A 114501-nucleotide genomic window follows, 5' to 3' on the forward strand; every position below is an offset into this window, starting at 1 on the left:
CACATCTTTTTGCTTGCATCGACCTTACATCCTGCCGACAAACGTTTTATCTATGGTACTAATGGTCATAGCAAATGCCCATACAAAAAACATCCAGGGTCCTAGGTCCTAACCACCGCGCCGTAAAAAGATAATCTTCAAGGCAAGGGACGTGTGACAGTGAACCAACGAACTTCTACTTCAGCTGTATGTAATCAAACGTAACAGTCAGACTGTGCTGACTGCTGAATTTTTATTTCAGGATTAGTGTTGCCTTCAGTATTATTTTGAGGCTTCTGATTGGCTGAGGTAACATCATTACCGCGACGATACGCGGTTGATGCCATCGGCCTCGGTGGTGAAGTGGATGCAGTGCTGGGCTGATGATACGAAGGACCCGGGTTCGAATTTTTTTAGCACTATTTTTTTTGTATTGGATTTTTTTCATGATAACAAGTTTGGTTGGTCTGGTTAGGTTATGACGGTTTAATTTTATAATTAAAACATTATGAAATTGCATTTGACCCATTTATAGTTTTATTTTATGAACAGAACTATTTTTTCGATTAATAAACCTTCATTAGATTTTTTCATTGTCAGCACGTTTGGTTGGTTTGGTTAGGTTATGACGGTTTAATTTCATAATAAAAAAATATAAAATTGAATCTGAGGCATTTATAATTTTATTCTATGAACAAAAATAATTTTCCAATTACTAAACCTTCGTTGTAGTCAATCAGAAGCCTCTAAATGACACTGTTGGCAAAATTTATCCTGAAAAACAAATTGTGCAAACTGACTAGTCAGTCAGAGTCAGACACTCACTCAGACTAAATCGGGTGATCGGAACAACAGTGGGAACAACTGAACGGAACAACGATCAACGAACAACTTTCTGCTTCAAGCTTCAAGCAAGCGAAGCAAGTCAAGGCGAAGATGAATGACAAGAAGTCCGATTTTACTACTCGTGCCTAAGTGTAAATGTCATTACGATTAACGTTGTTGAAATGCCAAACAAAATTAAAAAAGAAAAGGTATGATTCTTATTTGAGTTATAGAACATTTAAGTTAACTCATTATGATTAAGTTTTCCTTCTCTTACATAAATGACGACAGACTTGGGTTTTTGGTCTGTCTGTTGATCCTTGCGGTGTCAAATTATTTAATTTCTTGTAGCTTTTAATTTACTGTTTAAAAGAAATAATTAGTGATTTGATAAACATTGTGGCTATATTTCTCCAATTTTAATGCCTATTTGTAAACATAATTGAATCTTGGGAGTAATCTGAGGACGCCAAATCCAATTAGGAAGAATTATGCCTGTTCTTAATTCAGTTTAAGGTTAACTAACTGTAGATTGGCCTACCCTATTTACATAACCATAATTTTCATAATTTCTCCAGCATATAAATGCTAATGGATAAGTTTAGTTGTCAAGCTCTCCTTCAACTGTTTCTAAATTATGTTTATCAGGCTCCATTTCCATATTAGCACAGCGACCAAGAGCAAGAGTGAAATTAGGCTTAAAGGTAACTTAAAAGGCTTCTCCCCTAAACAGACCTTAATTTATCGCCTTTCAATCTTTGGTTGTAGGCTAGTTGCACAAAAAAAATAAACAAATACTATAGGTAGGCCTAGATCTCTAGCCCAAGGACATGTGATATGGGGAGGTTAAAGCCGCATTTACACTAAGCAACTTGTTTTAGTTATACATTTTTTTTGTACTGTAGGCTACAACATGTTTACTTACTTAACTTAAACATTTGTTTTATTACTTCACCTGGTGTTTATACAACTTTTGTTGTGCAACAAGCTGTAAGTTAATGTGCCTAAAAGAATTATCAAACATGTTCAAAAAGAGCTCGCTCCAAAACCTTCAGTCACCCTGATTGCTTCAAGTGACGAGGATCTATTTTATGGCGGATGCTGCATGTGTTGTGATTGCCTGTGGTTGAAGGAAAAGAGCAAAGTGTCGCTTTTGGGTAGGTTCTATACTGTAGGCAAGGATTAAGTAAGTTACAGTGGAAGTGCAACGCTAAACTATATTGAAAGAGATGATGAAGATTTGTTGGCTGGGGACAGTAGAAAAACACCTCGTTCAGGGACGCAATTCTAGTCAAAGAAAGACGCGCTGTATGTTTTCTGGCTACCGGAGGATCAGTGTTGGGCAGTAGCGACACTACATTAGCGCGCTACTTTTTTTGTAGCGTTAGCTGTAGCTAGCTTCATTTTTAAAGTAGTTGTAGTGGAATTTTAGCTACTTTTCTCGTTCATTAACATTGTTTGAGATAGTGATTTTTATCATAACCTCAACCTTACGTGAAACAACCTCTTTCAAACTGAGATTTTCAAAAAAATTAGGCCTACTTTCTTGGCTTCATACAGCTGGTTGCAGCCGTTTCATTCCCTATTACAACGTTGTGTGGACAGAAGCCATTAAATGAGTGTTATCCACATTTTTGGCTCTCATTTCTTTTACTACTCTATGATTACTGTCAGATAAAATAAAATTGCTAGATGCAGACGACGTTTAAACGTTACCAGTGATAAGAGAAGTTATTGAATGCTTGCAAGTGATTGGCAGGGAAATTAGTAATCAATTTAGTTTCTTTATTATATCGATAGTGTTTCAACTTGGGTTTTAATGGACACCAACACTAAACCTTAAAATAATGAGAAAGCTGGTCTATCAACCCTTGCTTCAGCTGTTGATTGTGGTTCATCATCACAAGCCCTTCCTTGGTTAGATTACGAAGATTTTTCAAATGTTTGTTAAATTAACAAAGAGGAAATTACTTGATGAGATTTAAGATATGCCTAGACTACATGATAATAGGCTAGTAACGAAAAAATCGCCATATAACATGAAACTTACATTAAAAAAATAACATAGCTTGCTCCTGCTAACAGCTCTTGTATAGGACTATTCCTAGGCTATTTCCTATGGTTTAAGACGAATACCAAGTTCAATTATCTAGCCTATATCTATAAAAAAGGAACTATGTATGTGTGTATATCTAATATATAAAATTCTCGTGTCACAGTGTATACGTTATGGACTCCGAAACCGCTCGACAGATTGTAATGAAACTTTCAGGCATTATTAAACATCTTTCAAGGATGGTTCGAGTGAAGTTTGGTGCAGATCTGTCAAAAGGGCTCTGCCCCAGAGGGTTTTAAGTGGGCCAATGTCAGACTTTTTGATCTACAATGTTTACAAATAAATATAATTTAAAAGCAGATGTTTACTTTCACCAACTGTTTTGTAGGTTTGAATAATTAAAACATTCTGTATTAGCATTAGTCATGATTTGAAATAGTGCCACAGTGTTTCTACAGAGTGCAGCACAGAAAACTATTTTACTTTTGAATAAGTCCAAATGTATTGAACCACAATCGCAGCACACCTGTGCACTTAACAACATTAGCCAATTTGTTACATAGCCAAGTAGGCCTACATGCTATTTTTACTTTACAATATTCAACATGTTTAGTGTAAATTAAAAGCCGATTTCAGGATAAGTTGCTAAATACTGTTTTCTGCACCAACTAGGTTGAAGCACAATTTGCCATATGCATAATGACAATAAAGGACGATTTCTTGACATTGGAAAGTGTTATTCATAGAACAAGTAACTTATCACTATGGTTAAAAGTTATAGCAATGTATTTTTTAACATTAAAAATAAAGAAAGGCTGTAGCTATTGTCAGACCATTTTAGGGCAAGTAGGCCTATAGCAGGTCTAAAGAGGTACCGGTAGCTGTTGTTGTGAGGCTATTCTAAGAGTCCCTAATAATGAAGAATAAACTCCAATTTCAGTAGGCTAGGCTCTGAAACACAAAAAAGTATTTTTAAATAATCGTTTTACAGTTTTATGGGTCTTAATTGTTGATATAAAACATATATAAATGAATCTATAATAAAGAAAACAAGCAAGCTTTTAAAATATAGTTTGGTTGTATGTCCTTTGAACTTAATGAAATTTACATATAAGATGCTTAAAAATAATGCAATATTTAAAAATAAGTACTAAATATGATGGGACACCCAACTAATTGGTTCTGTTGTTGTAATGTTAGGTTTATAATGCCAACAAATTAAATACAATCTAGGAATAATTTGTTTTCGAAGTAATGTTAGATACAATACTGACATTTTTTGTTTAAATGTTTGTTTGATAAAAATGTAGTTGCAATTAATTTTACACCTACCTAATGTGCGTGGAATAAAAAGTAACATCTTTGGAAAAGTAGTTAAAATTGTAGCTGTAGCTACATTTCATTGTAGTTGTAGCTACTTTTTTGGATCTGTACATAATTTTTTGGAAATGTAGCAGTAGTTGTAGCTAGCTACATTTTAAAAGTAGCTTCCCCAACACTGCGGAGAATCCTACAAAAGTTTGCAGTAATAAACTAAGTTATAGCCGATATAGCGGGAACGATAATTAGTACCTAAACAAGTTAGACGTTTCTTGTGGACATCAAACATGTTGTAGGGTAGACCTACAACAAAAATTTCTAAAGCACCAATTTCCTTTTGTTTTGCTCTTTCCGACACGGGTCAGGAACGCTACAGCTTGTTGTAAAATATGATTTTTTGTTGTACAACTTCTTAAATATTTTTCACTGAATTTTTAAACATGCTAAACCAATTACTATAATTGCTTGTACAACAGGAGTTTATTAACAAGTTGTTTAAAAAGTGTAAACACGGCTTTAGTTGTCAGACCATTTTAGGGCAAGTAGGCCTAAAGAGGTAGCTGTTGTTGTGAGGCTATTCTAAGAGTCCCTAATAATGAAGATTGAATGTATCTTCTAGCTCACTCGAGTCATCTTGTGATAACAAAAGCATATAGAGGCCTACCGGTACCCCAAATTAGCTTATGTGTCCATTAAGCTGGTTACAGGACACAAGCCTGTGAATAATAAGTAACGATCATTGTTAATTTATAATAAATCAAACTATACCTAGGCTAACTTAGTACAAAATTAATTATACCTAGCCTCATTCTCACTGTAAATTGCGGTCAGAAATAACATGTCTTAAGGTTAGCCTATGAGGTTTTCTGAATCTTTAGGCTCGAGAGCTTATTTTTATTTCTTAAATAACTTTATCAATTCTTACTTAGAAACCTAGACCTTTGTCATTATCAATTTAACCCATTGACTATACACAATTTGACCTATCTTACTAATTCTTATTTACTTTATAAGTTACAGCTCGTTCCTTGAATTTCCATCAATGACATTCTTTCAGAGACACTTTCAATCAACACTGTATCAAAATTTCAACTTAACGTTAGGCCTAATTTTAAACTTAAACTACCCATGCCGTTTTTAGAAAATGATCGTTTATTCGGAAAAACTAGGCAATTCTAAGCACTTTTTCCCTTAGTTAATTTTGGGGCAAACGCTGTTTTCACTCAGAAATTCGGGTTTTAAGGTAGCCATAAACAAGATTATTTTGTTTATTTCATGTTCATTTAAGTAAGTGGGCCTAACTGTGAATAATTTAATCCTTGTCAATGAAAGTTTTAATAAAGGTTTTTAGGTCTAGTCCTATCTTCTAAAATCACTTGACTTTTATGTATGGAATCACAGATTAAACGTCCCTTGACTTACCATTTTTGTTTAGCATTGGAGAAGGTTTCCTCTGCAATGATCATAAAGTAAGTCTATGTTTCCTACTAAAAATTGTAGCACTTCGGCTAACATTCTCGTTCACTGTTTGTGTGAATAAATGGTCCCTGTTTTTCATTATATGCTAATACAATAGTATCTAAATTCCTAAACAAACATTAATTATATCTATATCTTTTACTTAATGGCCTTCTATGACTTTTCTATGTTCCCATAGTTTGCAGATCAGTACGTTCAATTATATAATATATAATAATAATAAATTCTGAAGTCGTGCGTGCATTATTTACAAAATAAACTACCTACAACTCTTAGGCATATATATAATTTTTTCTTAAGTATTGACGATAGAGAAGTCACAAATAATCCCAAAACACGGTAAGGTCAAATACTTTCAGTGGAAGTGACATCCTGTAGAGTTTAGCGAATTGTTTCCATCGCCGAGCGTGGGATTTCTATAGAAAGCAGCGGTTAAACCCAATTGCTCTGAAAACAACGTCGGTCAAAACAAACAGTAATCCGATTATTGGTTAATGCGAGGTGGGTTAAGGGGTCTACTGTAACCTAAAAAAAATTAAATACATCAAATTAAAAACATTCAAATAATCATACAAAAAATAAAATAAATATTCAAAGCACAGTAAAAATATCTTAAGACTATCCTGACAATACATGGAGAGGACCTAATGCCCTTCACATTTATTGAGCTCATTCAGAGCCAACTTTAACTCCAGGCTGCGGCCTAGTAGAATTGGCAACGTCGCAAGTAGTGTTGTTTAGCCTAGGCGGTCCATAAGATAACATGGCAGACTGGTGACACCAGCTCATTAATTTGTGAATTATTAATTAAAATTAAAATTTATGAACAAAAATGTATTAAAAGATTGTAACTGAAACATATAGGTAGGCCTATAGAATTGAAAACCAAAACCAAAGACGTAATGTTCGTGATCGTAAATAATAAAGTAGGCCTACTTAAACATAACTTTAACCAGTTTGTTCAAGAGTACAATTAATAATGTCAGTGTCTTCTTTTCATAAACCGATGTCAACCCATGCTGAAAATATTTTCAGAATTGCTTTCAATTGATGAAATGATTACTTTTGCTAATCAAATTGACTAATAAACGTGAAGAAAGATGCAGCATTACCAAGGTCTCTCCTACCTTGATCAGGTCAGATTTACATAATGGATTATGCATGAGTGTAGTGCTTGATTCATCTCTATAGTGATTTTAGGCTTCACTTTTCATTTTGCTAAGTTAAAAAAAAAACGAAAACTAATCTAACTATCTAAATCAGAAGAGAAAAATATTTTTAGTAATGAGGAGCGCATGTTAGAATCAGAAAGATCAGTGGTATAGTGGGCGGTAACATGAGGAATGGCGTTCCAACTGTGCTTTTGAGAGAAAAAAAAACCTATACAGGGTGTCCCAGAATAGAATAGAATAGAAATCTTTATTTGCCATTGACATTATACAAGTATTAGCAACAACAGTCAAGAGTATAACTAGTCATAGGTCATAAAATATATATCACTCGCCAATATACAGGGTGTTCCAGACCACTCAGCCGGCTTCTATAGCTCCAATATTAAATCAATAGAAACCTAATTGCAACTGGAACCCCCTATTTCGACTCCAAGGAATCCAGCAAAATTATTTTTAAACCCAAAATTGTACCCAAAAGGGCAGATTTTGGGGGGTTGAGGTGGTTTTTGTGAAATTTTCAAATGTATAGGGGGGTTGAGTATGTTTGAGGTATGTATACCTCATTTAAAGTTCTTTGAGGCCTGAGTATTTTATTGGACACAGTTTTAAATTATTTTTATCCTTATTTACAGGGTGTTCAAAAACGTACCAAAAATAGACCTTTGAACAACTTTTAACTGCATAGAGGTGAAATTTCGTGGGGGCTTAAATTTTTATAACACTTTAATTGCTAAATGAGCTTTAAAACAAACTCTGGTTTCAACCCTTTTCTAAACTTTTTACTTATGCTACGCATTTTCAAACTTTTTGAGGTTTCAAAAGCTGTTATATCAAAAAATTTCAAATGGCAATTTTATGGGTTTCATCACACACCACCTTGTAGCGCTTAAAATTAGCTACAACTTTTTAATTTGATGTTTTTTGGTATCTTTATTGGTAAAAGTAGCAAAATTAATGTATTTTAATGGTTTATCAAATGGCATTCAAAATGATTGCTTTTGTTAATGTACACGTCTAGGTCTTCATTAAAACTAATTATGTCGAGTTGTTCAAAGTCAATTTTTTGTACGTTTTTGAACACCCTGTAAATAGGGAAAAAAATATTAACAACTTTTTCCACTAAAATAACCAGGACTCAAAGACCTTTAAAATGAGGTATAACTTGAACCCCCTTTACATTTGAAAATTTTGCAAAAACCACACCCACTCCCCAAAATATGCCATTTAGTGTGCTTTTTTACTTTAAAAATAGTTTTGCTGAATTCCTTGGGGTTGAAATAGGGGGATCCAGATGCAGTTAGGTTTCTATTTGCTTTCATTTTGGAGCTATAAAAGCTGGCCGGGTGGTCTGGAACACCCTGTATATTGGTGAGTGATACATATTTTTCTGCGAACTTGTTGAGCGGTCCCACAATAGAAAATTTACGACTAACTTACAACACCGAGCTACAGTTTCATCTCATATAGGCTACATTACTTTTTGACACCTGACTACTAAAACATTGCTAAAATCTTAACATAGGTACCACACTTCTCATTCATAAATTACACATAAGAAAATATAGATAGGATCATTTTGAAATGGCTTAAGAGTTTTCATTCTCATTTTGCACAAAGGTAGCAAGGTAGTCAATAATGATTATTTTTGCTGTATCTCAACTCTGTAGCTCGTTCTGTTAAAGAGTTACAAATGTTTTTGTGAAACAAACACGTACATACAGACAGATGCCAAACAAAACAAGACAAAACATAATGTTAATATAAACTTTTTGGCTTCCCGATCCCATCTTTAATGAACATCCTGTATACATGTTGAAATAATAAGAACACCTGTTAGGTAGGTATTGAATTATTTTATTATAAGAGCTGTAATAGTTTAAGAGCTTACGCTCCTTTTACTAACTAGATGCTTGACAACTAAAGGACCTCCATTAAATCAGTATTCTACTACATTCTTACTTTTAAAAAAACTGCAAAAAAACTTACTGGCCTCTCAAGCGGCCATAAAATGTGTGCACAGTAAACCATACCTTTTCCTCTGCAGGATGAAATTTATTTCACATTTAACAGTCTTTACATCAAAATCTAAACTACTCTGAGTTAGATTGTCTACTAAGTTAAGCTAACAAAATTGTACCAATGGGCCTATGTTGCAGGATTCAACCAAAAGCAGCAAGCCAGTAGATGTAAAAGTTGGAATGGATGGTGGTAAAGATGAGGTGAGTTATTTTAATATGAACTATTTTGTTACATTTTAAGTGCTATGATAGTTTGGGTGAGGTTCACAAACTCCAAATTTCACCTATTCCAAAGTACAGTCTGGACCAAAAGTTGCTGCAAAATTTGGAGTTAGTGAAATGCTCCCGATAGTATGAATACAATTTTAATAAGAAAATATCCATTCAAAAATTCAAATTATATAAATTGAATGAAAAAGGACTTAAAATGGAAAAGCTACAATTTAGATTCAATCAAATTATTGGAAACACATTTATTGAGTAAATTTGTGGATCACTTATGTATCTGTTATTTTTTCTGCAAGAGCCAATGATTAATCAATTAGGTCAACACTTAAATTTTACAAGAGTGTAAACCATGTCTGGGTAAAAAAAATTCAAAACTAAAATAACTGCCATTAAAGTTGAAATTCAGTTGTGACAGACGAACATTACTTGTGGAGTAAATGAATTTTTTTTATGAACAAAGCATTCCCAATCATTGATCCCTATTCAATGCTTTTAGTTCTGAAATTAAAGTGTTTTACTAACTATCATATATACAAAATACACAAATCAAATCAATATACAATATTAGATTATATATTATGTAATGTTTGTTGTGTGTGAACATTTTCCCAGGTAAACAAAGTGGGTTCAGGAAATGCAGTGCAACTGTCAGCTGGCATCACACCTCCCCCACCCACTCAGATCAACAAACTCAAGTTTGGCCCTCCCTACATAAAAAAGGATAAGAGGCAAAACTCATCAAGGTTCAATATAAGCAAAAATAGGGAACTTCAAAAGCTCCCCATTCTGAAAGGTAACTTTTGGTTTTATTTAGGTCACCTTTATTAATTTTAGACCAATACAAATGTTGACTTTTTAAAACTATATAACTAAATTTAGTCCACGGTAGTTTGCCGGTAGAAGCAAATATAGTTAATGGGTAAAATCGCTATTGTTATTTATTTTAGAGTTACTGTCACTGAAATGATAACTACATTGATAGAATTCCTACCCAAAACAGGACACGGGGTGTTGTATTTTGTTCTGTTGATGTCTTTATACATTACTAGATTTAGTCCCCGGCTTCGCCCTATGTACAGTAGAACCCCTCATACCCGGCCACCACTGGACCAAGCCCCTGGCTAAATAACGATTTGGCCTGTTAAACCACTGAAATGACAATTCATACCTAGTAATAATATGTGATCACAGTCTCATCATTCAATTATCTCTTTATTCCAACAAATTATTTACAGAATATGTACACAAATATTTAAAGGAAGATAAAAAAAAAACATAAGTAAATTTAAAAGAATAAAATTAAATTAACCATTCCAGTGAATGAATGAATGAATTATCTCTTTATTCCAACAAATTATTTACAGAATATGTACACAAATATTTAAAGGAAGATAAAAAAAAAAAACATAAGTAAATTTAAAAGAATAAAATAAAATTAACCTTTACATTACATCTATGTTTAAAAAAGCGTACATGTTAATAAGGAATAAGCCGACATGGGCAGCGAGCCTGTGCGTCGACTGTAGTTGCGTCCAAACATAACATTATTTATCAAATGCAATAAATAAATAAATGACAGGAGATATGATGAGGTGAAAATATGATGTAAATGGAGTTACAATAAAAAATTGTGAGATGAATAGCTATGTGAAAAATTAAGTTTTTATGTTAAAATTAAGGTGGCATAACTAAGTTTAAATAAAAATAAATGAACTGTAATAGTGACAGGAATTCTACGGCTTTCAAAGTGTGTCTAGAGGGGTGGGGCGGGAGAACGAGTCAGGGTACAATGGTCAGGACGCATGTCGTGTCAGGAGCGTCTGTGTCCGTAATCAGCTGCGATGATAAGCTCAGCCTCGTCCCTGCCTAGACCAAGTAACCACTCATTGACACGGCGTTTGAATATGTTTAAAGTGGGGGAGTCAAAGAGATTAACACTTTGAAAATAGTTTTGTAAGTTACGAAATAGAACATGTGCAATATAAAATGAGTTGGTCGATGAAAAGGATTTGTACAGTTGTAGTGATGTAATTCCAATTCGGGTAGAATATCTAGTATTGTGTGTATGGGAAATTATAGAGAAAATGTTGCTATAATTTTTAAAAATATGACTTAAAACATTTGTCTGATTGTTAAAACTGACACATCCTTAAAGAGAGTGTCAGATGGGTCTGACTTAGGGGAGGTACGATTGAGGCATTAGTTCAAAATTCCTCCGTGAACAACGCTGTTGTAGAGAGCACTTTGGCAATGAAGGTTTACTAATCGCAAAAATAGTTCTGTTCATAAAATAAAATTATAAATGCCTCAAATTCAATTTTATTATTTTTTAATTATAAAATTAAACTATCATAACCTAACCGAACTAACCAAACTTGCTGATAATGAAATAATATAACAACAGTTTAGTAATAGAAAAAAATCATTCTGTTTAGGCCTATTAAATAAAACTAGAAATTACTCAATTAAAATTTTAATGACTTAATAATAAAATTAAACTGTCATAACCGAACCAAACCAACCAAACTTGCTGATAATAAAAAAATCTTGGACAAAAAGTTAATGTTACCAGCGGGATTGGAACCCGGGACCTTCGGCATATCAGCCCGGCACGCTGACCACTAAACCACCAAGGCCGACGGCTACAGATGGTTTTGTCACGGTAATGGCGTTCCCTCAGCTAATAAGAAGCCCACAGCTGTCATCGTAGCCTCTTCTATACCTCCCCTGAGTAAATACCGTGTCAGATGGGCAACGCCTGCACTTCCCAAAACCAATTTTTAATATTAACTTTTATGTTTAATGGCTCTAAAATACTTTTAGAACAACCCCCCCAGCTTTTGATTCCGATAGATAAAAGTGATTGAACAAAAGCATAGTACATTAATTTCATTTCACTTTCATTTAGAATCTGATTCAGCTGACCGATAGCATAGATATATTTTCTAATTTTACTGTTTAAATAAGACGGTAGCACTTAAGTACCACACCACAAGTATCATTCAAGTCTGTTTTGGGATTAATTTTAGAAGAAAAAACATGTTTTAAAGGCTAAAGTCATTAAGTAATGAACTTACAAATATTGTGATTCCATGTTACAAAAACTATTAATAATTATGGAGGTAAAAATGACAATAAATTGGCCTTGAAGATCATGAGGACTTAAATGGTACATACATTCTACTTAACTTTCTCATCCATTTTTTGAAATACAAAAATTAATGTACTGTACTAATCCCGCTTTGGAAATAATCAACCAACTGTTCAGAGGTGAGGCCTACTAGCTCAACTGAGTATAGTGAGATAGTAAATAAAATTTAACAAACAGATAAATGAGAACGCTCAAGTTGCAAAGACTAGTTCTTGCATCTAAACGTCTGTAAGCTGTGAGAAAAAAAATCTGATATTTATTTATTTATTTCCCAACGGTTTACACCAGTTTACAAGAATGGATACAATGTTGTGAATGGCAAAATTCATGTAGTACAGTAAAGTGGTAACAGCAAGAACATAATATAATGAATAACAATTAACAAGTAATAAGTAAATAGATACTATATAAATAACAATCTTGAATAACAATAAGAATAACAATATATGACAATGATATTTGGCTTCCTGGAAGGGGCCGGATAAACAGAGGACCGGTAAAACCAAGGCCGGGTATCAGGGGCTCTACTGTACTGTTTTTTACTACTATGAACATGATGAAATTGAGACTTCAAAATGACCTTTTGAATTAATTTTCCGTATAGTAACATCTATATATTAATTATGTAAGGAGATTTTAAAGATTATTAAATCCATTTGTACCTATTTATCCTAATCACCTAAGCTAATTAAACATTTGGGACTACTGATGTCAAACTATGCGGGAACTTCCTAACCTTTTTATTACTATACAACGATTTATCATTGTTTACTAAAATCTTATTGTAAGGGATATAGAAAGTAGCTAAAAACTACGTATTTGAAAAAAGTAGCAAAACTGCCATTGGTTACCTGCACGTTTATAGGATATACTAACCAACCACTTAGCTAAAAGATTAGCCCAATCCGATGATCCAGGTGCATGTCTAAACCAAGGATTATGAACACCTCACTATGCCCCAGTGGTTGTAATAGGCTATATCGCTACAAACACACAGGTCACCACCAGCTATTTGCCAAACAGGACGGGACTTAAACCCGAGCAGACGAATGCCACTGGCCAAGTGACATCACCCTAGTCACCTCAACTATCTGTGCTTGGAAACTATGGAGTATAAACCGCTATTTAAGCTGATGTCAACCTCTAGCAAACAACCAAGTTGTTCAATGTGTTACTTACTTAGCAGTACTTACTAGTTAGTCACGGACTGTTTTTATGATATTTTTTTAGTTGAATCACAAGACTGATCTGATCATAAATGGCGTTACTAATCTTTTGACAAACAAGGTTTTCCTTAAATGGCAATATTAGTATAATCTTATCTAGATACATCAAGGTTTAATTCAATGTTACGTTGTAAACTAGATGTCTTTCGATTTTATAAGCCTTTGTTGGTTTCAAATAATGTTATCAGAACATGAAAACTTATTAGAAATCTTTGAAATTAACCACAGAAACACTTTTTTATTTAATGATTATAGCAAATACAAAGAATTCTCTTTGTTATATATTTTTATTGACTTATTCTAAATAAACATAATTGATAACAGTGAGAGCAAAACAGTTACAATTCAAGAACAGGTAATATAATTAAAAGTAAAAAAAGTCTTACATAATATGAATACGGTAATTAATTTGTCTAGCACTCAACTGGTTAATTTGAAAAATTAACGGCCTTCTACCAAGAGCTTCCAACTAAACTCTCTCTGGAACAACCTACATAATGTTTTTACCAAAAATACTATTCCTCTTATATCTTCTTTCACTATAATCATAACCTTAAAACAAATTTGCCAATGGTACAGTTTGGTTTCTCCTAACTTTAACTTTATCGAAGAGTATTAGCTAGTCTATCTTAAAGTAGCATTATAGTCCATGAGACAGACGAAGAAGGACTCTGAGGGATTAACGTCCCTTCCACCAACGCACGCACACTCGCCAGCAGGGCCCTACCTACCCCACAGCGCGTGACCCATGTGTGTGTGTGAAGGTGTGTGTGTGTGTGTGTGTGAGGGCTGTAATCCCTTGGAGTCCTTTGCCTGCCTCACGGACTGTGAGTGACATAAAACATAGAAAAACTATTTATTTTGTGACAGTGTTCTCTTTCAATAATGTGACAAGCTCATGATTTGATATTATTGTTGTCCCTTCTTTTTATTATTTCTTGGGCTACCGACACTTAATTTAAATTTTTTTACCTGCGTTCATAGTAGGCAGTTCTGGGATGTTAATCTCGTCAAACTGTTTTGAGCACTTGTTTGATATAAATGAATGAATGAAAACAATACGGTACTTTATTTAAAAAAATAATCAATTTAAATCTAGGCTTCCCTAGGAAGATAAAAATATTGTCATAAATCACTAATCACACTAAATAGATTACAGCTCCGGCACCTCATTTTTTACAAATCGAGCACTGTATGTATATATATATAATACTAGCTGTACCCGCAGGCTTTGCCCCGTTTAACTTCATATGTGAGCTCGTTCGCATGGTTCGTCCTGGTTAAAGTTCGTTCGCTACGCTCACTCACCTTTAGGTTGGAGCACGTTCGCTGCGCTCACACGTCCTGGTTGAAAAAAAATGCCAAGCTTCTTTTAAATTGTATGACATGTTTTTAACCACATTTTTTATTAATTCATTTATGCATTTTTATTATGTTAAATATACTGGTTTTAATGGAAAAGAAAGTTTGGTAATCATGGTTAAATGAAAACTACCTTGTTTTGAGGTACAAACATGAGGAAAAAGTCAACTGACTTTAAACTCATTTTACTCAAAAACCGTTTGAGATATAAACAAACTTTAAATACAAAAGATGATAATTTAATTCTGCACTAACAATTTTCTGTCAGATTAAAGATCCAAGCATTGGTAAGACCCCTTGCTTTGCTGGATACGTTCCACGCACAGGCCCCATAGTCTATGTGGACAGGCAAATGCCAGGTTAATAAAGGCCACCAACCTCTTAAAAAAATTAAATTAACTAAAATTCATTCAGCTTATAAAAACCAAAATATAAATAAAGGCTTACATAGTAGATCTTTACGGGAAATCACTTTAACTCCCCCTAAACCCCCTTAAATATCAAATTTTGTGAAACCCTGTCTTATTGCACATCTACAGGGACCCCCTATGCCAAATTTGATAAATCATAAATAAAATTAGCTTATAATATTAAAGCTGAATTCACAAGGGAATTTTCAAACAGAACAAAAATAAGTTTAATGGTTTCCAAGATACAGGGTATTGTGTAAATATCAATATTTCCATACAAATGGCCGCCATTTTGAAACGGATAAAGATAAAGGAGTTCTGTTTTCACTAAATTGTTCGTCTAGTCTAGAGCTTTAAAATAATGCATAACATGACATAAATTTACATTTGAAAACACTGAGATTCGAACCCATGACCCCCAGTTACTCAAACACCATGTATTTTAAAAATGTTTTTACCTTGTTCCTTGGTTATGAATTAGTGGGGACAATTTTTCTTTCATCTCTGTATGTCAAGCCGTTTGTCTTTAATCTGTTTAGGACAGCTTAGAAGACTCACCCTGTATATGAGCCTTCCAAATGATTACATATTAGATCAGTTTTCATAATTTTAAAAACACAGTAATTGTTATTACGAATGTTTCCTATAATTACTAGAAATAAGAACAATTTAATTTGTAAAGAGCCTTGAGTGTTCCAATTGGTAAACAATCATTCATCTGTAGAGTACCTACTTTTCTCTATGACATGGACATTAATGAAATTGATTTACATCAAGATCAAATGCCTAATCATCCAGCAGTTCGCATTGTACGAGGCAGGGAAGAACCACATCTTCTCTGCAGACTCTCCCCATTGCGAAACACAGGCAGAGCAGCTAGTATATACAGATAGATATGTTAATTATAATGGATTTGGTTTTTTTTGGACTCTGACATCAATATGAGAAAACAAATTGGTCCTGGGTCTAGGTCTTAATATTATACCTTAGGCAGTAGCTTATTCTCCATACAGTTGAACCTCGTTAGTACGAACCTTGGTAAAACAAATTAATCGATAAGACGATTTTTCTAAAATCCCCTTGAAACTTTCATAAAGGTCAATGCTAAAAACACATGTACAACGTAGTAATTAGTAATAAAAAGGTTAAATACCTGTAGTACTGTCTGTGATCCTGGAATTTAGGTCAGCGACCCAGGTTTCGAACCTAAAGGTTCATTTTCAAGCAGGTACCAGAGTTAAAAACACATAATCCTCTTCATAACTGTGGAGAGTCGTTATAACACACAAGACACGAACACGAAAACATTAAACATGTAGTAATTAGGTTAAAAACCTCCGTAAGACAAATTTGTTTGGGGCTAGGCCTGATTAACCTTTATACAACGAATATTATTTGCACAAAACCTCTACAAGACGAATCCAACCACTATAAAACAAATTTCACATTACCCTCTATATCGATGTGATACTCCCTAGTGTGGATTAACGTCCGCACGAGTGAATATTTTGACTATCCGCAGTACTATCCTGATAATTAGAACAATTCGTATATAGGCAAAATGTGGTTCAGATTCCACTATAAACTATAGGTCCCTTAGTTGCCATTAGCTGTATGGGCTATTAATTAACCGCTGTGTCTAAGGAATGTCGGCCTTAGTCACTAACAAGACTACAAGATCGCGCCACTCATCCTACACTCAACTCCATTCATACTTGGCTTAAAATACCTACTTTGTATGGTTGTCATTTAATAAGAAAGTATAAAAAGTATACTACATAGTTTTCAAAACAAAAAGAAGCTTGTCTCAACATGAGACCCCCACCCATCCCTCTTCCTTCCTCAGTCATTGTCTCAGAGCGAGGAGAAACCTCTGTAAGACGAATAACGCTTATATTAAAACTTGATAAAATGAACCTCTTTATTAAGAATATATTGATAGTACGGCCGCTACCCCATGAAATTTGTCTTGGATAGGTTCAACTGTATGGGATATTCGCTCAAAGTTAAATTGGTGTTCAATCATTTGAGAGCAGCTACAGTAGCATACTTGATCTTTGTACCATTCTTCTAAAATTCATTAAACTCTGAAATACAGTATTGTGCAAAACGTGCTGGATTTTTTATATGTAAGAACAGTATGTGGGATTAAATGTATTTATTTTAATTGTGTAAATTACTTATAAATAATTCAGTTGGCATTTAAACCTTCTTTGACATAGACATCAGCCACTCCACCACCTGCTTTATTAGGCCGATCTTTCCTAAAGATGGAATAATGAGGCACTGCAACAATCCCGGATGAAATACTTAGAATCAGGTTTCAGAAAAAGCCACAATAATTTATGACAACTGTCATTTCCCTTGAAAAAATCAGACGTTTTAAAATCTTCTGTTTGCATTCAAGTTCAATTCGGATTAAAACAACACTATTGTAACTTCTTCTATGTCTTTGTTTTTTTAACAAAATATATCATAAAATGTGAAATTCAATCTATTAAAAAATACGTCATAGCTGATTCAAATTTACACCATAGTGGCAAGACAAAACGATCATGTTAGGTGGAGGCGGAACCTAAAAACTGACTCCTGCTCCTAGTTAGTTTAAGATCGTTATTACGTCATAACTTTTGAGTGTCACATGATTGTGACGTTCCAGAGAGGGTGATATCCATTGGGGCTGATCTTGGACTTTCTCCTCCCCAGACTCATCACTTGTTCAATATTTTGGCACACGGCACAGCAGTTAGACATTTTAGAATATTTAAATGATGAGTCAGCAACTAGCTTAAATCTTGTCTGATATTTTGTATTTTTCCACGGAAGAGGAGAAACAGTTTTAACCTTACAGTACCTTTTTTTAACGAATGTACTCATAAGATTATTCCTTTGTTTTCTTTACGGGTGTTTTTTTTTTGTTATATTAATGCTGCCTATCCTATAATGAGGGACGTGACTCAATCCCTGCCCACCGTAGCGCCTGCGTCGCTTTGTATTCACCGCTACACAGCTGAGCTGTGCTGTATGTGCACGTTCCTGTTCCAGTAAGGATTCACTGGTTTTCCATGTGAATATAGATACATAGATAACAACGAAATTTATATATTCAATGCGTCAAGGAAAGAATATATTCTCTACCACGTTCTCGCCAGTTGTAACACCAATATTGCCACTAGATGTTAATTAATTGATTGAATAAATGTGAAACTAGACATTAAACCACAACTAAACTGAAGGGTTCATTTTGTCAATGAAGCAAGTTGAGCTTAGCTATCAACAAGGCTGTTATGTTGATCAAAATACCTACTTTGTATGGTCGCCATTTCAATGAAAAGTATAACATTATAAAAGTATTAATAATATTATTTAACTCGGAACTCTCACTTGGATGTCAGCGTCGTATTAAACCAATACTGTATAGTGAAAAGGTGTTCAAATGTCAAATCTGACATGTACCATATTCATCTGTTCGCCGTGATGCTAAACCGGGAATTTGTCTGGACTTTATTTCACAAAGTTTGAAATTGAAATACAAGTACACTCTATTAGGCGTTGTTTATTTATGTTTTATAATAACTTCCAACCAAGTCTAACTATTGTACAGTACTGACTTTTCCTTTAATACTGTTTACACACGCCAGGCCTAACCTAAAAGATCATTGCTTTCGTTCCCGTGCGTAGTCGGGTTTCTTGGTGGTTATTTTCAATAATTAATACCTTTTAAATAGTTTACTTCGTATACAATGAGACTAACGGAGGAAATTTCAATTCAAAGTATAGGCCAATACTGAATCGGGTTTACCCATACTTCCCTTTTAAACAGTTAAAATATTTGATTTTTCCCCTTGGCGATATGTTTTGTTAAACCTAAAACTAGTTAGTGTCGAACTAAACTAAAATGTGGAGGCAAACATAAAGCTGTTTTTAGAAGCTAACACTGTAGGCTACTGCTTTATTGCTGATTTAACAAATGACATATAGAGTATTTATCGGTTCCACTTGAGAGATGTGTGTATGGGCGGCGCGGCGCGGCGGTAGGGTGGGAGATGCGCGGCGTCACGACGCGGCGACGGCGACGATCGATCGATCAGTCTACAGTGTCTGTGTCTACTGTAGTGTATGATAGTGTTGAGTGAGCAAGAGTGACGAGTGTCAGTGACAGTGGCGGGGTCATGGTACACTCTGCCGTCGGCCCCGGGCCCATGTTGCACCGCCCGGATAACATCTTAGGCATACCCAAGAGTCCTAGCTTCTTGAGCGGTCTGGACCTCGTGTCCAGCGGGCCGCATCCGACCATGTATCAGGGGTTGCCTGTCCAGCTACCCTCCCTGCTAGGTACTTCAAACTTGACTAGTAATTTTCGCAGTAATTCGGTCATATTATTAAACATTGCATTCGTGTAAAACTGATAAAATATTTACATTATGGGTTTGCATTAACAAGTGTATGATTTCTTGGATGCGTAAAACGCATAGTAGGCTATTTATTTATGCTTGGACTCAGTGTAGGGTAAATTGACCATATTTTTCGGAAAATATCTGCGATGCTTTTGAAGAATTACTAGGTACTCCCCTCCCCAACTAATCTCATCTGGCTTTAACACCAAAACTTAATAAATTCAAATATTTTCAAAACTAGATATAGTGTTGCAAAATAACCCAGCTTATAGTTTAACAATAAAAACTAAACACTTTCCAAATGTGATAGCATTGCAATCACAGTTTGTGAATTTTTTATTCAAATTATAATACTTAGCCTATATGAATTGTGAGATTTAAGTCATCAGGTAGTAAAATTTTTCCCATCCCAAACTTAAAACCAAGCGGGAAAGCTGAATGTAGACTCCCTCTTATCCAGGCACCTTTTAAAAGGACACCGGCTTAACCAAACTACACTTGGCAGAAGTGACATCTCTTAAACCGAACGATTGTTGTGAGCCCATTGGTTTAATCGGACTGGATCGGCAAGAAGTGGGCGGTACTGAAACAACTTTTCTCGTGGGAAAAATTTAAGACCAATGATGACGTGTCTAAATACCTTCCAAATTTAAGTTAAATATTTGGATCATTTTTCGAGTGATTCCCGCGGAGTGCTCATGTATCGTTTATACATTTATACAGTGAGTACTCTAAATTGTAGTTGTGAACGTTTTTACTGAACATTTAAGTACAGTATTTAACCACGTGTTGTCTAGTACTGCTGTGTGCATTTGCTTTTCTGTAGTTTTTATGTGATTCCCCATATATTTAGTGTGTTTCTTTTTTAGAATTGTGTAACAAATATAGGTGTACAAAGCAAGTTGTGGCTATTGAACAAAAGCTTAATGCCCTTGAACGTTCCTAATTTAACGAGTTTTAGGGGATGTGGGTTTAAACCGAAAGAACGGTTATCCGGACTGGCCTCAGTCATAAGGAGTTCGGTTAAGCGGGAGTCTACTGTATCCAGGATTTAGCTGTAAAATGTAGAACCAACATCGTAATGGATGGTCCACTTCGTAAAGTTATAGGGGTTTACTGTAGTAAATATGAGTACTAAACAAAAACATTTTGATTTTTATTAATTAATAATTTTCTTTAACATGAAATTAATATGAAAGCAAAATATAGCGTCAAAAATGTCGACATTTTGTAGGTAATATCTTATGTACCTCAACGGGTGCTTTACACATATTTTGAAAGAGTCAATTAATTGTAATCTATGTTATTATTTCCAGGAAAACAGCCAAATATCATGGAACAATACATTGATTAAGTGACAGATTAGGCCTATAACAAGTGTTATTATTATTAATGTAATAATAATATTTTGTGTGTGGTCCTTAACTTGCTGAAAATGTATTTTCTTGTCGGAAATTTCCTACAAATCTGTAGGTCTAGAGTCATTTTGACATTAAGGTTTATATTTCATAAATAGTTTGAAATACTAGAACAAAGTATAATACTACTACATTAAGGCCTACGTAATCTAAATCTAAATGCAAACAAACATATAGCCTGAAACTGTCTTGGTTTTAAGTTGATCCCCAGTAGGAGGTTTTACCTTCAAGCAGTCTAAACACCAAAGTAGGCTTACACCATTATTTAAATTGTATTTTTAATCCAACATGGATTAAATTAAAGCACTATGAATCTTATGTTATGTTAAGCTATTGTGTAATTCATCCCCCTATTTTTAAGATTTGCTGTTATAGATTTTCTGTCATTGTTTTGGAAAATAACTACTGAAAAGTTTTCAATAAGTGAGTGAATTTTTCTTGTACAAATCTACTAAGTAGAGTTTGTTCTCTGATTTATTACTTTTGCTAGAATGTAGCTCCTTGTTGATTCACTCAGGGTAAAAGTAGTTATATGTCATTTTGCTACCTGAACCCAAATTGATAGTGACACTTTCAAAAGCTAATTGAAGTATCTACCCATAGATATGTTTAGATGGGCAGTTGCTCAAGTTCAGTATTGTTTAGGTCATCACTAACTTGATGATAATGATAACCTTATTTTGCAATTTCCATTCCAAAGTAAACCTTTACTATTGTGTTTGTTAGTAAAACGATTACAATGTGTTTGTTTATGTATTTATTGATTTCATGTTGTTTTCATTTGTATATGGTTAAAACAACTTTGTAGAATTCAGGGCACATTTAAACCTAGGGTTGTAAACTCTAAAATAAGGGGTTCAAAACAATAAAACATTAGCATAGGAATAACAGTTATTGAAGGATAAGCTGTTTAGACAACCATAATATACAAAATTGTATTGCTATAGAAAGATAAAAAAACTAGATACATATCTGTTAGTTACATAATGGAGGATTTATTACAGTCGAATATTGGAATGTTTGTCTGAAGCCATAATGGTATTAACACCAATGAAAACCAAACAGTCTTGTATTTTCAATTGATATGCGCTTGTCATATAAGCCGTAACAAAACATCTGTTAACAAAAACTAAAGTTACTCCAGTTAAAAGTTATGTGGTTATCTATTAATTGAGCTTTGAATTTTATCCATGCGGGGAAATGGTAAATAGTATATTTCGTTCCTCGGCCCGAAAATGAGGTTTTGCTGGTTCAAGAGCTGCAAAACCATTTCGGTCCGTGGTACGAGCGCTATTTTTCACCACACTATACCCTATTACCACTATTCACCACAATAATGGACACTTACAGTCAACACAACTACAACTTTAAGGTTATGTGACAAAATAATTTGAGGATCAGCAAAAATAATAATAAATAGTTGCAAAGCAGCGGTGACAATAGAACAAGTCTATTGCATGGATACTGATTGTGTATTTAATATGCATTAATGTTTTATACTAACCACTTAAATAAATGAACTGAAAATACATCTTGCAAATTATTTAATTCTTTTGCATTAGTTGTTTAGCTATGTGTTAATGTAACAAAGAACATCAAGTCAAGAAAGAATGCTCTAAATTAAAAATGTTAAGGGAAAAATTACTTTATCGACGAGACAAAGTTAGTACTGTACTAAGTACTAGCAAGTCCTTTCAACCCAAACAAAATAAACAGTTCCATTTAAGTATTTCAAATAAACAGGTGAAATATAGTTTTTAAGTATATTTGGCTTATTCTAATCCTTTCCTGTAGCATATTGACTGAAATTCATTGTATATTTCACTATTTGTAATTCTTGTCGTTATTTGCATTAATCTGCCAGATGGATCCATGTACCTCTAGACGTAACATCGTCTATGTGACGTAATATGGTCTAATCAAACTAACCCATTAGTCGTACCATTGCACCACCTTCCCTACTGCTACGACCATCAACTAACATACTTTGTACCTAGTCGTCGTCCTACCTCTGTAAAATGATTAAAGTGTTTCATTTAATAACCATACCTTCGTTTGCACTTCCATCATACCCACACCTGCTCTAACCTGTCTGCCCTAAACCTATCACGGTTTACTAGGTTGTTACTGGAGAAAATACCACATTGTACCTGCAAATACACACATTGTTGGCAACTTTCAAAAAATGTATTATTGTAGTTAATTTACTTTTATAATTTGTTCATCAAATTTTTTAATATTGTTTACAGATGCATCTTCTGCAGACAGAGAAGAGCTGTTTGTTCAGAAGATTCGGCAATGCTGTGTCTTGTTTGACTTTGTGTCAGACCCTTTGTCAGATCTTAAATGGAAGGAGGTGAAACGTGCTGCACTCCATGAGATGGTCGAGTATGTCACTACTCAGAGAGGTGTCATTACTGAGGCCATCTACCCTGAGGCAGTCAACATGGTGAGCTGAGACTAAATATACACCCATGTAAAGTGAAGGAAACTAAAAGACGTCAATAGTCTTTTCAAAGAAGTTAATCTATATATTAAGAAATATTGATTTTTTTCTGAGTCGGTTCGGCTTTTCTACACGACCGATTTTCATAATTTTGGTCTTAAATTATAGGTATGCACGCACAGATTTGCCATCAAGCATCAGTAATCATTTATCTGACGTGTATTTCTAGTTATGTACAAAAGCAACTTCGTCCCTGTACATTTGGTATGGGAGTTAAATTTGGTTTTTCTTTCCCGAGTTCGTTTAGCTCTTCTACCCTACCGATTTTTCTCGATCAAAAATATAAATTTCATTTTTTCCAATTTTTACTTCAATTAAAGATGTATTTCACCAGTTCTAATTACATTATCTTGTTTTGGTCTAAGAACCTTCAGTGAAATACCGGCTTTCATTTGAGCTATTGTTTATTAAGATCGTACATACCTGAAGCACGCTGCTGAATCACGAATCTTAAATAATTTTAATTATTTAAGGACTTATCTGCAATCAATGATACGTAACTCCATTTTTATTTAAGTTATTTTATATGTCTTGGTCTTAAAACACTCCTAGAAATAAAGGCTTTCATTTTAGATATTGATCGTTTGAATCAGTTTAGTTCAAGGGTACTGTATTACTCAATCAAAAAACACATTTCAATGCTGTGGTGCAGCACAGGGCCCTCTAGTCTATATATTAAAAACTATTGGTTTTTCTTTTCCGAGTCAGCTCAACCTTTCTAATGGTTCCGTAAATATTGTGTCTTAATTACGTGTTAATGGTTATGTTCATTGACGAGAGGTAGTGAATATCCGAGATTGTGCTGAATATGGAGTAAAAATATGAGTGTTTGTGAAAATATTCTAGACTTTCAAAATAAAAAAATAGTGACAGTAGTTGGTCTATAATGTTCTACAGTAGAGAAGGAATATTTCAAATGTTTCTAGATTTAATGGTACCAAGATTTTGGTACGTATGTCTATGAAACAGAAAAAAACTGATTCGATAACCATTATTGTACATCATATTTGTACCTGGGCACAGCCGGGTTTTGCAGCTAGTTTAGTGTTATGTGTTAATGTGTTTCCAAGGGGATTTGAAAAGTGCACTTGTAATTTATGTTGTCGTGTTATTGAGGTTCTACTGTTGTAGATTACACAAAATATTTATCTAGACGTTATATTAACAATTTTCAAATGAAAATATAAGGCTAGATTAATTATTTTTTATATAGGCCCGATTGAACTTGGCCAAGCAAAAAGTTATAATTAAAAATTATTTAAATGTAAAATATAATAAAAACAATGATTTAAAATACTTGAGATTTCAAGAAATTAATAGAAAATGTAACTTTGTGTCTACAAAGTCTTGTTGACAACAATATAATGGCCCCAAGTGAAGTGACCTGAACATGGTTGAGTCAAGTGTACTTCTTCATAAAGAGATTTCTCTGTTGTAGGAAAGGGCTGAAATCAATACCCTCATTGAACAACCCATTAAGTCCTTCATCCCTTATGGTGATTGTCTTTATTGTTCTTTAAGTTGCATCTTATCTATGGAACCATTTGTTCTTATTGTAATAAATGTGATATAAGAAATAGTGCAACATGTTTACATAGCCGATAAAGTATGTTATAGTTCTGTCCTTTCTTACAATTAACTCAGAATTAACTTACGATTAATTTAGAATATTACAGCTGATAATAAAAGATTCGGTTGGTTATTATTTTCTTTCAAACTATTTACAACTTACATTACTGTAATGGATCATTTACCAAAAAAGTTTAAAGTAAAAAAATGTACTGTATAAAATTTTTTGTGAACAAGAGGGTATTTGCTGACCTAACCTCCTTCTGATGGACACTGCTAATTTTATGGTTGGCCTAAGAAAATCCAGACTTCATTAACAATTTGAATAAGCCTATACCAAAGCGGTTGTTATTATTATTGACCTGTATTAAATAAGATTGAGTTTATTTGGCATAGGCGTATGATGTAACTTTATTTCCACTTGTGTATTGTTGACTAACGGACCAAATTGATGCATTGGTATTTCGATGCATTGTGAATTGAATCGCGAATCGAAATTTTGATGCATTGCACACCATTACAAACAAGAGGAAATAGGTCAAACAACATGAATGAGATATTATTTTTTTCAGTTTGCTGTAAATCTTTTCCGCACTTTGCCTCCTTCAAGCAATCCGAATGGAGCAGAATTTGATCCTGAAGAAGATGAACCTACATTAGAAGCTGCTTGGCCACATTTACAACTAGTGTACGAGTTTTTCTTAAGGTAACCAAACAAAAATATTTTTTATGCTTTCAATCACTGGCTTGACTCATGAACAGGGATAGCGGAGCAGACAAGTTAAAGTATTTATTTGAGATTTTATTTTATTTTTTTCTGAAGTTATCCACAAATGTTGAAGACTAAGTAATTGGAAGATTTCAATATCTACATATTATTTTCTCCATTGTTCTGCAAATCTCAGTTGACTCTAGAAGCCTTTACCACTTCCACTTAAGTTGTCGATTCTAATTATTTTAATACAGGTGCTTTACAATACTAAAATTTTCTTATATGGCTCTTAAACTTAACCCTTCGCGGATAGGTAATGGATATATCCGTCTAAGTGTCTGGCAATAAAGGACAGGTGGATATATCCACACATGACTTGTTATATTCTAGACGGGATATGGATATATCCGCCTTACCTTCAGACAGCCTGGCTGATGGTTTTGCAGTAACCAGATGTCTCTGGCTACCACGGCACTACTTCCCCTCGCTCTCCGCAACCGCTGCGACCTTGAAAGCGACACGGCGGCCGCCCTCTCCTGTGCACCCCCACGATGTTGCGCGCGCAACTTGTTAGGCACAAGTAAACCTAATGGTTTACTTTGTTGGCTCTAAATGATACAGTTGTTTGTCTAGCAGCATGTAATAGTATTAACATATTGTCCCTTATTTGTTGCCTATCCTTGTCACGGCCATATTTTCAAAGAGGGTCGCTGGATATATCCTCAGTTTGATGCTCATCCGTGGACGGGTGGTGGATATATCCGCACCATTTTTTGCGCGCATAAAAACAAGTAAAAAATTATTTAGATAGTATGAGATGTTCCATGTGTTTATTTGTATAATTTTTGTCCGTCCGAGGCCATAAAAGTTGCCCGTCCAGGAAGGGTTGAGAATAAATTCAAGTGATTTAGTTTCTTGCAACTTAACCTCTGATTTGTATGGGAGCCACAAATCACAGATGAATATTTTTTGAATATTTTGAGATTTGTATGGGGTTATTGATCAAAGTCCAAGTCTCAACTAGTCTTTTAATGACCATAGAACAGTCATGGATATTTATTAATAGTATATTTGCATCAGTGACAACTGTTCTTGCGACATTATGAAACACTAATTTTCTCTTGTGATTTATGACAAATTTGTAGCATAATACTTTTTTGATTATTTTGAACATTCCTTTACATTATAAGACACTTATAATTTAGTTTTTGACATCATGAGATGTTTATAAAATCTTGGTTTTTAGGATACTAAGATACTATTTGATTGTCTTTGACATTATGAAGTCCCTCGATGAGAATCATTGAGTATTGTGTAATCAATCTTCTGTTTCTTTATATGACTACACCAAAGTGATCATAACACAAAAATTTAGAGTAGACCGTGAAGACTACATTGAAAGTTACTCTTTACTACAGGAAATCTTCTTCAAGAGAATGTTTTGCTTTTTATTTTAACAAATTAAAAGAGATCTTGTTTTTTAAAGACTTAATTTTGAGTTTTTAATGATTGCTAGGAACATATTTTACCTTTCCCATACACCATATTAATTTGAATAATATAAACTACTGTATATATAAAACATGTTAAACATTAAACATTTTTGAAAACCGTGTAATTTTCAGGTTCTTGGAGTCTCCTGATTTTCAACCTAATGCTGCAAAGAGGTATATTGATCAAAAGTTTGTTCTACAGGTCAGTGAAAAATACACGTATTATTACTGTTATTGTAATTTTTTTTTATATTGGTTCAATGACTAAATTAAACATGGAACACTTTTTAAAAACAACCAAAGAGAGCTATTAGAGTTATGATTGATTAATCGGTGATATGATGGTTCGGTTAGGGACCATTTAAAGAACTGTAAAATACTGCTTTCAGTCAATATGTTTGATACAATATTATATTAGTTAAAATTAAACCCTTAGAGAATGCTAGTTTCCATCACATCCCAACAACGCCAGGAATAAAACTAAGGTCAAATTTTGATAAAAAAAAATCTTTATACATGAGAGAAAGCTAATCACTTTTTACTAGGACAAATTAATAAGAAAAGCAACATACATTATGAAAAAGTTAATTATTTCTTAACTAATCAAACATTTCATTCAATTTAAATTTTTTTAACTTATTTTAAAGAATCCAATTGATTTTTTATTAATTTTTATTAATTGAATTGTGTATTTTCGTTATCAAGAATGTTGGAATTTATGTATTGGTAGATATAGGATGTTGAAGCTATTCATCATAAAATGTGTTGTGCAAGTATGAATAAAGTTGTTCTTAATTGAATTGAGTAATGTATAGGTATGGACAGGTCACAACACTTCAGAAATTTGTTGGGGGAAAACAAGACGGTATTATTGTAATTTGAGGTTTTGTTGGGAGGGGATTTTTTCAACTGTCAGCGATTGATCTACCATAATCGTGGTACATGTTGACGATAGTGCCGCAATGCAGGAAAAGATGATGATATCTCAGTGATTGTGTCAGAAGTTCACGATTTTTCTGCTACAGCAGAAAATGTTAACGCTTTAGTGCTTTGGCGGGTGAGATCCTTGTGATCATGGGAGATAATAATACGGATTTATAGTCAAAATTATATTATATGACTAGTTGCTTTTTCTAATGGTAATCATATCAGTCAGACATGCCTAAAAACCCTCTATTCAGTTTTCAAAAATATGCTGGGAAGTTGGCCTAAATAACTGTTTGCGATTAGCTAGCGGTATTTTTATAATGTGACTTATGTTCTACAGTTAAAATGGACCAAATATGTAACTTTCCTTTGGTGAACGCTGTGGCCGCAAGATATGCTCACGTACGTAGCTGGGATTGTGGGAGATGTATATGGGTATTGCCATCATCATGTGAGATGTTAATGGATGTTATCAAAATTTTGGATGATGTTTGTGGGTTTATCTGTGATTTTGGGGGAAAATCATGATGGCATGTTATTGGGGCTGTAGTGGCACCACTGGACACGTCAGCTTAGTAACATCCTGATTATATAGAGTTTTTTTAAATTATTAATCTTAACTCCAAACAATAAAAATCTTAAGATTTACTATGATTATTTCTTTTTCTAACATTGGTTCTTTGTTCTCTAGCTTCTTGAACTATTTGATTCAGAAGATCCTAGAGAAAGAGATTTTCTGAAAACAACGCTACATAGAATCTATGGAAAGTTTTTGGGCCTTAGAGCTTACATCCGTAAACAAATCAATAATATTTTTTACAGGTGAGGTTTACTTCAATATATTTTTAAGACATAATATGTGTGTTGCATTACTTAAAAGTTTTGCTAGACTAGGCTATGTGCTTTACACTTCAGAATATCAGAGAAATTGATTTTTAGAATTTAGTTTAGTTAGGTATAAGTTACTTGAAGTTAATTTACATTGCAAAAATTATTAGATGTCTTGAGGTTTCTTTCTTTACATCTGGAAATCAAGTTTGTTTTATAGGCAGATGTCTAGTCCTAATATAATTTTAAATAACCACTAAGTTTAAGCCTAGACACTTAGCTTAGAGGTAAGATGATGAGTTGTTCACAGCATGTATATGGTCATCGTGGTCGTGTTGTTGAGGTAGGCCCGAGTCTACGTTGATGTGCTGTCTAGTATCGGTGTCATGGAGTCGTCCTCTAACCCGACATTGACGACCTTCCCCTTGTTTACTTTAAAAATATGACTTCAAACATACCGGCAGAATCGGCCTCCGAGCAAATAAGTTAGATTAAGTCACTATAACACCGTACTAAACTGTCGGCATTAACTGACGTGTAGCATGGGGTTGTTACCCTCCAGTAACTTGTGAATAAATCTTAACCACGACGATTGGCGAAGAAGTTTACAGCAAGATGACCAGTGAAGAAGTGAAGCCGCCTGCCCCTTCCTCTAGTGTGTGCGTCGGTTGCTCAACCCGAGAACTGCCAACACCATGAAAACTGAAAATTTCTGTTTTGGAGCCCAAAAGCGTAACGGCAGTTCTCAAACCACTCCAACTGGCTGCGCAGAATACCGATTTGTGTCTTGAACCGCCCTTTGCCTTCCTCAACAACAAACACAGCTCTCATCTCACCATCCCGGAATATATTACCATTAATCTTTTTTTAAACCATTTGACCCTAATTTATACACCGTGTTACCCAACTGAAACGTACATTATTGAATATAATATTGATAATTTATTTATTTACTATTCCAATAATTAATCATTTGTTTATGATCGATTATTATTATTTATTTACTTATTTATTGGACCCGTTACAATGTATTGACGTGTACTATACAAAATGTTCATTTTGTAATTTGTTGTAATAAATTCTTGGTTCTCGACCAGTAAATTAATCAAAAACTTTTCTTTCAGTTTTATATATGAAACAGAACACCACAACGGAATTGCAGAACTATTAGAAATATTAGGAAGGTAAGTAATAAGTTTTAGAGTATTTAAGTCAGTTCTAATTTTGAATATTGTATCATGATTTTTTTTGTGAAAAATCTACCTATCTTTTGCGGTAAAATTCAGTCATTTAAATAAGCTTTAATAACTCCCAGTTTAAAAATAATTGACAGATAGAGTGGCAGCTGTGAGCATTATAAGCACGATATTCGTGGTCTTGCGTAACGTCATGCGCCTTAGCGTTGCCGGTGCCAGCGCAATGATACCCCCATTAGATTGTGGATTCCAATCACAGCGACCTGTTAGTTAATATCTATCATAGGTTTGTTGCTAATATCATAGTGAATAACAATACGGCATTTGTAATGGTGTTTTACACCATTTACTGCTTTAGGAACTCTTAACATTTTCTTACACAAGTTATCAGCATTAAATGAAGTAGCAGGGAAATATCCATGAATTCTTGAAGTACCGGTGGGAAAATACGGAAATTTTTAAAAACAGAGTTCTGTGGACACCCTGTGTAATTTAATCAATCTTGAACCGGAACTTGATTGTTGTAACGCAAATGGTCTGCAACCAAAATGTAAATTATGATAGTTACATTTTCTAAATATTTAACTTAAAAGAGTGGTAATAGTTTGTGTTTTTTCAGCATCATCAACGGGTTTGCGCTTCCATTGAAAGACGAACACAAGGTGTTCTTGCTGAAAGTTCTTCTACCTCTACACAAGGTCAAGTCCCTCAGTGTGTACCATCCTCAGCTAGCCTACTGTGTTGTGCAGTTTCTTGAGAAAGACCCATCTCTTACTGAGCCCGTCATCAAGTGCCTACTCAAGTTTTGGCCCAAGACTCACTCACCTAAGGAAGTAAGTAACTTGGAATCATATAATAAGATATTGCCATGTTGGTTTAGGGGAGATCTCTTACAATTAATATGTCAAACTATCAACAATAAGGCAACAATTACTAACAATATTGATTAAACAATTGATACATACTTTTATTTATGGATTGGTATTGTTTAAAATAAAAATTTACAACTGAATTGACGACAGCTGCTTTTTACGCCCTAGGGGCTAAAAATGTGTTTTACTCCCTAGATAGTAAAAATGCTATTTTAGACGCAAATCTCATGCATTAAAAACGGTTACTTTTTTTTGTTTTTTGCTGCAGATTACGAAGAAATATTGTATATTCCTGTATGCTTGGTTTCCATTTGTGTCTTGGGGAAAAACTTGAAAATTAAAAAAAGTATCATCTCAAAAAGTTGAGTTTCTTTGCTACAAAAATCTTTGTACGATACCGTACGAGTCCTATAAAAAGAAATGGAAAAATAAGTTGACAATTTTACCAAGTTGTCATCTTCAACCAAGGCGGAGCCCTACGGTTGACAAGGGAGGCGTATCCAACGTTAGGACATAATTCAAAACAAAATATACATGCTGCTTTATCAAATAAAGCCAAAGCACAATCACACGTACAAGTTGGAAGTCGTTAAGTGATAGAAGGTGCCAGTGGGGCGGAGTCCTGAGGCCACGAAAAAGTTTTCCGAATACCCTTGGCCCTTAGTCCCCTAAAATCGTGGTAGGTCTGGGAGCATAATTTAAATGCCGTTTTTGAGCCATTTTGAAAAATCTTTTCCTCCATAAGAATAAGACAGCAGACTTTGATGCCAATGGGGTGCAGCCCTAAGGTTAAAAAAAATCAAATTGTTTGGTCATCTGTTAAGGGGTATAGTACAGGATCAGTTTAGAGGTGTCGTTATCAATATTACCCGTGAAACAAAAACGCATAACTATATAGTAGTATATAGGCCTACATATTAATATAGGTAGATAAGTTAGAAAAATGGAAAATACATTCTGCACGGTATTTTACAAAGGTTAGTGTAGCAAGGAATAAAGGAAACTCGATTTTAAATCACATTTCACATTTTTTGCAGCAAAAAATCCCTTTAATTTAATATCAAACATAGCTTTTTTGAATTAAAAAAAAATCTGGTTTTTTCAATATGACGTCCAAAAAACACATTTTGCATGGTTAGATTATTCTAGACTTTTAGTATGTCAAACAGACACCATCAAGGAACTAAAAAACAAACTCCGTTTTTGTGGGAGTTAGTTCCACGTAAACGTAAGACCCTTTTTTAGCTTATATTTTTATGGTGCCATTTAGCTTGAACATATTTCATTTTCCATTTGTGTACAATCAGATGAATTTTACACCTAGCTGTGATTGATTGATTACTTTTACAGTTTACACTTAATTGTCGCATACAACCCGCAAGGTAAACCAATGGCCTTTTCAATTCCCTTTCTTGTCATATTTGATTTCTCATTTGATGTGACATGTCTTTAGTTTTAAGTTTTTTTTTTTTTTTTTTTTTTTTTTTAAGGAAATAAAATAAAACTAATGTCTTGACTTTTTGGAGAATCATACAGTTGTTGTTTTAGTCCATATGCAATAATCTTCTATGAAACATATCATAAATAGTCTTAACCCGCAAGTGATTGATAATTTCTTAGAAAATATATTAGTCCTGGTTTTTAATATTCTAACAAGTTTCATTTTTTTTAGGTAATGTTTTTAAACGAATTGGAAGAAATTCTCGATGTCATTGAACCAGCGGAATTTCAGAAAGTAATGGAGCCTCTTTTTACCCAACTGGCTAAGTGTGTCTCAAGTCCACACTTTCAAGTAAGCAGTTTAAATATAGGAATGGTTTTGTTTTAATGGTTTCAAATCTGTATAAGGTTTTTGTCCTTGTTAGTTGTCAGAAAATTGAGGTTCAAGTCTACTGTCTCTCCAATCCCCTTCTGGTTTAAATCAAGTTTTATTACCTTGAATGATTTGACTTCCCAAACCTTGTAAACTCTTTATATTTTGAGTTTTCCTTTATATCTCTAGATTCTAGATGAGTTCTTACGCAATTGTTCCTATCTACTCATTCTCCGTGAATCTATTATCATAATGTCATGTAGGCTATTTGTTCCATCACAATACTGGGGTTACTCATTAATAGTTGTAATAATTAATACAAATTGATTTACACCCTACAAAACCCATACTTTTGGAAAATGGTTTTTGTTTTAACAGAAATAGTCCAAGCAAGTTGCTCAGAATGCATGCTGGGAAATGATCTCCTGTTTTCTTATTATTGTGAAGATTAAAACTCACACCTTACACTGTTTTATATAATTGCTCATGTTTTTCTAATTAGTTATTGGTCACAAGACTGACCAATGCTGGTTAACCATAACCATACACAAGCTATTATAACATGGTAAGTCAAGAAATGAAGTATGTGTTTGAGAAACTAATCAACATTTTATATTATCACTATTGATTGTTTTCAAGTGTAACTAACCTAGTTGTGGTGATTGAAGTTACAATACACTACAGCATTATAATGAATAATGCTTTGTTAGGTTGCTGAGAGAGCTCTCTACTATTGGAACAACGAGTACATCATGTCCCTCATCAGTGACAATGCTGCTGTTATACTGCCTATCATGTTCCCATCTCTGTACAGAAACTCCAAGTCTCACTGGAACAAGTAAGATTTTCTAAAACATTTGATCTATTTTTTAACCCTAGAACTGCCGGTCAGTAATTTGATAGCCAATCAGGGTTCTTTCTTTAGTGCCATCAGTCAAAAAATGACCGATCCAGTATTTTACATGTTCAAGCTTAACCAACGGATTGACTCACAATAAGCATGGCGAAGACCCAACATATGCTAAATTATACAAGCAACCAACTTTTGAAACTAGATGTTGTGAAGTTTGACTAGGCCAGAAAAGAAAAGTATGGCCAAAAAATTACTAGCTATCCAAGTTGTCAGATACAGATATCCAAACCGAGCCGAATCCGACATGATTTTTCTGATATCCTAACTATTACTAAGCAGATATGCACACTATTTTTATGAAATCTCTGTGTTTGATGTTTATAATTTCGCCGGTATGACGGGCGATAATGGGGGTGTGTCCACAGTCTTGGGAGATTTTTACGCTCTTGATGCTATGGCAAGTGACGAAAATGTCTGCAGTCACGAGAGTTGTTCACAATTTTGTAACTATGGTTAGTGACGATGATGATATATCCGTGACCGCGAGAGATAACAACGATGATGCCACAATTACAGACTTAAGTCTTCATGGGACGTGACAATTACACATTGCAAAATCCAATTTCACTAAAGCTAATACTGTACAACCTCAGGGCTGTCCAAAGGGGGCTGCCCTGGGCGCCGTGGCTGATGGGGCGCCGCACAGCGGCTATTTGTATTGACATAGTATTAAAATATGCGAATGCGACTATTACTGCTGGGGGGGGAGGGGGCGCCACGACCACGTTTGCTCCGGGCACCGCCAACCCTAGATACGGCCCTGTACAACCTTGTTAAGTCGGACCAGTTCGGACCACGTCCAATCCGAAATAAAGAAATTCTGTGTAAGTTTGGAGCAGAAAACTTAAATACAATGACCTTATATTTATAAACATTCCCTTCATCGTGGATAAATACATAAAAAAAATATTTTCACCATACTGCAGAAAAAACTGCCGTTTGTAATACATGGGCTACGGGTCTAAAGTAGCATTTTTACTCTCTGGGTGGGGAGTAAAAATCATTTTTAGTCTCTAGGGAGTCAAAACAGCTGTTGTAAATTTCAATTGTGGCAATCGTATTTATCAAAATTATTTATGGATTGATTTATTAGGTAAGATGTTAGCCTATTGTTGTCGATCGCTCGACCTATCGATGGTATAATGTACTGTAACACAATCGTAATAGACCAAATTATTGAATCACTTAGTCTACTAAGCAGCTGCTTATTTGCATTAGCAGAATTGAAAACAAGCTGGAAGTCGTTTTGAGAGATTATCTTTACATAAAAATTATTTCGTTTTCTAGCTTAGTTTGCTAATTAATGATTCAATATGACGAAAAATACTATTATGTTGTTGTGGTTTACACACCAGAACAACAAAAAAACTATTTAACAATTTACCAGAATGGGCACGTTGTTTGATGATCCCATGGGTTATAAAATAGGAGATTTACTTATAAAACAAATAAGGAATATGTTTTAATAGGTTAACTAGGGTTCCAAATTAATAGTTTAATTTTAACATGATTGTTTTATTTAGACTTATCCTAAATGTGATTCAGTATAAAAACTAACCTCTTAACAGACGTATAATTATGCTCTAGACTCAATAATTTCTAAAGTCAATTAATTGGTAGAGGAAACATTACGTCAAATATAGGCCAATAAACTAGATTAACTATGATATTATGGAAATCTTACTTATGTAGGCCTCAAATTAAACACCCCGAGCAATGCTCGATTCCCTGGTACTGGAAATTGATCATCAAGCATACACAAATCTTCTAAAATTTATATTTTGTCACACTTGCAGATGACGATGATTATGTTCCTGTGATCATAGTTTTTAACGAAATTGTCACGATTGCAGGGAAGTTCCACCTAAAGAAAGGGGGCCGCTTAGGTTATTTTGGCCTAGTCCCGAAAGTACCCTAAATCTAGCATTGGCACTTGGCAGTAAGCCAAGATATACAATCACAACAATCACAAAATCAGTTGCGTGAAAATGGACCGAAACTTGAGAACTGTGATTATGCACTAGATTATGGTAAAGCAATAGGGCTGCCAAAATGCGTAGTTCAAATTAATAATATTTAACAAGGTCACACTTTATTGCTTTTCCAATTGTAATCATATCAAGTTTTAAGGTTTTCTAAGCTAACTTAAAAATCAATTGTTGCTTGGTAAGGAAATTTCTGTGTCAAAAATCAGGAAAGAAACAAATATCCTGTCCTTAACTAAAAGTAAAACTCTGTCCATCCCTAAGACAAGCATAATGTTAAACTCGATGAAAACCGTAGTTAAAAAGAACATTTTAAAAATTAGAGTTACTTTGATTAATTGTTTTTATTGTTTGAATGTTTTGAAGAAGTGAAAAAATAACACATTTTAGAACTATAACACGGGTCACAACAATAGACAATAGACAATAGACAATAGACAAATAATCTTTATTTACACATTCATTAAGAATAGTAGTAGCGTCAATTTACAATTTTTTCTAAATGTTTGGTTGAGGTGTTGTTTAGTCAAAGACCTGTTGACGGTATTCTTCTAAGGAATAGAAAGGTCGATTAATGAGCCATTGATGCAAAGCTGGTTTGAGGTCATCTTCTGACTTGCTTCTTAGATCTGGAGGTAGCCTGTTGTAGATTTTCATTCCTGCGTATGAAGGTTTCTTTTCAAACTGTGTCGTGCGATGTTGTGGAAGGTTGTACTGCATGGTGTTTCTCAGGTTGTGTTGGTGCATTTCGCCACGCCTTGTAGGGTAGACATTTTGAACATTTTGAACAAAGCAACCTTTCTTCTTTTGTTAACCCACCAAGTTGAAATGTTATAGCAGTATGTATACAAATTGGTTATACAGTATAATAATTGTACATTAGTTATGAATATTACAATGTAGGTTTTCTTGGCAGCATACTTTTATCTGAAGATCTTAATCCATAAGTGGTGAATTAGCAATATTTTACCTATAGTATCTTTTTTTGTATTTTATATTTTTAACTGTTAATAATAATTTTTCCTTTTTTCAGAACTATTCATGGATTAATATACAATGCATTGAAACTGTTCATGGAAATGAATCAGAAACTTTTCGATGAATGTACTCAACAGTACAAACAAGAAAGGCAAAAGTAAGTATGAAAGAGGAAAATATTTTAAGATTGTTTTTACTTAATTGACATAAAAATGCATCATAATCTAACCAAGTAGAGAAATAAAACCGAATATCAGGGTTATTGATCGACTTTGTGGTACTCTCACTTAAAAATTGTGCATAGCTTTTCTTAGAATATAAATACTTTTTAATAAAGTGATATTCTGGGTAACTTATTACTAGCCATGGATTCTGTAAATAAGTCAATTAGCATAAACTGTGTTGCACATAAAAAAGAACAGGTGATTTTTTCTGACCCTGATGAATAAATTTGACACTACAATGTATGATTTGCCATTTAGTCTGTTGTCAGATTGTAATACAGTAGAACCTTGATAACAAGACTCTCATAGGGATCATAAAATAAGACTTGTTATCAAGGTTGACTTCTTAATGAGGTTTGCAATAATATGTGATTAGGGATATAATAATTTCAAGGGGATTTTAAAATCACCCTTGTTATCAAGGGTGACTTGTTATCGAGGGTCTTCTTATCGAGGTTCTACTGTAGTTTACAGCTGTGTCATTATCTTTGATGTCACTAAGGGTGTCTTCACAAAAATAGTTACGTTTAAGAAATCATCACTTTAGCCTAAAGTACCAGGACGTTGTGATTGTCTCTGTTTGCATTGGCAATTGTACCAAACATGCCACTCTATACTGTAATATGCAAATTTGTAACCAAACACTATTTTTCTGGATCTAAAATTGTAGATATCAACTATTCCACTATCAAACAATAAAATTTAGCTGTAAAATCCACAATTTCTTAAAGCTTAATAAGATGTGAAAACTAACTACTCTCTATGTAATATTTTAATTTATGAATCATGTGAAGTGCTTTTTCTTAGTTTTCTTAAAATTGTGTCCTCATTGACATTTGATTGTTTTACAGAGAGAAAGAGAGACAGAGGGAGAGGGAGGATATGTGGGGCAGAGTTGAACACTTGGCCATGTCCAACCCTGGCTACCAACTACCTCCTAAGCAACAGTATCTGTACAACAACAACAGCAACATAGTCACATCACCTCCCGGCGGAGATGACGATCCTGACATCTCCTACGAGAAACTGGAACAGGAAGCAAGAGAGGTAAGCAAACAACAAATTTTAAATTGGGAAAACTAATATGATAGTATCCACACAACCATGGGACGTGATCAGAATTTTCCCGAGATCGCGGGAGACGATGATGATGTTTCTGTTACTGCGGTAATATTTTTTTGCAGGATTTTTCTGTTGCCGCAGGAGTTGATGATGTAGCCTGCAAGACCACGTAAAATGGTCAGAATTTACCCACGACCCCGGAAGACGTCAATAATATCCACACGACCGGCGGTAGCTGTTCATGATTTTGCGCGGTTCCAAAAAAAAAATGATGTTTTTGTTATTGCGGAGGAAATTCAGTATTTTACCGTGACCGTGTGAGACGTTATGAGGATCATCTACATGACCAAGGGAGATGATCAAAATTTTGCCGCCATCACAGGTGAGCCGACCCCTCGCACCGCCCCCAGACGAACAACTATTGGAAGCATGCTCCCATAGTGACCGTGCGAGTGGCCGCCCCACATCCCTAACAAAATTGAAAGGCCGTGGGTGAATATTAAAAACAAAACAAATAGTGAACAAAGCCTATTATAATTCAAAAACAACAAAGTAACAATCAACAATCAACAAGGTAACCATCCAAAGAATTTTTCTATTTTTTACTCTTTTAAGGCTTTCTCAAAAAAATAAATTAATTAGAATTTTAAGTTTACCCTTCTAAACTTACAACTGGTACCAGTAGCAAAATTAGGCCTAACAATGAAAATAATTTAAAAAGATGGTAACTGTAATATATAAACTTTAAATAAATTAACAATAAATACTTCACAATAACTATAAAATAAATAACGGATCATGACTAGTAAGCTAAACCATAATTATTGGGGCTCCTTTTCAAAATTTCAAATTCAGTCCAAAAATTTCAACAAATTTAAAATATGGTAACTTGCGGAACGTGGTCATTAGTCACATCACACTAATGGTGGGCGGCGGTGATCCATCCGGAAGATGGCGTAGGGCGGCAAAGCAGTAGAAAGCAGATGAAGGCTTACTGGTCCCAGGAGCAGGGTAATGAGCAGCCCGAAGACGGAGAAGGAGTAGTATCTCCCTGGGCGAACCTCTCCGGAAGCAGCAACCAGTAAGAGCCTCCCATCTGGGACCTCATCTGACGACTGGCAAAACACTTAAACCATGTTCAAAATTCGCTGGCGTGGAAAATAAAGCAATTGTCTGAAGTAAAATATTTTGCCTTCAGAAAACGACAAAGTTTGACAGGTTAAATTGACAGTCGCTCGCCTTCTGCCGAAAATGTGCTCGGCAGCGGAAAAATTGCCCCGGGGTCTGCAGGACTGCTGCCAGACCCAAACCGATTGAGTTCCGGCGCAAAGCCAGCACTCGCACTATAAAAAAAACTGAGGCGTGACATTGGTGGGACGCTTGGTGGACAAGTCACGGCTCAACCTCCCCCCCCAAAGGAGGACTTCCTCTCCAAAAAAAAAAGAAAAACAACCTCTCCCAATTCTAGAAGATCTCAACACCACAGATCAACTCAAGTGTCTGAAGTGGGGAACGCCAAAGGTCTTTCAACTGGAGGGACTACTCACCCCCAGGGTTTGCACTGGCCAGTGCTGGAAAATTTACTAGGGAAAAATCTTCAGCAGCGCACAAGGGACAGAAGAGGTGATCAAGCTCTCTGGCCCAGTGCACTTCCCACTCAGACACAAGAGTAATGAAAGATGACCTACGGAATTGTTCCCCGGAAAGGCTTCAGATGAGAAATGTGAGCCCTCCGGAAAACTTCTCCAGTCTGCGGATCTCCCAGCCGCACGGAGACAGGAGTCAAGAACTTCAAGATGCGGTGGGGACCTGACCACCGATGAGACAACTTAGCGGCTCTCTTGTCCACGGCCGAACTGACCGGATGAGCCTTGCAGAAAACCAAATCTCCCACCTGGAAAGGATTGTCCAACCGACCTCGATTGTGCTTCCTCCGGACCAATTCCCTAGCTCTGATCAAGTTCCTCCTAGCCGCCTGCCAAGTTGCCTTGACATTGGCCGCACCAGGGGGTGGCAGAAGGTCGCCAATTTTCCACACATTTGCCAAGGGATTATTGGGTGGATAGCCCAACAACAGCTCGAAAGGGACCGCCTTGTGACTCTCATGGTGTGCAGTGTTGAAAGCAAACTGAATCCAAGGAAGTTCCTGATCCCAGGTGGTCTGCTTGTCAGCATGAAAAGCTATGAGAGCGGATCGAAGATTTCTGTTGAACCTCTCAGCATGGGAAGGCTGTGGATAGTAAGGAGAAGTGGTCACATGGCGGATACCGTGCCCAAAGCACATTCTTTTGAAAAGGTGAGACACGAACTGAGTTCCGTTGTCGGAAACAATGGTGGCGGGTATTCCAAAGTGTTGGAACAAATGGGTACGAAGTGCCTGCACGGTGAGCTGTGCAGTGGCGTTCCTCAAAGGAAAAAGCCAACAAAACTTGGAGAAGGCATCCACACAAACAAGCAAGAATTTGTTTCCTGACTTGCTACGTGGGAGAGGCCCTACATAGTCTATGAAAACCTTCTCCAAAGGTCTCTCCGCCACCTCAGATGACAACAACCCATACTTGGTATTCTGAGCAGGCTTGCTTAGCGAGCATGTTTGACAAGAACGTACTCGTGCCGCAATGTCCCTGTCCATACCCTTCCAGATGAACATGTCCCTAACCTTTGCAATGGTCTTGTGAATCCCTAAGTGCCCACCCACAGGGGAAGAGTGAAAGTACGCAAAGACCATGGGTACAAGAAGACTAGGCAGCACAACCTTAGGTTTACCTCGCTGTCGGTCTCGACAACAAAGGGCACCCTGGGACAGAAAATACGGGGGGTGGGCTCCCCCATTTTGAAGCTCACCAATGATCTTAGCCAGCTCGGGATCTTTTAGCTGATGTGGGATAAACTCAGAAAAGGCAAGGGGAAACTCCAGGAGCACGGCACACCCTGTGTGCTCCTCCTGATCAGAAGGTTGGTCGTCAGGTGAATGATACATCCTGGATAAAGTGTCAGCAATCACATTCTGCGTGCCTCGAACATGTTGCACTTGGAATTTGAGGGAAGATATTTGGACCACCCAACGACCAATTTTCCCAAGCTGGCGAGGATGTGCAAGGAGCCACGAGAGCGCTTGGTTGTCGGTTTCCAACAAAAACTCTTTGTGTTCCAAAAAACGTCTGAACTTATTCACTCCAAACACGACAGCCAAACACTCTAACTCATACACAGAAGAGCTTTTCTTTTCGCATGGGTTCAAAGTGCGTGAGGCATACGCAATTGGCTGCCTAACACCATCTACCTCTTGAGACAACACAGCCGCAATGGCAACGGAGGAAGCATCGGTTTGCAAAACAAACTTTTGACTGAAATCTGGCATCGCCAAAACTGGAGGTTGCATGATAGCTTCTTTCAGAAGATCAAAAGACATCTGTTGTGCTTCACCCCAAACAAACTTGGCGCCCTTCTTCCGAAGCTCATTGAGAGGAGCCGCCAACTCAGCCACATTGGGGATGAAGCGCCGGTAGAAACCCACCATGCCAATGAAACGGGCAATGCCTTTGACATCTCGGGGAGGAGGAAACTCCCTGATAGCCTGGGTTCTAGCCGGATCGATACAGACACCTCGAGATGATACTAGATGACCTAGGAAAGAAATCTCAGCCTGAGCAAAACTAACTTTCTCGGGATTTACGGTAAGGCCAGCCCTAAGCAACCTATTCATGACTTCCTCAAGATGAACCAGATGGTCTTCAAAGCTCTCACTGTACACCAAAAGATCGTCAAGATAGTTGAACACAAATTTGAACTTGACGTCATGAAAGATGGAGTCCAGAAGTCTGGTGAGGGTCTGGGCCCCCACAGCTAGGCCCATGGGAACACGTGTGAACTGGTACAAGTTCCACGGAACGCAGAAGGCAGTGAGAGGTCGAGATTCAGGTTTCAAGGGAATCTGATGGTAAGCCTGGTTCAAATCAAAGACGGAAAAATACTTGGCCTTACCGAACCAATCGAACGCAGAGTGCAAATCAGGGAGAGGGACAGAGTCAATTTCAATCTGAGCATTCAACTTGCGATAATCTAGAACCATTCGAGACTTGCCATTTGGCTTTGGAACTAGAAAAGCTGGACTAGCGTAACTTGAGCGAGAAGGCTCAATTACCCCATTTTCAAGAAGCTCATTGATGATTCCACGGAGTGTCTCCATTTTGGGTGGAGCAAGTTTGTAAGGATGAGAACGAACTGGACGGGTGTCAGTCAAACGGATTTCGTACTCCAAAAGATTGGTGACTCCAAGTTTTGGCGTCAGCACCTCAGGAAAACGAGAACACAATGTTCTGATTGCTTCAGCCTCACCAGGAGTCAGATGCCCTAAAGGATCAACTTTTGGTTTGCTGGGTGTCTCAGGCTCTACCACAGCTGCACCATCCACAATTTCATCTGCGAAAGGAATGAGCACCCGTCTTGCGAAACGAAAGAAGCACTGGCCTCTGCCTAAATCCAAAATCAGGCCACAATGCTTGATGAAATCCGCTCCCAAAATGACAGGAATGCAAAGGTCCTTGGCTACCCAAAAACTCCAAACCCAAGAAAAATGTTCAATCTTGAATTTCAAACGGGCTTCATAGATGATGGGAAGTGGGGATTTCGATGCAGTCCAGCAGATGTGTGTACTTCGCTCAACTTGCTTGATTAGCCCAGAAGATTTTAGATTTTCAAACAGGGACAGGGAAATGAGACAACGGGCTGACCCAGAATCCACAAGGGCCTTCTGCACCGTTTTACCTAAGAAGATGTTGAGTCGGGGGCAAGTTGAGCGCACCGCTTTCACTCCCATGCATGCAAGCTCCCTCATTCCCCGCGACAGAGGCTCCCCAAAACCAGCACTCCCAGAAGGGGCAGTACTCACAGAAACCAAATTCTTACTGACTTTCTCCAAAACAGCTTTCTCACAGGGCGGTTTAGGCAAACTTTCCCCTTGCGAGCTACTCAGGTTTTTGGACAAAGTCGCAAGATCAACCCTCTGACGACACTCTCGTCTCATGTGACCTGGTTGACCACAACCAAAGCAAACAATAGGATGCCTCTGTCTCTGCGGTGTTTCAGGACCTCGACACACGGATGCTACAGCGGGATGGGGACCAGTCTGGGGAAGATGCCCCGGAACATGCTCCCTCTGAAAATCAGCGTCTTGAACGCTCCGTGAAAGGATGACCAGCCTATCCAGGTCTGCAAAAGAAGAAGGCTTCGGAGCAAAAATCAGTCTGGACCGCTCCTCAGGCTTCAACCCCTGCAAGACAATGTCCACCAGTTGGTTTTCAGGGATGCCCAGCCGTAGGACACGCCACACGCCACAAATGTCACCCACATACTGTCTGAGAGTTTCATCAAACTTTTGAGGTCGAAACACTCTCTCAACCTTCAATCTCTCCATGACCCTGAAGGGGACAAAGAGCTCAAGCACTTCACTGTGAAAAATGTCAAAATTTACTCCCCGTTTCAAACAATCTAACAATTTGTCACCAAGAGGTCTCAGGCAGAGTGGAACCAGCAGTTCCAACACTACTGAGTCCTCCATGCCTGGGAACTCCTTCAGGTGCAACACCTTTCCCAAAAACTCTAACAAAGGTTCCACCTCTAAACCATCAACTGGGCGAATGTCGCTCAAAACCCCAGCAATGGGATTGGGCAGTGGAGCAAACAAACCCATTTTGTTCTCAGTCAGTCGGCCTACTTTCAAAACACACACAAAAAATTTTTTTTTTTTTTTACAACGAACAATTCACAAACTTAACTAACTAAAGGCTCTGGACTGAAATGCCTACAGTCAGATGAGGTCCCAAACAGAAGAACCTGCCCATACACACCGCCTTAGCCACCAAATCAAAAACACGGACCTTACACTCACGACATACACAACATACATACACTAAACAACAACACCTAACATTTGTGTGATGAGGTAAACACACACACACACAGTTTCAATTTTGGGTTTGGCCATGCTTTTGACACTCTTGCTCCCAAAGGATGCAAGTCATTAACCAGATTCCACCCGGTGACTCGGCCAAGGGCGAGCTCCTAATAAAAAACTACAACAGTGTGCTTACCCCACCACGACAACATTTCTTCAAAAAATTCCTAAGACTGCTAGACCAGCATCACCCAAAAATCCAATCCAACCACGGCCCTTCGTGGAAAGAGCACAAAAAACCACGCTCTGCTACCATCTGAGCCGACCCCTCGCACCGCCCCCAGACGAACAACTATTGGAAGCATGCTCCCATAGTGACCGTGCGAGTGGCCGCCCCACATCCCTAACAAAATTGAAAGGCCGTGGGTGAATATTAAAAACAAAACAAATAGTGAACAAAGCCTATTATAATTCAAAAACAACAAAGTAACAATCAACAATCAACAAGGTAACCATCCAAAGAATTTTTCTATTTTTTACTCTTTTAAGGCTTTCTCAAAAAAATAAATTAATTAGAATTTTAAGTTTACCCTTCTAAACTTACAACTGGTACCAGTAGCAAAATTAGGCCTAACAATGAAAATAATTTAAAAAGATGGTAACTGTAATATATAAACTTTAAATAAATTAACAATAAATACTTCACAATAACTATAAAATAAATAACGGATCATGACTAGTAAGCTAAACCATAATTATTGGGGCTCCTTTTCAAAATTTCAAATTCAGTCCAAAAATTTCAACAAATTTAAAATATGGTAACTTGCGGAACGTGGTCATTAGTCACATCACACTAATGGTGGGCGGCGGTGATCCATCCGGAAGATGGCGTAGGGCGGCAAAGCAGTAGAAAGCAGATGAAGGCTTACTGGTCCCAGGAGCAGGGTAATGAGCAGCCCGAAGACGGAGAAGGAGTAGTATCTCCCTGGGCGAACCTCTCCGGAAGCAGCAACCAGTAAGAGCCTCCCATCTGGGACCTCATCTGACGACTGGCAAAACACTTAAACCATGTTCAAAATTCGCTGGCGTGGAAAATAAAGCAATTGTCTGAAGTAAAATATTTTGCCTTCAGAAAACGACAAAGTTTGACAGGTTAAATTGACAGTCGCTCGCCTTCTGCCGAAAATGTGCTCGGCAGCGGAAAAATTGCCCCGGGGTCTGCAGGACTGCTGCCAGACCCAAATCGATTGAGTTCCGGCGCAAAGCCAGCACTCGCACTATAAAAAAAACTGAGGCGTGACATTGGTGGGACGCTTGGTGGACAAGTCACGGCTCACAGGAGACGATGATGATGTCTACACAACCATGGGAGATGATCAGAATTTTGCTGAGAGGACAATAATGTCGACACGACTGTGGAAGACGATGATGATGTTCCCATTACTACTGAGTGGTTTTCAGGATTTTGCTGTGACCGAGGAAGACAGTGATAATGTTTCCGTGAATGAGGAAGATATTGACAGTTTCTTATTGATTGTGGAAGACGATGAGGGAGATCATCACCACATTACCTCAAGCACAGGTGGATCAAAAATATTGACAACTCTAAAAGCTGACACACCCCCAGTTATAATCTTTGTTTGTTAGTTCTTTATTGCCTTTTTGTCTACTTGAAAAACACCCTTTACCCGAAAATTACCTAAGGTAAGGACATAAAACAAGGGTTGGTGTAACCATTCCATGCAGAAAATTTGGCAAAGTAAAATAAAATTATATCAAGAATTGATTTTATGTAGTATGGACTTAACTATTACGTACCTCGTCTTGCTGGTCAAATATAGTGTTTGAAGTCCACTACATATGTTTTGCCAAATCTGGCATTCTCAAGTGGTTAGCAGAAAAATGTCATCCAAATTGGACTCGTCAACATGTTATTTCAAATACAAAAATATTTACACTGTGAGACACAATATAAATCAACGAATAAAACATTTAAACATGTAGGCCTACAACTCTTAACCCGACCAACGGCACTGACTGAGACAGACTGCAACTGTTAAAACTGCTGTTTAAATGTTTTATTTGTTGATTTATTTTGCGTGTCACAAAATAAATATTTTGTATTTGAAATAACAAGTTGACGAGTCCAATTTGGATAAAATGTTTCTGCTAACCACTTGAGCAGGGCCGGATCTAGGAACCGCGAAACCCCGCAATGCGGGGGGGCCCAAGCCCTTAGGGGGCCCAAAGAGGTCGTAAAAATTACAATTATTTTAATGCATATAAACATAATTGAATAGGACGGCAAGTTTAGTTTTGACAGACAAATAAATATTGTCAACATCAAAGCTAAAGTTAGAATTATTAAGTAAATTTAGACTTGTGATTTTACTCGTCGACAACTCGGGACCTCGCCCTAGCTAGACAGTTCAATCTCGCCACTTTCAGTCAGTCCATACTCAGTCAGCTCAGTCCAGTCAGCACGTCAGCGTCGTCAGCTGCATCGGCGAGCTTCACAGTTCACAGATCCACTACAGTCCGATCGGACCGAGCGACGTGGACGACGAAGTGTCAACTAGCACTAGCACTCACTCTCACATCTGTTGAGCTGAACAATAAGTCAAGTCATATAAGTCTGTCGTGGTACAGGAGGGACTTACTTGTACTAATCTTTGTAGCGTTAATGACCTAATTCGAATCGAAGGCGTTTGGGACACCGTCCAAACAGTAGTTTAAACTATGCCATGACAAGCGCTGGGTTCAGCGAGCGATCTCAATCTGTCAACGCAATTATTTAGAGATCAGTCAAAATAGTGAATACTTACTGTAGTTTTGTGAGGTTTGAGGTTATGTTTATCGTGCCGTGCCGCCGGTATTCTATAGTTGTTAAATTAAATAATTAATTAATAGACACAGTTGTACCTGTACCTCTGTTTCTTTTCGTTATAAGTGTAGTTAAGTGCGAATTAATGAACAATGAATTAGGTGAAAAACATTTCTACGAAGTATGCCAGTGGTGAGGTTGTAAGTTTTGAACAGAGAGTTGAGTTAAAGCTGCTAGCTAGGCCCGCCAAAACCTGATTTAGTTTATAACCCAATCTCAAAAGTCATGCAAGAGTAGAAAAGGATTTTCTAGAAATTAGATTAAAACTAAAAATTAAAACTAGGTTTAAAAAGTGCAAGTTAAATTATGAAATAGAAACCACAATAGAGGATTAGTTTGTTATGTTTTGCAATATCTATTCATATTTTAATATAGGTTTAGTTCTATTAGGATAATAAATCTGATCTATTAAATAAATTGGTAAAAACTATTAAAAAATGTACTTTACTCTACTCTACTTATGTCTACTTGCTCGTGACAAACAACAGGTGAAATGGGAGTTTTTGGACTATTATTGGACACAGTTTTAGGCGTTAAAAATTGCTTTAGAAAGTCACCAAACGGCTATAAAAATGTGAAATATGGACCCCGGACCCCCCTCTTCTCTTGGGGGATGCTCCACACCCCCCAAACCCCCCGGAGCCCCGTACGCAGCTGTAGGGGCCCTTGGAGGACTTTTGCAGGGGGGCCCATATTTTGTAGATCCGGCCCTGCACTTGAGAATGCCATATTTGGCAAAACATATGTAGTGGACTTCAAACACTATATTTGAACTGCAAGACGAGGTACGTAATAGTTAACTAGTCTTGAAAAGTCTGGAATTAGTCTTTAATTTTAAAGTGGAAATAACCTAGACACCCTGAATGCTGTCAAAAGCAAAAACAAACTATGAAATAGGTTTAATTTGGTTTTTGACATAAATAATAGGCTTAGGCCTACCTGTACAGTGGGCGAATCTTCTCAATAAGAAACACATTTATATACATAAAATAAGTGTGGGAGCGGCTTGATTTTCAAGCCGAGCCAAGCCTGCCTTCAAGCTCGAGAGTTCAAGCTCGAGAGATTGAGCACCTAGTCGGAGGCGAGCTTTTATGTTTGATATCGCAAGGCGCATATGCAAAGATTGTGCAAAGAAAGTATTCACACTTTCGCCGTGACTGCGGATGACGACTGTGAGGGGTGTCCACTATTTTGCCGTAATCTGGGAAGACAATGGCAATTACTCGGCCGCGGAAGATCTCACAATTTTGCGATCACAGAAGGAGATGGTGATTCTGTGGCCACAGCGTATGTTCAGGATTCTAGTCAAGATAACATTGAGATAAAAGCAATTTACACACAAAAAACAGTTATAGCTTGGTCCCACTATGTTTTGTAAGTGTAAACTTGATTGTGGTTGTGAGATCATGTGGTCTTGGTGGCTGTACTGGTTTGTTATTGCAGGTGAGGAAAGCAAGGAACAAGGAGAAGCCGTTGCTGAGACGCAAGTCAGAGTTGCCCCATGACAACTACACAGTCAGAGCTCTCAGTGACCACAAGCGGGCCGATGAGTTTCTGCCCACCCCTCCGGACGTCAACAAGTGCTAGCCTACGTCAAACTACCAACATATTTCCATTACTCTTATAATTTGTTCTTTAAACACGGTTTGAAGTAACTCCCTTTGTTTCATTTTATGTGATATTCATTCTATCGTTACGCCAGCTTTATTTAGAGAAAAAAATACCAGTAAATTTTGAGCATTTAACTAATTGATTTTTAGTAGAATCTATATAAATATATTAAATTAGTATTAAATTGTGTCAGTTAATCAGTTTATACAGGTTTTATGATATTGTTATATTTTATGCTATGTTATGTGTTGTTGTTATTAAAAAGATCCAATACAATACTTATTAAAACCCCTAATATGTTAACTGTTTAAATGTTTTCTTAAGAATTAAGGCAGTATTTTATAAAGTCTGCATATTTTTAGTTATATTTATTCTGCTATTACAAATATACACAGTATACATAGAAATATTTTTTCAAGTCCTTCTTTGTAGTTTTAATTTTAAAACATCCATAACCAACATGTTGATTTTATTTTATTATTTTATTTTTATATGATATACATATTTTTAAGCTACTCTAACCAAAATTGTCTATAGACACATTAAGAGAACGTTATTCGTCAAGTTGATAGATTGTAGTGTGCACTGCTGAAGTTATCTGTTGAAGTAGGAAATCATGCCTTTTCACTTTGACTACACCAAATACCTGTATATTCTGTAGTAAAACTTGATATTGTTTTGGAAAAAATAAATATTGATTTAATGAGTTAGCACTAGGGATGGGTGAGACATGATTTTAAATTCTATACAGGATTGAAATTGCATTTTTATTACCTTCTAATATTCTAGAAATGTTTATTGACAATTTGTTTGTTTGTCTATCTTGTGTGTTAAATTTGTTAAATTTATCTTGTAAAGAAAAATGTAAATGAAACCTACAAAATTTATATGATTTAGAACATTTATTATTTAAATAAAAGGGAAAATTACATGGTTTTTTAAATAAGTAAATGCACCTGAGCTTGAAAGTAATTTGAAATATATAAGAATAAACCTATTAAAGAGCACTAAAAGAAGCCAATAAGAAACCAAACATGTGCAGATTACCCCGAGTGATATTTTTCTATAAAAAAAGATTTGTATATCTTCCAAAAATGTTAAAATATTTTTAAGTTATGTATCCATCCAAGTGTTAAACTTATTTTGCATTTTCATAAAAGATAATGGTTAGTTAAATAACATCTTTTGATAAGTTGTAAAGCTGATACTTTTATTGTTAACATTCATAATGGAAGTCTTGTGTCAGCACCTCTTACAGCTTCAACAATCTAAAAAGCAAGTGTGATATGGTCACATATAACCAACTGAGAGTTTATTTATGACAGTGACATAATTGACTATACACGGCTACATATCATAAATTTTCCGTGATAGCCCAAATGTGTTATCCATTCTCAACAATCACGATAATTTTGCAATATTCCTATCTTTAAATGCTTAAAATAATTTAAATCTTACCTGAAAACCCCAATGGTGAATATCTCCTGAAAAATCTTGAACTTTGGGTCTTGCACATCCCTAGTTACCATCTTTGTAAAAATGTTGGATCTATGTTTGCCTGACTCGCTGTAGCTTCCGTCACTGGTAACTTTATACTTCCGTATATTAAGAAAATATACGAAACTATTCACTTTACGAAGAGTCACAAAGCTATATAGTCTCTAAATAATATAAATAGCTGTATATTTATATAATATTAGTATTGCCATTATAATGTATATAAATAAACTCAATTCCTGTCTGTAAATAAGTAGCTTTTTAGAAGATTATTGTTCTGGTGCAACATGTATGCTTATTGGTAGCGTGCCAATTATTTTGGTTTTAAAGTAAAGCTAACTTAAATTTAGGCAGATGGAAAAAAAATTTTATACAAAACGTCTGAGTGCCCATTAAATCAACAATGAAACTAGGTTTGTATACTTAAAAAATGTTTTATGAGTGTGGGGGACCAAATTGAAAATAATGGATGGTACTTATTATGCCATAGTTTCTAATTATTTCCCATAGAGTGAGAATTATTGAATATTTGATGGAATTGTTGTCTAAGTTACACATAACAGTAATAACAACCTTCCCAGTAATAAGCTCACTCCTGTCCTAAAAAGGCAATGCATTCATTCACAAGCATTTAACGCCAAATAAAATAGCTTAACTGCCTGTGATTGCTTCTTTTAAAATTATAATGTACTTTTTTTAAATTATTTGGTAGATTATATTAGAAATTTTATTTATGACTTCTTATCATAAATGGTCAAGTCTTTGACACTAATTTTAACTTGATTAGAAGGTTTTTTATAGTTAAATAACTTCTTTATCAGCATCTTATGTGTTAAAAAACTACCTGAAATTACAAAAATATGTCAAATAACACTGTAATAATATATTTACACTTATATTGTTTATTCACAAGACGTAACATACTAACGTAATAAACATTTCATACTCATCTATTGTTTACCGGCCATCCTCACCTGTTTTAAATTAACACCATCTTCCATTGCAGCTGACAGTGTTAAGATGACAAAGGAACTGGTTATTTGGCCAGATAAAATAATGTATGTTTGCAAGCATCTGGTTCCAGTAAAATACCAGCAGATTTGTTAAACGACCATCCAAAATTATTGGTGTGTCTGCCAGCAAATAGCCTTAAACCTTTAGTCAATGCTTAAACTTAAGGAATGAGAGGATATATTCATTTTTGTAGACTCCTGTCTTGCAGTTAAACACACTAACACCATCTCACTACTTGAAGCCTGCAACGTGGTTAAGTAAAAACGTTCAACTTGAGTTTGAGCCAGTGGAAGAGTGTAATTTATTTTGGTCCCTTTACTCCATGTAATACCTTTTTCGTACTAAGTAATTTTTTAGTTAAAACATTAAACTTTCTATAAACACTTGTTCCATTGTAAAAAGAATTCCAACTACTTGTAATACACTACTCATAATATGTTTTTTCTGTTCGGAAAAAGAAATAAGACTACGTCTTCTACATATATAAATATATATTTTTATTGATAATTGTCAGTTGATAAGTTCTTGATAATTTGTTTCAGGATAATGTAATATGTACACTTGCATTTGTCCGGCCTTTTAACCACTGATTTGCATGTTACAGCAATTTTTTAAAATTTATAAACAGAAAAACAAGCAGCAAAATTGTTAAATGTATATAGGTAATTTTAAGACATGTGTGCTAAGTATAAAATTAAACTACCAAAACAACGCTAACTTTTAACAGTGGGCATAATAATTTAACAGTTTTAGTTCTTAGAACTTGTTCAGTTGTTGGCTGCATTTCTAATAAGAGTGTCATTTTAAAAGTGCAATGCTGTTGTGACAATTGTGTTTGAGAATTTGCACTTCCAAAGTACATGAGCACAGGCAGGCCTGTGTACAGGATTAGCTGTTAATCCTCTAATGTACTTTGTGTCTAGGTTATGTTGTATATCTAGGAAAAATCTGTGATTTCCACGTAGGCCTAGAATTCTCAAATTTTATTCAAAACTTAACTTTACTGTCTAATCAAACATCTTGGGGAAATAGTTTATAAATATTTTTAATGATGTGATGATTTTAGTAACCTTTTTGTATAGAGTCCAGGATATTCAGCAAGTGTGTAATGCAATGCGTTTATTTAATCAACTAACTCTAGTTTGTAAAATAAATACAATTTATTTTTGTGAATTTCAAAATGTTGACCACTATTGTAATAGCTATTGTCTTTAAATATATAATAATGGTTAAAAATTGTGTCTGAATGATAATAACCCTGACTCCATATTATTTCTTTCTAAAAGTTTTAAGTTTATATTTTTCTTGTACTAAACACAATGTTATTATGTATTTTTTAATATTGTTGATAAATTTACAAATACACCATTCGAGTGGCAACATTTTATTTCTATGAATTTTTTATCTGTCCATCCACGCTTATTTGAACGATTTTTGCTGGGGAACAGTCAACAAAACCCTGGTCTTGTTACTATCTGAGTACAACTTTTTGTTAGATAACATAATTTTTTGATTGCCCAATAACAAATGACATTTGGGTCCAGTAACAATCCTGCTTGGAATTGAACCAGGGACCTTCAGACTTGAAGGCAAGCACTATAACAACTCAGCTACGTGTAACTCAAAACTTGGCACCTGCACTCCACTTATCGCTTTGGAGAGGGCCGATATGGAGAGAGTTAAGTCCCTTTTCCTAGCTCACCCGCTGCGCCCACCTCGGGAGTTCAGAAGGGTGGACAACATCTTACTCTACAGTAGTTAAAGACGGCCGTTCTATCCTTGAAGAACAACAAGGCACTTGTACCTGATGGAGTACTTGGCAGGGCCCAACAGGAGGTTCTATCAATTGATCCCATGATCCTTTTGAGCATTTGCAATGCCTGCCTGGCTGAGAGAATTTTTCCCCTTTTGCTGTAAATCAGCTAGGCTTGTGCTCGTGAGGAAGGGCAAGGGAGACTCAGACCTGCTATCCTTTTCCAGACATCTTTGTATGTTGGGTAAAACTGGGGATAGTCTTCAAGAAGCTGTTCTGTTTCCGAAATTCAGCCGTGCTCACTGCATGGGACCTGCCCCTCACGTGATTTTGATAGCACGTAAAGCTGAGCTGGCCCAGCTGAAACTGAACTAAGTCATGTCATGTGTAACATCAACACATGGATGGCAACCCACTGTATATGACTAGCTCTGAGCACAACCGAGATTGTGGTAGTGACCAAGAAGTAGATTGACATCATCAAGTCATTGCAGGTGGTGAGACCAGTTATTTGGTACTGCAGACAAGGCCCCTGTGGTGGTTTCTTCCTTCAGCCGGTTAATGGCCAATCTCCAGTTGTTGGAGGCTATTGATGTCTGCGGTCCAGTCTGTATTCCTGTAAGGTGCAGAAGTGTGGGAAGACACTCTCAGCAAGGAGGTGTACAGGATGCGGCATATTTAGCTATTGTGACAAGACTAATCGTCTCGTAGGGGTGATGGGAACTAGCTAAAATTGAAGTGGACGAAGTAACGTACGTCAAGTTGAATGTACAACAATCAATGCCTTGGACACATACAGTTTCAAAAGTAATAATAACATTGTTAAATTCTATCAACTTAGTAAAAAATTGTGGAAAAAAACAGCAGTACAAAAAATTACAATTTATGAAAATCATGAAATGCATTAACAAACTGGAGTTTACTCAATCAAATTTCTGGTGATTGAAATTAAGAAAAACAAGCAAAGAGTTCTTTGTCAAAAGTAATCGAACTCATGGTGAAAAAGTCCAGATTTGGAGGAATACTGATTCCCAAATGATGTTTCCTAGCAGTGTGCTGTTGTAGGACCCCTGTTGGGAAATGAAGGCCCCTCCCAAATAGGTCTTGACAGGACTGTTCAGAGCAGCTCAGGCAAGTTGAATTCCACAGCGAGACTCTTCCTCAGAAAAAGCAACTCTATATACTAGGTGGAAAAAAATTCCCGGGACGGTTGAATACATTTAAAAAAGTAATAAGGATAGAGCTTCAAAATTTAATACACATTTTATCAGTCCAGGAGTCAGAAAAAATCTTAAATTTAAGCATAGGTTATTATGCATTAAATTAAAGGTCTTTGTTTATAAAATACAATACTGCAAATCCAAACTCAAACGGACAACCGAGTCCAGAATGACAGCTATTCAAAAATGCTTTTACTACCACCTTAGGGGGACAAGTTGGAAGAAAATTATAAATGTATGCATAGGTTGATATGCACATCAAATTAAAAGGCTTCATTAGTGGAATACAATGCTACAAATTTGAGTTCAAAAGAACAATTGAGTAAAAAATGAAAATGGCAGATTCAAGAAATTTTTAACAGTGATTTGGTTGTACATTTGAGTTTGAATTTGTGTCATGTATTTTACTAGTAAAGGCCATTACTTTTTATGTGCATATCAACATGCTTATATTTAAGATTTTCTTCTGACTCCTATCGGGCCATCCCCCTGAGGAGGTAGCGCATCACTGAATAATGTGTTAAAATGATTTTATTAAAAATTCGGATTCTATAGAGAACTTAACTAAATGCATTTGCCTAAACACACAGAAAATGATGGTTTAATACTCTTGTATATGTATGTTACATGTTACACCAATGAGCTTGGAGGAACACTCAACACATACAATGAAGTTGTCATAATAGGCTTACTAAGTTAAAACAACCAAAATATAGGTATTTGTCAAGCTGAACGTGGTTTTCCACTTTACAACCCATTTGATAAAAATCTAAATGTTTAATTTGGTTGTCAAATGATGATAGATAGTGTTCTCCTGACATCTATGTTACATTTTAGTCCCTTACACAGTGAACTGCATTATGGAGACTAGAATGTGAAGGTGAGAAGACCTGTTACCCTTGAAACAATGACTGCAACTGTACAACTTGACCTACTTTAGCCTCAGCCTCTCCCATTCATCTGCTTCCTCTCTCTACTCTCTACACAATGCAATATTTTTGTATATACCAAATGTTTGCCAACATGGAGAGTTCAGAGTGTGTATTAGGTATCTTTAGGGCAGAGTCAAGAGGGATTAGGAGTCACTAAATAGTCTGTTAGGTATACCTGACAGTTGGTTTCCAACCTGTGTCATTTGGTTTCAAAATGTAGAGATGAGTCATGTAAAATTAATCATTTTTTTGTAAAATTACTTTTAGCCAATATTTTGCATATAGGAAATAACTAAGCAATTACCATAGGTCTCATGGTAAGACCTGGACCTGGGATCAATTAACTGTTTAGTTTTGATGTCCCCAGCGGCCAAAAACACCATCAGTTCAAATTCAATATGTGTGTGTGTCCGTTAGCACCACAACTAGAGCAAAAATCATTGAATTTTTTTTTTAATTAGATACCAACGTTTAAACCTACGATTATTCAAACGAGTTTGCTAACAAGCATGATTGGACGATATGGAAACAGGGTTTTTCTGTGGTATTTTATCGGGTAAAAATAGGTTTTTCTTATTTTTGACCCTCAAAATTTAAAATTTACCAATTTATCTCTAAAACATTATAGAGAGCTTAAAAAACAAATAATTAAGTACATGGAAGTGTTTTTGTACGTTAATTGATTACAGAGAAAATTCAAAAAATCCAAAATTTAAAATTCCCATGTTATTTTTATAGAGAAGTTAACTGTGGTAATTTGTATGTTTATGTGTATATTTTAAGCAAATTTGGCAAGTTTATTAATTTTAAATTAAATTATTAATATTTTACTAAAAGTAAAAATATTATAGAATATTAGTATCAATATTATACTAATATTCTAGGTTTTCGCACAGTGCTCAGTTAAAAAAAATGAGACACCAGAACTGTGACTTATTTAATGTGATTTGTATCTTTATGCCTATATTTTTATCTTTCCAAAAGAGAGAGAGGTATTGGAACTCCGTTCCGCCGTGTTCCCCCCCAAATCGAGCACTGGGTACTTGTTAAACTAATGTAATTTAAATAATATGGAATAAAATAATATTAATAGAATAAAACAATTGTTATTAGTGAAAATCAAATCAGGCAAATGAAAATTCGCTTAGTAGATTGCAGGTTTGCTGCGGTGGAGGTATTTTATACAATTTTACTGTTCTTGCTGTTTGAAAATCTTCAAATTTTAATTGTTAAAAACGACGCACACATATTAAAGTGAGTTTTTTTTAGTAACTAGCCTTTAACACAAACAAAAAAAGAAAAAAACTTATATCATATTTATAAAAGAGGTTTGGATTCTATATTTATAACTATAGTATGCTTGTTACTAGTGTTTTTGTACTTTTGTTGTATCATAAAGTAATTTGTTGTGACTTTTATAAATAATGGAAAAAAAACACTATTAATGAAATAGAATGTTATATCCTACCTGCATTTTGTATCATGATCAAATTAGACATAGAATAGGAACAAAATTATAATTATTTCTGTGATGAATTTAAATTTTAGAACATTAAATGGAGTTTAAGTGATTACCTACTTCAAGGTCTCAGTTATGACCCTGAAGCAAGCCCCAGCCAGTCCAGTATTATAGTAGGACAAGGTCTTGCTTCAAGTGTCCCGTCAAGGGATAAACCAGACAGGGTCTCAAAGTATACTGTTAGGAAGTGTATCAAGCTCTTGGTGGTATTTATTTGGTTGTTTTTTTTTTTCATTGTTTCTACCAAATGGAGTGTTTAAGGGTTGGTTAAAACAAGAACAAACAATTTAGTGGATGGTTTTTTCTTTTAATTATAACTTTAAGTGCTTGCACAATTTCAAATGCAAGGTGAGTTAAACTAAAAAAAATTAAAAAAAATAGCATTTGTACATTATAAAATGATTTAAATAGCATAGGTTCTCATTAATTATTCATGAATGCTAATCTTCCCGTTCCATCGAGCCATGTTTTTGTTATTATAATATAATTTATCTTGTAACTTGAATCTCATGTATAAAAATGGTGTTTACCGTATAAATAAATAAATAATTGTTAGATCATGGTTTTTTTTTTATAAAGGAATCCAATTTATATCGTCTACAAAGTCATTACGTAAATAATTATAAATAATTGAAAATAATTTCTTTAAACAATTATTTGTTCCAGAGAAAATAAATAAGTTTAGGACCATATTATTCATCGACATTAATAAAACGACGCGTGGCCTCTAACAATGATTCCTACATTATAATGATGGCCTGTTATCAACAAACAACATTAAGTTATTGATATCATAAATTTACTCAAAAGAATGATGTTGATAACTTTAGTAAAATTTACACAGGGCTATGAATACCAAGTTACTAAAAGTGTGTTTCTGTTTATTAGTGTTGGGGCTGATTGTTCTGTGAAGAGTTTATAGTACACTGTACAAGAGCAAGAAAATTGTGCTAATGTGGTGTATAGATATAAATCGGTTCGACAATACGTTTAGTCAGTTTAGTGTGCAGTCCAAGATGGCGGCGGATTCGGGAATGGATACGTGTCCGTCCCCAGAAAATCCAGATTCCCGGAAAAGACCCTTGGATGGAGATGTGGAAAATGGATCTACAAAAAGATCACACTATGGGAATGGTAAGTTTTTAATAAATTTCGATAAATTCATTTAAATTCTAGTAAGATCGTTAAATTATTTGAAGTTACGACAATGGAGTATTGTAACTCAGCAGGTGGACTAGGTTTACTCCAAGGCCTAGCTCACAAGAACTGGAAATGTTCATCTAAAATACAAGAATCCCAACTTTATGATTATATTTAATGATAATTGTGTCTAATTATATTTAATTTTATGCTATAAAATCATATTTCTATTTCGCTATGATAGGGGATAAGTTAACTTAATCCGTATTGTGTGTTAAATCAGCAAGATGACAGCTGTCAAATTTATAGTTTTTAAAGGACCAAACCAATTAAAAACTAACAAACATTCATACCTACACACTATTTTGTAGGCTAATTGTTAGCAAAACTCAATGAAAGCTGTAGGCTATCAAAATTTCCAAGACTTAACTTAAAATAGCCTAACTTAATATTAAGTTAGGCTATTGGCTAGGCTAATTCAATCTGTGAATGGGAAAGGTTATGTTAGGGTTGAGTTTTAAAACACCCGTTTGCCTTTAAGTTATAACATTCATGCAATAAGCTTAAAGCTCCTAAAAAAATATACCCATTTAAAAAATCTTGGGGTACAGTTTCTGAACTGGGCTATGATACTTAGGCCTTAATATAGGCAAGTTAGATTGAAACTGTCAATTCGATTAACTTAGTAAACCTTCATGCGATTTTTTCGCCATCAGCAAGTTTGGTTGGTTAGGTTAGTTAACCCTCCGAGTGTCCCTTGTTTTGGCTTTAATGTCTGCCTATTTTTTGCTCATTTGCAAGGTTTTATTAAAACGGATCTGAGAAGCTTGAAAACAATGTTAATTATACTGTTCTAAATACCATTTTGTTTTGAAAATCATGGGCTTCAATATTATCTATAAAACATAAGAAACATTTGTTTCAAAAAAAATCTTTAGGTAAAAAAAAAATTTTGAAAAAAAAAAAGTTTGCGCTCAATGAAATTGTTTAAATTATAGGCCTATAAATATTTGAATATAGCCACTTTGTTCTAAATGTTATGAGGATTTCAAATATATAATAATATAAGGAAGTAGATTTGCAAATAAATAAGTTATGGTCAAGAAACAGATTTCAGTACATAGCGTTTAGCTAAGAATGCATAGCTTAACCATAGCTAGGAATCTGGCTGATAATTTACATCAATATCACTACCTACCTACTTCTTCAGGATCATCAACCAGCCCTTCAAAATCACTTAAACTTAAATCTTCTTATAATGCACCACGTATATCACTACTTTTGATTTTTAACACTAAAACAATGATAGGCCTAAACGTAATAAAACACATCAGTCATCGGTGCGAGGTTAACCAAGCTGTTTACAAATACGCACGTCAGCTGTCTGCTACAATATTTTCGGAACTAAAATGAAAAGCACTTAGAGACAGACCTCCGGAGAAAGCTCTGAATCTGACAAATAAAACGATACCTAACTCGATCCAGTTCAATCCGATTTTGTCAGTCATAGAGCCTTCGCCGTAAACAGTGTTTGTGAGTCGATGCATCGACACAAAACACTACACAAAGTGTGTAATGTGTCGACGCATCGACAAATAACACTCGGAGGGTTAATTTTATAATAGAAATATTTAAAAATATTGATCATTAATCAATAATTTCAATTCGATAGTTTCAATCTATATTAGCATAGCCCAGTTAAGAAACTGTACCCAAATCTTGTGATCTAAGTTCAATTCCTTGTCAGATAGGCCTACGGTAGGCCTAAGATATTTCATATAAGTTAACTTAATAGGCCTAAAGCATCAAATTCATGGGTGAGCTAGATGCAAAACATCAGGATACCCCTTAGGCCTAGTTTTAAAATGCTAAGTTAACTTACTTAGTTGACAGTGGCTTGGATCAACAATTTAAGTTACTTTTAGGCTAAAAAATGTAAACTGTAAAAACATGGTAGTCTAAAATAATGAATAGGCCTATTTCCATAATGCTTAGACCTAAGTTAACTTAAGTGAGTTTTTTGAGAGGAGCGAGCGAAGCTGTTATACGTCGACGCTTAAGTTATGTATTTTGTAATACGCAAACTCTTTCTAGACGGCTAAAGTAATTGTTTTTAAATTTTGCATGGTGATAAAGACCATATTGGCGAGTGCCAACATCTATACGGCATTAAAAAATCTCTCAGGAATCCGCCCCATGGAGTCTCAATGTTTCAATGTAATCCTTATGGAAGCAGTATTTGACACAAACAAAGGCATAAGATCAGCTGTTGACTTTTGAATGCAGTAGATCAAGAAATAGCTGATAGCATTAACTTATTCCACAGATTTTAGAACAGAAACTGTATGGATCATAAATATTATCAAATGACGACACTAGCTTGAATCCTTTTACTAATAGCCTTAACATCTAGTTTGGACGTTTATTGATGGTTCCATTTTGACTAAGTTATAAAACAAACATGTTTGCTTTCGGTCCATCCAACTAAATTAGCCTAACAGTTGAAGTTGTGTTTGAAAAGTTTTAAGCTTACTTGGTAAAAGCTTACCTATGTAATCTTTTTAGTAGCACGTATATAAGCGATAAGTTGGTTTGTTAATTAGTGGTATATATGAATCTTGTGGGGTCTTAAAGGAACAGAACCAAATGTTGTAGTGCAAACAAACATGACGTGTTTGCATGGTAATATTTACACACAGCTTGCAGGTCTTCAGAAAGGTCTGAAATGATATCTCTGTGTTTTTTACTCCCCTTCACTATAAAACAATGTGTAGCCATTTAATCTAACTACTCCAATATTTATCTCTACACAAAAAATGTTTTCTTTGCTTAAAATTGAAGGTAAAATAATTATGAAGCTCGATGGACATGGTCAATAACAATATAATATGAACTCTGATGACTCCGCTCAATTTTGTGGATGCCTCTGCGAACGCTAACGGTAGAAATTTTTCCGTTTTCTTATGAAATGTTGAGATGGGTTGAAAACTGTTTTTGATTCACATTTCAAAAAATTATGTACTGAACATAATATTTAGGCTGTTTCTTCCAGATTAAAATGCTTTTTGTTTCATCACTCTAGTGTTCATGGTTACCGAGTTATGCAAGTTAACACAAACCCTTACCATGAGCAAAAATTTGCGTGTTCCTCAAAACAAAAATGGCCGCCGTAGAAGTAACAAAAGAGAAAAAAATTTAAAATCACTTTTGAACCCAGAATTGATATAGGTAGCCTATCTAGGATAAAAGTATTATTTATTTTAAAAATAGTCAAGCAACCACTGTTGGATCACTTGATATGGATAGACTTACCAGAGTACAAAAAAAGTGCTAGAAATTTCAAAAGTATAAAAAAATGAATAATGACTTTTCATTCTAGAAACTGTAGGCCTAACCCATTTTAGGCCATCCATGGGCCCTCACGCCTGGGAATGGTTAACAATTAAATTCAATTTATTTATTTACGGCAAAAACTATTGTATAATGAATACCATACATACAAAAATGCAAAGCTATACAATCGGTAAAAGTACATGTACTCACTCAAAAATGAATAAGTGCTTGAAACATAATAATACAAACTAATAATAAATAGCACATGCATAGCAAATCAACAATCAAGTTACCCTATTGCCTTCTGTTTTCTTATTGAGGATCGGATTGAGAACAAGATAAAAACCTTTGCTGTTTTCTTTACCTTACTGAGCTTGTCATACAATTTCATATTTATTTAGATTTAGATCATCAACATTATTTGTAAGAAGTTAGTCAAACCCTGGGTTTGTTACTATCTAAGAATAAATACCGATTAAAGAAGGAAACCTTCTTGTAAAATTGAACAATATCCTTTCATGTATTTTCCTCTTACTAATATTTTCTCTCACATTATTAAAGATCTTTATTCAGTATTAAAGATAGGCCTATGTTAGCATAAATTTAAATTCATTTTTGGATCTATAAAGTTGATGATAACTTAAATTTTTTTAGGGTTATCTGACTTAGCCCGAGTCATTAGGCTATAGTATCAAAGTTACTTTTTCAGCTAATAATATAGTAGCGTAGCAAGCTACGTATACTTGTTAAATATTGTGCTTTTTGCTAATAAGTTACAACTGAAATTGCTTAAAGACAAATCCAGGTAAAAAAGGCAGTTAATGGCTTCAAAAATGTATTATCTGGTAAAATTCTCAATACAAGCAGTATTTTTAATAAGTAGGCCTACTGACTACCGATAAGAGGCCTGTCATGAAACGAATAAAAATGTAACGGGAAAGAAAGAAACAAAGTTTGATAGTCAAACTTCCTACATTTTCGCTTATTCAGGCATCATCAAGTGATCTCCTATCAGTCTGCCTCCGTACCACAAGTGGTTGTCTAATTGAACAGTTCAGGGGCTACTTAATTCATTTCATGAGGTTGTATCACGGAAAACATTAAAAAATACTTTGTCTACCCTTAAATCTGACATTTTAAGGACATTTTTTCGAGAACATTTTATTAGCCATATGGAAATTTGCTTAGTCTGCAAGGCTTTGCTGTGAGGGTATTTTAGCCTATCTCTTACATTGCTTATCTGACCCTCTGAAACCATTAAGGAAGAAGTGATTTAGATTGGGATTAAATATTAAGTCTATACTGGAGATAAGGATAGGACAGGGCTGCACTAAACCATCTCTTATCAAAAATATATCAGTTGGTTTAACAATTTATCATGTCCCTTGTAATTTTGGAGACTATCTAAATTACAGCTCATTGTTGTTTATAGTAAGAATCCTCTATAACTTACCCTTAAAAACTATTTTCTTAGTTTACTTTACAGTATCAGTAGGGCCTACATTATTAACCATTTACTGTATGTGTAATTTATCCCAGCGAACACCAGCATTAAAAAAATGAAACAAATTCATAGGAATAATAACTTTTTGCGACAAATCTATCCAACATTTTCCAGAATGAAGTTTTTGCTTTTTTTTACAGAATCCATTATACGTCTTCTTCACAGTGGAACCATTGTGGAACTCTCTGGTGTTAGGATAATTAACAGCAAAAGTCTTTTGATAAGAGTGCAGGGTCGAGTGCCGTTTGTCTAAACACTTTGAGGCCGGCCGCACACCTAAACAGCATGGAACGGCGAAACGTATTCGCATCGCCTCGTTGCGCCTTGCCATGCCCGATAGAGAAGAGGGTCTGACTTAGGGGAGGTACAAATGAGGCATTTAGTTCAAAATTCCTCCGTGAACAGCGCTGTAGTAGAGAGCACTTTGGCAATGAAGGTTTACTAATCGCAAAAATAGTTCTGCTCATAAAATAAAATTATAAATGCCTCAAATTCAATTTTACTATTTTTTAATTATAAAATTAAACTATCATAACCTAACCGAACTAACCAAACTTGCTGATAAAGAAATAATATAACAAGAGTTTAGTAGTCGGAAAAATAATTCTGTTTATTAAATAAAACTAGAAATTGCTCAATTAAAATTGTATAGTGACTTAATTATAAAATTAAACTGTAATAACCAAACCAAACCAACCAAACTTGCTGATAATAAAAAAAAATCTTAGACAAAAAGTTAATGCTACCAGCAGGATTCGAACCCGGGACCTAAAGTATATCAGCCCGGCACGCTAACCATTAGACCACCGAGGCCCGATGGCTATCGAAAGTTTTGTTACGGTAATGGCGTTCCCTCAGCTAATAAGAAGCCCTCAGCTGTCATCGTAGCCTCTTCTATACCTCCCCTGAGTAAATACCTAGAGAAGAGCTGCAAACAGCACGGCACGGCAAGACGTAAACGGAGAAGTACCCACTTCTTTCGAGGCAAAATGCCTGATTTGAACAGAGGTGTCGCACGGAAAAAATATGGAGGGGGGAGACACTTTGAATTTCCCAACACTATATTACTAAGAATTCCCAACTAATCAATCATCATATGTATTAAAACGTGGCAGGGTTTTATGAATTTGTGTTGAAACAAAGATAATTTTGAGGATTTATTTCCAATCTATATAAGATGAATTTAAATTAATGCTTAGGTTTGTTGGTACAGATAAGGTAACCTGATGAGGTGTGCTTGTTAATAAAAATTTTGATAGCTTAGTACAAAATTAACAATATTGCAAAATGTTATTAAAATATATCTATAAACAAGCAAACTACAACAGTTTATTCTCTATAAAAACGGGCATTATAAATTTACAATTGTTTAAATTATCTCCGTAACCGAGTTAAATCTCATATATGCTACAGGACACATGTAAACATGCTGACACTTATTTTGTCGATGAAAATATTTGTATTTTAAAAGCATATTTTCCATGCCAGTCCAAAACTAAATAATATAGATATGAAAATAGAGCAGCAAAGGGGGTGTGAGCGAGCAACTTGTCGCCTAGTATGGCCGGCGCCGTAAGATAACATGGGGAGCGTATTTGTCGCCGCGACCGAAAAACGCTCCCGGTTGCGTTTATTTTTCTGTCGCCGGTGGTCGCTAGTCGCAAGTCGCTTAGTGTGGCCGCCTCCATTTAATTTAATGCTACGCACTTTCATTCATTGACGCCGCGACAAAGTCGCCAAGTATGGCCCTAGCCTAAATTACTAATACAACCTCAGTCGGCTTTTATTCAGAGATAAACAGATGGATGACATAGATTGAACACAACGTTATCATTAACCTGCTAGGATACTACAATTAGACCTGCCATCATTTTATGAAATCTATCATGTGTGACTACGTTTAGGGTGCTGATGTAGGCAAAATAGGGATCACTTTTATTTCAACTAAATATAGTTTGAATAAATCAATATTGGAAATTACGATGTACATAGATTCCATGAGGTGGAGGTGAGGTCCACGATGTACATGAGCATGAGGGAATTATCACGGATATTAGAACTGACAACGGGATTGATAATAAACATTGTCAATTACGTCACTAGCTTTACTAGGGTGTGTACTTTTTAAATTACTTCAACATGTGACCAGTTCTTTTTTTTCCAAATGGATGTCATTTTAAGTAACAAAACAGCTGTTTCAAAACATTGTATTTTTTCACTTTTCTTTTTTTACTTATTTATTTAGAAATTGATAAGATCAGTGTGGACATTTTGTTTAATAATGTCAGGATACCAAAGTTATATAGTACTGTGAATTTTATTGGATATTATTGTTTTATTTTAGGTAGTTTATATTCAGACTTACTGGAAATTGTGTTTAGTATGAGTAATTTTATTGTGGAGATAATAATTATGGATAAGGCAGGTGATAGTATGCAATAGAAGGTGGTATCGTTGACTTGGCCTAAACACCTCTCAATTGGCTATTACTCTCTCTACCGTACTTATAATCAGTGTGCGAATCAGCAGCAAATCTCATTTCAACGCTTTTCACATTGACACAACTGCTGTTTTATTGTAAAATTATTGGGTTTAAAATGCATATAGTATAAATCATAAATCTTTATTGGTCATTAAATATCAGAGTTACAATAAACCTCGTCAACAATAAAAAGGTGCCAAAAAGGGCCATTAAAACCTCAAGACTGACACATGTACAGAAATAAAATGTCACTGATTTAGCCTGTTTAGCTTGAAATGTACAGGAGAACCTACACTAAATATAATAAAGATAACAAGAAAATAGATACAGTAGTTAAAAATTATTTGAAAGACACAGAACTATATACAGAAACAAAAAGTGAGGTACTTAAACAAAGTGTTTGAAAGACTGGGTATAGGCCTATAATGGGATGAACACATTATTTGGACACGCGACATTTGTTTACAAGATGATTTTTCACATTAAAACTGCAAGAAAATAATCGTGTATACTAGCTGTTCTGAACTATACCCATTTTAACAGACTACTCCAACCTGTACGTAGGACGGGCTAACACCTTGTTAATATTAAGTTTTAACACTAAGAGGATATTTTACTTTTAAAGCCACATCTTCATAACTGACATACACAAAATAACAAGAGATTAAGGTTTTTATCACACATTGTTGAGATTACTGTCATTGCACTGTACCTACCGATCAATAATTCGTTAAGTTTACAGCCTCTTCAAATTTATTTTTTTATAATCCCTCAGTGGATATGGCTCTCCAGACGCAGCTAAGAAATAAATTTCCCTAAAAAGCCTTTAATTACGGTGTAGGATACAACGGATACGTTACATAACGTACTGTGGTTTCTCAACATTTAAAATTCCCAACTCTTTCTTACTTTAATTATTAATTCAAACAGAATGATAGTATGTTTGCTTAGTTTAAAAATAAACCTTCAGGTTGACAGTTAAATGACAGTCTTAAACTTTTCAAAATCCCAACTCCAACTTCAAATACCCAAAAATGTTCCAACTTTTTCAAAGATGATGGGGGGGGGGGGTTGCTCTCCCCTACCCCACTTAGGCGCCACGCCTCAATTTGAGGTGTATCTCTCAAAAAATCTGCCCATCCTATCAACTTCCTTCCGAGCTGCTATGATATATGCTATGGTGGATTTGTCTGGTGAGCGAGCTGGTCTAGGCGTTAGAGTGCGGGACTCCAGTCCCTGAGGTCCCGGGTTCAAATCCGGCCGAATCACCAATGGATTTTATCTAAGTGGTAATGCCGCAACCCCTAGTAGCCTGAAGTAATGTGAAAAACAATCCCGGGCTTGTGCCCGCTAGGTATTAGCATAGATAAAAAATACTTCCTTAGTAGATTTCCCATCCTTATGGAATAGCTGAAGCCAATTTATCGTTAGTTCTGTCTGGTGCACTGTAGAGGTCATGTTGTGTTTACAATTTGTTTCTTCTTATTTCAGTCATTTGTTTAATTAAATAAAACAATATAGTCTTAAACAATAACTCATCCTCTAGTTATATAACGAAACAGTAAAGCACAAATCATAAAATTAATTCTAAAATAATAGAAACAAAATTTTGTTGACACTAGCCACCAGTGTCACCGGACATGATAGACACGAAAAACGAGCTTTAAATTTTACAATGGGATGGGAAGTCTACTTGTGTTGGTTAGTCTATGGTAGCCTATTAGGAAGGAAAAGGGGAAAAATGGTGGATAAGTCTGCCACAGACTGGTGAATTCGTCATGAGAGATGTACTCCCGACCTGACCAATACAGGACTGGAACCCTCAGTCTACAACTATAATGTTGCCACCTGGCATTGGAGACAATGCCTAAAAACACTGTTTAACCAACAGCACAATTAATTATAGTAGTTCAGATTTGACTGGTGATTACCTTTTTGCTTTTTTTATTCTCAACATCCAAATTCCTTTTAGTTGTCCTAACTTTAGATTTTCAAAGTAGACTACTTGAATCAACTGTTGTAAATTTGTTTACAGGAGGAGATGGAATCTACCACTTTAAAATCCTTGTACCTAGCATTGCTTCTGGTGCAATTATTGGCAAAGGAGGCGAAACCATTGCTCAACTGCAAAAGGACACGAATGCACGAGTTAAAATGTCAAAGGCTAACGATTTTTATCCAGGTAATTTGATAGTTAATTTTTAGATGGGTTACATTTTCAAACTAGTCAAAGTCTGTCTCCTAATTTGTGTTTCAGTACAACATTATGTCATTTTACACATATATAATTTTTCAGCTTAAAACTGTTCTGTTGCCGAAAAATCTAATTAAAAATTACCCAAACCTAGAAATAGTTTGTACAAAATATCATTTGTCAAAGTTTTGAATATCTAAGTGGTCAAACATAGTAAAAAAATAATCACTCCTCCAAAATGCCAATTTGTTTTTGGATTTTGAACTCAGTAATGACACTATCATGCTAATTTTGACTTAATTTTAGTCCCTACTTTATTGCTTTGTTATTGAGGGTTTAGATTGATTATTGTTGTTAAATGTTTAACTGGACTTAGTCATTAAAAAAGCGAAAAGCAATGGCATTAACAAGAGATTAGCGTCCATCCCTACTGAAACCAGTTTAAAGGTTAAATAACAATATTCAACATAATATTTTAATTGGTTTCTTATTTGTGTTTACCACGGTAGGATTGTCTATCTTAACCTCTGTTGCTAACTTGTTTTAGTTTATTTATATAATGGTTAGATCTTCTATAAAAGGCTTCTTTTGTAATCCAACATTTTCCATTGCAATTTCAATTTTCAGTTAGGGGTACTGTATATGCATTTTTGTCAGTGCTACATAGTGCAGGCAAGGCTTTCTGGCATCATTTCAAATATTCAGTAGTAAAAGGTGCCTTGAAACAGAAATAACTGCTATTACTGTGTGTCGGTAGTTGCTTCAAATATGCACTGTAAAGATTATTGCATTTAATCCGCCCAGTGCAATATAATAATGTTAAATGTATTTGTTAAGACATCAATATCTCAATTACGAGTCTTCAATTGTCACTAGTGCTTGTAAGAGATCAATATACAGGGTGAAGCAGACCACCCGCACACATACTTTTACGGGAGTACGTTTTCTCCTAGAAACACGAAATATGTTATTTCACATACGTATGTTAATTATATTACTAAACAATACCATATTTTTTTTATTTTTAGTTCTAGGCTTTTGAAAGTAACATGCATTTTATATGGGAAATTTTAGTTTTTGGTTTATTACTTAAATACTAAAAGAAATAGACAATAGGTGTAAATTGCAATAGCTGTTCATCTTAACAGGACGCTTATAATGATATGCTGTTTGACATATGTTGCCATTTGATTTTTTTATTTAAAGGGCTACCAATATTACAAAAAAGTTGACACAAAATTATCATTTTGAAAGTTATTACATGTGACACATCTTTGTAAAGCTGTGTTTACCAGAATTATGAATTTTCAATCAGAACGGAAACATGTTTAGCGGGTTTGAAAATGCACGCTATTTCTTCAATATGCTAAAAATCCACAAAAATGGCCGCAATTTTGAAATGAGATGAGATAATTGTGTTCTGTTTCCACCAAAATGTTGCTCTTAGCAAGACCTTTCTAAAAATGTACAATGTGATATAGGTTGACGTAAGGAAATTTCAAGATTCGAACCCACAACCTTTCATGTTCTAAGTATTTTAAATTATTGTATTCTTCATATGTGATTTAGGGGGATAATCATTTTATTTCACGTTTCTAGGTGAAAATGTACTCCTGTAAAAGTATGTGGACGGGTGGTCTGCTTCACCTTGTATAAAATTATTAAATGTGTACAGTACTCAATGTTTTAAAACACGCTGCTGTTCATTACACTTAAAGAATTAGGTTGCATGGGAATTAACTTTATCTAACATTGAGAGAGAAAAAAAAAAACTTACAAGATAACACATAAACTCAAATTAGGTACAAACTCTTCCTCTTTTTATCAATAATTCATTTTTGTATCTTCTAACGTTCAAAGAGTGCACTTATATTAAAATACATTCATTTTGTGGTGTTTTAGTCAATGTTTTACATGTACATGTTATTAATAATAATAAAAATAATTAAATGTTTTTATTGTTACTAATAAATATGATACATTGGTACGGTATTGCATTGATATAATTACTGTTTATATCAAACAAAGCTTCGAGGTAGTGAAATCAAGTGTAATGGCCTAATACTAAAAACATTGAATCTATAGTGTTTATAAACAGTTAAATCCCTACTACTAAATATCCCATTTTACAATCATTACGATTTATAAATAAATATAATGAAGAGTCACTAAGAATGATGATAATGAAAAGTGATGTTAACTGTAGTTTAAACACAATGGATTTTCACAGTCAGCAGTCGTAGTACTTGGCCATTACAATTGTTACAACGAAATTCTCTAGGGAGGGAAAGAGCCTTATGATAAGACTGGTAGATACAAGACATGACAAGGAAGTTACCCCTGACAGGGTGAAGGTTATCTGCTGGCCACCTGGTACTATTGCATTCTCTCATCAGTTTACCTCACAGTCCTGTTCTGTTGTTATTTGATTCTTTCTATCCTATTTGTTTTTAATGCAAAAGAATTATACAAATTTACCACAAGATATGCTTACGGGTATTGCAGCGATTGCGGGAAACAATTACCGGTGTCGCGAAACTGCAAAATATGCTCACGAGTATTGCCGCGATCGCGGGAGACAATTTTCGGGTTTGCCGAAACAGCAAAATATGCTCACGGGTGTTTCCGCCATTGCGGGAAACAATTATCGGTGTTGCCGAAACCGCAAAATATGCTCACGAGTGTATCCACGATCCCGGGAAACGATTGCTGGTGTTGCCGAAACTGCAAAATATGCTCACGGGTGTTGCCGCGATCGCGGGAAACGGTTATAACTGGTGTCGCCTTACCTACTAGTTATACTGTTTGTTATATAAAATATTATTCTTTGGAAAAGTTTTGTTTCAAAGTTATAGTGCCTACCAGTTATTGAAAAAAATAAATAATGCAATCTCTAATTTACTATTTCTTAACTTCACTTTTAAATACATTAGTTAAATGCATTACCGTATGTGAGAAAAATTATTATTTCTTTTTAAAATCTTTTAACAGTTTCTACTTAATATAAAACTGCTAATAAAGCTTAAAGTAGGGTTCCGATAGTAGTTCTTAACCTTTCAGAGGGCGCATTGAATAAATAATGTCATGAATCGTAAAAAAAATTATTATTTACAGTAATTATTTACACGCAATAATCAACGTGCACACTAAACTAGAGGTCGCACACGGAAGTTGCCTCCAGGATGTACAAGAATTGGCAGAGCGCACACGGAAGCTACTTCCAGCCTCTTACAAAACTGAACAAAACTAACAAAATATAAAATAGTAGGGGTGAGTTTTGACCTTCACTCGATTCTAGTAATGAGGTGCGTGAGGTACAGTGACACTCACACTGCAGACACCACTCAAAATAATATAATCGCGAAAAATAAAACATCCCTGGAGGTTACTTCCGTGATGCGACCTCTGGAAGGTTAAAATTCAGGAATTTGTCTTGAATTCTGCTGGAAAACTCCTTGAATTTTTTAAACCAGATTTAGTAGACACCATGATTACATACTTAGTTGAAGAGTCACCTTTGTACACCTACATGGTGTACTGGGTGACAAATAAATAAACTAAATGAAGTAACAAGCGAGTTCAGCAGCAAACTCAACAACATAGTATTTCGTCAGTACACAAGTTTACAATAAATTATCTGTTTATTTTACAATTGAGTCTTATCAGTGCACAAGTTTACAATAAATTATCTTTTTATTTTACAATTGAGTCTTATAATGTTAATAATTTGAAAACAAAACTCACTAAAAATTGTGAGCTTTGCCCTTTTTATATAGAATAAGCCATTGTATGGTATATTTCTGTGATTGCTTTCCCATATGATTGTCATCTAGCCACAGTAAACACAACATTGATGTCACTGCTACTGGTACTGTATTATCTCTACGAGTCGATGACAAGAAAAGATCTTTTCAAGTTGTGTGTGCCACTTTCAATTTGTAGGCCTACATGTTCAGATACACTAGGCTGTTCCACCCTATAACATTAAATTGAATATTATATTGTTGTTGTGTTGTTTATTATATTGTTTAATATATTTTACTGTTTACAGGTACTTCAGAGAGGGTCTGTCTTATATCTGGTAGTGTAGATGCAATTATGTCTGTTTTAACCTTTATCATGGAGAAAATAAAAGAAAAGCCTGAACATGTAGTAAAGAGTGAAATGGAGAATAAGACTGGAACAGAAAGAGATAAGCAGGTAATCTAAATATAAAAAACATCAAAAATACAAATAATTTTTTGTCTATCACCCTCATTTTTCCTGTAAGTGAATAATCTCTTTGAACTTCAAAATTTTTAAAACCTCTAGTAGCCCTACTATGCCAGAAATAAATCTGAAATGGTATAAATAAAACCAAGGTGCTTTTCTGTATGTGAATTTAAATATTTAGAAACTTATATGGGTCTTATTGGCTTATTGGTTCCCATGAAATTATTTGCGAGATAACAATAAAGAGGTGTCATAACATATGTTAGTCAAAGGATAATCTAAACTAGCACATTACAAATACAGAACAAAAGGGAAGAACAATGGGATTAATATCGTTGAGCATAATCTATACTATAATACGAGTAACGTTTAATAGACAGTTACAAAGTCAGTTATGACGTTACTACAACCAGTTATTGATCTAAAGCGTTGGATTTTAATTTATTTTATACCAGTCACTCACCTGGCATTTTGTATTATCAGGTTGCATATACTGGGACTGCATATGGCAACAACTACTTGCAGATTAAAAAATACAGGCAACATACAAAAGGTTCAAAATGTTAACTGCATCATAAAATAATAATATGTTTTGGTAGGCTCTTAAATAAAAAAAATTGTCAAAGTTATAAGAAATAAAAGGTTAAAAGTTTTTAAAAGCTAGCCTATAAACCATTTAAGGTCTTTATTGAGGTTGAGGATTAATTGGGTCTCATTGTTTTACAGGTTAAAATATTGGTGCCAAATAGTACAGCTGGTATGATTATAGGAAAGGGTGGCAACTATATCAAACAAGTGAAAGAAGAAAGTGGCTCATATGTACAAATATCTCAAAAAGCAAAGGATCAGAGCCTTCAGGAGAGGTGCATTACTGTGATAGGTAAGAAAAAAGTGTGATTAAAGTAGGTGTCCTGAAATTTCAGGATATTTTTGAGAAAAATATATACCTGATTATGGGACAGGATTATGATTCGGGAATTTCTTGATAATATGTGTTCCAATCATCAGTGATTTTGCTTGTCCCATTGCAAGTGACTGTGAGGATGTCTCCACGATCACTGGAGATGTCGCTGGTATGGTGGGTGACCATCAGCGGCTACAAGAGATGTTCACAATTGTAGGGATGGTCAAGTCTCGAAATTTCGGGAAATTTTCAATCTCGTTACACGAGACGAGATTACTTTTTGGCCGAGATTTTTATCGAGACAAGAATAAAAAAAAAAGAAAAGAAAAAAAATTAAAAACGCCTGCAGAAAGTCAATGCAATACCTGCAATACAGGAGCGTGTTGTAGTTGTGTTTCCTTTTCGAAGGCGTTCTTATTTAATTAATTCTTTTAATGTAAATATTACTTTAATTCTTTTAATGTAAATATTACTTTCATTATTTTAATAATAGTACTTTAATAACATTTGAGAAGTTTTGTTAAGTGTAAGCAGTGTGAGGAATGTTTTATTACTATAAAAAAAGTCAAAACAAGTAACTATTTTATAAAATTGCTTTTATTTTATGATTTGTTTTATTTTAGGATAAGTTGAACTCTATCCTAACTGATATCACCATGTTTCCTAATCGTAGGCATTTTTAATAAGTTAGGTGTGATTAATAAAAAAAATGTTATGCTGATGTTATTTAATGAAAGATTGTAAATATTCTTGCCTATTATCATTATTTTAGTATTTAAGCAGTCATCTAACAATGTTACAAAATCAGGTAAAAATTTCGAACGTGCATTTCCCGTTGTGTATGAGAAGAGAAATCTCGTCTCGATCTCGTCTCGAAATTTTATGAGAAATAAAAAATCTCGCCTCGTCTCGTCTCGAACTAAAAATCCAATCTCGTCCATCCCTACACAATTGTATTGGGAACCCAGGAGATGATGTCTCCATGATTGTGGGAATCGTTGGCAATGGCGCAGAGACCGCGAGACATAGTGCCGTGAATGTGGGACAGTTATAGTCATGATACATATTTACATGATACAGCAAAACCTCACCAACTCGACACCTGGTAACTCAACAGATGACAGGGTGCAGGCAAAAAAGTAAATTTTTGAAACATTTAGTTTTAATTGCTGAATATTCTACATTTCTTTGATGATTTTTTACTATTTAAAAATACTTGTGTAAGTAATACATTTATTTGTAAAAAATAGTCTGTTTTGTATTCATTTATAAAATCGTATACAAATTTCAATGTTCTGGATAACTTGACAACCCCCAAACTCAACAAGCACTGGGTCCACAAATTGGCAAGTTAGTGAGGTTTTACTGTAGACAATTAATTTATCAAGTGTTGTTTTACAATAGTAACCTTTTATCTAAAGTTTTATTACCTTAAAAATATTTTTAAACCAACTTTTTATCAATACAAGTTACTTGTTTAACAATAAGTAATCTTAATTAACATGTTACATGAAAGAAATATAATTTAAAGATTTATTTTCTTGAGATAAAAAATCCTTTGTTAAAAAGTCCTCTTTTCTTTACAGTTACATATTGCTAACAATTTACTTGAAAACGATGATTTTCCAATTTCAATCACTGTAGTTATACCATGTCTCTCTCTTTGAATATGCTAGCTAATTTGTCAACTGCTATGAAAGCCTCTAAATAGATTCTGTAATAGCTATGTATAGTTCTAATTTTATCACTAAAAATTGTTATTTTAAATAGAGTTAAGCGTATGTTGTACTTTGTGTAGGTGAGATGGAGAACAACAAGAAGGCTTGTATGCTGATTCTAGTCAAGGTGATGGAGGATCCACAGAGTGGCAGTTGTCCTAATGTTAGCTATGCCGACATCTCTGGACCTGTAGCCAACTACAACCCGACAGGCTCACCCTTTGCCCATCCTACCACCCAGACCAACACCTTCGCTAACACTGCTAACATCAACTCTTCTGTTGCTGGTAAACTAAATAAACATACCTTCATTCACAAATATCAAAACAAAATAACAAACTACTTAAATTTAGTAGATTACACAAAATACAATATCTTATTTATATTGGTTGCCTCCTTTGGCTTTTTTTATTTTTTACTTTTTTTTAGCTCTGTAGGAACTGTAAAAGGTTCTACATCAGATTTTGTAGAATTTTTGTTTTAGATTTTGTAGAAGGATATAATTGTACACTCTAAAAGGAATAAAGGCATTTTCTGCAGTTTTTATTGCATTTAAATTTTTAAGAAATTATAATATAGTTCTGTAAATATTTTTGTAGCTGTTTAAAATGTTACATAGTATGGACACTGAGGTTTTAAATGTTAATGGCAAGTTCAGTTTTTATTGTGTGGTCTTGGTTTGTTCCACACAATATCATTCACATCAGAGGAGATGGTGCGTGTTTATTAACTTCACTCTCATTCATAATTCACCGTACACACATACACACACTAACTGTGCACAAAGCAATTGTTGAAAATGTTGTGAGGAACTGGAACTACTTCTCAATCTCATCCAACGACAGTGACGGGAATATTTACCTTAATTCCAGGGAATACTTCTATGAAATGTCTAAGCCGTTTACCTTTGGTGGGTTGTGAGCTGGTTGCAGCTTCACAACTATTCACATTTTTGTTTTTGAGATTTATCGGAATTGTGAGTTATATGTGGTGATGAACGTAATCCTGTGAAAAGACTCAGATTTACATAATCCCTGTCTAGCGGGCACTTTGACGTTTTGTAATGAGGCCATAGTGATCACCGGATGTGCTCGAGGGGAATAAGTTTTTATACCACGACTTCCCCTGGTTCCTACGAACTACCCGTTTGATTTTAAAAGGTTGCAATTCCCTTTGAAAGTGTGCTTCACCCTCACCATCAACAAAGCGCAGGGACAGTCACTTATGTTCACAGGATTAGACTTAAGAGAGGATTGTTTTTATCATGGACAATTTTATGTTGCATGTTCACGGGTCAGCTCGGCCACAAGTCTGGTGATGTAATAATACCTTCTGGGAAAACAAAAAAATGTTGTATACAACGAAATTCTGCAAATAATCAAAAATAGTATGAGTAACGAACACACTTTTAACTGCAGTTTTTATCATTATTGTAAAATTAAATATAAAAATTAAAATAATATATTGTGTATTTAATGTGATTTATTTAATGATAGTCTGGCACTTAAACACTAATTTATTAAAAATTTCAACCAATTTGAATGTTTCCATGGTGAAGCACAGGTATTCCGATAGTTGTCACATAAAATCTTCTTTGGTTTAGCTACTAGATATACTTCTAGGAGACATATATATAGCTATTTTTATGGTCAGAAAAATTCAACTTTGTATGTAATTTTAGCGAATTTCCCTATAGGGAAGTAGCTATTACCGTAGGTCTCATGGTAAGACTTAGGCCCGGGACCGATTTACTTTTTCATTTTAATGTCCCCAGAGGCCAAAAACACCATTCGTTCAAATTTTTATATATGTATATATATATATATAGGTATATATATATATAGATTTATATATATATATATATGTGTCCGTGAACACGATAACTTGAGTAATTTTAATCCGATTTTGATGAAATTTGGTTTGAAGGTGTAAGGCGGGATAAACTTGAATGAGTTCGCGATCCAGCATGATCGGACCATGGGAACAGGGTTTTATGGGGGGTTTTATGGGGTAAAAATTGGTTTTTCTCACTTTTTACCCTCAAAACACAAAATTTCCCAATTTTTCTCTAAACCTTCTTAAAGAGCGTAAAAAAACAAACAATTCACTATATCAAAGTGTTTTTGTACGGTTATTGGTTACGGAGAAAACTAAAAAAATTGTAAATTTAAAATTCCCATGTTATTCTTATGGAGAATATTGTAAAATGTTGTAGTTTGCTTGTTTATGGATATATTTTGATCAAACTTGGCAAATTTATTTATTTTATAGTAAGCTATCAATATTTTACTAAAAACACACTACTTTATTAGTTTCCTTGTAGCAGCAAACCTAGGTACTCGTTAAACCTAATGTTATTTAAATAGATCAATTGAAAATCGATTCGGCCAAATGGAAATTCGCTTAGACGGCAGGTTTGCTGCGGCGGGGGTATTTACAGTTTTTCTGGCAAGCCCGAAAAATTCAGCCATCTTATGATTTTAATAGGGTCCTATCCCAATTAGTTTTTGTTAACGGGACTTTGGTGTCAATTCTTGAGGAAGGTGATTGTGTTCTTATGGTCAAAAGAGTACGGTAACTCAATTGAGTCTTACTTTAGGGAACAGAGCAGACTAAATTCATGATAAACAACCCTCAATGTCTGCTTTTCAATAACACACCGAGACTTTCTATTATTCATATTTAACATTTATGTGGCAATGTAATTGTCTGAAACATTGTGGGTTCCAATGCAGACGACGTGTATTGAGTGCATTTTTTTGTTAATTTGAATGTTTTGAGGTTATTTTGGACTGAATTTAGTCCAAACTACAGTGTTCAAATAAATGTAAAATAGTCTAATATCCTAATACGTTATAAATAATATAAAGAAATGTGATTTTTAGTGAGCCAGTTGGGGAGTCTAATGCTTAATGGAGGCCTAGGAATCGGAGGTGCTCCTGGTCTGAACTTGAGTCTCAATCTCAACTCTCCCATTGTTGGAGCCAACCAGTCCCTCACCTCTCAGCTGCTTGATCAAATCAAGCTCATGTTGCGCTCTAGTGGCTGTTCTGAACATGTCACTGCAGAGATATCCACTGCTATGGCCACTCTTGCCAAGTAAGATATCTTGAACACACATGCTTAGTAGAGTAGAAAACCATTTACGTAATAAAATTCTATGAAAATTATAGATATATAATTTTAATACATATTACAATTAACGTAATTATGTAACAGTACCTATTCAGAAAATGATTTGAGAATGTTTTTGAAGCTGTCACAAAATGTACAATTTGAATTTATGCTTGGGCAAAGTTTTAAAACCCTAATTGAAAACAGTTTCCCAGTTATTTTCTAAGAATCTTAGAAAATAACTGGGAAACTGTTTTCAATTAGAAATATAACTTCTTAATTTAATGTTTTTTGCTCGAATAGTTAACATTTTGTGAAGACAAGAGTAACGTAACCTATGAGAGTGCAACGACTAAATGAAATTGACTGCAGTTTGAAACTGTTATGCTTAGGCTTTTGCTTGACCATTAGGTCTGATGGATGGGCAGTGTCTCTTTTGCAAGGAAAAACTAACAGATATTAAGGGTTTGAATCCTATCTGTCAGATCTGGTGGGCAAGACGTTTGCCTGTTCGTCTTACGAGTTGCCCACCAGATCTGACCTGAGAAAAGTCAATATCCTTTTAATGGTTTGAAAGTGTTATCCAGAAGTCCTGGATCTGTGAGATTTAAATAATTGATCCTGGCTAAAGAACCAGCTCATCTTAGTCAGTAACAAGGCTATCATATCTGCTACTCAACACCCTTCTTATCTTTGACTTCTGGTGTTCCGTAATTAAAAAAATTTAATCTGGCTAGTACCATTACACAGATATAACCAAATATTTCTTCTAAGCTAAGACCATTCGATATATTCATACATTTACAGTAGTATTTTTATAGGGTTGGAAGACATCTTTTACTATATAACCTTAGTAAAATCAAAATGACAATGCCATATGTAGTTCTTTCTGTACTGTATGTGTGACTGTTTCAGATACGGTATCCTGGGTATGGGGCTTGGCATAGGAGCTGGAGGCCTAGGAACTGGCAGTTACCTAGGTGTTAGTCCGATGGACGCCACCCCTGCAACAGCTAATGGTGGTGCAGGTGTATTTGGCCCCATAGGAACCACTACACCCGCCCGTCCGTCGCTGGACCTGGCCTTCGACCCGTTCCGCCATCCCACCCCCGCCTCTCCTCCCGGATCTTCTGCCCTAAACAACAACTCATTTGGGCTTGGAGCCGTGAAATCAGATGGAGACGGGAAAGATACAAAGAAAGTCGACATGGAAATAGCTGAAGTGATAGTAGGTGCCATTCTCGGCCCCGGCGGCAGGTCACTAGTTGAAATTCAAGCTATGAGTGGTGCAAGCATCCAGATATCAAAAAAAGGAACTTTTGCTCCAGGAACCAGAAACAGAGTTGTCACGATATCCGGATCGCCTGCAGCGATCGCCGCTGCTCAGATTCTTATTGAGCAGCGAATCAGCGAAGAGGAAGTAAAAAGAAACCGTCAAAATCCCTTGGGGCTGCTTCAGTAGTCTAGTCACGATTAGAAACATATTTTGTTTGTTAAGTTTTAACACACTCTGAAAGTATTTGTTTAACTATGTTAACAGTAGGCTCAATTATTATGAGTATTCGACTAAATGTTTCTCGGGCAATCAAGCAATTTAATATTTTGCTGAGAGGTGGTTTTAAGGTGTAACTGATCTCACTCATTACACATCACGTCACATGTTAGAATACATCACTGAGAGAGATGTAGTAAATTAGCTTGTTATCAATATCATTTTGTTAACCATAACCATACCATCTTAGGAGTGGATTTTGCACATTTAATATTTTATCTTATTTTATTTAGTAAGTGTTACCAAACAAATGTTATTCCATAATTTGATAGTTTATGATAATGTTAACTATTTTCATATTATTTTTATAACCAATAAAATTTTAATGTGGTATTAATTTTTTACTGTTATTTGTGAGAAGTACTTGTTGATAACTTAGGATATAAAATATCCTAGTGAAATTACCATTTGAAACAAAGACTAAATATATATAAACATATATATTATTTTATTAAGTTTGCTTTTACCTCAAACTGATTTTCTTTTTTGTTGTACACGCTTCCATCAATCTTAACAGTAAAACATTTGTTTTAGAAATTGGACACTAGCTGCTTCAGTAGAAGAGGTACATGATTCTAGTTATGATTAAGTGTACAATTGTATATATATTTTACTTGACAGTTTTAACCCCATATTTTAATTTCCAGTTTTAAGGTAACAGTAAAAATAAATGTGTACTTTGAATATACCCCTGCCCAAAATTTTAATATTTTATGTGTAATAAATGTTTAAGTTATACATAGCTGTAAAAAAATCATAGTCTTACATTTAAGTGTTAACCCTAGTTTATTATGTAAAAGAGTGGACTGTAGATCTTAAACATTACAAATAAACTTCACCCCCATATACATGAGCACGAAGAGCCATTAGACATAATTCCAACCCCACCAGTTTCAATCGATTTGTAGGCTGTATAATCAAAATATGTTTAGGGACTTTGCATGGATACAATGTTAAATGTTTGGATGTGTAGAATAGATGGGTGTTGTTCCTAGTACCTGCTCCAGCTCATTATGAGTCAGATATGTCATTCAAATTTACATTACATTCATTTATTTCATCTTTCACCATTTCACTGGTTTGAACTGATGTTTATACAATATGAAAACAAAAACATCCACATCTATTTAACAATTTGTGTTCTGTTATCTTACTTGAAATAGATTTGTTTAATGTTGCAGAAGGTGACAGAGATCCAGCTAAGAATGAAAGAACTTTTATTTTTAATTGTAACAATTACATAAGTTTTTTTAACGAGTTGTTCTTTATATTTTAATGTTATTTAAATTTTTAGCTGGAAGTGCATAACTATCACAGGGAATGCATCTCCAATATGTCTTTTCCTTCAGTTAATTACAATCACAGTCTACAGAGAAACAAGTGTGGTTCAGATACCTATTATCTTTCATATCAATAAGCACCAGCATATTTAATTGCATTTTATTGCATTTTTTTTAAATGGAATGAATGATAATTAATTGTTAAACTAACTGTTAAATATATGTGGATTGATTGGAAGGTAAGAGTGAGAGTGGATCCCAGCAAAGTGCCTTACATCGTATCAGCTGGCCTGGTGCGTTCATTTGGCCATCAATCATGCATCTGCATTCAGTGTTCCGACCCAACTCGCTCAACATAATACTGTTGGTTTGGATCACATAAACTGAAATACATCCCATAATTATAAGTAATAAATGGTTACAAATTAATGTTTACAACAGTTTTAGCCATAGAAAATGTAAACGTATGCTGGTTACTTTCTGACGTGATTAAATGAAATATAAACCAGTTCAACACATGAAATGATGAAATATTTCAATTGATAAATTAATTTTCTTTTGTCTTATAATGGAATTGTTTGGTATGGTTTTTAGTGATAGGACTTTTGGTGTTTTAATTTTGGGATTATTTATCAGCATCGGCCATTAATTTGTACCTTGATATAATGGATTTGTGGTTGTTACTTGTTAATGATAAGGCAATGAAAGTAAGATTAATCCTGAATTAACTATTCTGTGTCATTAAAATGATCTGATCTTGAATTTGAGAACTGATTTCTTTTCATGTTAAGAGATCTGTCAAAGAACATATAAAATAGTATTGTGACTCCTTGGAACTTGTTATTTGTTGTGTAAGTTATCTGAAATTATAGTATCCCCCTCTTAACTTGTATTATTCTGTGATACAATTAGGCCTATCCAGTTGGGTTGCTTCTAGTTTAGTTACCGCACAGTTGTTGGCCTAGTTGTTTTTTATTATATATACATAAATATATATAGTTGTTGATGTTGTTGTTCCTATTAAAGTTGTAGTTAGTCAATCTCATTCATCAGCCATATGTGATATTGTTGTGTCTCTTCAATATTATTGTTAAAGGTTACCAATGTCAAAAAGAAATTGTTGTGCTATTAACAATATATAACTATTTTTGTCATAATGATAATTTATAGGATTAACGACAATAGTTCATTATCTTACTGGCTGTTGTTATTGTATATTACAACATAGTTTACAATTCTGCATGCGTTGTTGTTATTGGTGTTGTTCCGATACATTCGAATTGCAGTTCATTTCACGAGGCTATCCGAAAGGCATTGTTTTACAGTTGTGTTTGGTTTTCACGCCAATGGTTTATTTTAGGATTTTGTATTTTTTATAATATTGTTTGATTTAGACTCTAAAATAAGAGTTTGATCCTTAACAATTTGAAAAGAATAATATACTCTATCCATGATCCTACTCATGAATCACAGTCATACAATTGAAGTTTCTAACTAGTACATTACCGTACTTTACTAAGTTATAAAATGGCAACCCTTTCAAAATATTGTATAAACACTGTGCATCATGGTAGGTGTTTGTAAATTTAACTAAACAATTGCCACAGTCAATTAACAAACCAAATATTTCAATTCATATTTTAATTTTCATGTTTACTAATTTTTAAAACTTACATTCCATTACCTCCAAAATTAAGAAATAAATTCTTTTAAATGTCTCTAAGAAAGTTTACTAGTGTCCCAAGCCGCATGATCGTTAACATTTAGTATGTTAATAATTTCTTGCTGACCTATTAGGGATCCCACGTTTTAAAAGACGGTGTTGATATTGTATTTTATTTAAAAATTAATGTTTTACATGTTTTTGGTTGCTGATAGTGGCATCAATCACTTAACTTGATGCACATTTTTCTAGACACTGTTCACTATCCCTCAACTCATCCCTTCAGTATTGATGAGTTTCCGTGAGTTCATATATTGCTTAAACCATGTGAAACTTTCCCTTTAAAAAAACCCAGAGTCCCTCTGATTTCAAGCTGTTTAAATACAGTAAAGTTTGGTTCCCAATTAATAACTGGAGCCATCAAATAAAAAATTAGTTCCTCCACACCACAAACATAATCTAATTTTAATTTACAATCTAGTTAAAATTCACGACAAATTATCTAGCATATCTTTAGTCAAAATCAGTTACCATAAACTTGTTCTCAGCTCTAAACAAATTTGTCTCCTATTTTAAACCATGCTTATGAAAACCGTACTCAGATTTCACTTGCATAATTTTTAAAATTTGTAAAACTGTGTTGAAATATTCTCAAATAAATGCATACAAAAAGGAATAAATAACTGTAGCTCATTCATTTTTTATCAACTTCAGATTGATAATACACAAATGATAAAACAAGCAAATGATATGTACTGCATTATAACTAAGAATTATTTTAACCATACAAATTATTTTTTAGATTTATTCTCTCATGCTTGTTTTTCAACTAATGAAAAGTATTTTGTTGTATTTTATACAATTTAAAGGCTTGTGTCTAAATCATAGTGATTTTTGAAGTTTTTAATGTCAAAAAAGTAAGCTCAATAATATAGACTTAACAATGGTTATTAATTAATATTTTAAATAATTAAGTTATTTACAAATATCTATTTTCTGTTATAATTTCTTAGTGTAAAGTTTGAGTACAGTGGGACCTCAATATGTTCTTATGCATAGAAGAAAGCCTTTCTATTTTTTAAATTGTGATTTATTTCCTTCTTTCGCTTAAATGCCTTAGAATCCCTCCGCTGTCAGGGTGTCTACCAGGCAGGGAAGTCGCTGAAAAATTGGGTTCATAACTAAAATAAAGTTCCCCAGACCTGTCTTTTGTTTTGCACCTTGCTACAGGCAATGATGAAATTCATAATGCAGAAAGATTGAGCAAACAAATTTTAGGAGCAGGCAAAAATGCTCATATCGTTATGGCCAACTATCTCATGTTCAAGTCCCTCAGTCAATGATTATTGTCTTGCCTGTATCAAAGATAGCGTGTTTCAACACCCCCTCCCCTCATTAAGTCACTAAAATTTAGTTTGATCAACTGATAGACACCCTGACTCTGCATTTTGTTTTTCTTAACTGGCATCAAGAAGTTAAATTAATGTGTGGAAGGTTAACTGACAACCAGACAAGAAATCTGAATTGTAATAAATAATGTGAAATTGAAATGAAGTTTTGTATCAGGTGCATTATAATATTGGTTTAAATCCCCCATTATCAATACTGTATCTAGAAATCGACTTTCCCTTTTATTCTCGGTTCTGACAAGGTCCTACTGTATGATAAGATTGTTAATCTAAAACTACATGAATAGATGTCGTGATTGCCTAATACAATATTATTAATATGGCTCGAAGTTTTCAATTTGTGGGTTAATTCTATATTAGAGCTCAACTAGTAGTCTTCAGCTAATAAAAAACGTTCACTAAAATTTGTATGTTGGTTTTTCTTTAAAAAAAGATAATTCTTTCTGTTTATGGATAGTTAATGAGTTAATACCTACACTTCAACCCATTGATGGAGATATTAATTGTATCAACGATTTCCTTTTTCATTCAATGAGCACAAAATGGTTTTAACTAACAAAACAAATTGGAACACTTTGTTATTTATTAAGGATCTTGGAATCAATGTTATTCCAATTATGTAAATAAGAAACGTAATGTATCTTGATAGAGTAACAAATGTTTAGTGACAAAATATATTCATATTTATATTGGATTTACCATTTAACAAGGGCATAGTCAATTAATACAAACCATTTTAGAAATAACTGTTGATATAAATGTACTTAATCATGACCCATTCCTGCATGGGGCTGTCTCAGTTAGACTCCAGTTACGCAGATTATAAATATCACTCATTCTTGTCATGATGGTTGTTAAATAAAAATTCATAAGTATGATGTTAAAATTGTATAAATGTACAAACCTATTTTGAAAAGCAAGTGCCATTTCATTGCAACATTCCAGGTTAATTTATATTCGACCAAGAAAGTTGTGTTAAATAGATTAAACCCATTACCACAATAATAATATAATTATAATTAATAACCGTAAGGTTAAAAACAAAAATACTTGCTACAATTTTTTCTGTGTCAGTCCTATTCCAAATTGTTGAAATATATTCGTAAACCCAGGAGGAAAACTTTTAAATTTATTTCCTGTATAAATAGCATATTAGGTGCGAGTACAGTAAAGCTTACCGGGCGAGTAACGTACCTGTGTAGTATAATGTAAACATTTTTTACCTAAGACCGTTTTTTAAAGTAGCCGTTTCAAGTTCTTAGAATTGAAGTTTCTCATAACAGCATGTTTACTTACATAACTGCATAGTTTTACTTATAACAACACGGGTAACGGACCAATGAGGTTCAAGGATTGAGAAAAAAAAATCTTAACTCGCTTCCGCTCGTTGCAAAACATTCACCTGCGTGATGTAAAAATGCTCTTACCACACTCTTAGAAGTTTTCAAGGCTCGTGCCTGAAATGTTCTACTCGTATCAACTAACTTAACGCAACTGTAGCGTAAACTACTATAAATTTACAGTTTTTCCAATTTTCTTCTTAACCATTAATTGTAGAAAAAAAGTATGTTAGATGATTTATATAATTATTATATAATATATTTATATATATTCTAGGGATGGACGAGATTGGATTTTTAGATCGAGACGAGACGAGACGAGATTTTTTATTTCTCATAAAATTTCGAGACGAGATCGAGACGGGATTTCCCTTCTCATACACAACGGGAAATGCACGTTCAAAATTTTTACCTGATTTTGTAACATTGTTAGATGACTGTTTAAATACAAAAATAATGATAATAGGCAAGAATATTTACACTCTTTTATTAAAAAACATCAGCATAACATTTTTTTATTAATCACGCCTAACTTATTAAAAATGCCTACGATTAGGAAACATAGTGATATCAGTTAGGATAGAGTTAAACTTATCCTAAAATAAAATAAATCATAAAATAAAAGCAATATTAATTTTTATAAAATAGTTACTTGTTTTGACTTTTTATAGTAATAAAACATTCCTCACACTTAACAAAACTTCTCAAATGTTATTAAAGTAATATTATTAAAATAATTAAAGTAATGTTTACATTTAAAAAATTAATTAAATAAGAACGCCTTCGCAAAGGAAACGCAACTACAACACGCTCCTGTATTGCGGGTATTGCATTGACTTTCTGCAGGCGTTTTTAATTTTTTTTTTTTTTTTTTTTATTCTTGTCTCGATAAAAATCTCGGTCAAAAATAAATCTCGTCTCGTGTAACGAGATTTAAAATTTCCCGAAATTTCGAGACTTGACCATCCCTAATATATTCTTAAGCTCTACTAAATGGTTTGGAAAAGATTGTGAAATATAAGGGGTCTATGTTTTGAGGGTCAGAAATAGGAAAAACCAAATTTTACCCCATAAGACCCTGTTCTCATGATGGTTTGCGATCTTGTTAAAATGAATCGACTGCAGTCAGCTTACACGTTTGCTCAATTTTACTCAACCTATTGTGATAACGGACATATACAGGGGGATAATTGAAAAGTTAGTGGTCATAAGGATTTGATACAATTATTTGTCAAACTACTTGAAAATGGTGATTGAATGTTGCCTGTTTAAGGGTCCAAACAGTATAAAAATAAAATATTAGTTGTTATGAGAAAACTTAAATTACTATGAAAGAATATCATTTATTGTTAAAATAACGGTCATTTTTGAAATCCTCACAAAATTTACAGTAGGAATACTGTACAACATAAAAATTGGGGTGCTGTATAATTTTCTACTTAGTTTCTGGTCCCTTGCTATAATTTCATTTAAACTTCAGACATCCCTATCCAACGCCACAGTTGCTACATTTGCTGATGACACTGCACTGTTGTCATTAATCTGCAAGCTGCCTTGAATGAGCTCCAACATTGGCTTATAAAGTGGAGGATCAAAGTCAAAAAGGGTACAATCCTCCAGTGCCCATTAATAATGTAGCTTTAAACAGAGGCAGAACGTGTAAAATATTTAGGTCTTACTCTTGACAAAAAATGAAATTATTCTTTGACTGATTTAATTTTGAAATAATTTCTAATAGTAATTGGTACAAACTAGCCAATTATTCTTCTTTAAAGTTTTTTTTTTCAATGTTGGATTTACTCAGGGTCCTCCAAAGTTGAGTGCCATTGGTTTATTAATCATAACTTTATACAGGGTGTTCATAAAGGGTGTCACAAACTTCAGGGGCTGATGGTACTAGTCAATCTAAACAAAAAAGTTCATATGAACATAAGTCGAAAAATAATTTGTTTAGCCGCTAGCCCCCAGTTTGTATTTTTTTTACAAAACAACTAATTTATATCTCAAGAATTATTCAAGCTACGGAAACCAAACTTTGAACATACATTTACTGTGTCAAGAGACAATAAAAAAATATTATGTACAGTAATTTATTTTTTCTTAATTTTACTAAATGTTAGTTGCTTAAGTTAGTTTAGTAAGTTACATAACTTAATTTTACTAAATGGAAACTAGGATCATCAGATGGTACATCTCAATGTCGCTAGAGGATGAGTCAAATTGACAACTTAACCCTTCAAGGCGGGCGTTTTTTTAAGCCCACGGAACCCTGCTACGGTAGTTTTTGCCGTGATCGCGCCCATTATTTACAATACTTCACCGAAACTTAGTTTTCTCTGGTAGGATACATCATATCAATCTATTTTATTTATAAAATTGTATGTGAATAAGTAATCTACAAAATAATACCAAAAAATATAACATTAACATTAAAATTTTATTTAACATACCTTCAGAAGTTGAGTTTTGTGTGGTAGTCCTTGAAGCAATTGACAAGACACAGCGCTGCCTTACAATCTGGGCACCAGAAGGCTGTTTCTTTTCTTAACCCAGCTTTGTAGCAGACCACACACCTCCTTGTAGGTTTTTCCTTCTTCTCTGTTGGTGGAATGTGGTCAATGAAATGTCTTTCAACGAGTCTAGCGGGCTTCGGTTCAATGCTTGGCCTGCCATGCACTGGTCTAGCTACCTCTGCCTGATAAGTATGGATTAGCTCCTTTATCAACTGTAGTCTGAATTGTAAATGGTCACATTTTGGGTTTGTAAACTTCCAAATAATATATGAGTTCAGAACTGAAATATTCATCAGCCGCTTGAATAGTTTTATCATTTTACTCCACGCTTTCTTTCTAGGAGGAAATTATGGAGCATTTGATCCCTAAGGTCTACTCCCCCCATCTGTTGATTATAATCATAAACAAGAACAGGCTTCATGTGTTCTTTACCTGACTTGTTCCTTCTTTGCTCTATTTCATGATTATGAAATGTAGAAATAAGTGTGACAAGGCGTTTGTCTTTCCACTTCATTACCATAACGTTTTCGCTATGAAGAGCACATATTTCCCCCTTTCCTAGCTTGGCATTCTTTATTTCATCAGGAACATTTTTTCTGGAGAGTTTCAGTGTTCCACAAGTATCAGTCTTTTTGGATTTCAAAAAGCTTGATAGGTCTGGGGAGTTATACCAGTTGTCCATCCATACGGTGTGTCCTTTATTCAATAACGGTTCTAACAGCTTTATGACGATTGTTGTGGACTTGTTGCTATCAGGCGGGACTATGGGACATTCAATTGGTGAGTTCTTCCCAGTATACACAAGTAAGGTCCAAGTAAACCCTGAGGAGGATTCACACACTTCAAAAGATTTTATTCCGAATTGTGCTGATTTCAGAGGCAAGTACTGTCGAAACGAAAGCCGACCTTTCCACCGAGTTAGTGATTCGTCAATTGAAATGTTTTGGGACAACTCATAAGACTCCATAAACTTCTTGTTCAAATGTTCAATAATGGGATATATTTTGAAAAGTTTTTTTGGACCTTGGAATTGCGATAGTCGCATTGAAGCGCTGAAATGTAAATATTTGCTAATCATCTGGAAACGCTCGAAAGGCATGGTACTAGAAAAGATTGGGGTTTCGAGCAGAGGATTTTTACAGTAATATGTTCGAAGGCTTGGTTTTTGATCAATACCCATAAGCATGACAATACTAAAATAGATATAAAGCTCATTTTTTGTAACAGGCTGCCAAGCCCAGTCTCTGGATTGTCGTGCAAAAACCATTCCTTTCTTAGCCCTTTGCTGTTCCGCATAAAGATTTGTACTTGTTACAATGAGATTCATAATATCATCATCAAAATAAAATTGAAAAATACTTAGGGGACTATTAGCGGGTATTTTAGGCCCAGATTCCCTGTTAGGCCTAAAGGGTTCTCTGCTAGGTTCGTAGCCTTCCATAGTTTCCCAAACCATTTGGGGCTTGGCTTGAGGTCTTGGTAATGGGCAGTCACCAGCCCCTAGTACAACACTTTCAATTATATTTTCAATGTTCCTATTTCCCTGTACAACCGGATCATCAATTTCCATTTCATCATCAACATCAAAATTGTTTCCAATGTCAATTTCAATCTCATCGCCATCATCAAAATCAAAGTTACCCTCTAGGCCTACCTCCTGTTGAGCGAAGTCTATTTCCTCCTCCTCACTTTCATCTGACGACAATAGGTGTTCATCTTCATCTATCCAACGGTCTATTTCACTAGATCTTGCCATTTCACTTTTGTAAAAATAACATTAAAATTAAAACTTATATCTTTTTGTCAGAATAACCTAGCACAAACCTAACCTTGCACAACAACACGCACGCAACTTTCCCAAACACACGTCATAAATTACATTTTCAAACAAAAACTAAGAATCAACAATCACCTAGTTAACTTTTTTATAACTTGAAATATAATTTAACACCACTTTATGCTATATAATTACGATTATACCGTAAAAAACGATTGAGAACGTCAGTACGTATGAACAGTTGACGCCGAGACGAACAAACATAACCACACTCAAGTTTGCAAACAATACATCTGTCTCTGTCGCACTTATTGCGATCGATAACAGCTGAAAAATGTCGAACAACTAATGGACAACATGCTCCATAGAGTCCGGGTTCCAAATAGTTCACTAAATCGTCGTCAGAGACCACCACTTATCGGGTGATGTCATGATGAGCGGCACTCGTCAAACCGCAGCAGTGTCTTTTTACGCGTGACGAGTAACGCTCGTCAAACCGTCTTGAAGGGTTAACTCTGATGTTGGTTGAGTTTATTTACTGTAGGCATATTAGAATAAAAGGTTAACTGACCAATAGAAACATTCTTTATTTTAAGTACATCTGAAGAATAACAAAGATGCACACCTAGTAATAGTTATGTACAAAATTAAAAACAAATCCCATTTTGTTACTTAATTACATAGAATTAAATTACAGCCCCATTTGTTTTGGCTTGAAAACAATGCTGTGTGTATGGTAACATTAAAATGAGACCTATATTTAGTTTAATGAAAAAAACTAAATATTCCGTACCCAGATTGTCGGGATTCTGGACCGCCAGATTGGACTGTTCACTGTGCTGTTTATTACTTTGCTGACAAACAATACTTAAAAACAAACATGGAATGTGTTATTGGAAAACATAACTTTAAGAGGCTTAACAAATTGTTAAAAAGTAAAATGTAGTTGATTCAATTCATAAACTGTTGTTCCAATTATGGTTTTAGGTTTTATTAAAAATTGGTTTACATATTCAAATATTGTTGTACTATTTTATTCTATTATAATTTAAATCTGTATGACTTGTATTATAATTTGGTATTATACAATTTTGGACAACCTGACAATATGGGTTCATAAAAATCATGGTTAAGTTAATACTTTGATTACAATTTTAGTCACTTCACATACTCACATAAGAGAAAGTGTGGTGGGAGAAGTTCTTTTTCATACAGTACTACACTCTATAACACGTGTGACAGCATCTTTTATTGCCTCATAAGAAATCAACTAACCCTGAGATATGTTTTGTGTATTTATAAAAACTCACAATCAATTGCATTCAGTATCACATTACCACCTAAATCTGTGAAGGTATCATGATTAACTTCACTTAAATTCTACATAATGTAAAATAACTTCACATTTGAGAATACAATTTCACAGAACCATCCATGCATTGCACAACTTTAAGAATGATCACAATAAACAAATTAAATTTAAATTTAATTCTCCAACATGATTCACTAGCTCAAGTATCTCCTCAGAACTATTTAACATTCATACACTTTCATGTTTAAATGTGTTTTTACCTACGACCGTTTTTTAAAGTAGTTGTTTCAGTACAGTTCTTAGAATTGAAAAGTTTCTCAATACAGTATTGTTTACTTTCATAACAGCATAGTTTTACTCATAACAACATGGGTAACAGACCAATGCGGTTCAAGGATTTAGAGAGAAGAAGTAAAATTGTAATGATTCGAACTTCAACTAATCAGCTGTTCAGGCCAATTTAATATTGTTGAGTGATTCAATTAGTGTTTGGTACAATGTTTCGTTGCATCACTGTCAGTGGCAATGAGAGGTTATAAACTAAAACATAACCTCTCTTAGAAGTTAATGAGAAGTAATTTTTAGTAATTAAAACATTGTCATAGGTAAAGTAGTGTACCCAACTCGCGTAAATAGTGTTAACGACACTCGTAGAATTTTTTAAGGCATACTCGTGTCGTTAACACCATCTTAACGCAATCGTTGCGTAAACTACTATTACTTAACAGAACCATGAAAATGCATTCAACTGTGATAGTACCAATATTGCAGCTACACCCTGCAGGTACTATATGTGATGTGTATCTCATAGCTCTTTATACATATTTACATTAAGCTATATATATTTGTACATGATGAGGTCGGCTTCGTTTCATCTGGTAGCTTCAGGAGGGCAGTCTGGCTGGTTAGATGGATGAGCAGCCTGAAATGCTGGATGATTTTCAAGCTCTCTGTCAATGCGTAAGACTATTGGATATGGTCTCAAGTCAACTCCGTATCTGTAAAATGAGAAAAATTATAACCTAGCTCCAAGAAAGATTCCCATTTCAAGACAGAAACAGACATTAGTTTGTTTTGCTGTGTTTTTAACATAGTGCAGGTTTGAAATTGCCCAAATTATGTCTAACATTACTGATGATTTGATGAAAACAGCTTAACGTACCACATTTCACCGGATAAATCACGGGAAGGATAGGAAGAGGAATACAGAAAGCTTAGACATTGGTACAAATTACAAAATGTTAATTAACGTAAGTGACGAAGTATTTATTAATACATTTATCTAAATAATCGACAATTATGAAACCATTTATGTAAATTGTGCATTGTATTTTCAATGATAAAGGGTGGTCTAAAACTTTTTTAATACTACCGAGATAGGTATGTTATTCTGCATGTGTGTATTTTTGCGTCGTGATGAAAAGTATCGTTCACAACTTGTACCGAAAGCTTTTTTCTGACACTTGCTCCATTGTTCCCGTCCTCGGCTTCGCCTCGCACGTGAAAATAACTCTCACCTGCTCGGCTTTGCCTCACACTTGAGCGCGCGTCGGAAAATGCATCTTTCGGTCCTAGTAATGAAATATACTATTTCAAATCTAGTCTTGACGATCCAACCTATAGTAAATCCATAGCTGTAATGATGGAAAAGCAGAAAAGTCGGATAACAAGAAACATAACTAATACTTTTTTAATTTACTTAATTGTTCTTTTTTGGTTTCATAAATGCTACAACGTTCTTTGATTCCTGGGCGACCCGCATACCCTTGTTTGTTTTTATAATCACCAGTTTATTGAATGTGTACAATTAGTCTTATTCCAGTTATTGTTAAACAGTATACGGTTTTCTATTTAATACAGTAAAAACTCACTAACTCGACAGTTTTTGGTTGTTGAGTTATGTACAACATTGAAATTGTTAATGGGTTTTGTAATTCTGTAGATACTATTTTTTACATATACATTTATTACTTACATGATTTTTACAGTCTTTAAAAAAAGTGGAATATCAAACGATTTAAACATTAAGTCAAACACAATATACACAATGAATTGTGTATATTCATTCATTCATTCACACTAGGTGAGGTTTTACTGTAATTACTTTCAAATGTGTCAACATTGCCTCTGAAATAGATTCAGAAAACTGTAACGCAACTCTATATAGGTAGGAACAAAATAAGGTCTTTACCTGCTTAAGATTGTCATTTAACTAAGTATTCATGGGTATTTACCTCCTAGCATTAAACACTTGCGGTATTAGACAGCAGTCGGCCAAAGTTAGTTCATCTCCAACACAGTACTTGCCAGCTGTTGACGACAGCAGTTTTTCAACAGCTGAAAAGTATCATCAAAGTCGTCATCAAAAGAATGGTTCTAGCATACGATAGGCTATAGGAAGAGCTATGATGAGCAATTTGTGAAATATATGGTTTTTTGTACTTAAGGTGAAAAAAATGTCATTAGCTAACAACATCAATCAATAATCAGTGTACACCAAATAAATGTTCTTATGGGTTGGTATTTAAAGTGGGATGTTGGTTTATCATTTTTTTTCTACAAAACCAACCTACAGTGGCAAGTATTTAACAGCCTAAACCCCTGACAGTTAATATACAGTATGTTGAAAAGCTTTTGAAAGGTTTCAACAAAAGTAACCTGGTTTTCCTTTTAAATGCAAACAATAACAAGTCCTTGCTGGAGTGAGAAAAACAAAAATGGAGTAAACATAACAAATACATATATATATTTTTTTGATATTTTCAAGCACAAATAGATTTCTAAATATTAGTTTGTATCAATATTTACCAAATAGTTGGTTAGAAGTGGTTTTATTGGGTACAGAAACGTACAGTCCAACCTCAGTATAACGAATCTGAAGGGACCGAAATGAATATTCGTTATATCAAGGATTTCGTTAAAACGAGGTTCGTTATATAGAGGTTAGGTTTGCAGGAATTTCGCTAAGTCGAGGTTCAGAACCAGTGTCGGTCAATATGGGTCGGGATTTGACCTCATTAAAATACAATTAAAGTAGCATAGGCTACAATACTTTACAGTACAGTGTTTACATTGTACAGTAGAACCTAAATTATCCGGTATAATAAAGGGGAGGGATCTTGAATATTGCGCAATCATGACAATGGCATTGACCTTGGTACAGGTTAAAAGCTGTAAGTTTAAAATCACAGCTTGTTCTAACCCTCCTAAAACCTAGCTAAACACTGTATTGCGTAGTCAAACCATGTAAAGAACAAAACAAAACAGTAGAAAGTTTTGTAATCTACTGCTCGTGATAGGCCGGTAGGCTACTTACAGTAGCCTACAGTACTGATTTATCACAACAGAGGAATGTCAATAATAATCATCAACTATAGCATTGGCGTTCCTAGTTAAAACAAATCGTATTGAAAACAATAAATTATTAGATAAGTCATTATAAAAGTGTATAATCATAGCCAAAAACACTCGTAAAAGGAATGTTAAAATAACGATGTTGCTATTCTTTCTCTTTGGTTTTGTTTTTATATTCTTTCTTAGGTTTCTCTTTATCCAAAAATTGTACAATTCACCATAGTTATCCCATATCGCCCAATCACAGTTTACTACACATTACGTCATCAGTCCTCAGTGAATGAAATCAGTTCTCAGTTGCAACATAGCGCGCGCAGCGACAGCAGACAAAGATGTAAAACGGAGCAGACGAATGTTAGCGCAAGCGATGACGTGACCTTTCCATTTAATTTGATAAAGAAACAGATTTTCCCAAAACAATAATTGGGTGGGGGATTTGTTATATTGAGGGAAAGACGTAGACAATTCGTTATGCAGAGGTTAAATTCGCAATGTAGAGGTTCTGACAATGATAAATTCGTTATATTGAGGTGTCTTATTTTAGCCGAAATCACGAAAAATTCGTTAAATCAAGGCCGTTGTTATGGTTTGTTCGTTATGTAGAGGTAAAATATACATTGTGTCTTATGGAGAGTTCTAGGGGATTAAAAAAAAAATCGTTATATCAAGGAATTCGTTATATTGAGGTTCGTTATATCAAGGTTAGACTGTACTTCAAACAGCTCTGTTTTAAGACTCTCTTGTGTGAACAACTCGCCATCTTGTAAATTAAGTTGTCTTAAATTGGCTGCATACCGTGGATATAAATATGCTAAATAAACAATGCTAAATAAAAAATGGTTAAAATAATTATTGAAGTAGTGTAAACATGTTTTTAGCAAATCTGTTGCATTTTGTTTTACAAACTGTCTTTATTTTTACAGCTTTTTCTCAAAAAACATGTGGAGTCTGTACAATCTAGCAAGGAATTACGGTATTAAATCTAAAAAAACCCATTTACTTAATTTTAAGAAGAAAAAAAAAACAAACAATATATAACTTTACAATACAGAGAGAGTATTTACTATTTCATTTTACATTAATTATGAGATAAATCCTTTAAAATCATTGTAATAAAGTAAATCTAAAGTACTGTTAAATATGTTACCTCTGAATCCACGGTTGATAAAAAGTTGAGCCCATTCAAGTTTTTTTGCTTCCCCAACTTGGACGAGCACAAATAGATTCTGCAACGGCTGGATGCCTGAAGCTATCACCTCACAAATCTCCCTCACCTAAATACACAACATACACAGGCCTTTATTGTTTGTGGGTTATTGAGCCTCTTTTATGAATGATTCAAAACTGACTAAAACTCTCTGCAGGAGCACTGCATACTTTACTCAAGCCTTACTGGGCCCTCCAATAGCTGGATTGCTAAAGGAAATACATAGAACCCTGCTGATACAAATTTGGCTAGTCGACTCCTTGCTTAAATCCGACTGTGCCATCGCCATCAGTGTTGGTTTAGATCTCCAGTGTACTTCCCCATCCAACATTCAAGATTTTTGAACGATCGTGGGAGACAATCTCCCACGATTCTCAAAACGATTCTTTTGGGTCCCCCTGAACCCAAAAAAGTGGTTTTCGAAGTTATGCGTGTGAGTGTGTGTGTGTGTCTTGGTATGTGTGGATGTGTACATAGCTACAGATTACACCTATGGTCCGATTTTGATTAAATTTGCTACGTAGGTACTAATCCACAATATCTCCAGGCATATTTTCCATTTTTTTAAATATTTTTAATGAGGGTTTTCACATAAATGATTTTGATTTGATTTAGGTGGTTAGCGGGGTTGTACTGTATGCCAATATTTTAAAGAATGGAATATATACAATAAATTTGAGTTAATAATAATACTGATCTCAGCTAGGATGATTATTATATAGCTTCTAGAATACTACAAGACTACTAAAAACTAATTGAAACAACAGTGAAAACAGCAACAAATTCCTATGCATGAAAAATGTCTTACCCTTGCTCTTTTCACCACATCTTGAGGCATGAGAGGTCTCTGAGGCCGAGTCTCTTCCAGGTAATGCATGATATTGAGCTGTAACAATATCAATTATGTCTTCATCTCACAAAACTACAGTTTTTTATGAGTTTTCTCTCTCGCACACGAGAGAATCTTCTATCTTTCTACTATTTCCATATTTCTGCAGAGGTAAAACAGATAATTTTGCTGTATTGTGTTGTTTATTTGTATGGGAAGCTATAAACTGTACCATAATACAAAAATATTTATTTTAAAGTAAATGATATGAGGAAAAAACCAGGAATAAAATTTTGTGTCTTTTAGGTTTTAATCAACAAAACAAACTAAAGAAAAGTAATGCATGTACTGTAAGTATTTGGCTCTGAACAGTGAACACATCTATTTAGACAAATCATTTGAAGCAATTTTCTTAGACTTGTGTAAACAACACCAGGCTAGCAGTATTCTGCATTCTTGGCTGGTAATGTTGTTCTCCTTCACAAACAAGTTGGGTCTCTCTTATAACAGGTTTTGTTCAAATGTACCTATCAATAATCGTGAAACTAAGGGAATTTCACTAGAAAACATTGGGTTAGAACTTGAAATGAACTTTCTTGGTTTTTTCTTTTCTCAGTTTTATGTGTACAAGTTTATTTATTTATTACACACATGCACATTAGCTATAGGTATATCACCCCAAAAAATTAAATATTTATACTAAATTGTAAAAGAAAGACATGTAAAAGAAAGAAATGTACATAAGTTAAACAATGGTATATGCTCGTAAATAAGAGTGATTACAAGACTATATTAAATGCACAATTTTATAGAAAATATACTTTATTAGCAACAATAAACATATAGGGGAAAATGATTTTATGTATACTAGCTGTTACCTGCGGGCTTCACCCCGTTTGACTGTATTAACTTTGAATAGTCAATGGTATTAATAAAACTATAGATTGGTTAAAAATAAACAAAACAGAATACAGTTAATACAAACAAATAATCACACCTGATTTTTAATAAGGTAATAAATTGGAGGAATAACAAACAAAAAAGTACAGCTGATTTATGAAAAAATGAATATTTTTGTGCAAGGTTTCTCGTCCTTAAGAACATTTTAAGTAGCCTATATGGTTTATGAGGGTGTGACTTGTAGTTTTCTCAAAAGTTCATGGGTACTTTGGGATTTATAAAGCATTTATTTATAGTTTGAACTGATCCATATTGTTAGAAAAATTATCTAGTTCATTTTTGTGGACATTTAATTTATGCAAGCCTGTAAATCTGAACAGTACTATTAGTGGGGAGGCAAATTTCCAAAATGCCAAAGTTGGCTTACCCCGAAAGCTAACCACTGAACACTATGCTAGATGATATTGTACAGTATAGTAGAAATGATATTTTGACCGGTGTTCGCTCTGTATGAGTTGGACTCTCCTTTCTGGTAATGTGTCTGGATGGTAATGTTTGATTCTTTGTATAACTTGAGCAAAAATGATTTGATTTTGATAAAATTTGGTAAAAACGTTTTTAAACTTACATTTATTTTAACAAGTTCGCAAACCAGCATGATCGGACCATGGGAACGGTGTTTTATGGGGTGAAAATAGGGCTTTCTTATTTCTTACCCTCAAAACACAAAATTTTCCAATTTCTCTCTAAACCGTTTTAAAGAACTTAAAGAAACAAATTATGTAGTATGATAACGTTTTTTTGTGCCCTTATTGGTTACGGAGAAAATTCAAAACGATGTTATTCTTATGGAGGATAATGTCAACTCTTGTAGTTTGCTTGTTTATGGATATTTTGATCAAACTTGGTAAACGTATTTATTTTATACTAAGCTTGTAATACTCTACTAACATACACACTTTATTAGCCTCCCTGTAGCAGCAAATCTAGGTCCTGGTTAAACCTAATGCTATTTAAATAGAATTATTTTAAAAACAAATCAGGCAAATGTAAATCCGCTTAGTCTGCAAGTTTGCTGCGATTGGGGTACCTATTTTATTCTTGGCATTTCTTCCTAAACCTAGTGGTTAAAAAATAGCTCAAAGTAACTCCTAAATCCTTAACTTGATTAACTCTTTCAAGTTTGAGATCATTATAGAGCAAGGAAAATGGTTTAGTGCTTATTTCCGTGTAAAGCTTACTGTAACACAATTTTTAATATTCGGTTCCAGGTTAAATGAATCTAGACACAAATTTGCAAGAACACTAAGGGATGATTTTATTATATCCTGATAATTTCTTTCTCTAATTGTTCTATAAATCTTTAGATTGTCAGCGTACTAACGACTCTTACAGCCAGTTAATATTTCAGGAAGGTCATGAATAATTATCAATAACATGAGGTGACCAAAACAAGAGCCCTGAGGTAAACCTTATATTTTTAAGTTTCACTGACTTGATATTTTCAAAGTACATCTGGCCTATTGAAGCCAATCTTTAAGATATGAGGCCACAATGGAGACAAAATGAGAATAAGCCCAAAACCTAATATCATATTCGGTCAAGTAATCCTTCGTGTTTAACTTTGTCAAAGGCTTAAGGAAAATTAGTAAAAAGCATCAACTCTGCCTCCAAAATCTAGTTTGGAGTTAATGCTGAAAGAAAATTCTGATAGGTTGGGAAGTTTATTTCTACAGAAGTATACCAAAGTTGAATGTTTTATGAGTATAATTTTGTGAAATTTGGAGTAAATATTCAAAGGAAGTCGTAATTGTTTAAAGATGATTATTGCAGTTTTTGAAGCTAGATTTCTAACTGTTTCATAATCAATTGATAAGAGTTACAACTGATGTTTTTCCAGTTGCACTTTGGTTGAACTAAAATCAAATTAAGTTGATCCCATTCTTACTCATATGTAACACTATCACTGTAGTTATTCATGACAATAAATTTAAGTTAGTTGTTATTATTAAAGGAAATCATATTATAATAAGTCGGTTAACATGTTCACTACCGCAGTAATACAAAATTTTTCATTCATATAGACTAGCGACGCATATATGCAACGGCCAGTTTCTACCCATAGACTGCCGTCGCATATTTGCGTTGGTGTTCCAATGTTATTAAAATGCTTATATCTTTGTAACGGTCTATTTGAAGGCACTGAACTCCCTGCAGTGGTCTACAGAGATGTCTGACGCACATCTGTGTCGCTTGGTCTGTGGATATGATGATTGGTGACGTCATGTGATAGTTGGAAAAACTGTTCTTTACTTTGCTACGTATGTATGCTGCATTATCCTATGTAGCTTTTATATTTGTTCAATTATAAACTGTCATTGAATAATCAGTTTTTTTTAGTTTTTTTTTACTTAAAAATGAACTGTCGCATATATGGAACGTTTGGGCTATTTCAAGAAAAATATAATAATTTTCACTATTGTCTTCGCATTAGATCGGGCGTTGCAAATATTTGACATTACAAAAGGTTATCAAATATATAAAAAAAAACAATAAAATATTATTTCAAACACTATTGCAGCGTATTAACAAGCAAATGATCACTGTTTAACAGGTTTTTGCCCATGGTCTGCGTGTTCTGTTAACCAAGTGACAGCCGGTCTATGTGAAAGATTAAATTATAAATGATCGCGGCGTCACATATATGCGACGCTCGGTAGCAAACGTGTTAAAAATACACTTAAAATAGCAAGATTAAAAACAGCATTCCTTTGCATACAAAGCACTGCAGACACTGTGAAGATTTTGGTGCTATTTCTATCTACAGGGCCCTGTTTCATAAAAATACTAGTCTAGTATTTACTACTCCATGGACTAGTAATACTAGTGTATTTTACAAGTCTACGTTTCAAAAACCTACTAGTGTAAAATACTAGTTACTAGTGTAGGGACTAGTATTACTAGTGGTTTTTACTAGTGTAGACAGCAATGTGTTTCATAAAGTTTTACTCTTGTAAATTACACTGGTAAATACTTGCCATTTTCTAACAACCTCTCTACACCCGTATTATTTGAAGTAGACTAGTATTTTTGGAAAGAGAGTTATTTAATTACTCATATTATAAAAAATAATAATTTTTAAATTCTATTTTCAAGTGTGAATTGGCTCAAAAGTTTGCAATTTAAGATGAAAATAGATCTATGAGTGCTAAAATGATAATTATTAGATGTAAATTACAATCAATAAATGTGGCGTAGTACAAAATGAGTAAAATTGAATTTTATAATGTGTGTAAAATCAACCTATTAGAATAATTTAATAATTATTATTATAAGTTATCAATTTCTGTGGAATTTTAGTCTAAATTTACTTGAGTAAAATGTCATGGTTATATCAACTATTTAGTTATCACAGATAAAATATTTGTAATCTTTGAGAGAGACCAAATTAAAACCGCATACCGTATTGCATACAAAGATGTACATAAATGTATCCATAATTGCAACATTAATCAGATTATTTATTTTACACCCAAGGCTCTGGGTTTTATTTAAAGACATTTTAATAGGAAATAATAGTAAGGCAATTTTAAAGAGGAGCTTCACTGTATTTTTTGAGGTGCTTATTTTGTAAGCACCTTCCCTAAATAGCTAAAACCCTGTGATGTACTAACAATTTTGAAGGCCTATATTTGATTTTTGGGTGTTGGACTGAACTGCTTACCATAAAAAAATACTTTTAATCCATTTTGGTATTCTGAATTTGTTATTCAAAGTAATAAAAAAAAATTAATGTTCATTAGAGCTGTTATTTAATGTAAAAACATGTAAAAGTTTTATTAATGGAACAAAAAGTATAGTGAGTGATGCGGATTTGAACTTTAGATTCTCCTTAGTTTCAGAGAAATATCGTAGTCCAGTTCCAAGCAAGACAACATTTATGTCCAGACGTTTTAACAATCACTTCCAAAAATAATTTTCCCTTTCACTAAACAAATTATCCGCAACTCATGTCTACGCACAGGCCCTGCCTATGTAGACCATTTCCATTTAAGTTGATAAGGTATTTTTTTTCTTTGTGCCATTTAGTTATAATATTATTTTGTAAGTTATTTTTAAGTCAAGGATTGTGTAATTTATAAAATACCACAAACTGTATTTTTCAGTTGGGAAATCTATTATATTATTAAAGTGATACAATCAAATTTTATGTAAACGGTTAAGGCAATTTACCAAATAAAAATATAGGCATATGGCATATCAAAATGAAGCTTTGAGCGTGTAGATTTGCCGAAAAGTATTGATATGGACGAACTCCCTAAGGGCTCTGTCCCACGGGCTGATTTCCAAAGGGCAACGCCTTGCATGTTTTGGAAGTTATTATTTGATGAATTTAGTGAACAACAGCTGGCCAATGCAATTGACAATATAGTTTGTTTGTTTAAATTTTTGTTTTACTTATTTTATTATTTACTTTTATGTTCTTAAAAGAAGTGCGGAGAATGGACAGTGAAGCTATTTCTAGCTGTTAGATACAAGTGAGTGATTAAAGGTGATCGAAACACAATAAATATGGGATTAAAACCATGTATGTTCTTCGTTCCAAGAGGTTGTCACCAATCTTTAACAGGTCGCAATTTCATTGAAAAGTATTAAAGACGTTGTGAAAGAGAGCTGCGTTTACAGGTACAACATCGGCCAACCTTAGGACGTAAGGTATGAAGGTTCCACTGCTTTTAACAGCCTTTCAGATGACAATTTCTCAAACTTGGGCCCTTTAAATGAAATATAAAGTCAAAGTTGATTAAATTAATTTAATGGTGGCTTCTGTTGGCCTGTGAATTCGCGGGTAGAACCTTTTGTAAACATTATTTCATTTCATTTCACCAGGGACCCACCACATGAGAAGCGAAAACTCTACCTCTGAGCTACGCCCTGCAATAGCGCCCTTGCCATGTTTTACTATACTTGAAAACCTACTTCTCCATTGCTTGTAACGGCGTTGCAATTGTTTGTTACATCAATAAACGTTTAGGCTTATTATTCATGGTTTGTAGACTCAAAATTAGAATATCACCAAATGGTTTTCAACCCAAATATTCTTATGAATTTGAATATTTGAAAACATAGGTTAGGGTACTTGAAAACGTTCCAAACAAAATGTCCTTAAGTTAGACGATTTAATTACATTAAAAATTTGAGCATTCTTTTCTTTACTCATAGCAAGCTTAATTTATGTCAGAATAAAACAAAAACTATACGAATCACAGCGAATGTGGCAGCAACAGATCAACTTCCACCCAAATGTAGAGCGCCGCAACTAGGCCTACAACCGGCTACTACAATCACCGTGTTGATTGCAGCGACGCGACGCTGCGCCGCGTCGGCGGGCTCATTGCCGAACTTAAATAATAGCCGTTTGATAAATAATGTATGATTGTTTTACCTATGTGTCTATATAGTAAATAAATAAAAGAAAACACTGCGTTTCTACAACTATTTACTTTTAGTATCAAATGAAAGAAAAAATTTAAACGCTTTATGGAGCGTCAGAATACCCGGGATTGAGGTTAGAAATTTGTTTTGAGAGTTCACTTGTAAAATTGGTCCCTTGACTAGTAGTTTCGGTCACGTGACTAGTAAAATTCACTAGTATTTACTAGCGGTATAAAAACGTTTATGAAACACAAATGAGTAGGACAGGTAATACGGGACTAGTATTTACTAGACTAGTAATTACTAGACTATAGTTCGGCCGCTTAGAAAGCGACCTCCTCCAGCATTGGTTTAGCATTAGCGCGCAGGTCGTTTTCTGAGCGGCCGAACTATAGTATCTATATGAAACGGGGCCCAGCTGTAATCTGTTCAATACCAATATGTCACTTACTAAACAGAAAAAGGTACCGTACAGTATTTTTATGATGTTCATGGGTAGGCTACATTTATCCACTAAGTCTTACCGATTCTATGAGTCTCTGACCATCGATCTCCAAGACAGGCACTTGAGATATAGGGTTGATTTCTCTGTAATCATCATTGTGTTGCTCTCCTCCATTTTTCACTAGACTAATTGGTTTTATTTCATATGGTATCTCTTTCAAATTCAAAGCTGAAAATGAAAGGTTTTTGTTTTTACAAATAGTTTCATAAAGGTTGTAGGTAGACAACAGTGATGATTTAAGGTTTTAGCTTGACACAATAAATGTGTGTTACATGGATCAAAGATTATTCATAGGCTGCCCCCCCCCCCCCAACAAAACATTTATAACATGTCATATTACAGTAATTAAACGAGCTGTTGGCCCGCCCTACGTACAAGAATTGAATAGTCGAAACTAAAACTGAAGTTATGTCAATATTTCCATTTCTAATCCAAGCAACGTTTAAGCAGTTAATTATTTATTGTAAACAAAAAGCTTCCAAGATGAATTAAAACATGTAATCATTGTTATTTTCCTAATCTTTTCTCAAAAAAGTCGAACAGAAAAATAATTTGCATAACCTTTCCTTCGAAGATTCGGGGGCAGAGCCTTAATTTGATTACATCATTGGTTATAGAATCTTACTCATTTCCTATAATCAATGGCAAAATCACAGAATAATAAACCAACATGATAGTTCTATAGAATATTTTTACATTCAACCAGCTGTTAGTTAAAACAAATGATATTGCACTAAAACAAACTTAAAATTTGAAAGACTGCTCCAAAAAGTAAATTAGAACATCTCTAGCATTTTACCATAATATTCAAATAGTCTGTCATCCTCTTACCAAATACTCCTCTCATTCAATACTGGAGATGGAAATTCATTTTGGAAATAAATCTGATAGGTTTCTAACACATAAGATGAAAAAGTACCTAGGCATACAATAAGTTTATGTGGATTTTTGTCTTACCTATCCGTACTCGATAAGAACAGGAGCTTCTCCAAAATGAGTATAACAGTGCCTGTAAAATAATGCTTTATCAGTAACCAAGCAAAAAGGCTAGGCCTACAAGGATAGTATTAGCATAGACTAACCGACACAAGTAGACTTCTCATCCCATTGTGAATTTTGAAGCACGTTTTTCGTGTCTAGTTCATGAACACTGGGCGCTAGTGCCGACGAAATTTTGTTTTTATGTTTTTAATGTAACTAGGGGACAAGTTATTGTTTATGATTAGATCGTATTATTTGATTAAACGAGGTTTTATATGACTGTAATAACGGGAAACAAATTGTAAACAAAACACGACCTCAACATAAATCGTACAGAGTTAACAATAAAATTGTCTTCAGCTGTTCCATAAGGATGAGAAATCTACTAAGGGAGTATGTTTTATCTATGGTATTAGTTTATGGGCAGGTTTATAGTTTCGATCTTTAATGTGCAGATCAGTCTAGAGGGTCTGAATAGAATGAGAAATCAGAAAACGTTTTATTGTCCTTCAACATTTACAACAAATGCAATAGGCAAAAGTCAACAAAAATTCAGCTATTACATACACAGCCTATGTTTAAAAAAAATAAAAAACAAAAGGCAAAATAAAACAAGCCTAAGAACAAGTCAAAATACGCTATACTTATATATGCTTATAAAAAAATGTCAACATGTGAGGACATTAAAAGTTAACATCGTCAAGCTTAAAATATTCTTCTATATCATAAAAATTATTTAAAAGTAACCAGTCCTGAACTCTTTTTTGAAATGACTTAAAATCTAATTCTTTGGCATTGATGCTGAGCTTATTAAATAATCTTACTGAAATATCGGTTAAATTCTCCAATGTTAAATATATATTTTTTTTTTTTGGGGGGGGAGAGGAGGGAAAATACTTTGACTTGCTGTATCAGTCGCCTGGTTCAGCGTCCCCGAGTCTCCTGAGGTTCCCAGCTCTCCTGCCACAGCTGGTAGGTGAGGGTGCGTTCCTCTGTTCGTGCCTGGTCCTCCCCACGGCGCTGATAAATTGCCTTTCTCTCCGCCACCAAAAGTTTGACGGGGATGACTCCAGCAACCACCAGGACAGCGGGTTCGGACACTGTTCGGTAGGCGGATGCAACTCTTAGTGCTGCCTGACGCTGCACTCGGGCAAGCCGCATCCTATATACCTCCTTATTGAGAGCGTCTGCCCACACCTCAGCACCGTACAAGAGTACGGACTGGACAGAAGACATTAACAGCCTTCTCCGGCTGGACAAAGGACCTCCGATATTGGCCATCAGCCGGCTAAGAGAGGAGACCACCTTAGCAGCCTTGTCCGCCGTACGGAAAATCTGATCCCGCCAGCTAATCTTGCTGTCCACCATAACCCCAAGGTACTTGGCAGAACGAACAGTCTGATCTTCGACGGCCCCTACCCTCAACGGCACGATGGTGTCAATCCGGTTTTTTGTTAATATCACGATCTCAGTTTTGCTCAAAGCAAGCGAGAGACCGTGGTCTGTCATCCATGCGTTTATGGTACGCATAACTCGGTTCAGCTTTAGCTGAGCCAGCTCAACGCTACGTGCAGCTATCAAAACTGCAACGTCGTCTGCGTACACAACCAAAGCAGTTTCCTCAGGCATTTCAGACCTCAGGAGGCTGTCATACATGACATTCCAGAGGTCTGGACCGAGTATGGAACCTTGGGCAGCACCGGAAGTGACACTCAATGTTAAATATTAAAACATAGGCTAAACCTTTATCAAAGTATTATAAACATTAAAAGGGATGACTTTTTTTTTAATTTAAGTATGACAACAGCTAATTTGCAACCAAAAGGTGAGTGACGAGCGTAGCGAACAAACATCAACCTGGAGGCGAGTTAGCGTAGCGAATGAGCTAACCTGAAAACAAGTGAGTGCAGCGAACGAGCTCCAACCTAAAGGTGAGTGAGCGTAGCGAACGAACTTCAACTAGGACGTGTTTGAGCCATGCGAATACTTATGAAGTTAAACGCGCGGGTACAGCTAGTTACCTATAAAGATTAAAGAAATACAGTATAGGTACTTAACTAAGGCCTAGCCTACAGAATATTTTACTAGGCTATTATAGATAACTTGAATAGACCTACCTTTCCAGCAGCTGTCATGTTTTCTAAGTGATCCCAGTAAATTAATTTGTTTGTTTTTACTTGGACAAATTTGCACCTAACCTTAAAAAACGCTTTAGTTACGGTAGGCCCTGTCAGCCAAGCCTAAGTGGTGCTGTAATAACTTAATGTAACCCAGACAGGCAACTATTCAACTACTGTAACTTTTGACGTCAAGTGTAAGTGTGTCAACAACGTCTTCAACGATGAGAAAATTGAGAAGCGTGAGTGACAATGAAGAATGAAGTGAAGTACTGAAGGAAGTAGTGTTTGTTTGATTACTGATTAGTGACTGAGGAGTGAGGACTGAACTGAAGGCCAAGGGAAGGGACTCGGAGCGGACTCACTGAACTGCAACCTGCAACTGACTCACTCCACTCTCCACTGGGCACTGAGTGAGAGTGACTGAGTACTACCATAGATAAAACATACTACGGGTACTACCGAAGGGAGAGGGCACGCGAATCACGCGAATAGGAATACACGTGTTGCGGTGAAGCCAGCTTTATAGGTCTCGCCACCCTAAGTTGAGGCAGCCCAGACGGACGGGCAGGGTCATTATCGGCCGGTCCCGCCCGACCCTTTATAATCCGATTAGTGACACTTCCGTGAACGCTCTAGTTCCATAATTGTCATTAACAAAGTTAAAAACCGATGTATAAATTTAGTCTTTTACATTAATAACGTTGATTTAACAAACATTTCCGTTTTTGTCCCATCAAAATCGGACAATGTTTACGGTTTGTGAGCTATAAACAAAAAACAAAGTAGTGTAGATCCCAAAATCCAAAAACCGTAAACATTGTCCTATTTTGATGGGACAAAAACGGAAATGTTTGTTAAATCGACGTTATTAATGTAAAAGACTAAATTTATACATCGGTTTTTAACTTTGTTCATGACAATTATGGAACTAGAGCGTTCACGGAAGTGTCACTAATCGGATTATAAAGGGTTGGGCGGGACCGGCCGATGGTAAATGAACCTTTGACATAAATAGAGTCATAGTTTTCTAAAATCTTATTAAAAACATTCTTCATTTCGTGGTAGGGGACGTATCCATCGTTCCAGTCCATTCCGTGATAGAAGTTTTTCACCCATGATGCAACCTTTTGCTGTGTTTCAGGTAGAACTGACAGAGGGTATGGAGGCTTGAAAACCAATGACTGCACCTTGCTTCCGGAAGATGAGAGAAACACCGCTTCCTTTATGATGAATTCATTTCGGAATCCTCGAAAACCTTGAATATCACAAATCACCTTTCTGTCTGACATCTTGTTAACGACTGGAATAAAACTGATCTGACTAAGGAAAAATAATTGTTTTTATACTCATAACCCAATGACCTTATGAGCTAATAAGGTTGATCTTATGAGCTCATAACCTCTTGACCCTATGATTGTATAATGTTGTGACATCCTATACCAACCTTTTAACAATACTCGTCTTCGGGTTATATTCTATGACCCTGTCGTGAAGGATCATGCAATAAGCTGTAGTGTTTGCTGGCATGGTATTTTTTTATTCAAATTCCAGCCTTATGTCAATTAACGGGGCCAGATTTGATAGATTCATTTTGTCTTGTACAATCAATAACTATTAAGGGAGCGTATTTGATGTAGTCACTAAATGAAAATAATGGTTCACCTTTTTTAAAATAGTAGTTTTCTTGGAATTTGATGTACATTTCACAAAGAATTGCTAGTTGGTTTCTTGATGGATCTAGGTTCATATCATCACATGGGTAACATTCAGAATTCAAATAGAGTTTAACATTAGAAATATCACAAATATCAAAGTGACTCATGTGTTTTTTAATATTGTTTGTACGATCTGTCTGAAATGCTAATATGACATATCTAGGTTTTTCTAATTGTGTAGACGTTTTTACACTCCATGTGTGTCTGGTTGATGCGGGCAGTAGAGGATATTTGTAAAGTTCCCAAGTTTTAAAATTAACATAAACCGATTGGTTTTTGTCTATAATCTTCAATAAAGATATCTTCTCACTGTCTGATGGATATACGTAAGGTACTCTCCACTGAATCTTCTTAATATTTATATCTACTGTTGGATCGATGCTTGTAGCAGTAGTACCAGTACCTGTAGTGCTAGTTTCCCCATATACAGCATTCATATCTGTCCTTGATCTTATTAATATTAGTTCTTGCTTCACGTTAAGTATAATTTTATTATAGTCTTCAGCAAACCCTAACAATGTTTTTAAAGGAATGCAGACATTAAAGTAGTATGTACCCTTTTTTGAATCATCTTCTTTAAGAGACAATAAGCCATCTTTTTCATTAGTCCAACCTGCATTAGTTAACATTTTTACATCACTTTCGCTGAATGAAAGGTAGCCTTTTATCGTACTTGTTATACCAACATTTTTTACTCTATCTATTTCCACACCTCCAATTTCATATCTTATTTCATCAAATAAAAATAAAAATCCATTATTAATAAATTTAGTATTTTTAGCTGTAACTTCACCTTCTATGTAAAGAGTACTATTACAAGGATAAGTATATACATCTTGGTGCTGAATTGGAATTCTAATGTCATCATTATTTTTAAAGGATGAATTAGCATAAGGTAGATGAGAGTGAACTTCAATTTTATTAATTGATTCATCAAAATAAATTTTATCTTTTACTTGTAATATTACCAGCCATTTTTAATTTTAAATCCTAGTGATCGTAAAAAGTCTCTATTAATCTTAGTTAAAGAGCTTTTCTTTGCCGGAGAACCTTTCTTCACGGAAGTCGGTGTAGTAATGCCACTGACCTTCATGTAAGACATGTTTTTGATAGGAAGATAAATCATTGGCATGGTTACAAACGTTTAAGATGCAGTGTTACTGTGATGCTCTCGTCACGGAAATTGATAGGTTTTCCGTTTTGATCCGTAATTTTAAGGGATAAATGATCTATTGACCTTGTATTAATTGGGAGGTAGATAATATTAGCTGGTGTTTCAACAATTTTAAAACCAGGAGGTACAGTGGGGAAAAATGTATGAATCACGTGACTTGGCTTACCATTTACAAATGAGGATGTTACAATATTACATTCGATATTTATAGTATTAACCTTAAGTATGTTTACAGTCTCATCTGAAATATGACTTTGAAATTTACTCAACTTTCTTTTTTTGAAACCTAGTAGTGGTCCAATAGAATCGTTAGGAGTGAAATCAATATCCTTTGAACATTTTATTTCACTTTTTAGTGTATTATTATTTGATTGAATTGTAATCAGTACATTATGTTTTATATTGTATGCACTTTTAAAAGTAGGAGTACCTTCAATGTCTGTTTCTGTTTCACCTCTTTTATCATTAAATATTTTTCTCAAATACTTTTGTAAATCTGCAATTTCATATGAGCCAGTGGGTATTTTTATACCAGCTTGAGAACCCTCATTATCAACATAATAAAACTTATTACATCCCACTTCAACATTTGGAATTGAATTAAAAGTTTCAAAATTAATAAACCCTAAAACATATTCATGCTCATTTTCTAATTCAATCTTTGGGAAAATTTCACAACTCAAGACAGAACCTTTACCAGTTAATACGAATAGGTGTGACATGTCTACCTCTGTTGTCCTCTGTTGTCAGGTTGATGGATTAATAAAAACTAAGATAATTATTAAGTAATATTTAATTATATTCACAAAGAAACTTCAAACATAAATGTCCACAAATTTCAGTGTTATAGTTTTGTTCTCTGTTATCTAATATATAAAATTCTCGTGTCACAGTGTTTGTCTGCAAACTCCTCCTGAACGACTTCACGGATCGTAATGAAATTTGGTGTGTAAATTCTGTAGGTATGCGAATCGGACGTAAACTATTTCCCGTTTCGAAATTCTTAAAAGGGCTCCGCCCCAGTGGCTCTGGAGTTTCCCATGTTAACCTTATGAGAAATGGAATTAATGAATCTTAACAGCTGTTTCAATTAAACAAGTGGGTTCTGTTCTATGATGTTCAATAGCATTAAAGTTACAAGGATTACCAACAGGGTGCAGCACTATTATTTCTTTTACATATGACAACAGCTAATTTGCAACCAAAAGGTGAGTGAGCGTAGCGAACGAACTTCAACCAGGACGTGATTGAGCGATGCGAACGAGATCATCTTGAAAATTAAACGTAACGGTACTTTCTTTCCATCGGTCTGTCTTAGGGGAAACCTATAACTTAGGCGATACGAAGTTCGCCGGGTCAGCTAGTAATTATATAAAATTATACAATTTTTTAAATATTTAATAACTTCTAATGGTGGTTTTAAATTACCAAAACTATCGTAGTATTTAACTTGTAGTCCAGTCTTACGTAGAGCAACCCAATGGGTTCCAGGTCCATCATCCATGTCTAAATTAATGATAAGTGCTTCTTTTTCCCACGGAAACGTAGGTAGCTTGTCCTTGCTAAACACACCTCTAAAGTTCGGAATTTTCAATAATTAAGCTGATTTTTCAATGTCGAAGTTGCTCAGTGCGGTTGGTCTAAAAAAATTCTCATTCCTTGCTTGTATGGTCTCAAGTATAACCCCTTTCCTTTGTGAATTTGCACATCATTTACATTTTCCTTCTTAGCCTTTTGTACTTCATTTATAGCTTTATATACGGAAGCTGCTCCTCCAGCTAGACTTCCTATCACGGACAAGCCTGCGAATAATGGTAGTAGAAATGGAAGAGCACCTCCTGTCTTTGGGATTGGGATAATTCTAGGTTTCTTAATATCCTCCTTTCTACCACCCGTAACTGCCTTTCTAGCGGCTTTCAAAGCTGCAGGGACTAATACTTTTAATTCTTTAGTTTTGCTTTTCTTGAGAACATTTTTAGCCGCCATTATAGCATCCCTGAGATGTTTTTTCTTTTGCACTTTTACATTTTTCTTTCTGATATTTTTCACACAGTTGTTTGTGGATTTACTGCTTTTCACTCTCCTCATTCCTGCACCCAATTTTACCTTAGCCTTCATTGCGTTTGTAACAGCAAAAGCAGCTATTCTTTCACCCCTCTTAGCGTCTGGAGCTGACACTCTAGTCCAAGCTTTCTCTGCCAATAGCTTATCAGCTATATGTCGACTTTTTAGATCCTTACTCTGTGCGTAAGCAATATCGTGTTCCTTACAGTAATTGTCGAGCGGATTAATCCCCTCGTCTTTTCTTGCTAATCGTTTCTCTAACTTTGTGCCAGGCCCACAAAATCTATAACCAGGGATATGAGCTTCAAATGGTAGGTTATTAATCAATTTATTTACTAGACTACCTCCTCGTTTAAAGTCTAATACCATACTGACAATGATATCTCAGTTGCTGTTCAATTTATCCACCCTATCCCAGAAATCATCTTTATCATCATCCTCAGTCAATTTAGATGTTTTCAATTGTTTGATTTCTGATCTTAAATTATTTAGCTCACCCACCATCATATTAATTACGTCAGATATTGACTTACTTGATCTATCTCTTGACCTTGCACTTGCACCTGATGTTGGTGAAGGGTAGAATACTTGAAGTTTTTCATTGATACGGGAAATTTCAGAACTTATTTGGTTTTTGAAAATTGTCAGCTGTTTATTAATTACTGGTGCATTTTCATCATTATTTAAATTTACAATTAGTTTTATATTTGTCCCTTTTAAATCAATCACACCATTCTCGTCTGGCTTTATAAACCCTTTAATCAATTCCTTTATTATCACATTAACCAAGGTTGTATTATTACTTCTAACTGCTTCATCTACATACCCTTTATTTGCTGCATCATGTGTGTCTGTAGGCTTTTTAACATTCCGTATGTTTAAATTATTTATATTTATTTCTTTTTTATCATTAATATAGATGTATTTGCTTAACATCATATTAGCCTGCCTTAAATTAATTGGAGAATCATCATGTAAAGCTTCATTTGTATAAACCTTAAAATCTTTTAGATTTACTTAATCATTTTCCAGTTTTATAAACATATTGAGTTTTAGCGAATTTCCCATATAGGGAATAAGCTATTACCGTAGTACTCATGGTAAGACCTGGACCCGGGACCGATTTTTTTTTCGTTTTGAGGTCCCTAGAGGCCAAAAACACCATCCGTTCAAATTCATATATATATATATATTTATATATATATATATGTATATATATATATATATATATGTGTGTGTCCGTTAGCGCGATAACTCGAGCAAAAATGATCCGATTTTGATGAAATTCGGTACAAACGTGTAAACCTACGTTTATTCGAACGAGTTCGCAAACCAGCATGATCGGACCATAGGAACGGGGGTTTATGGGGGCTTTTATGGGGTAAAAATTGTTTTTTCCAATTTTTGACCCAAAAAACATAAAATTTTGCAATTTCTTTCCAAACTATTTTGTAGAGCTTAAAAAAACAAATAATTTAGTATATTGAAGCGTTATAATGCGCCTAATGGTTACGGAGAAAATTCCAAAAAATTGTTACTTTAAAATTCCCATGTTATTCTTATGGAGAATAAGTAAACTGTTGTAATTTGCTTGTTTATTAACATATTTTGCCCAAATTTGGAAAATGTTTTTATTCCTTACTAACTATTAACATTTTACATAAAAAACAGTTTTACCCTCCCTGTTGCAGCAAACCTACGTATGTGTTAAACTGATTCTATTTAAATAGGGAATAAAAGTGATATTTTTAAGGAGACATTTTAGTGTAAACCTAATCAGGCAAATGGAAATTCGCTTAGTCTGCAGGTTTGCTGCGGCGGGGGTATTTTACTAATAACATTATCCAGTTTTATGAGCTCCTTATCAAAATATGATTTACTTACAGCATGTAAACTGTCAATAGGATCTTTCATAATTTTAAAATTAATTAATTTATAGTTTTTACAATTAATTTCATTTGTACTAAATGTTAAACATTTCATGCTTATTTCTTCAGCAATATATTTTTCAATAAATTGTTTAGACACTACATCAGATAATTCCTCAGGCTCACTTATGTTTGTAATTTTTAACTTTCTAGCATTAAAGCTACCATTATTCTTTGTTAAACAGTTTGTTTCTAAAAATCCTAACGTCACTGCATCATCCTTACTAATAGGATTATATATATTTTCAATAATATTCTTTTTACAGTCAATAGTGTGTGTTTTAAAATTGAACCTAACACAATCTTCTAAACTTTTACTTATATTATTTTCTAGATATTTTTTAGTTACAGCACTAGTATCTGATTCGGGATCACCAACATTAGTTAACTTTCTTTTTTTCAAGTTAACCTCTTTTTCTTCTAAAATAAGACAGTTAGACTTTATATAGTTTACAGTTGCAGCATCATTAGAATCAATTGATTCTCCAACATTTGTAAGACGTTTGTTTTCAATGTCATAGTTATTATTAGATGTAAGCTTAAATCCTATACCAGGTAGACCTGGATTTGCCCTTTCTTTACTAGTGTAACCCAAATAACCTCCAAATTTGTCAATACTTAACTTCATTGTCACTTTAAAATCTCAACACTGACTAAAGTAAAATGACAAACCTCATTATAATAAATAAGAATTTCTTATCTTATCATTATTATTAAAATTATTTTTATTCCGTTATCTTAACTGATCTAAAAAATAAAACATTCGATTTTTTATTTCTCAGATACTGGATTATTTCATTTAATGACTTAAAAATAAAAGTATTTGAATTTTTTCCTTCTTTATTATTTATTAATCCAGAATAATATTTTTTGCTATAAAAATCAAAATGCTTTAGTTGATTGTTACTATCGAATGAATTGAATATAAAGGATCTACGAATATCATTTCTCCATTCTGGAAAATCAGCAACTACTAATCTATCCAAATGAAATGAAATGAAATGAAATGCTTTATTGTCGTTAAAACTGAGAACAAAGTTCATGACAATCGTCAAAAGAAAAAGAAAACAATCAAGATGGCAACTAAAACTAAAACTCTAAACCAAAGTACTCTTCATGTTTATACAGGCAAGCCTGGGTTAGAGTAGTCTTTAAAACATGTTTAAATTTTGAAACACACAGGTTTTTGATGGATGCAGGCAAGAAATTGTACATTTTAACACCTTGGTACTCAAAACTATTTTGAGTGGCTGTATACTTATGCCTTAGTGTAGACAGATTATCTTTAGATCTAGTACAATAGTTGTGAACATCAGATATCTTTTCAAAGTGAGAAATGTTTTCTTTTACATACAACAAACTTGCCAAAACATACAAGGATGGAAATGAGAGAATGTTAAGACCCACGAAAAGGGGCTTACAATGTGTTCTTCTATTCACACTACAAATTAATCTCACCGCTTTCTTTTGTAAAGTAAAAAGCAACCTGTCAGCATAAAAACTGTTGGCCCACAGTGAGGTACCATAGGACAAATAGCTATGAATGTGGCCATAATATATACAAATAAGGACATCATCTGAAACAGTGGACCTAAGTGCTCTTATCATAAATATGCCTTTTACAATTTTAGATGCTACAAAATCTACATGTGAGAACCACTTCAAGTTTGACTGTAAATGAAAACCCAAAAACTTCAGAGTGTTTACATCATTACTGTTACTGCTTAGACTAATAGTCAGGTCCTGAGTCTTATCAGCATTAAGACATAACTTGTTTGCATTACACCAGTCGTTAATAACAGCAGATTTTGTGTCCAATGTGTCTGTAACATCATTCAAAGAGTTACCCCGTACACACAAGGCCAAGTCATCAGCAAAAAGAAAGCTTTTTACAGATAAGTCATTAATATTACAAGGTAAGTCATTTATATACAGTATAAACAGGGTAGGGCCCAATATAGAGCCTTGGGGCACTCCGTGGGGTACTCGAACAGGGCTAGAATAAGTGCCATTTAGATAGACTTTTTGCCATCTGTCACTAAGATAAGATTGAAAAAACCTAACCAAAACAGCATCAAGGTTATAGCAAGAAAGCTTATTCACAAGGAGATCATGAGCCACTGTGTCAAAGGCCTTAGACATGTCGTACGATCTGAAAACTATACCACTTTTGGCCTCTAAACTTTGAAAGCAATTTGATATCAGTGCCTGGGTTGCTTGGACAGTGCTGTGTTTGGGCCTAAAGCCAAACTGACTACTTGCTAAAAGGTTACTATCCTCAAGATACTGAGAAAATCTACGATGTACGAGATGTTCCAAGACCTTCGACACTGCAGGGATAATAGATATAGGCCTATAGTTAGCAATAACATTTTTAGGCCCTTTTTTATGGACTG

General features: G+C 34.6%; 3 protein-coding genes across 6 annotated transcripts; 2 read left to right on the forward strand and 1 right to left on the reverse strand.

The window, feature by feature from the left end:
- Nucleotides 1–867: 867 nt before the first annotated feature.
- On the forward strand, nt 868–52251 carry LOC128988435 (serine/threonine-protein phosphatase 2A 56 kDa regulatory subunit gamma isoform-like). Of its 4 annotated transcripts, XM_054409712.1 has the most exons (15): nt 904–1013; nt 6695–6795; nt 8988–9050; nt 9690–9870; nt 23291–23490; nt 25689–25822; nt 27454–27523; nt 28940–29070; nt 30201–30260; nt 30892–31105; nt 32817–32936; nt 33668–33795; nt 36889–36990; nt 37909–38104; nt 48343–52251. In XM_054409712.1, exons 2-15 carry the CDS (start codon nt 6760–6762, stop codon nt 48484–48486), a joined length of 1779 nt encoding a protein of 592 aa, XP_054265687.1. In that variant the 5' UTR covers nt 904–1013; nt 6695–6759; the 3' UTR covers nt 48487–52251. The 4 variants fall into 4 exon arrangements, with proteins under 4 accessions (XP_054265696.1, XP_054265687.1, XP_054265706.1 ...); XM_054409721.1 differs by lacking the exon at nt 6695–6795 and having other exon boundaries at nt 868–1013; XM_054409731.1 differs by lacking the exons at nt 904–1013; nt 6695–6795 and adding an exon at nt 1143–1508.
- A 4405-nt stretch (nt 52252–56656) lies between these two features.
- Nucleotides 56657–83828, forward strand: LOC128988454 (RNA-binding protein Pasilla). The gene is made up of 8 exons (XM_054409749.1): nt 56657–56793; nt 57334–57579; nt 66940–67086; nt 71150–71298; nt 72037–72190; nt 74013–74219; nt 76818–77031; nt 77962–83828. The coding sequence occupies exons 2-8, from the start codon at nt 57399–57401 to the stop codon at nt 78506–78508; spliced, it is 1599 nt and encodes a 532-aa protein (XP_054265724.1). The 5' UTR covers nt 56657–56793; nt 57334–57398; the 3' UTR covers nt 78509–83828.
- A 5319-nt stretch (nt 83829–89147) lies between these two features.
- LOC128988458 (probable maleylacetoacetate isomerase 2) lies at nt 89148–105517 on the reverse strand. Its single transcript, XM_054409764.1, has 7 exons — nt 105222–105517; nt 103081–103132; nt 102143–102291; nt 95262–95339; nt 94394–94520; nt 92127–92229; nt 89148–90890 (listed from the first exon to the last, which is right to left on the reverse strand). Exons 1-7 carry the CDS (start codon nt 105237–105239, stop codon nt 90764–90766), a joined length of 654 nt encoding a protein of 217 aa, XP_054265739.1. The 5' UTR covers nt 105240–105517; the 3' UTR covers nt 89148–90763.
- Nucleotides 105518–114501: the final 8984 nt, after the last annotated feature.

This window comes from Macrosteles quadrilineatus, unplaced genomic scaffold (assembly GCF_028750875.1).
Source record: "Macrosteles quadrilineatus isolate MER2022 unplaced genomic scaffold, UCM_ALF_1.0 Scaffold_1__1_contigs__length_201487025, whole genome shotgun sequence".
NCBI classification, from domain to species: domain Eukaryota; kingdom Metazoa; phylum Arthropoda; class Insecta; order Hemiptera; family Cicadellidae; genus Macrosteles; species Macrosteles quadrilineatus.

Excerpts from the sequence above, each read along its gene's own strand:
- LOC128988435 (XM_054409712.1), top strand. The coding sequence starts at position 6,760 with ATGCAGCATTACCAAGGTCTCTCCTACCTTGATCAG. Across the intron at positions 30,261-30,891 it reads CTATTAGAAATATTAGGAAG|CATCATCAACGGGTTTGCGC; the intron begins GTAAGTAATAAG and ends GTGTTTTTTCAG. Across the intron at positions 33,796-36,888 it reads TCCAAGTCTCACTGGAACAA|AACTATTCATGGATTAATAT; the intron begins GTAAGATTTTCT and ends TCCTTTTTTCAG.
- LOC128988458 (XM_054409764.1), bottom strand. Across the intron at positions 95,340-102,142 it reads GTCAGAGACTCATAGAATCG|CTCAATATCATGCATTACCT; the intron begins GTAAGACTTAGT and ends ATATTGTTACAG. Across the intron at positions 94,521-95,261 it reads ATGTGGTGAAAAGAGCAAGG|GTGAGGGAGATTTGTGAGGT; the intron begins GTAAGACATTTT and ends TTGTGTATTTAG.
- LOC128988454 (XM_054409749.1), top strand. The coding sequence starts at position 57,399 with ATGTGGTGTATAGATATAAATCGGTTCGACAATACGTTTAGTCAGTTT. Across the intron at positions 57,580-66,939 it reads AAGATCACACTATGGGAATG|GAGGAGATGGAATCTACCAC; the intron begins GTAAGTTTTTAA and ends ATTTGTTTACAG. Across the intron at positions 67,087-71,149 it reads GGCTAACGATTTTTATCCAG|GTACTTCAGAGAGGGTCTGT; the intron begins GTAATTTGATAG and ends TACTGTTTACAG.